The sequence below is a fragment of the Simochromis diagramma genome, unplaced genomic scaffold, assembly GCF_900408965.1.
Source record: "Simochromis diagramma unplaced genomic scaffold, fSimDia1.1 OVJJ01000822.1, whole genome shotgun sequence".
In the NCBI taxonomy this organism is placed as follows: domain Eukaryota; kingdom Metazoa; phylum Chordata; class Actinopteri; order Cichliformes; family Cichlidae; genus Simochromis; species Simochromis diagramma.
The window spans coordinates 5,974,625-6,087,452 of NW_024387520.1; the positions used below are offsets into that span (position 1 = coordinate 5,974,625).

The following is a 112,828-nucleotide window of genomic DNA, read 5'->3' on the forward strand; positions in this document are numbered from 1 at the left end:
TTAAGGGGGGACATTTAAAAGTTGATGGGTAACGTAAAATATTGTGATCCTGTTTCTCTTTATTCTTTGATCCTTTATTATTCTACTTGCTCCGTTTCTTTGCCGCTTAACTCCTCCCTCAGTTTTCAACTGATTTTCACCATTCGAACTTTAAACTGTTCTGCTCCTTCTGCAGATGTGTGCTATATCTTTTGGTGCTCATAACTGCTATACTTTTTGAAATATTAAACTTTTTGTGCCATTTTTTGGCCCATTAAAATGAATGGACCACACTACAATTTTTCTGCCAATTAATTACAATTTTGCAATGTTTTTATGATTTCAGCAAATTTTCTAATATCCATTTTAGCTTTTTCATGTCTTTTCAGCAAAAAGTTTTTTCACCTGTTTTGAGCACAAATTTTCAGCAGAATTTTCAGTTTCTTCATCTATTTTCAGCATTGTCGAAGATACAGCGGGCAGGAAAGCAGAAGAACATCATATCAAGAAGGCGGAGGAGAGAGCCTAGTGCTAAAGCTTTCATCTTTCACAATCTTACAGTGCTGTGATTGAACTGAACAAAAAGAACAAAGATGTTTTCATGTTTTCTCTTTATTTGTTGGCTGGTTTAGTCTTTTGTTTAAATACACTTGAATAACATGAGAACAATATAGATATTTTTTTTATATCAAACACTGACCAACATTCATTCAAAATAATAATAATCTTCAGACATAACTACAGTACATCAGGGGACATTAGACAGTTTTTTGTTTCCAAAAACAAAATACTGAAACTGTGCAATTGACGATAACCTTAATATCGCATTCATTTTGACCTGAATTGAATATAAAATTCATTTTAATAATCATAGCAACATATCATTAAAATTTACTAGATAAAATCTAAAGAAATTAAAACTGAAAATAACTGACCTTAATCTGTTTTTCCAAAATTTATATTAGACAGATTACATTATTTGATCCTAGTGTAGCAGCTAAAGAAATATTGCATATTGTAATTTTTTTTAAGTAGTGCACCTCTCAGGTGCACTTGGACAGCAAGTCTTCAACATGATTCACTGGCTCCTATAAATATTTGCAGCTGTCACTGCTCGGTGTTAATCCCCAGGATCCATACAGTCACTCAGCAGGAATAACTTGAAAAATATTTAATGTTTAAAACATGTCAGGAGGCCTCAACAATACTCAACTGGGCAACAACCCACTGTCTTGTTTTGTGATTATCATTGTGATTTTCTCACAACTTTTGAGGGTAAATGGGATTGATGGCAGGAATGGCATATGCAGTTTGGGGATTTAACAGAGGAATGGGGTAGGGGTAGGAGTAAAAAGCAGACCCGATGAGAGCAGAGGGAGGTGGACCCATTGGTATATTGCGATACATTAGCTGAGAGGGAGGTAGTCTCATTCTGCTGGGGATAAATGAAGGGGGCAGGGGAGGTTGGAGCCTGGAGTCTCTGGCTGTTTTCTCGTAGCCTGACAGGACACACGGCAACGGCATGGTGGCGGCGGAATAGGACAGGCTCTGCTGAGCGGGAGAAACTTTCTGTTGTATTGTCCTGGATTTCTCTCTCTTCTCTGTCTGACAGGGCCACGGAGACATCCTCTTTGCACAAGTCAGAGAGTCGTCCTGCTGAAGCAACCTGCCCGTTTGGCCTTTGGTACTTGGCCGAACTGGAGTGGGTCGTAGAACATTGCCAGATTTTGGAATAACTCTGGTGAAGCTAGAGGTAGATGTTGGAGAAAAGCCAGGTTTCACAGAGTATGTGGTGGGTAGCTGGAAAGGATAAAGGTAATGTTTGCTTGCTCCTTTGTAGGACTTCCAGTCTTTAACTTGGTTTTTAATCGAGTCAGAGACGATTTGAGAAACATCCTTATTCTGTCCTTTAGGTTCTTTGTGTGTCTTACTAACAGTCTTGCTATCCTCACTGCGGCCCGATGGATTTTTGACAGAAGCGTTTTGGGACATTTCTGAGCTTGATGCAGCTTTATCTTCACCTCCTGCTGGACCTTCCTCTGATGAAACAGAGTAAGGGGAGGGGCTGCGGGAAGAGGAGGAGGATAAAGGGAGTGGGGAGCCATCAGAGGAGTTGCAGTTTCTGCTGGAAGAAGCCCTGGCTGGAGACTGGGAACAGTGGATGACGGAGGGCCTTTCTTTATCCTCGCTCTGAGAACTGGGCGGCAAATTGAGGCTAGCCTGAGCCATTCGCTTTTTTTTCTCCAGAGGAGAGATGACCTCTCCGGCTGCAGTTGATAACTGAGCAATCCACGAGTTGGATGCGGGGAGAAGGTAAACAGAAGGGCAGACATTATTGGTGGCTCTGTTTGGCTCAGTGTGGTGTCTGTCAGCCCAGAGAGCAGAGTGAGGATGAATTACTGCTTCACTTTGACAGGAAGATTCTGGACTTCTCTGGGTGAGTAACTGAAAGACATAGAGGAGGAGGGATTTTAGAACACAATATAAACAAACACTTCTCTTTTAGATGTTTTGTCAGAGTTATAATTTGTTACCTCTGAATCAATGTCTCTATCTGAATGAGTTCTTTTCCTCTTCCCTTCTGCCTTAGTCATCTTGCCATCCAAATTTCTCTTGTATGGCTTTCGTGGTTTGCTTGGAGGCAGGGGTTTGTCTTCCTCTCCTTTTATATGCCTCTCAAAGGGAAGCACCAGCCTGTCACATAAGCAGCACAGTTTAAACTGAGTCTCAGCTGATCTTATAGTGTTTGAACCAAAAAAGGTTCTTGAGAAACAGAGTCATCCTCACCTCTCATAATGTCTGCGAGTGCAAGTAGCTGCACTGGTGCTACCGGGGCTTCCTCCCAGCTCATCGTAGACTTTCTTCCAAAGGCGTCGTGCTGTCACCTGTTGACAAAAATGAACGTGTATAACAGTTCAAAATCATTACACTATTTAAACAGTTCCCACTAGGATGGCAGTATCTGGTATCCTAATTTTATGCTGTTTCTATCATGAAACCATAGACTGTATATAAAAGATGGATGTAACCACCTACTGGTCCATTCAAACCACAAATCCTCAATTTTGTATTTATTTATTTTTGGAGACAAAATTAAAATCAGAATTGGGCAAGAGGATTGACAGTTAACAACATGCTTGCAGGTATGGGTGCACTGCCACTTGTTAGTGCACAGGCAATTCATTTTCCCAAGGGGGTACATTAGAAACTGAGAAACAAGGAAATTCACCAATAAGGTGGAGTCAGTTCTGCTCGATATTAATTCTTTGAAAGGGCAGGCTAAAAATAGGACTCCGGTGAGGGTGTGGCCTTCCACGGAACTCCTAGTTTATCATGGAGCCCCTTGGAAAAGTTAATTGTCCACCCCTGTATTAGTTCTGTGTAACATACCAAGGCAGCAACAGTGTGATTAAAAGGTCCAAGTCAGAGACTTGACCTGGACTAACACCTAGCAGACTGCGCTTGTGTGAATGAATTTATTCATTTTTGTACCTCAGGTGCTTGGACCCTAATATATTTACTTATAGATCTATTTGTAAAAATGTTTTTGAGGAAGGGCAGTGGTTGCTTTCCCTTTAAATGCCATGTCTGCTGGTTTTCGGTATTGAAATTACACTTTCAATTTTAAACCTGTGCTAACGTAGGTGGCTCATATTGGTGTATTTATAACCTGGGACAAAGCAACGGTGGTCAACACGAGCCTCGATCTAGTTCCATTTCATTATGAGTTTCACTCTCACAACTTATGCCACAGTGTCAACATCAAAGAAAACAGAGCATGGGGAGCGATGTGTTGACAGCGCCGCTGTCTGCATCTCTAGCACCTAAACCTACAGCTCATTTCCACTTAAAAGCCCGCCAGCAGTGAAGCCTTTTTTTTGCATCTGTTACATAAGCTAAATAAAGTACTTACTGAATCATAGCCTCCAAGTTTATCAACAGCTTTGTAGATCTTCCAGAGATTAACTGAGAGTGGGGGGGAGACACACACACATGAATAATCTACTTCTTTTTCTAATTTCATTTTACTAATGTGTTTATACAAAAGCAATAATAGAGTAAACTCACTTTGTTTAAAGCCCAGGTGGGGAATCCTTTCAATGGGTGTACCTTTCTCCTTCATAAAAGAGTGCAAACTTGAGACAAATGCCTTCTCCTCCATCTGCACCACACTGGCCCTTCCTTCATCTTCACATTCAGTTGTAGAGTCGTGAATCTCAATAACAGCAGGAGAAGCCTACAGTAAGAGGAAACAGATGCATGAAAGGACTACATTAGTATGCTTTGTAAATGTGTCACAGTCCACTGTTTTACAGCTGAAGGTACTGTGAGAGAAATGGGAAAAACGACATGCAGAGTTGTCTCATGAGACACAAATGTTGAAATGAAACGTCAAAATCAGAGAGTAGGGTTTTACCGCTACTTTCAATAGATAACCGCTATACATCCTGTCTGGAGAGAACGCAGCAGACTTGTGGGGTTTTTGGTCTGGAGCTGTCAGTCACTGGTACAAATGTCACTCAGTAAAATGAGCTTGAGCCAAGAAGAGAAGAGTCGTTGCAAGCGCTGTATGTGAGAGTCAGTAGGTGAATAAATATGTTGTTTTGCAAGAGCTCCAAAAATCGCATACGTTTCTGCAAAAGTAGTGTCAGTGACACTAACGAGGAATTTAAGATACCAAGAAATTTGGCGTCAAGTTCACATTACTCAGAAGTCCAGCAGAGGAAATTCACAATGTCACTATTTGTGGTTTGCAAGAAAACAGAAATGAAACAGAAAAGGCATGCAGAATTAAAATCGTCGCTTCAAAAGATTTCAAAAAGCTGAGACTCAAGAAGAGAAACTGTTGCTTAATTTTAGCTCAGATGATATTTCTATTGTTGAAGTAAAAAAAAAGAAGAAGAAGAAGAACAAAAAAAAAAGGGCAGCTAAAAACGAACCCTTGGGTGTGATAGTCTTCCGTTGTTCACAGCCACCGTGTCGCTCACGCTGTGTAAACACTGGTTCATACATCACAAACGCTGATATAGTCACTTCTCGTAGTGAAAACAAAGAGTTTGGAATTTACAGCATCTATTTAAATGTGAGATCTCACATCACAGCTGCATTTGATCAATTTCGGTAGATTGGATGTCAAGGGATACCGCAGTGGACGCTGTCAATATTTTACTTTGAATCACCACATATAGAAGCTGCTATTTCTGTGGCACTCATTGTACAACAAAACAGCTAGAGGCGGTTTCATATTGAATCAAGTTCCTCTATGTGGTTCCTGGTTCCGAGAAGTAAACCCCTAGAGTGAGTAATAGTGAAGGTGCAGGCCTCTAACCAAGATAGCCCAACTGAGTCACAGTTCAGTGGCTTTACACTCCTGTTCCCAGCCAGCAGCAAACAGCTCTGACTTTCCACTGTTTTCTAAAGGTTTTCTCATAGGCAATATTTTCTGCACCACCTAGAAGAGCACCCCGGGCGACCTGCTTTTCTCGCCACATTTGTACAAATCAGGGGATTTTGATTGAATATGCGGCAGAATGTGCGCGCGCAATGATATTCGTCTAAAAATGTGAGAAAGTGGTGATTGGAATCTTGCACAGAATTCAGCTCGTCTGTTTTCAGTCATTGTATTTTAGATCTGATTCACAAAACTTTCAGGTTTACGCATCAATGATCGCCTACAGGAAATGTCTTCACTGTAAGCCACATAATGAAGCCCCTGCGCTGAAGATCGCACTCAAGACCAGAGAACAAATATCATCGTGAAACTTTCGGTTGATTTTCACAGATGAATTTTCTTTTCTTTCTCTTTTTTCTGTCTTTTTTTTCTTTTTTTTTTTTTTGGAAAACTGTGTGGGTGATGTTGATGTCAATGTGTTGATACACAATTCTCACAATGATTGTCAGCGGCGTTCTGGATTGATGCTATCGTCAGGCCAGAAGTCACCACATTAACCACCATGCTTTCAACTAACATCAGCTTTGGAAATTTCATGAGCTAATTTGTGTTTCTCATATTGTTCCTCTCATTTCACTTACCAGAACAGCGGCTGTGAGTGGCAGTGCTCCCGCAGTTTCTTTATGTGCAACGAAATATTGTGGCGTGTGAGGTGTGTGTGTGTGTGCGCCTTTTCGAGGCCTCTCAGAAAACAAAGCAGAATCACTTATTCCTCCTTACTCATTTCATAATCGACCATAGAGATGAAACGACTGTACGCACATAATCAGCACTTCAAAAAATCGCCACTCAAATCCACTGAAAAGGGGAAATGAAAACACAACACATAACTCATTCTGAGTAGTCATGTCTGTAGTCACTGATTAACTGTAACTGATGGAAATTGCCCAGACGGCTGCCAGAAGACCAACTGTCATTTTTTTTTTTTTTTGTCATTTTATCAGCAGTGACAGAGTTTAGTACCTGCTTTGCGGTCCCCTTCTCTTCGTCACTGGCTGCCGTTTGTTGTGACGTTTCATTCTGGTCCTCTTGAGCTTCAAAGAGACAGAGACGGTAAACTCAACAAAAATCGAGTCATTTAGGTATGTGAATTTACCCGAGCCACCTAGGATTTTTTTTTTTAAATTCAAGACATATCTTGGGTAGAAGTGCGCAATCTGATCAAAATTTAAAAGCATCCCTCATAAATAATATTAAAGGTGATTTTCATCACTGTTGTTGTAATTTGGTCAACAGTTATAATGTTTGATAAGTTCAGGGGGAAAAAAAGAAAAACAGTAATCTGTAGAACATATTGTCAACTGGGTGTGATATAAAACCACAGGTTGCAAAACCACTTCCTGCTCATGAACACAACCACTTGTACGCTGCACTGTATGATATTGTGACACAAGAACTACAGTATTTTGGCAAGATAATCTCAAGCAAGATGAGAATCCACTGAGGCACTTTCATTCATTTGCCTGCCCTGCATTAACGTGAACGTTAGTGGTTTGTGATATTTCGCCTGGCAACAGTTTGACTTTTACTTTAGTGCTTCCACGTTCAGGACTGCAAAATATAGGAATTTATGAACGTAGCTGGAAATAATATGAATGTTAAAAAAGCCAAACAAACAAGAAGAAAATACCAAGGCTGGGAATGAAATGCAATTCTGAGAATGACATGTCATTCTTCACAAACTGTCACCTCAATACCATGAAGCCCTCCACCCACAGTGATATCATTTGTGTGCAAAACCAATATGCTTCTCTTTTGAGATCATTTATTTCCTGTGCTGCGGCTTGAACCTTTAATTCTGCTTTCAGTAGCCCTGAACTTCTCCATTTCGAGTGTTGGAGAAATATTTTTGACATATTGTTTTTAAAAAAAACGTTCCATTGCCTCTCAGAGGTTACTTAGCTTCACATAAAACACGCGCTTGTGTTGGTGTTCGAAGCAGATATCGATCGGAGTCACATTATTGTGACAGATTAACTGCGGCACTTTAAAAGCCGGCGAGAACTCCTGTGACACTTTGTGACGTTTTGGGTCTAACAGTCGCTTCTGTCACAGATGAATGTCATGAACATGAATTTACTTTTGCAAAAATCTTCAAAGTGTCTTTATAAAAAAACTTCAGAAGAACTAAAATCATCCCTAAAATGATGTGTTTAACTCGTTTCTATACGTTCATAAAGCAACACATGTAAACAGCATCTACTTTTGAGTACAAAATCAAGATCGTTCTTACCCATTTCCAGATGTTGCCTTCTAGTCTCCGGCTTAACTGTGACAGTAATTCATGCAGTGCTCACATCAACTTGACACCACAAAATAGGAAGGTGTCTCCACAGGACAGTTTCATTGGTTGACTGATGTAACACCGCAAATGAGTCTGGGAAACTGAGTCCTTTTTTTCTTCTTCCATCAGCTGTGTTTGAATAGTCAGCTTAAAACTTTATTAAAATCTGCATTTGGGTATCTTACAGTCTGACAGCTGTAGCTCACAGTGTGCTGTTTCTCATCTGTTTTTTTCCTGAGGACATGCTATTGTCTATACTTGTGGTGTCATCAGCACATGAAACACATATTTCTGATTTTGTAGAGATTACTACAAGTGATTCTATTGAAGATTTCTTATACAGCTTTCATGTTAAACAAACATATAGTTTAAATGGGGGCGTAACATTTCCTGAACATGTACACTAATGACTATTCTCAGGTAAACATAGGAAGCTATCACTTATTAACATCAGTGCTTAAGTAGGTAAAAATATTTCTCTAAAGCAGACGGTGTCAAACATAGGGCCAGGGGACCAGATTCGGCCTGCCGAACACTCCAATCTGGCCCAATGGAAAATGTGAGGGAGGGCATAGATTTTGAAGTAGCTGTAAGTTCCTGCTGATAAGGGCCTCCCCCATGACCACTCATAGTGCACTAAAATAACTAGATAAACATTTAAATGACTAACAAGTTCCTGTTTTTTCATTCCATACTATAGAAATATCTATTTTTTTAGAACAAAGATACAAAAATACATTTTCTGTGAATAAAAAACCTTACAAACTTTCTTTTATAATTACTGATCATTCTGGACAATGTGCTACCAGAACCTTTCCCGTAATTTTACACTTTTATTTCTTACTATTTAAGCCCAAAGAGTCATGCTAAAAGGTTTCCTGCATTCCCTGCAGCAGCATTTCATTGCGCTTCTTATTTCATTCAGTGTGTAGCTAAATTAGACTGTTAGAAAAGCCAGTTTCAATGGTCTGGCCTGCTTAAGATTAAAGTGGGCTGTACGTGGCCAACAATGTAAACTGAATCACAGAGGAATGCTTGTTTACTTCATGAGCAATGGAAGATATGGGGACTATTTTTCACATAGAGGTCTTATACTCTGACCACATGATGTGCGTTCTGACTCGTAAGATTTGAAGGTTTCTATAATAAAGCTAATAGGATCTTTATGCATATATATACATATATCTATAAAGACTTTTATATGTAAGCTATTGCATCTTTTGCTCGTTGCGTACTGTCCCTTAAAAAAGGTCACACCTGGCACATTTACTTCAATCAAGCTGCTGAACCACAGACTGTGTATCTTTGTGTGTAATCAATGCTTTGACCTATATATAACGGTGAGGCTAGGCTAACTGTGCAGTCAAGTTTCTTATTATTTTAAAAGGTCAGCTTTATCTGCTTGTTGCATGTACTGAGTACAGGTTTTCAAATTTGCCAGCCTTACAGCAGATGTAAGGTGAATCATCGTTAAACCCGTAAGGCTGTCCAGTGTTAAAAAATCCCTGTCACGCATCAAGTGACAGCACACTGATTCACATGTGTGACGGAGGAAACATAGGGCCAAACAAAGTATAGGTAACATAAAACACAGCAAAGATAGGAGTCATCCAAAAGCCAGCAGGCTACAGGAGTGTTATTATGCAAGTGGGAGTGTCTGTTTTATTGACATCATTCGAGTATATTCAGAATGTTCATTTTTCAGTGCATCATGTCTAAAAGGTTAAACTTTCCACTGTTACTAGAGTGGGATGTATGCAAACCTGAAATGGCATTTTAAAATTGCACCATTTGGGTGAAGGTGTTTTAGACTGGATTCACTCATGTATGTGCCTTTGACTCATAGCAACTTATAGAAATTAAAGACATACTCTAAGTAGTAACATGTAGGTAAATGAAAGCTTTGAAATTTCCTGGCAGCTGCAGGGATTTAAGCCCGTAGGTTGTATTTTAAGGAAGTGTGAATGTTCTACTTCTTTAAAACGGTTTCTACTGACCATCGCAGAAAGATATCACGTTTAAAAATAAAATGCCAGGATATGGCAGAAACAGAATTTTCCACTAGAGATGAGTGCCCCCCCCCCCCCAAAAAAAAGTGCGTGAAAGAAAAACGGTCATCTGTCTCCTTATTACCAGTTATGAGTCAGAGTCTTGAGATTTCCTGCAACTCAGGATGCACTGGAGTGACTTTTCAACACAAGTTGTTTTTCTTATTTGAGTAATATATATATTTTGTTGCTCTTAATTTTTTTCACCTGAATCTCATTTTAAAAGTGTATTTTCCCCTTAATTTTCCTTTTGCTATGTCACACACAGCAAACCTATATAGATCTCGTGATAAAGCACCCGAGTCAAGAGATGCTGCACTTGACGTGATCCACATTTCCTCCGCATGTTTTTGATCTGTTTGAAAGGGGGATGCCCTATTCCTCCATCTGGTGCGGATAGAGTGTGACATTTCAAAATGATTAACACTTCAAATGTCAAAATAACCAAATATCTACAAACTGCCCAAATTTCAAAGGGCTTTTTTTTCACAACTGATAGACATGTTCTTGTTTTGGTTTTCTGAGAACACGAGCAAAGCTGCTCAAAAAACAGTGGAAGACGTGATCGCAGCCGTTAAGACAAGCTGAGAAAAAATGAACTTAGAAATATCAGGTGTGAGAAAATGTTTGCGCCCTCCCCTTGAGGATTTATAGGAAATGTATCTTAATTCCAAGTAACTGTGACAATAAATTTTGCAGAAATCTTGTGAGCTTTTGTATCTCCTGCCGCTGAAAACAAACGCACAGACCTGATGTGCAGATGAGCAAAAACATCATTCGTAAGAATGAGAAAATCCCCAGCTTTTCATTTGTGACTTTCACTGACATAAACACTGAGGTTGAGAGGAGGGCAGCTCAATGTAAATGAGATGGAGAGAATATTGTGATTTCAAAACACTGATTTCCTGTCTGAAGTGACTCACTATCCTGGGAACAATCTGCAGAGTGTGTAACTGGCACATAACGATTCCAGTCACGGTGACAAATGGTTATTAAGCAGGCTGCAAAAAAATTCTGCGTTTGCTTTTTTGTTTTTGTAGATTAGGGATTTAAAAAAGATCTGCACCTCTCCCCGGTTGTTTTAGGGATCGGCACGGATCTTCAGAAGTGAACTCGCAATAATTTAAAGCAGAGGTTTAAAATTTAGTTTCTAGATTGTGTAGGCGTATGTGGAACTTGTCCTGAAACTAAACTGGCTGATTAATTTCTTGACAAGCCAATATTAATTTACATTAGAAAAAGAGTTTCAGTTCAAATTTTGAATTTAAACAAGCTCAGACAAAATATTCATGTATTTAAAGTGAAGCAGGAGGAAGAAGCGCTCTCTTCAGACCGTTATTAAAGTGCCATCTCATTGTGGGAAGTTCTTTAACTGCATTTAAACTCAAGATATGAATGATAAAGGCTCATAAAAGGCGAGAAGATATAAGGCACTTATGTGACACATGCAACGAAGAGGCCTTGTGACAATGTGACGCTGCTAAAACAACAACAGAACTGCTCTTCTCTGGAAATCAAGTTTGCAATATTATAAAGCAGGTAATTTCTTCACTTGAACACAAGATTTAACTGAAGGATGTGGGAGAAGCAAAATCTGATTTTCGTGTGAAAATGAAACCTATGCATTAGAGGTGAATTCCCCAGCTGTTGTCTCATTCCAGGAAACTGACGTTAAAGCTTGTGTATACATCTGAGTTCCTGTTACACCTCTGAAAATCCCTGAAGGTTTTCTATGTTATTTCAATCTGTTTCTAATGTACATTTGTTTAAAAAAAAACAAAAACAAAAACAAAACAAAAAAAAAACACAACAACATGACAACACAGATTGCCTATTTATTTTTATTATGAAGGACGTTTGTGCATTACAATAGACTCTGGAAAAAGAAACCTCAAACATGAAACATTGGAATGGATAAACAATGCCCTTTGCTATTTGCGATCAACTCATTTCTTTCCTTTTGTTAACTGACCTCAAAGTTCAAAAGAGCAAAACATTTTGTTCCATGATAAAAAATAGTGGTCTTGCATAAAATGTGCCGACAAGCTGCTTAAACGTGTCAATAAAATGTTATCACTGCATTAACGCCCCGTCATAATGGCACCATAATATCGTCACTTATCGTCAGACATCTATTATACACTCAGTCAACCTCAGTCCAGCGAGATCCAAATATAACAGAACAGAAATAATGCTGATTACGCCTTCTTCTTTTCAACTTCTCCCTGAAAAGTTCAATATGTTCAAATGGTGAAATGATGCGGCCCATATGAGGAAGGAATTGAAATGAAATGAAAGCAAAAACGTTTGCTCACAGTTAAATAGGAACCACTTTATGCATTTCCTACTACAGAGCCTACCACTCAGAGCACAGCAAACAAGTTTTGTTTTTTTTAAATATGTAATTAACCACAGTCGTATCAGTAAAGGTTTCAAATTCACACAGGATGTAAATTCAGTCACATAACAATAATAATAATAAAAAATTATTCAGTCTGCCGGTACAGAAAGGCAAAAATCAAGGCAAAAGTTTATTCTGTAGCTGGTACCACCACCTTTGATTTTTTTTCTTTCCTGAAATGGAGAGGAGCAATTGCTACAAAGTAACGACGAAATTATACCTGAAATCAAACTGAAGCCACTTTGGAAGAAAAGTGAAATAGAAATGCTCACAACAGAATTAAAGAGGCTGACACTGCATCACATTTACAGGACTTAATTTTGGAATGACAAAGGGAGGTTTTTGGTTGGCCTGTAGGTCTTCACAAATCCCTACGCTATGCCATCACTTGCTTATAACATCAACGATTTAATGGAAATACTTTCTTGAAATCAAAAGCTTCAGGCCCGCGATGACCATTCATGTTATTTTTATCCAGGAAGTGGAGGCTCATTTGCTTCACTTCGGCCTGATATCTAGTGTGTGAGGACTGACGTTGCTGTGTGTCGTGTTTACTGCAGAGGTCCTACCGGCCTGCCGCTCCGATCGATGATCGGCGGGGAAAGCGGCGCGCCGGGCTTACATGACCTCCACGTAATTGGCTGGGAACATTCCAAAATGGCCATCTGGGCTGTAGCCTCGCCACCAGCCCTCGTCTATCATCTCAATCCCGGTAATGATGTCGTCGGGGTCGAAAGAGATCTCTGTGTCATCAGCTAAAAGAAAAGAAGTTTGGGTTTATTTTAAGAAATTTCTCAACACATACTTCAGTCAAACTTCCTAAACACTAAAACCACCAAAGGTGTCACTGAAAGTGCTCTGGCACTAAAATAAAACCCCATGACCTCAGATTTCATGACTTTTCCTAAAATGGGTTTATTAATCATACAGTGAATTCTAGGGTGTGTGGGTAAAAAGAAAAAACACACCTCTACCTAGAAGCACCAAAAGAGTCATTGTGACCCTGATAGGCATCAGTATGAAATACACACATTTTAACATAAAAGCTGAATTAAAATGAGTCAGAGCCAGTGAGGTGCGCTTGACTTAGATAAAAGATGAATAGCTGAAGGGCTGAATAGGTTGGATATCTGGGATGTTGAGCCAGGGCAGCGTGGATGCTGCAACTTCTATTTTCATTCTCCCTAATCTTAGTTCACGTCCCCCTTTTCTGTCACTCTTTACTGTCTTTTACCCGTTTATTTTTTTTACAAAACATACTGCTACTTTTAGGGTGACTTTTCAGCGTCATTTTCAACTTAACTGAGATACTGAAGCTAACTGGAAACAACAAGCACAGCGAGATAAAGCAATTCTGAACTCTGCATTACTTAGTAGCTACTGTGTCAGAGCTGCTGATGACTGTCATGTGTAGCAGGGATAATTAGGTTTTCCACAAAAAAAATTAATATACACCCATATTCCTTCTATCAAGAATGTGTCCCATAGATAAATGGCCATGTGTTGGAATTTGGTCAAATATTTAAGAACTTTAACCCGAGACTGACCAGCTTGGTAGTCATATAAAGCTCTCGCACAGATGCCTCTGTCTGATGTCTCCTCAGCAGTCACTTCATAGGTGTTAGTCTCCTCTGCCTAGGAGAGAACAGAGAAATTGGTTTTAATAGTGGCTGCTTATGTCTATCACTGTCCAGCCAAAGGTAAGTAAACACTCACTTGAGGAGGGTCTTCATAAACTGGCTCTGTGACGCACGAGTTAGCAGTCGGTGCTTCTTCTGGAATAGAGAGAGAACTGTAAGAATGAGTGTGTGGGGGGCCTGGGCTGTCAGCCTTACCAGCAGGTTTCAGGAACAGCCTTTTATCAAGATGCAAGTTTAGTTATTTTATCACAGCAAATCACGACAATGTGTTTATATTGAAGCAGATGGAAGGGTTGGGAAAATGATATAAAGGATTAACACTGCCCGTGAAATGAACCCCACCTTGCTGCTCCTGAGGGGCTGCGTCCTGCTCATCATACTCACACCGGGACGGCCCATCATCATCATCATCATCATCACCACCATCAGGCTCTTATCACCCAAAACACCAGCACAGACATGCATGTGGAAGACATTCACAAGAGCACACAAGCTTAAATTCCACCACCAGGCTCAGACATAAGGGCGTTCTTGGTCTGCTTAACTTAAGGAGTATCAAAACAAGTCTTAAGAAAACAGAATGGAAGCATGACTCATGATGAAATGGCAGATTACAAGAAATGTGAAAGATGAGACACCAGAACAACGAGACACGAAGCGATTCGCTGTTGTTAAGTGTCAGTCTGACACCCAACTTGTTGTTTGTGTGTGTGTTTGTATGTTGGTGTGTCTGTGCGCGTGTGTGTTTAAAGCTCACACCTGTGGCAGGGACAGGAGAGGCGGAGCCTGCAGGTACAGGAGAAGCTTGGCGCTGAGGTGAGCTGGCTCGCTCAGATTCATACACTTGCTTAGACAGAAAGGGGCTTTGAAGACGCCCTGAGCAGAGATGCACATTGAGCCCCCAGAACCCCCCAAAAAACAAAACAAAAATTGAAGAGACAGAAAACAAAGACCAGACAGGTTGAGCAGAGGAAGAGACAGCGTTATGGCGACAGAGTTAAGTATGAACTACGAGACAACTAGACAGTCTGATGGAACATTTCAACTATGGAAAAGGACAGTGATGGGGAAATAATCACTTACAGAATTTATACCTACCACTACCTGAAAAAGATGCTGACATTCAATGATTTACATGACCAAGTCGTTGTTTACAGTGCGAAAATACCTGGCTGAGGGCTTGCAGGAGCAGCAGGAGGCACATCTGAGTCACTGGGAGTTATTCCTCTCTCTCTCTGCTTGAACATTTCTCTGGGGTTCACAGCACGCTGAGAGATGAGAGAAGCAGCCTCCTGAGAGGAAGAAAACCAATAATATGTACAAAAAGCATTAGACCGAGGTCGTCGGTAATGTGGTGGAAAGCGTTTGTCAAACGACACAAAAATAACAAATCAATCTGAAGATTGACGTCATACGAGACAGAAGCTGGAAGAGAGGTGCGTTCCCCTGAGCATCAAAGGGCTTACACTGGATTAGAGATTTTGATTTAGGCAAAAGAAAAGAGTAAATTAGCCAGAAGAAGAGCACTTGGGTGAAGGGGAACTCACATTGGCCTTCTCCACAGATTCACCTCTCTTGACTGCTCTCGTCTGGGCTGCCTGGTTCTCCTCCTGCTCCTCCTGATAATGTTAATATCAATGTTGGCACTGCTGACTTTGCTACCTTCCTGACTTGCGTTTAGAAGGTGTAAGCACCACCAAAAAGTACTCAAAAATGAACACTGTTAATTAAATGTAGTCGTGTCAGTGGCCCAGTGAGGCACTCACCCAACGGGGTTTTTCCTGCTCTCTACTCTCAGCTTCCTGCTGCTGCTGGTACTTCCTAATTAATAATGAGAAAACAGAGAAAATGTAATTTGAACCTTTGTTTAAAAAAGAAAAGATAAAAAGAAACAATTGCAAACTGGCCTCATTATTAGATAAGCCTACTTTTGTTGGTCAATTTGAGAGGACCTCTCCTTGTCCCTTTTTTCCCTCATCGCTGCCTCCTTGGCCTCTCTGTCTTTCCTCTCCTTTTCCAGGTGCTTGCGCTCCTCCTCTGCCTTGCGCCGCTCCTCCAGTCGACGCTTCTCCTCTTCTTTCTAAAAGCCAATCACAGCAACAAGGTCAAACGTCACAGTCATTGAAAAGCTTGATTTTACAATGATTAATAAAAGAAAACTGCTGGGAAATTAGCACCACCAAAAAGTTGCAACTAAGCGGTTACTCATCACAGTTACATTTGTGATGGAAAAGGCTATGTGCCATGTATTTTTTATAGAGTGAAAAATACATGGCACTAAGGAGCTTAACAGAAAAGGCAGGATGTGTAATATGTTAAAATATTTGAGGCATTTCTTGCATTTTCACAGAGATAAGAGACAAGTACATATTGTTTAATGAGTGTACCTCTGCCTGGGCCCAGAAGTTGTCTTTGTTGGTCTTTCTGATTTCTGACATGGCGTTGGTTTTCTGGTAGACTGAGCCCTGTATGACAAGAAAACAAACATCGATATGCCGTCCAGTGTTGGCAGAATTGCCAGAGTAAATTAAAATACAAAAAAAGTATTTTATTTCACAGGTTACTTGTGGACAAACTTCATAAACACATCATATATGACACAAAATCTAAAAATCTGCTCAGCTTTTAATCAGTGCTGTGTCATCACTTTGTCATCATTCCCAACACAGAGCGCAGTGGAAAGGGCGAGACTGTACGCTGCTGACACCGGCGGTCAGCAGCACACAGCAGCTGAAATGCAGAATGAGGCCAGGATGTGACAGGATGTGACAGGATGCATGAAGGCCTGGCTCGCCTTTCCTCAATATGAAGCAGCTTTCACATCACATTAACAAAGCTAACTGATAAACCAAAAAAAAAATCTGATACATCAAAGAGCGCTGAAGAAAATCAGAACAGAGGATGACTCATTTTATAATATGTGCACAAGTGACCAAGAACAATGTTGCCTTTGTTTATTTTCTGTGTGAACGTGACTGCATTTCCACACCAGGGTGGCTTGAATACACTCTTTTTTTCTGCATTCTCACTTGGCACACACGCACTGTGCAAAAACAGTGAGAGATCTCACACAATCACTGCATGGCACATTTTCAATATAATGCAGATTGAGTTCACCGTGAAAATGCTCATGCAGCAGTACGAGTGCCAATATTTGGATGTCTGGATCAGCAGCTTCATTTCTGTGACTGTTTATGACTGAATGCAGATGTTTGGGCAGGGAAATGATGCTGAAACATGTGTGCAGAGGCAGACTGTGATTTGTAAAAGGAATAATGACTATTTTTAATATGGATCCAATTAACTCTTATAAATCAGATTGCAGATGACCATTAAACAACAACAACAACAAAAAAAACAAAACATTTAAGACGTGTGCATGATCTGAGATAAAGGAGTCTAGTTAAGATCTAGTTCGCTGCTTATCTTGTTCTATTGTTGACAGGCAAGTGGAAGTGCATACCACGGGACCCTGCGGACCGCTGTCCTGGAAGCGGCTGGAAGCTTCTTTGTGGAAGCTGTAGTTGGCTCCTGAGGCTTTAGCCACCTTTTGCATAATCGACTCGGGCTCCACATCCTCCTCTGCTCTAGCATTTATAGTGACATGGGCCCCCTGAAACAGCAAAGAAGAACAGTTCCTTTTAAAACACAAAGGAGGAAACCCTTCGAGTTTCATCTTGGTTCCGACACACAAACCAGCCACAGCAATGAACTCCTTGCAAGTGTGGCATTAATAACACTGACATCATTCCAGCAAAGCTATTACATTAATGACAATTCTAGGAGCAGGAATGTGTATCCATTTACTGAATGTCATGCGGTAAAGTCAGCATTAAGGTGCATGCAGTTAGGCCTCCTCTGCAAACACAAGCAGACAGCAGTACAAATTCCAATGTGTATTTGAACTAGACTCAAAGGTTTCACACTACCTTCAGAAAATTGGACATGGCACTGACATGATTTGCACATATTCCCTTCCTGGCATCCTTTACTCCCTCTCCAGTCTGAAACGCAACAACATTTAGAGGGTTAGTGACCACAACAGAGACGGCAAACACATGTTTAATAGCTGAGTGTTGCTCTGACCCAGTTGATGAGGACATATTTGGGCAGACCGGAATTTGGATCCTGGACCCGGCAGAAAGCATACATCACTTTTCCACTGTTGAGTTCTTCAACCAGCTCTTCCAGTCCTCCATCTGATGCATAAACATCGTGGAAAAGTCAAGTGGTTACTGTGGTTCATTGTGTAACTGTTGGCATTTTTTCCCCATTGCAAATCATGGGGTGAGAAAGCAGAGGCAAGCAGTCCTTTTGTGCTGATATTCCAGTACCGCTATGCTGACGGTGGCATTCCTGCACACATTTGCTAATATCGTGTCGAGATCATAAAAACTTGATTAAAATATCCACATGGTTACTCACCCCCTTTTTCTGCCAGTCGGATGTCATCGCTGTTTCCCTCATAGGTGAACAAGGCCCTGTATAAAGCACCAGATTACACCTAATTACACCACTGGCTGAAAACAGATCCCACAGACAGAAAAGTGGATACGCATCATTTCACAGTAAACAAGAGTTGTTTTGCAAACCTATTCAAAGTATCACTTAAGCCCCATTTACACACGATACAGGGGAAACAGGTGTAGTGTAAACACTGCTGCAGTTTCTAATCCTCATTTCTAGCAGCCTTTTGAGTAATCTTTACAGGCCGCAGGCCCAAGAAGAAAAATTCCACTGAAATTTCTTTGCTGTGAAAATCCTAGTAAAAATAAAGACTAGCAGACCTAAACAAACAAGCTTTAGTTAATACATAGCTCCATTTTCTGTGTGTAAATACATTAATAATGGAGGCATTTGAAGAAGCCTTTCATAGAGTCGGGTTTTTCATGTCAGGGTCAGTCTAAACGAGTTTTTGTGGGTTATTTGTATGCAACAAAATATTTATTTAGGTGATGAATAGCAGGGGAGTTCCACATGAAGTTAATAGAGATTTGGCTGATATGAACTCATAACTGCATCAGTTTTTAGTAAGTTGTAGGTAGGTGTATGGTGTAATTCAGGGACGTGTTGTGACATTCTTATTTCACTTGGCTTGGAGATCTCCTTCCAGAGACAACCCAGGATGCATTTATGATTTACTACACAGATGAACTGATCTGTTCCTCCACAGAATTCATAAGAAGCAGCCACATGTTATAATGCTAATTATAGCTCAACACAGGCTGCTAATTTAAGCCCAACAATAACGCTTACAAAGTAAAAATCCAGTGTGCTGTGGATTTTAAAGGGCATTTGCTTGTTATCAGGACACAGCACGTAGCAGTTCATATCAGAGGAACTTGCTCACTCCGAAAGATCACTTCTTTATTCTACATTTACTTAATCCTGTTAGCAGCACCATTTTAAAAAAAGCAAATTGCTGAGCTGGTAGGCGGTGGCTGTCGACTGCTTAAAATGAGGGAAGAAAGGCAAACATTGATTTGATGAGAGACATTTTCAGAGTCCACACAGAGCCAGTAGTCCTCTCTCTGAACACGTCCTCTCGGGGATTATTTAATTCGGGTCATCATTAAACACGGCGGCTGAACTTCAACAGGTTTAAATTTCAAACCACAAACACTTTCTGTAACGTTGGGTAAAACAAAGAGGAAGTTCTAGTATCACTTACTGGTTATAAATTACTTCTGATATGTTACCAGGAAGTGGGCAAGGACGCTAGCGACTTACCTCACGCCCTTTCATGATTTCATTTAATTTGAGCTAAAAATACAGTCAGAGCATCTTAGTTGGCTCAGTATAGCCGTCAACTGACAACACTGTAACTAGCTATCTCGTTAGCACATCTTTAAGGTTATTAATCAACAGATCACCAATAAATGTCAGAAACTAAACTCCCACATTATACAAAGATGACTCTTAATAAACGTTATCGGTTATATAAAAACTACAAACTCTAATGTGGTTCCCAAATTACCATTATTTCTAGGTAACTGGCTAAGTTTATTTTACGATAGGTTAAGTTACTTGTCGACTCGCTCAAAGCTAGCCAACAATGTAGCTAACAACCTCCCTCGTACAAACAGCTAATACTGCTATGAAAATGTTTCTCCTTACCAGTTGGTATTGGATTTTTCATCTACCACTTCTTTATATGCAGCTGTTAATGCAGAGCCATTTTTGCTGAGGTTAACTGCCATCGTTATTCTGAGTACAGCTAGCCAGCTAGCTACCGGGATGCGCCCTTCCTATTGGGAGGAGTGGCAATGATGCTGCTGACTTTCAGCCGGGGGAGGGAGGGCTAGTTTAGCCTAGAGGCTAGATGTCAGCCATGGTGCACCCATTATTAACAGTAATAATGATAACAGTGTGGCGTGACGCTGCCGATTTGGGGGTGTTGTGTGCGTTGTTTCTAATAATTTACCAAGTCGACTATAATTAGTTGCAGCGATGTTTCCGAAAAATCATGATGCAAATATCAAAGGTTTAGTGAGATCAGACGAAACTGACCTTTACGCAATCACTGCTGTCTGCACCGCAGAAATCTCCCATAATGTTACTTATCAAACGTCCACAGGACCAGTAAAGGCCTCACCTTTTACTGGGAACTCATTGAAATAAATTAGAAATTCAAAATTCTAACCCTACAGTAATTAGAGCATATTATATGATTTTTTTTTTTTAACTTGTGTAACTTTAAAACAAACAAACAAACAAAAATGGTGCAAAATATATGGTTCCTCTCCCGTTTAAGATATACATTTCCCCCAAAAGTGTCTATATAGGAAGTATAGGAAACAACTATAGGGATCAAATGTAAAGGAAAATTATGAACATTTGTCTTGATTCACACTGGGATTTTTCATAAATATATCACACAGGCAACTGCTTCTCAATGCCTGGCAAAGCTGCTGTAATATGGTGATAATGTGCTTAAAGTTAATTCACTGATCTGTGCATGTGCCTACACCCTAATACAGGTTGTGATACTCTATGCCAGGGTTACTTGCTGTTCTGGCATCCACAAAAGAGCCAAGTAGACAGCTCCAAAAGAAAAGTAAGACACATTTTAGTCAATATCCAACCACAGTTGAAGGAATAGTAACAGTGAATAAATTTTAGCAGTAATAGGACTCACAGTAAAAATAAACACCAGTGTATGTAATTTAGGTATAATAAAACCCACTTTAAGGCCCTAAAACAAACCAGATCACATATTTCTCTATTTCTACCCTGAAAATGTCTTCATAGCAACATTTAAAGGACTGAGACATGAATCACTGCTGTAACTATAGTGCATATTTCTCTCTCTCTCTCCAGAGATAAACCTAAACTTTTATTATAAAATAAAGGAACCATTTACCATTTGTCTTTAAGAAGTATGTAAGAAAATGTCTGCAAAATGTTGATTGAATGTTTTTTGGTTATGTCAAGTCAATGCCAACTCAAAAAAAATCATAAATACCCAATTTAAAATCCCCCGTGATGAGGAACAAATGCAAACAGGTGCTGCAGTGGTTGCCAAAAGCATTGTAAACGAGTCAGAGAGCACTCTGCTGGACAAGCTGTGAGGTGACACCATTTCTAAATGACCCCAAACATATTTTTTCTGATTATGTTGGGTACAGAAACATTGTGTGATACGCTGAGAAATCAGTCAGGCTCTGCATGAAATGACTGCAAACAACAAGAAATCAAGATTAACTTTATTCATGTTATAACAAGGTCATAATTATCTTGTGTAGGTTACGTGAAGACGTGACTGTTCACGATGGCAGTTCAAGCACACATATTCCAGATTTTAAGATGCGTGAAGGCTGGTCCTGCATTCAGTAAAAGCTAAGCTGATTTTTTTTCTTTAAACAAAACATTGTGAACTCTTTATGCAGGCTTCCAGTTCTACTGATGTAATGAATCACCCATTTTGGGAATACAGCCCTGATAGCAAATTTACAGTTTATATGACACATTCTCTCTCTCTCTCTCCATATATATATATATATGTATACACAAAAATGAGGGTTAAGGAGGGTTAAGGCTAAACTTTTAGTCAGAGGTGTTAGGCAGATGAAATTCAACGAAATCCCTGATATTCTGCAAAATGGCTGAGAAGGATCACCAGAGTGCAAAGCATGCCAAGCTGCCTATATGAAACTGTACTGAACACGTGGGTTAAAGGAAGTCAATGTAGCATTACTCATATTATGAACTGAGGCTCTTGTTGAATAGTTGGAAGATACCCAGCTTTCTAATAAATAAATAGCTAGATGAATAAACACCAATGCACACAAAGACTGGACTTGTAGTATTACAGCGGAGGTGTCGGAGCATTCGGTGGGTACATTTTCAAAACATTTTAGTATATACGGTATACTTTCAGGACAACTTGTTTTGACATGTTTTTATTTTTACAGTAGAATATTAAAAATCTATAGTCAGCATCTAAACAATGGTGTTAATTCTACAATCAAAGCTTCTTAAATAATCATGCTTAGCTATTTACCTTTCTGTATGAATCTATTAAATAATAGCTCAATAGCAGAAATTTCTTGCTCCTTCTAATATCCAATAATTCCCTTTATACTGGCAGCATCGACGCACTGAATTGTGATTTTTGACAACTTTTCCAACTACTTTGTCCAACAGTTACAATGGATTATCTTACTATTACATTATGACACATCAAAATCGTGCTCAATATTCATGACACAAATGAGAAAAAAAAATCTAAACAAAACAAAAACCCCACACTTTCAAAGATACAATTTAAAAAGACAAAAAAAAAGCCACAAACATTATACCCTAAAAAAAAAAAAAAAAAAAAAAAGGAAAAAAGTTTACTGTCAGTGTTGATTATTAATGAGGGGAGAAAAAAAAAAAAAAAGTAGAACAATGATGAAAATGAACATAAATCCTGATATTTAAAGCATACCAAACTGTAATGTTATGACTGTAAGTGACACAGAGCTGCAAAACATCAAGTCTGTTCAAAACAGCATCATTTGCAAGCTGTTCACAACCACACAACCAATCGCTTTAAAAACACTGAAATAAGTGGAGAGAAATAATGAGAGTAACAGTATGTTTCGGAAAGCATATATTTCTGTGCAGCACAGACCCATTGTGGTATGTCTTTGATCACACTGCAGTAAGTTGCAGTCAGTGATGGGTCGTTATTTGAACAGAACCGCAAAATTAGGCAAGTGCTATTTTTAGAAGTCGGACTGTGTTAACCCTGATCATTTTTCTCACCATGGGTCACCGCATGTAAAAGGCTGATGATCTTCTTAAAGATACCTGAGTAACTGTACTGAGGAAGTGGCGCACAGCTATGACTGCACGACAAAGAGTAGCCACATTCATAGCTACACAGCATAACATGTTAAACAGCAGTAGTTTTTGAGCACTATGGACACCAGCCGTCATTTATTATTCAAGACACAAGAACGATGGCATGTGTGAGAAAGATGGAGGTGGACGTTAACCTACCCGCTAACTTATAAACAGCAGCTCCCCAGTGTTTTCAAAACAACTCAATACTGTTACAACTCCAATTGCAGCGGATGATGGAGACAAATCCTTCTTAACACCTTTCACATTGTTTCAGGGCAGAGACAGTTACGTGCCAACAGATCAGCTGCTGGTAATGGCACTGCACACTTTTGTGTTCAACAGGAAACATTCTGTCTAAATTGCACATCAACATAACACAGAAAGGCCACCAGAAAACATGAAATACAGTAACAAGACATCCAGTGGGGTGCAGACAGTACCTCTGAAATGAAGGGAGAAATAATCTCCTAAATCAAACATTTTGTTTCCGAGTAGCACGACGATATGACTCAATGATGGTAAAAATGATGCTTATAAAAAGCAACAATTATAATGATCATCACAATAGCAAGAGTAACAGTTTAAAGTCTGAGTACGGTGGTAGGGATTGTAAAGAGTTTTCTGGTATTCCATGTGGGAGTGCTTTAAGGAGTCCATTAGGTCCTGCTCAGCAGATCCATACAAGTCATGAAGCAGAGCACACTGTATCAGCTCAACACACACAAAGCCAAGTGGCACTGTACCTCATAGTACCGCTTCCTTCTCCAAAAAGTGGGCTGTTGTTTAGTTTACCCCCCCTCCCCCAAAGTCCCCCAACTACTTTGATGCTCATTTACTTCAAGTTACAAATCATCTGTGTTTCTTTTGTTCTCGTAGTTCTGATCTCGTTCTGATCTCCTTGGTGTTCTCACATTGCATACTTCTGTGTCCATTCTCTTGCTAGTTTGTTGTACCTGTAAAACACATGCAATGCGAAAAGTTTAACTTAAACCTCAAACTCAGAAGTTAATCTTGCAGCATGAGTGTACCTGGCTGTGAGCTCAACTGTGGCAAAAGCAGTCACTTACTTTTCCCTGTCAGCCTTGTACGTATGGGCGATCTCTGGTACCAGCGGGTCATCTGGGTTTGGATCGCACAGAAGAGAGCAGATGGACAATAATACTGTGGATGAAAGAATCAAAGTTAAAAATCTTTGAGAGGGGATTTATTATAGACATAACTGTGTTCTCCTTTTTTTTTTTTTTTTGCACTAGCCCAAAATTAGCAGATGAATCGGACCCATCTACAGTACAATCCAAAGAAACTGAAGGTATAATTTTATCTAAAGTGTAATTTTATGTTATGGCTTTGGCATCATTTCAATTCTCTCAACAAGCAGGCAACAATCTGTTTATCATAAATCTGTTGGCTAAATCTTTTTTCCCCAAACACTTTTTGGCTCATGTATTGGGTATATGTACACCCACACCACACATTTTAATTTATTTATTTTTTTACCTTTTGAAACTGTAAGTGCAGGTGACCACTGTGACCTCAGAATGTCCAGACAAATACTTCCATTGCTGTTGATATTTGGGTGGTAAATTTTTGTTGTGAATGCAACCTGTTCCAAAATATAGAAAAAAAAAATGATGTAAGGCCAATTATATGACAGAATAAATTTAAAAATAAGAAGCATTGTGCCTCACTGTTTTACTCACTTTTGGTGGTTTAAAGGGGTAATCCGTTGGGAAGTGAATGGTGAGGAAGAACACTCCACTCTGATATGGACTGTCACTCTGTTTAAATAGCAAGAGAAATAAAGTAAGGGGTCATGATTTTCATTTATAAGCGCACTTTAACTGTATTGGGTGTGATAAGTGTTTCACTTACTGGACCCATTATTGTTGCCTGCCAATGAAACACTGAGAGGAGGAAAAACAAAATTATGTAAATCACACATAAATCTTCAAAGATTACTCAACAACTGTTAAACTACTTACAATCCTCTCCAACTGGTCCAGCAGAGCACTGGGCAGGAGGATCCCTCTGCAGGTCCGACAGTTCCTAAAAGTCAGGGCAATTACAAAGTGAGTCAGAACGTTTGAAGTTCAAAGAAAACACAAATTAACTCTTGATGTGATGCTATCACAATCCATGTGCCAGCATACTGGCACCATCAACAGTTCTTGATAGACTACACAACAGTCTACAAAACATTGCAGTCTCTGTGTACATAAATAAGAGATGAATTCAATCGTTAAGCATAACCTCGAGGTCTTATGAGCCACTAACGCTGGTAAGTGAAACTGGTGTGGGAATGCTTTTAGAGTGCCTGCACTCTAAAAGGAACAATATTATAACACAAGATGCTGCACTGCAATATAATGTCATAAATATTTTTGTCCCACCCATATGTTCCATCTGACAGGCTGTTTTATATAGAAATAACACATCTGTAGCAGGAGAAAATAGGCCAAAACTGAAGCCTCATCGGTAGTTTGATGAACTACATACCCACGGGTTAAAAACATTTATTTTAAATTAAAATCTAATTCTCCTCCCCCCCCAAGAGGCATGCTGTGATATGTAATTAACTCAAATCAAAGCTTGGTTGAACACAGAAAGAAAAACAGCAGATATTCAAACAGAAATAAGGCCCGTTATTAAACATCTCTTGAATGAAAGCCTATCTATTCTGTTATATAAATATACACAGTGCCCTGCTCCAGTGCCCCATTTGCCATTCCATATATGGCAACACTGACACTAGGGTTCAATTTTGGCAACCAACAAGCAGCTGTCATTCAGCAACATCATCAGCGACAGTTACTGATACAACGATAAAAACAACTGTCCGCCCACTGATTTATCAACAGGTCATCTACATACCCAACAATAATAAAAACAAAGAGCACACACTCAATAATGTCAAAGCCGAGCTTTACGTTGCACTGTGAAACACAACTAGAAACACTAACAAGAGAGCTTAGTAACCTTTCAGGAGAAAAAGGCATAATTTCACACAAAGAAACATTTAAAATAAACAGCGTGTTTGTTGACTGCGACCGTTACTGTAGCAGTGCACCAATGGGGCCACCGGTGGGTTAGCTTGTCTTTGTCTATAAATTATTTTAAACAGGAGCAGAAAAATCAAGCTAGCACTGCTAATTCGACCCAAAGAAAAGGTTAGACACAGGCAACATCGTTACAGAGGGGACTCAAGCTTAAAAAATGTATATATTGAAGATATGGCTGGCACTTGTAAGCAAATATACACTCACCTTCTGAATTCTTTTCAACGCCATTGCTTCAATGGCTATGCTAGGTAGCCTGTCAGCTAACAGTTAGCACTTCACACATAAAATTTGGCTTCTGAGGCCGCGTACTTTCAAATCTCAGTGTACGTATAAACGACAAATGCCGTCTGAGTCTGAACGTTTGGTTTCTAGTATAAGCAATGTGACCAACAATGAGTTATATGTTGATCTTTCTTAGGAACAACTGAGCTATTTTGCTGCTGTCTCCTTCTCATTACTGCTCTTCTTTGGGTGCCTGGCAGCCAGTTTAAATATCGCGAGACTTTACTTAAAAGTCACGAATTGACCGACCTACAACTTCCATTGTTGTAGTTCAAAATGTAATTTAACCAGTTTCGAGTTACGATAAAAGTAAAAAATCTGTATAAATAAAAAATAAAACTAGAGAAAGAAATCTGATTTCGATTTGTTTAAAAAGAAAAACTATTAAATTAACGTATTTACTTTTTGTTTTAAAAATGTATTCATATTTTAATGATTTCATGATTTTTGCTTGCTTGTTTGTTTTAAAAGCGCCCAGACAAAATGAAGCGTGATCCCTCAATGCGCATCCTTCAAGTTTAAATAGACAGACAGTGGCAAGCGACATGGCTTCAAGCATTATTACACACAAAGGTTTCAACAATAATTGAGCAGAGGTGTCCACAAGATGTCACTGTTTGAAAACAGCTAATGCAAAAGGAAACCACATGGTCAGAATAGATTATGCTGTTCAACTTTTACTTTAAATAGTTTTTCGGGGTTTGAAGCACAATTTTTCTAACCAAACACTGCACTTCCCAGAATCAAAGGATTGTATTTTACAATGTTGTTTCAAATTATTTATTTCAAGTGCATGACAATCGATGAGTAAAGTACAATGAGGTCAAACACGTCTATTATTTACACGCACATAAAGAATAGAGAAAAAGACTATAGAATTGTTCATTCAATACCCAATCACTGTAAAGGCATATTCATTTGAGTCAGCTGCATGCTCCAGTTTCTGCATGGCCTTGTCTTGCAAAGCCTCATGAGCTTCTCTTTATATGTCTTAAACAAGAGTGAAAAAAGAGCTCTCATTATTTTAGTGAGTATGCATGAATGGCTCGCAGTGTTCATTCTTCTTAAATGGCTGATTCAGTGTCAGGTTGAGGATCCTATCGTCAATGTGACACTGAGAGGGACCATTTTCCTTTGGAAAACTGAAGATTCCTTCAGATAATATCTTATTGTTTGCTCATCTCTGTGCTCTCAATGACCTGCCTGTCCTCGGGGCTTGCCTGTAATCAGATTCAGCAAGCAGCAGAGGTAGCTGAAGTTTTGAGTCTTGTGCAGCAGGGGCCCGAGTTTGTCTTCTTGGAGAGGCTGTTTATCAGCATGAGGTTTTCAGACAAAGCCAAGCCTACACTGTTGGCTTAAGGCCTCAGTTCACAGAGCTCGCCCTGCTGTACAGTTTCCTGTGAAATCTCAAATCTCAATGATTTGTTTGCTACTGTGTCCTTCAAATCTATAGGGATTTTGTAGTTGACATAGGGATAAGTGCAATTAAAGGGGGTGGAGGGGATGCTTAGGGAATGAAGGCAATAAGTAAAATGTCTCTGTTTCAATAAGGTAACAGATCATTGACCTGTATGGGGAATTTCCCACCTATACCCAGAGGTTGAGTTTTTAGTTACATGACCGGTGCCCCAAGTTCCAGTGATGTATGACTCAAAGTGTGAATGTGTCAGAACTGGGATGATATGGGTGGGGGTAGGAGCTTAGCTGACCTGTCTCATGTGGGATATAGCCTATAGTGCTGTTATTTGAAACCACGGGCTCAGCAGACTCCAGTGATCTGTCTTTTTGGTCACATGAATCATCATTAGTCGAAGTTCAATTATATAACAGAAAGCATTCCACTTATTTTAGCAATCATGCAAAAGCTGCGTCTGTGCCCATGTTCCTTTCAATGGCCCTTTTCCCATGGCTGCTGTGACAAAGCACATATATTCCATGTCATTTTCAAAATTAACTTAAATGGGTCTTACTAATGTCTAAATTATCCAATAAAAGCGCAACCAATTAATGCTGAGCACAAGCTTTGCTCACAATCCCCAGAGGTGTTCTACCTTCAGGTCAGCCTGTTAGCTTTCTGAGGGCTCTCTTATGGAACAAAGATCTATTGTTCATGCATACTAAGAGATATTTGTTCGCCCCTTGTATCAATGGTCTAGATTTGATTATATACTCAGGCAATATGTGCAAGTAGTACTCATGTTTGCAGTGAAGTCAGCACTTTGCACAATCAAATAATTCTTGAGCTAAGCAACTGGAAAAAGGGTCATTATGTATGAAGCAATCACTGTTTCATGGTTCATTTCCTCAGCTGTGATTTGATTTTGCTTGTCAGTGTTAAGTTGGCCTTTGACCTGGAAAAATCTCCAAATTGCTCCTCAAATCTTCCTTTTTTTTTTTTTTTTGCTTCTGTGGGTATCTGTGAATTTTACAGCTCGCATCAATAAGTAAACAGGCATGATAAGAGCTTTCCCTTTTGTGCTCCCTTGGACATAAAAACAAGCTGGTACATGACTGTGTGCTCCTTTGGCTCGCAGAGTTTACATGATGCAATGATATAAACTTTTATAGCTTCGAGGATGTTATTATTAAATGGCATTAAATGCTATAATTGCGGATATAGAGAGCTCTGCAGGTTTCATTTGTGGAATTTCACTTTTACAAGCAGCAGGGGGCCTAGAAGAAAAACGTTACAACATTTTAGTGTTTTTGAGAGGCCGTGCAGTGTTCACAGTCACAGGACAACTAATGACCTGTTTTCTGAATCACAGTCTTTTGTACAATTTGTTCTATATATTATTTCCAGCAAATCTAAAAAAAAAAAAAAAAGCCCCCCGAATAACAATTGAAGAGTAGAAACATTGTTGTTTAAGAAACAAACACCGTATTAGATTTAAAGCTTTAACACATGTTTTGCAAGTATGGGAGGTTCAGTAATATTGATATTAAAACAATGTTGCTATTAAAACAGCCATATTTGCCTTTTAAGAGGCTCTGCACAATCCTTATTTGTGGATTCATATTCTTAATGGCTTTATTTCAATTGATCTCTGATTATCATGATTTAATGTCTCTCCGGAGACAGCAGATCCAGGCCTCCTGTGCCTATCCCGTCTGATCCACCCTTATCAGATGTGCATCATGTGGAGCACAGACCCAAACCACACATGTAGTCATAAAGAACCAGTAATCCATCGGGGTTTAGCACTTACAGAAGAATCCCCAGAGGCCTCTGTGACTCTGCGTTGCGCCACACTTGTGGAAAGGTGATTGACAGCTCTGGAAACCGTTTTACTGTGCTGCTCTTGAAATGACTAGTCTCCTGAGTCTTGGTAATAACTAATCTTTAGTGTTGACTATTGCATTCAGTGGTGACTCTCCCTAATCAAATGCGTTCCAGCTGTTTGAGTTTTGATGACAAATTCAGGTTTTCCCAGTTTGTTGAGCTTCCTTGAGAGACAAAGGAGGGATTTCCTCTGAAACAGACAGGCAGTGGCAGCACCAACAAATGGCCTGGTACTGTTATCAAATAGAAAGTCTCACTAAATATAAACTTATCATCTGCAGTCCAAACCAGTACAGAATAAAAAAAAAAAAGCAGCTGAAAAACGTTTTTTGTAGGCTGCACACAGGGACACAGATTGCATATTTGTGTAACAACTGAATGATAAAAGAAGAAAAGAGTATATATGGAGTTGCAACACATGCTAATATTTTGTGACTTAGGTGAAAGGGACGTGTTCTTATCTCTGGGCTTTCGTCACTGCCAAGCACACACACACACACACACACACACACACACACACGCACACCCCTTTCCTCGGAAGATATGGGACGTTTGAGCATTGCTGCTGGTGCGTACATCGGCCTTTAAAGCAGCCACCTGTTGTTTGACAGGATTTTACTGTGCAGAGGTGCGTAGTGAGTGCCGCTGATTGTGTGTGAAAGTAAGTGACTGGGACATGGGGGGCTGTCCATCCTGCTGCACAATAAACAGTTTGTTTCCCAGGAGCACCCCTCATGTTCCTGTTGTTGGCTCCATCGGCGCTCACTGGGAAACGTCCCGGCCTCTATTGTCTGCAAGGTCAGAGGTCACAGGATGCTCCTAAAGGCCCCAAAAGGGAGGTAAGAGGTTGGATAGTGAGGCGCCAGCACAAACGCACACACACACACACACTTCTTAAAACAAAAAAAATGTCAAAATCGCCTCTCTTTTGCCTCCCTCCCCTCTCTTGTCAATTCTGAGTCATTATCAAGAGTTTCAGGAAATGAAATCAGGACAATGCTCCAACTCACTATTTCATATTGAACATCCTGATTAGTTTGAGCGCAGCGTTCTCTGTTTTCTGTTTCTCATGTGCATTCTTCGCATATCTTCAATGGACAGTCAACACGCCTTCTCGTGCAAAACCTGGAAATCGAATCTTAGCAGCGAACGCAGGATAGTCGTATCAAGGAAGAAAAAGAGTCCAGAAAGGGATTGTTGTACTGTTTTCATTCCTTTACATACGTTAACCTCAGATGGATCTTAAACAATGGCTGTGACATGGGGCAGATGCGTGCCCCCTGATTGCATTAACCTTTTAAGCAGAACTTCATGTCAGATGCAGGTTTTTTTGCTGCTCAATTAAACACGTCAGCTCAGAAAAGGAGACAGTTTTTGACAATACGATGCCCGTGAGGAAACATCTTATACGTCTCTTGACACTCGGTACTGAGCGATAGCGGAGGCTGAGGTTTGTGTCCGTCTGAGTTCCTCCATTTATGCAGCAGCGTTGCTGTAATGTCGTCTGTGAAGTTTAGTTTTAAAATGTTTTGAGCAGTAGTCTTTTATTGCACATTAACCAAAGAATTTCTGGGGCCTGTCCTGTGCCTCAGTGCACTGGTGGAGTCGATTGATTAGACATGCTATTCTCTGGACATTTATCTTCTTTATGAAGCTGAGCAAACCAGAATTTTGAGCTTTATTCCAGATGATTGTTGCAAAGCTTTTTTTTTCTTTTAAATTTGTTGTACTGTATTTATTACTTTTTCCTGTTTGTGTTATTTCAGTCTCTGACATACTGACACCGTGACGTGCTGTAATGTTTGGATGGTAGGGCCAGAATTTTGCACAAAGAAAACGAAAGCGTGGATCCATCCTGCCTTGTATCAATGGTTCAGACTGCTACTGGTGTAATCGTGCAAGGATTATTTTCTTGGCATGCTTCAGTTACCCAGATATGGGCACATTAATATTAACTGAGCAATGTTCAAATGCCACCACAGCTCAGCTTAGTACTGATGCTGACCATGTCCTTGGTGTACCCATCACCTGATGGCTGCTTCCAGTAGGGTGCACAGTGTCACAAAGCTCAGATCATCTCAAATTGGTTTCCTGAACATGAAAATGAGTTCACTGAACTCAAATGGCCTCTACAGTCATCAGATCACAATCTGATAGTGGAGCAGGAGGTTCACATCGTGGCTTTATTTAAGCTTTTGTAAAGCATCCTTGGGTTCCTTGAAAGGTGCTATTCAAATCTCAGTTATTATTATTTATTATCAGGGATGTGCAGCCGACAAATCTGCAGCAACTGTATGATGTCATCATGTCAATATGAACCAAAATCTCTCAAGAAGGTTCCAGCAACTTGTTGAGTCTAATAAAGAGGCTTGTGAGAGAATGTAGCAATATTACATTATTGTTACATCCTAACCCATGCATTGTAGAAGTAAGTCTTTATAGTTACATGGTTAAATTACAGGCAATTATATACTGTGTAGCAGTTTAGTATTAAAAAAAGGAGTCATGGTGTAAGTTTCAGTTGCCCCTAAAATGTTCATGTGTGTCAGTGTAGCATACTTAAAAGGAGCTAGCTCTGGTGTATTATCATATAATATTACATATTTGTTCTATACGTTCTTCCTTGCCATGTTATTGTTTGTGGGAAGGCTCGCGCTGTGTGATGTAAGATGAGAAGGTGCTAAAGGTAACATGAGAGACAACAGGCATCTTCATTTTTCAACCACGGGCAATTATGAATATAACGCTCATAGTTTGAGTTACATGTTTTGAATCTTCGTCCAAGCCCGAAGCCTGACCCTTACCTCGCCTTGCCCTGTCATATCAAGTTAGGCCTTATACTGGAGCTGGGACGTGACAGCTGGAAATGGTTTGAGGCTCTCCGGATAGTTTGTTTTCAGAGCACACTGTGGGACTGGATGAGAGACACGTGTAGGTTAGCCTTTCCTTGTAGTTCTTTTGTATCTCAGAGATAGTGTCGCTGCAAAAAACCCGCATTGTAGCATATTTGGTTGCTAGGGGGCATATGATAAACTGATTTGCGCTGTCCCAGCATCCCAGTAACATGTCACTATAGTTAAATGGCCTCTTCTGTGTTTTTTGAGCTCTTTGACCTGTTGGGGATTCATTTCCTGGTCTGTTGTTCTTCTCAGTCTGCAACTGGGGTTCTGGCATAATTTGCGTTCTCACCTCCCAATCCTTCTCAGATGGTGGGGTGCTTTTCCTTTCTTTATGACCAAATAAATCAGACTGGTGCCAAAGAAAAAAAAAGGGGATTAAAATTCCCCTTTTGCTGTCTTGAGAAGCCCAGCTGCACTGCACTGTTTGTTTTCCACAGCTCACAGTGCAGCTGCAGAGTTAAGCATTACAGAGAGGTGGGCCAAAGCAAAACAGAAATGACTTATTTTTATTGCCACGTACCTTTCCATTCACTGAGTGATAATTGTATGGTGGAATTAGAAAGAAACAAGAGCAGCAGTCTGGTTGAGATAATTTTAATATGGTTAAAGTTGCTCTCTGTTTACAGGTAATAACTTCAAGGTGGTTTTCTTCACTCTGAGGACTTTTTTTTTTACAGTAGGCTTTTGCTGCGCTGCTAAACCCTCTTTTCTGACCACAGTCTATTTCAGAAGACACACTGCACCAGCCACACTTAACTGTATTATGTAAAAAGCGCAAGAAGCAAAGAACACAAATAGTCACTGTCGCCAGACACAAAGAATGACAATAACCTTGACTTTATGTAAATATGATATTAACTCTTACAGTGGTCTATTCTGGAAGGACTCAGCGAACGTACAGCAGCTATTTTAACAGCTGCAGATGAGCGCCTCACCGTTCATAATGCAGAAAGATAGCGGCGCAGATGCATCAGGAGATAACTCAGGAAGAAATGTGGTGTAGCAGGTAAGACGTGTCTGTGAGTAATATATCTGGGCTGTTCGTGTGAGTCTTTGTAAATGCTGCCTGAATCTGCCAAGCATGACTGTCCAGCAGGTTTTATAGAAGCTTGCTCTCTCAGGTGTACGTGATCGCTCAATACCCACCTTGACGTCAGAGCAAGTTTTGCCCAAAAAGATATGGGGTGGTGCTCTTTACTTACCCAGCCCACTTTGTGCAATTTCTCCCTCTCAAGCTTTTTTTTTTTTTAAATAGTCCTATTTCAGAGTTCGGATGCGTCTAATAAACATGACTCATTTCCCCTTAAACAGTACACTGCTAGAGCATCTGCTGCATTTACTAATAGCAAAACATAGCACCTATTTACCCTCTGTGTTCATAACAGCATTAAAGTACCTGGAAATTATATCCGTACTTTCCACAGATAGCATCTATCCTCCCGCAGCTCACAAACAAGAACATTTTCTCCCAAATAACACAATTTAACTCTTTTTATGTCGAATTTGTGGCATAACTTGTTGTTGGACACAGCATTTCTCTGGCTTGTGAATGCGACTTTATTAATTAATGTAAAATGCAAAAATTCACATCTGCAAGATCCAGCAGAGGGTTGTGCAGGAATACTGTGGAAGAGAGATTCAGATGATGGTTTCCAGATCCTGTGCATTATTCTGACTGATCTTGTCCTGGATATGGTCATCCTATAAGTAGTTTAAAAAAGGAGCCATAGAGAATACACTAATAATGAGCAATCCATGTGAAAAACAGAACTTCACGAGGACTGGGAATAACTTATCTTCTCCTCTGGATACTTGCAGACAAAAACCAGCAAGGACGCTAAAAATATGCAAAAGACTTGTGGTGCAGTTTCCCAAGGCCAGAGAAAGGAAATAGACTGACAGTTTCTCCCTGACCCCTTTACTACCCCCGTGTAACCTCCTAACAACCCCCACGGGGGATCCTGTCTCTATGTGTAAAACAGACAGTCAAAAAAGCATCCTGGAAATTCTAGAGCCACAAAAACAAGGGGACATGAGGAAGTCCAATAAGCTTGTATGTTGAGGGCTCAGTCGGGAGATAATCTCGAGGCCACACAGAGCAGGCGCCAAGTCTATAGAGCCTAAAAGCTCCACTGCGCAGCACAGCAGCGTGGTCATTGTTGTCTTTGGAAAGTAAGCAGCTCTAGTAAAGGCCGGTGGTGTGAAAGCCACCTCTCTTCTTGAGTGTCTCCTTCAGACCCTGTTGTTGACATACAGGGCAGGTGCAGCTACTCTCTACAACTGCATCGACTAGAAGCCCCCACCACACACACACACACACACAGCGCACACAAACACTCATGCACTCACATACACATAGGGGACTTGGTATCACAAGACAGGGTTATACGGACAAAGACAAATCTACCATTTTCTTTAATATCTCTGCAACAATCAGCAAGGGCCTGCTGAGTTAACACAGGGCCCACAGAGATGAAAACAATGGCTGGATTCTTCTGGCTTGAAGATGGCTATGGGAAATGGCAGGGATGCCAAGGCTGATAAGTGACCGAGGGGCTCAAGTTACTTCCAGCTGTCTGCTGCCATGCATGCCTCTGTGGAACGTATGGTTCACACATAATGCAGACCATTTCATTTGCGTAATGCTCATAAAAATCTGGCGGATGTATTAAATAAAGTCAACAGGCTTTTACTCAGGCAGGGCTTACATCACGGGAACTATTGCCCATTCCCCCCCGAGGAGCCGTGCAGTGTGTCCCAAGCTAAGAAAACAGCGGCCTTGCATGCAGCAATGTTAACTGAATCAATAAAAGGAGGGAATATCAAGCAACCTGAATGCAGCATCTGGAAAGAATCTGACTCAGATTATAGTAGCTAGATTGTAGGACTGTACACGTAAACAGTGTATCTGTAGGCATTGTTGGATATGCGTTTGTGTAGACTAAGCAAAAAATACATAAATGTGTATCTGTCTTCAAGCTGTTAAAATTTATATATAATCAGTCGTGTAAAACAATATTATTATTTTAAATATGGGGCTATATTTTTGTGTTACACTTAAGAAGAAAAAAAAACTAGAGCCACACTGCATTAGCATCACCTCAATACCAGTGAGGGCCTCTTCCTGTCCATTTGGAAAATATAAGTACATTTTCAAGCTGCTGCACACTCCAAAAGGAGAGTGCTTTTGGCAGGCTTTGAAGTTCTCAGAAATAATGCTCCTTAAAAGCATCCTCCACAATACAGAAAAACATGAACATGGATTTTCAGACAAGAGGTGCGAGCGAGCACTTCTTAGCGACCATGTAAATCTCAGCTGGAGGACTTGGACATGTTTGATGTTTTTTAAAGTCTGATCATCTTTTATACTTCTTGAGAATATCTCATTATAAAGTTAATTTAGTCGCACGTTTATTATCTTTGCTAGAAAAATATGTTAATTTGGCCTGCGCCTCATTGCCGTCACGTTTTATAGCTCGGTCATATAGAAATGAACAGAGTCAGCAGTTGTTTCATTAGGGTAGGATTGATTGCTTTTTCTTTTTTCTTTTTTTTTGGCAGGAAACTCTGTCTCATCTTGAAAACAGGACTCTGCTTGAAAAGGATACTAAAAATGCAACAAAGCGCCAGAGAGAAGGAGAAGGGCAGGAATAAAACTTTGCAACACAGTCTTTTATTTTCCCCTCTCTGCACAGTTTAGTGTTTCAGTTACACCCTTTAGGCAGTAAAAACTGTCATCTAATCATATCCTCACACAGTCTTAAATGCCATATACGCCCATACCAGCCTGGAAAGGGGACCTTTCTCTGGATTAAAACGGATATGAGGTTATTTTTGTGAGATCCATGATTGCACGAGGCACTCCCATCTAGACTTAGCGTGATGACTGAGGAGGTGAGCTAATATAGCATAGTGGTGATGCAAAAGAGTTGTGCAAGTTCATCTGCTTTTGGATCCTGCCCTTTGAAAAAAGGAGAAAAAAATCCTGAAGTGTTTAGTGTTGTTTTTTGTTTTTTTTTAAGTCTGTTGATCCTTCTGCAATGTGCAACTGTTGGTGCATGCTTAATTTTTGCACACTGCGGTTCGAGTGAGTGACACTCGCTGAGTGATTTGTAAGCTTTCTCTTCGTGGGTGAAAATGCTCGGCAGCAGATGGGCAGCGGCATGTTTTTACGCAGTGTAAACAAAGCATCTTCTTTGGATTTCGGAATCACAAATATTAAGATACAACATCACATCTATTATAACTGTTCCAGATTCCTGTTGGACAGTTTTCTGTGCTCCAGTTTCAATCTGTAAGAGACACACACACAGACACGAATGGAGACATTGGGGAGGGTTGAACTGATTAATGGAAGAACATGACTTGGGTACGCATTCAGAGACAATCAAATGAGCCCTAAATCTCCTGAAGTGAGATAGATAGAAGCACTGGTAGCACATTGTGTGATCTGACATGTCCTCCACACACTTTAACTGGTATTATTAAAGAACTTGACAGCGCGGGTTTGGCCTGGCAGGGCATGTTGGACACACTGCAGCAGATCAGATAGAAGACAGGGGAAATGCTTTAGCACCTCTGAAACAGTGAGGGGGGTGCGGTGGTGGTGGTGAAAAAAAACGTAATAAGGAGATGGGAATTACTGCTGAATTAAGCACCACTTTGATTGGGAACTGATTGACCGATGGTTGGCAAAACATGAAAGGATGACCTTGAATTCTCCAGCGCGAGTATGGATTGGCACACAGCATCTCTCCATCTCTCTCCCGCCTCCCCTGCTTTCCTCTCTCCGCTCTCATGTCTGTCAAATACACACACACACACACACACACACACACACACACACACGAACTACCACAAGTATAAGCCTACTCTGATAGAAGCGCATACATGTGTACACTACTGCTCCCTCTCGGCTTTTTCACACTCTCTTTAGTGAGAGTGGGGAGGGGGGGTTAAAAAAAATGAACACGCAGTCACGTACGACATGCCAGAGTCGAGAGAGCAACTTCAAAGTAAGGCAGATGCAGGGACAGCACCCTCTGAATAAATTTTCTGGCCACCAGTTGATCTGCCCCCGGGCTAAGATTGTGGCTGTTCGCATCTCTCCTGACCCCTCATCAGCTCTCAGTTAAAACCGATCCCGCTCCAACGAGGCAGTCGTACGGAGAAACGGGGATCCGTAGGTTAAAGTCAGAGAGATTAAATCTGCTTTCAGGTGCTGAGGGTGTGAAGAAATTAATTTTTATCAAAGCTGGATTGTTAGAATTTCACAAAAAGGAAAAGAACAAAAAGAGAGATAGTGGTGAACAAATCAGCATGAAGGCCTTGGCACTATCACAAAACATATTAAAGATAGCTGACGTTTATCTTCTTGCAAATATACTCGATGCTGTCCACAGTTTGGCCGAGTTTGCTTTATTATCATGCTTGCTTCAACTATTGTGTGTGTGTGTGTGTGTGTGTGTGTGTGTGTGTGTGTGTGTGTGTGTGTGTGTGTGTGTGTGTGTGTGTGTGTGTGTGTGTGTGTAAGGTTGTCATTATTTAAGAGATACTCCTGTTGGGCAACTGCTTATGCATGTCATTATTATTTTTCTGTGTTGACTTGTTTTAATATTTGATTTCTTTATTAATCATTCATAAGGCTATGGGGCACAAGTGTTGAATTATTGTAATTACACCTGCTGGGACATGCATAGTCTATTGCATCTTTGACACGTAATATCTTTAAGGGGGAGAAATCTGTATTTTTCCTCCACTTTAGGTTTTTTTTTTTGAGAAGGGGTATAGAAATATGCACACCAGAAACAAAGGGTGTGACTAAAAGGCTGCGAAACAGACTTCGGATAAACAAAATCATCAACTAACCGAAGCACAATTTGGAAAATTCACTCATACTTTTTTTCTGCATACTGTAGCCTCCTACATTTTCCACCCCTTTAAAAAAAGCAAGGATCTGTAGCCCTGAGGGCAAATACTCACCTGTGTGTGTGTGTGTGTGCAAGTGCACTAGGTGCAGTATGCAACTACAGTATATGTTGCTTTTAACCGAATACAAATACACACACACACACACACACTGACAAGCACATACACAAACACTCAGTAGGAATCTGGGGATCTAATGAGGCCCGTGGAGACAACACTGCTGAATTGTCAGTCAGCCTTCAGCTTGCTGACACACAGTCAACAACATCAGTGACTGCTTTTCACAAGCAAGCGAAGAATGTCGAATTGCATCAGAAGTCAGGAAAAGTCTGAGGTCCGCTGGACTTGGAATAAGAAATGCCAAGATAACGTGAGGCATAAAGAAAGAAAAAGCTCCTGAAGAATGAAACCACTTTCCTAAGCGTGTTGCACCTCTGGATAACTTTAGCAACTCTCCATACTTTGTGAGAAAAACAAAACAAACTCAGCTCATTTCATTTGTCGTGGATTTAAAATTCATCCCCGTGTTTAAGATTTATGAGGAGGTTACTTCATATCTTTTAAAAAAATGTAACCACTTCCCTTGTTCTTCCAAAGCTTGCAAAACCAGGCTCCAGTCCTGTTCCTCAAATCAACAATGGGGCAATGTGCTTGAGAGAGAGAGAGAGAGAGAGAGAGAGAGAGAGAAGTGAGCCAGGCATGTCACAGGAGGCCTGGATGTTCAGAGCCTTGTTGCCTCACTGTCATGCCTGGTAGCTGTGCCGTAATAGGCCGTGCTTTATCCCGGGTGTTATTGCGCTTTATTGTTTCAGGGCAGCGCAGACGTGCAATTTAAATAGAAGCGTGTAATTACGAGTTTGTCACTAAAAGCTGGCCTGTTATTTCCTCCCTCCCTGATGGAGGCGGCGTGGTCTCTGCTGCTTACCTGAACAATACTGGGAATATCATCTGGTCGCGTCACACGATAGACTGCTGCTGGTGTTTACTTAAACTATTAAAAGGCGATTAGGGTGACGCGCTGTTTGTGCTTTATTCGCATGTTTAAAACAAAGCGAGTCCACCTCGTAATTTGTCTACAATAATAATAATAATAATAATAATAATAATAATAACAATAATAATAATAATAATAATAATAAATTGGGGTGGTGATTTATTTGTGGTCACGCAGCCCTCCAGTTAAAATGCCCCCCCTCACCACTTCATGGTCTGTATGGAGACTGCGCATTGGTGGCTTTAGGGTTAAGAATAGCTGATGTAGCCTACACGGCGGTGAATGAAGTGTCGGTTTTCAGCGCAAACTCCTCCTCTACGGACGGGCTTGCGCTTTTCTTCCACTTGAACAACCAAGTAGTTTTCAGAGCGCATTCCCCGGCAGCAATGTGGAGGGAAAGGGCGAGCACGTCCAGCTGAACCTTTTGTTTTTTTATACTTTTGCACGTCTTTTGTTATTTCTCTTTTTCTAGTTATGAACTTTGTTTACGTTGGGGGCCCACATAACAAATTGTCGGTTCTCGGGGAAAGCAAGCGAGTCCGAAGTGGAGAAAACTGCAGCCCGTGTCGTTGTTGTTTTTTTCCCTTTTTCTTTCCTCATTTTTTTCTTCTTTTTTTAAAAAAACTCGAGCAGTTGTTCTCTTACGCATGGATATTAGGAGATGAAATCGGACGTGTTGCTCGTTCTTGAATAACCTCGCTGTCGCGCGTGCTGTAGTTTATGTGGTCTCCGGACTCTTGTAGGAGGAAAGAAAGTCCCATTCCTCAGCGGCACAAAAAGTAGAGACACACAGGGACCGTAAGTTGTCCACAACCTGCGAAGGAGACGAAACTTTGCCAAGTTTGCGGCACATCCGGCCACCGACGCCAAGCTTTCATCGATTTTTTTCTGTCACCGTTGCAAACTTTTAATTGTGGATTATTAACTCAAGGCTCGGCATGGAGCACGGGATCAAGTTCAGAGGATGAAAAAGGAGTTTTAAAATATGAACATTTTCTTGTAGTTTACTGCTCCAGTGGTTCGCTTGGACTACGCTGATCAGATAAAGAAAAGAAAAAAAAGAAGAAAAGGTCAATTGTTGCGTTTGTTTTTCGTCCTCCTTGATACTCTCCACTCGTCTGCGAAAATGCCACAGTTAAACGGAGGTGGTGGGGACGATTTGGGGGCCAACGATGAAATGATATCGTTTAAAGACGAAGGGGAGCAGGAGGAAAAGATCTCCGAAAATGTGTCAGCGGAAAGGGATTTGGATGATGTGAAATCCTCCTTAGTGAACGAGTCGGAAAACAACAGCAGCTCATCAGACTCGGAGGTAAGTGCAGAGCACATTTTAAGTGCTCTCCGCGGGGCTCAGCATTAAAAGAAATGGGATTTAATAGCGCTGAAAGTTTCACTAGTTTCCCCCTCCTCCTCCGTTTGTGTCTAATGTCCGTTGTAGCAAGCAGAGAGGCGCCCCCAAACCAGACCCGACTCAGAAAGTTATGAGAAAACAAGAGACTACTTCAGCGAAGGTAATGATAACAGTAATAATAATAATGATGATAATAATAATAATAAAAAGGAACTCTGGGTCTTTTGCATAGTGCAACTGGTAATTGTTGTGTCTTGCTTAACCATTTTCTTTATCCCTGCAGCACTGAGAAGACAGCAAGATGGTGGCTTTTTTAAGAGTCCACACTATCCTGGCTACCCGTTTCTCATGATCCCAGACCTCACCAATCCATACCTTTCTAATGGTTCGCTGTCTCCCAGTGCAAGAACAGTAAGTGTCTCTGCGGATGTGTTTCCCTCCCCTTGCTCTCTTTTCTTTGTTCCCTCTTACTCTGCAAAAAACTTTGGCCGTGCGTAAAAGTTCCTTGTGCACAACTCAGACCGCCATATTCCCTCCGAGTGGCCTCTCAAGGAGTACTAACTACTTCTTTGTTCTTTTTGGGGATATAAAATTCTCCCTGCCACCCACCCCTCGGAAAGGCTCGCATATGAGAACTTCTTATTCAGATGGAAACCTCAGACACGTTGCTCAGTCTTTTTGAAAATAAGGAGCAACTTTGACAGCCCCTTACAAAAACTGTGCTGCAGCTTCACACTGGGTCTTCATTATATACTTAATAGTGGCCTCGCCTTACTAAAGCTGATGTTATCTAAAGTGCTGTTATTCCAGGGACTTGTATTTTGCAGTGCAGAGGCTGCTGTTCCTTCTAAAATGCCATTTTAGAATCGCAAGATATTCTCATGTTGCTTTTACTTGCACCACATTTCTTTCTAATGTTTTTAGCTTCAGTGGCTTTTCTTTTGATAGGCAGGCTAACTTCTTCTGTTGGCCTGCATATTAAAAGCTACTCTGCAAAAGGGGGGGAAAGGCTGTTGGTCAGGTCATATCCTACAGTAACAACAATGTAATACCTCACTCTGACACACACGGGAGGCATTTCACTGCACTGTGTCCCCCGACAGACGCTGTCCAGAGACTTTAAATGTCCAGATAAGGTTGACAGTCTTAAGCAAGTGTTGCTGATGCAGAGTTTGGAGTGTGTCATTTAACTTGTTGCATTGAGGCATTCCCAGCTTGTGAAGTTGTAAACACTTTATAGTGTTTAATACTGATTATTGGTTTGGTTGCTGCTTTTTTGTTGTTGTTGTTGCAATTTTTCTTTTTTGCAGTGCTTGGCTTCAAACATGACATTTTCACACAGCAGTGGGTAGCCAGTTAGTAATGCTGTGGACTCTTAAGGTCAAACAGACACACATTTTAGGTAGTTTAATATTTGGAATCGGGAGACTGTTAAATGCAATGTAATTGGTGCTGCACAAACTTCCTTGAAATAATCTCTGCTTGTGAGCTCTGTTTTTCTTGAGATTGTCCATCCCCCAAGCCATGTCACCCCCCACCCCAAAAAAAGGAAAAAAAAAACAAAACAAGTACTTTCGTTAAGGCCTGGCAGGCATCTGACTGAAAAGACCCAGCCCCCCTTCCCTCCCCCTTTATCCTTTTCACTGTTCCTTGCCCACTCCCCTTGCCTCCCTGTACCTTCCATTCAATTAGAAAGGCGTTAGTTGACCATTGTTATTCTGAGCAGTCTTGATGGCTTCATTGGAGGTCTCCATTGGGGCTCATTAACTAAATGGCTACTCTCCTCACTCCATGTGATGCACGCTACCTTGTAGTTTGTCTATGTTGTTGGTTTTGGCCACCAGACTTTCCGAGGAGTGACGTCACAACCTAAGAGATAAACGTGCTCGAATAGAAGTGCATTAGAATACGTTTATTCCCCCCAAAGGAAACTGTGGTAGATGTATTTGGTGTAATTAAGAAACAAATCTAACGGCTTCAACTCTGTTATCTCGTCCCTTGCTTTGTTTTGTCATGCGTGTCTGGTATGAATGCCTCTCTCTTCCTGGTATTTTCTCTAGGAAAACAAGAGCGGAAAATTAATACAGCTTATTGCTTGTGGCAAAGTAACAAATAATTACAGGGGATTTTAAATTCTGAGGTATAATCCTCTATATTTGAAGAAAAAAAAAGAATGGGGTCAATAGGACAAAGTGGGCTGACTGTGTCAATCATCACTGTGGCAGAAAACAAGCAGGCAGACAATAGCTGGCATACTTAGCGGTCGTCTTAAGGTCTCCATATTGTACTGGGCTTTGGACTGGCTTCGTGGCTTAAATGTCGTGAATGTGATTGGGGAAAGGCTCAACATTTTTTTTTTTTCACCTCTCATCGCGAGAGTCTGGTTTATTTACACCTGTGGATCAAGTTTAGTGCAGATAGGTTTACAGAATAATATTTATCACACATTTATCAAACATTTTACACACATGATGAGCTCTGCAGTAAAGTTTATCACGAATAATCATTCTGTGGAATATGCAGATAGGCTAGTGAGATTAAATTTCTTCCTACAGGGTAAATGAATTTGTTTTGTCACCTCTTCCGTCTTGACATAAAAACCATCCTGGTGCCCACAAATACTTTTATGATGTTGTGCAGCTTGGAACGCCCTGCTGCTGGAACTGCCACATTTGTTTTATAAGTGCCCAGCAGTACGCGGTTGTACTTGTGCTGCATGAGACGCATTAAAGTTGCGTCTCTCACACAGATCGTGTGATTAGTGCCAGGCAACAAAATCCACCGTTTCCATTTCCTGGTGCAGACTAGGCAGCTTGATACCTTTGAGCGTAATGTAAATGTTGTTTTTTTTTAGTTTTGTATGTATGCAAGACATTCATTTTTACATTTGCATGAAACTATTTATAACTCCTACTCGTGCTCTCCCAACCAGCTGCTTTTGTGTAGTAATGCTGCATGTGCATTCAGTGCATATAATAGACGTGAGGTGTTGCTCAAGAGTTGTCATGCAGTAATTTTACTCTGCAGTCTTGAAGGTTTTGAGCCCCTAACTTAAAAAAAAAAAAAAAAATTGGGATGTGGCAACCCTATCATGAGCAATGAGAGACAGGCCTACATGGGATCAGCACAGAGTTCCCCTGAGGGCCAAGCATAACTGATTTAAAGCCTGCTCTGAGCTGACATTCCGCTGTAATCCACTGAGAGCTGAGGAGGAGGTTTTATGTTTGCAGAGATGTTCCACCAGACCTCTGCCTGCTGTGGGGCGCAGGACCGGAGCATTTTTTTTTTTAAAATTTTGTTTTGTTTTTTCCCCCTCTTTATCAAAGTTAGCAGAACAAATCCAGCTAAATGTTTGCCAATTCACTGATTTGCATTGTGATCGAAGACTGTCAGATTTAACTTGGCGAAACACGCACTCTGCTCCACGCCACCGCCCCTTGTTGCCTTCATCAGCACTTTTAGATAACTCGGCCACTACATCACCATCATCCTCGCCGACGAGCGAAATGCCTCTTGTGTGTGAGAGGTGGCGAGAGAGTGTGAGCGAGGTTAGCCGCTCAAACATATCTTCATCAAATACACGGTGGGACACTCGAACTCCCGAGCATGATTGTTGAATAGAAAATGGTTTGAGATCGAGATATGAATGGAGAGCTTGTATAAGTCTGGACATGTCAGTGGCTACGATTGCATGCCGCATTGGCTCTCACCACCACCGTCACCCCCCCTCAATTCTTTCTGGTGCTTTTGGTGCTTAAAATGTGCAGACAAAGAAAAGTCAACACAGACATTGTCCCGCTGAATAAAAGGGCCTCTCCCTGCATAAGCAAAGCCTGTTTGTGTGGAGATGTCTTTTCATCAGGTGGCTCACTTGGCATTTCACTCACCTTGCTGCATGTGTGTGTGTGAATGAGCAAACATGCAACCATGCGTGCTGCACGTTTGTCTGTGCAGAGCCTGTGAGCGTCAGGAGGGTTGGGGGAGTGGGGGCGTTCAGGTGAGGCTGTGTGGATATTTTGCAACAGAGGGAACAGTGTACGGGGCGCTCACATTCTCACAACGCTCAGTGTTGTATTCCTGAATGTTGGCGTGCAAATATTTTTATACCCAAGCGCTGTGTCAACACAGCTAACATTTTTGACTAGGTTTATAGTTTTTAAAGGATTTTTTTCCCTTCAAAGGCAAACACATCTACATCAATTTGGTGGCACTATCCAATTAGAAGGAGATCTCGATCGCCCGCAGAAATGCCATCACTGGCTGGGAGCTCTCGCCTGGAGTCATTTTGATAATGAACCCTCTGCTCGGACTTAAAGGAATTGAAAAACAATCGTGATTTAGTTGCAGAAGAAGGGGAGAGATGTTTACATTCTCAGTTTCCACATAATGTGTGAATTGGTACATATTTCACGGCTGTATTTCTCAGCAATTAGCTTTTATATTGCACAGGGGTAATCAAGGTCAGTCCTAATTAGTGCAACACAAACCAGTGCAGCTAATAATATGTTGCAAATGTTCCAATTTACACAGAAACTAACCAACAAATCAGTAGATGTTATAACTTTATATCATCTCCAGCAGCGTCACATGCAAATCTTTTTTTTTTGGGGGGGGGATGCATGCATCTGGCATTTGATTTTCAGCCCACGGATGCTTTCTTCCTACCATCCCTCACACACAACTGTGTGAAATGGTGTCAGTCCTGGTCTCTATCCTTCTCTCTCTAATCTCTGTGGAAAGCATGAGCTGGCGTCAATTCCTCCCGCTACCCCATAGCCTGCTGGTTCACTACCTAACCCACCCACTCGCCCGCCTGACATTAGAAATTCTGTTTATAGCGTTCTCTGGCTTCTCGAGCGCGGGGCCCATCAGGAGCATCTCAGCACCCTTTGAGGAAAGGATAACCAACATCTCCCCTCTCCAGCCGCAGACTCCCCATGTTCAGTGACATCAATGAATCCCTTTGATGTGCCAAGATGAATATGTGTGCGAGTGGGTTTTTTTTTTGTTTTTTTAAAAAATCAATTTATGTGTTTTTCTCGTTTGCTGCGTTTGGCCAGAACTGCTGCTCAGTTTGGTACACTGCTTTTTCTCCTTTAAAAAAACCAAACAAAAATGGGAGAACTTGTGTTTAAGTCGAGATACATTTGGCCAAACAGGTGAACACGTCTAGCGCTTCGGAGCGCACGCCGATGTCTCCGCTGTTCTAGTCTCGGAACACAAAACTCTTGTTGAAGAGTTAAATATAGGCGATAGGCGTTCCGGTGAACAAATAGAGAGTCATGTCTACACATGTCCTTACTCTGCGCTCAAACAATTGCAATGCTTAACGGATAATCTCTGCATCATGAATCTATTGTGAGACTCAAATATAGTTTAGTTAGAAGCAATGGAAAACCAAAGCTCGCGTTCTTTGTCACTCGTTTTTTTGGTTAAACTGTTACATATTAAAAAAAGCTGTTCTTAGTGCAAATTAAAGCTCGCATGAATCGTGTGCGTGTCTCTGTCCTCATAGAAACGGAGAAGGAGTTTTATTCTTAATACAGTTTGTCAGAGTTGGAGTCGGAGCATCTCTGTCGGATACCATTTTTAAATGACTAAATTACCTGTGCTAGACAAATGTCGGATGATATATCGGTCGGGCCTTAATTATGCCTGCATCTAACCATAATTATGTTTATGATCCAGCCAGTTGAATGAAGGTGGATTAACTGTGTAATCGCTTGTGTAATACGACAAAGAAAGGAGATGAACTTGTGATTTTTTTGTCTGGATTGGTTAAATTAGTCTTATCGGTTAACTAGTCTTTTCACCTCCAGTACACTGCTTCTCAGTGAAAACTGCAGATAAAATCATAATGATCCCTACCACAGCAGTCTAACTGGTAGATTAGGGTAGAGTGACTGTTTCCTTATATAAGTGTTTGTATGCCCATGCATACCCATAACCACTACTGTTTAGGTCGCATAAAGAAATGTTTTCCCTCTATAATTGTACCTTAAACTCCTCGCTAGTAAAATGTGATTGTACAGCAGGAAGACAAAAAAAAAAGCTCTAAACAGGGTTTCATCAGTCTGGTATTCCAAGCAGCTGTTTTCAGTTTAAGCACTGCAGGCAGCAGCAGAGGGAGAGGGAGCAGGCATGAGGAGAGATTGTTGATGAGATGTGGTGGTAGAAGCATAAACTGGGGCAGATACGGGTGCTGCTATTCCTTTGCCTGTTATCCTGTGGTGGGCTGCCTTCCAGACCTTGAGGCACTCACTTATCTGAGGGATTCTGTCTCCCACAGAGCACAGCTTCTTCTTCGTAGACCACAATGCCTTACCATTACCTTACAGTCACAACCCAGTCAACAACAGCAGGAGGATATCAGATCATGTGCATGTAGCATCAGTACTACTGAGATTTACACCAGGCCTCGCTTCGGTTCATATGCAGGGCACGGAAGTGCTCTGTGCGGCCCAATAAAGGCATGCGTATGTGTTGTACCAGTGAGGCTGTAGTGTCATACTAAATTAAGAAGTGGATGGACATCCTTCCAGAATGAGGTTAGTTGACTGCAAGCAGAGCAGCTGTTCTTCTGGTTGAGGTTATAAATCAGCAATGCCGCTTCCCACCGAGTTAAATGGTGGAGCAGGTTTGGGAGTGCTGTTGGAGCTCGTAGCCCACTGACAGATACATGTCACACATCCGCACGTTGCACCCGTACACAACCCGTGACCTGTTCCGCACTGACATTTTAAGAGTTGCTTTAACCCGTGCAGATTTTCACTTTACCCATAAAGCAAATGCATCTCTCACTTTGTCACGCATTTTAAGTTGCCGCATGATGATTTCTTGCACGTTGTTGTATTGAAATAGACCAAAACTTGCACGCGCTTGACTATAGAGCCATCGCTGTAACCGATAAGACTGACGCGCCATCTGCAAACTGAATTTAGCTCTGGTAGCTCGTAAGTAATGGATCGTATATGTAACTGTATAAATAAAGACGGAGAGCTAGTGTCACGTGTTTAATACATTTATTTAGACACGCATATTAGCCTGGGGTAAATGTATGTCACAGAAGCATTATTTCACTCTGTTGTTTAAGCCGTTATTGGAACGTGTCCGTGTAAGCTTTAGTGGTTTGCATTTTACCATTAAAAACTGTCCGCAACAGTACTTGTAAAAGAATTTATGCATTGCCACTTTATTGCAACAGTGTTTTTTAAGTGAAGTTCACAAAATGTTCATGAGAGCACGCCGATCTTAGATATCTAAAAAACAACAACCAGGAAACCCCATAAAGAAATGCATTTAATGTGAATTTGTTTGTTAAATATCACACATTGACACTTTTCCCATGAGATCAGGCTGCCTGTCCTGATATTGGTATTAACTTAACCTTTGGGTGCCCCTCTCTTTCCCCGTTAGCCTCATAAACCAATTGTACTTGTTAAGAAGTCACAATGTTCTGCGGAGCAGCAAATTAGATTAAAGCCGAGCAAAGGCACAAGTCATCGAAAATGTGTAGCCTCCTTATCTCGGTCCAGACTTGTGGATCCTGTTAGAATAAACAGCAGGAGCAGCAGAAGCGTCTGATGGCCTGAGCTGTTTGCATCGCTCTCAGCCACAGGATATCCCTCTTCCCTGACCTTATCTGCTCAATTTAAAATTATGAGGTAATGTTCCTGATTAGTTATGAGTAAGGGATGTGATTGAGGGCCTTGTGCTCAGCAGACATAAGACACTCTTTACAGATAGCGGGATTCCCCTAACGCCTGCCCTCAGATAATCAGCATGATTAGGTTGCTTTGTGTTGAGAGTTTATCATTTGATATACTCAGCTTGGGTGCTTCTTTAAAGAAGTAAGTGTTGGCATGAGGTTGATCTTGTATCAGATGATAATCATGGATGTGGGGTAGGGTCAGGATCTCCATCGGAACAATTCCCTACATATTTGACTGACTTATTTGCTTCAAATGTAGAGTAGCTACATTAGAAAAAAAAAAGATCTAATCAAGCCTATATGACATGGAATAGGCCAAGGAGCCCTTTTGTTTGATTTGTACATGGGTTAGAGGAGCTGGCTATTGGAAATCCCTGAAGCAGGCTTTAGGGGCAGGTCTGATTCTCGTGTGAAATGGGAAGGCTCTATAGCTCTCGGCTGACTTGACTGGGGCTGTATGGGTGTGTTGGCAGGGGGAGCGCCGGTCATGAATAGGGTCTTTGACTACCTCAGACTTGCCCTGAAAGGCAGGACAAAGACCCTAGGGCAACGGCTTAGAGCCTCACAGCTGAGCTACAGAATGCTTGGCCCAGTCTTCCTCCCTCCTTGCCTGATTTAAATACTACAGTGGCTTTCAGCATTCTGGCGACGGAGCGATCGCATTCACCGCAGCACATTTACCATCAACTTTTCCCTCTGTTTTTGTTTACAGTAAACCAATGCCAGAGTTGTTTACGTAATCCATTGTACAGAAATCCATCAGAGGTGCGGGTGAATATGCATCAGTGACTCTCTTTAAAACTGCCTGAAGACGGACTCATGCTGTTCATATTAAGCAGAATTTATTTTGCTGCAGACTAACTGTTGGCATATGTGTGTACCACTGCTAATCGCAGCTCCACTCAGAGTTGTTAATTATGGCGCATTTTTGCCTATCCTCATGCAAGATGGAGATATTGGCAAGTAAACGGGATAAAACTCGCTGCGCACCTCTTAATCGCTCGATTATTTTTGACAGATCTGTGTGACTCTTCAGCTTTCGAAATTTGCAGGGGGAGAATAAATAGCCATAAATCTTTTCTGCAGAGTTAATGGGGTTATTTGAGTCCTGTCCAGACACTCTCTCCCCACAGAGTGTCTAGTTTCAGATGTCACTCAGAGCTTTGTTTGCCCCCCTGGGTGAAGGGTTAGAGGTCAAGGTTCAGGGCCAGTTGGCTGAGTGGCCGCGAAAGCTCAGGCTTCCCCTCGGCATATCCGATCCCCTCCTCTACATCAGCCCAGCAGCCACAATGAAGGGATCAGTTTGCAGCATTTGTCTTTCCTTTTCATTACCCGAATGATTTTCGACTCATGTCAGAAGTGTAATTAAAAGAGTGCCTTTCACGGTTTTTGCAGTGAGTGGAAAACCATTCACTGCAATGTTACTGCGCTTGTTGTGAAGTTTCACTGCTTTTCCTGATTTGTCCATTATTACCCCCCAAACCTCCCACCAATCTTTAACTGGGATTATTTGCATAATTTGAACATTTCTGTTAAGACCTTCTTAGCCTTTCTCAATTAAGAATCACACCTCAGCACAATCTCACCCGGCCTCAAATAATATTAATAATAATAATAATAATAAAAAAAACCTTCTCAGTTTCTTTGTTCAAAACACCTCAAAACTTTCAGCCCCCACCCACAATCTCAACTTTTCTCCCTGCCCCACCACCGCCACCACCCAAACATGTCCTCCAGCCAGGTTTATTATGCCGTTTCACGCAGACCAAAATTGCAGCTGCATGGAGAACAATCTGGAGCACATTAGCTCAGGCGCTGTGATTTATAAATTGTTTCTCAGGCCATAAATCCCTGCTGTAATTGTGCACAAGCACCCCCCCCTCCTCTCTCTCTCTCTCTCTCTCTCTCCAGTCACCCCCTCCTATTCTCTCCCTCTCTCTCTCTCTCTCTGAGCAGCTTACAGTCCTTGGGTTAACATTTAATTGTTTGCAGAAGTGTGCAGCTTGGATTGAGTGGAAGCTTGTTGCATTGTGGCACAGTATCGCAGAAACAGTTCTCCATGAAAGATAAACTTTCCTACTTTTTTAAAGGCTGTTTGTAAAACCCCCTTTTTTTTTCCTGTCGCGTGGTGTGAGCTAAACGTTCAGAATGGGATGTGAGCGTTTTTGTCTTCAGCTCCCTGTTACCGTGGTTCATGCTCTGCATTCCTGAATACTATGTAATTGTAAGGGGGCCTCTCCTCAACCCTGTCCCAGGGAATCTGATATTTACAGCAGCCCCTGATCATAATCACCTTGCCCCTCTCATTAGATTGCATTGAAAGTGAAAGATAGCAGCAGCTGTATTGTTTTAAGTAGCATGTCCAGCCTCGAGGCCTCAGTAGTCTGGTTAATGCCATGAAGATTTTTTTTCTATAAAAAGTTGTGACAGCCTGTATGAATTAATATTAGTTGCTCAAAACTGGACATGTTTTCCCAAAATATGTAAAAAGTGATTTAGTCAATATTAAAATAAACAGATATTCTCAGGCAATTGATGGTTCTCTGCTCATGTTCCTGCTTCATTGTTTTGCTTTCAAGAGACCTGGTGAACCTTGAAGAGGTAAAGGACCTAATGACCCATCCTCATCCCGCCTTGTGATTCCTCTATAGGCTTTTCTTTACACCGTGAACGTGTAGGTTTTGTCCGATGGGTTTCAAGCTTTTCAGAGTTACAGAGATGTAAGAAGAGCCCTGCACGGGGACAAAGTTATAGACAAGCCTATTGCTAAATCGTGATTTAGCACTCAATATCAGCACGATGAAAATGAAGCCTGCAGACTGTAAGGAAATGACTTCTACAAATGTTTCAGGTATTAAAAAAAACAAAAAAAAAACCCCGCTGGCAGTCTTCCAGACCTCCCTGCAGTCTGCTGACAGTACGCATAACTAATCCCGGGGAATGTCATGGCAATTTTGTGCTGTGTCACACATTGTGGAGGTTTGAGATTGCTTTTACTGTTCGATTCAAAAGCTACATTGTAGCACATGTAGCAAATTTCTTTCTTTTGTGCCAAATGATTTTTGAATATAGTTTGCATGACTGTTAGAGCTTAAAAACAGCGACATATAGATGGAAATGAATTGATTCCACGTCAAAGCGACTGATTCCACAGCTTTGCCACCTTAAGTTATATGGCCTCAGTCCCTCTCTGGGTCCCCTGTGTTTGAGGACTGACTGTGGCTGAAACATACCTGTGGCATTTGAACGTGTGTGTGTGTGTGAGTAGGAGAGAGCCGGAGGAGAGTGGAGGGAGTGGAGTTTGCAGTGGGGTGATAGGGATGTCAGGTAGTAAAAACTGAGATGAGGCAGGGCCCAGAAGTCTGCGGGGCCTGGAGATTTGCGCTTTAGCACTCAAGAGAGCAAACACAGGAGGCATCTGCAGGCAGCTGTGTGTGTGTGTGTGTGTGTGTGTGTGTGTGTTGGGGGGGGGTTAGGGGCTGCTGCTGCTCAGGACAGGGGGTTGGGGGAGTGGAGCTGGGTGGTGGTGAAGAGACAGAGGGGAGGGGGGTAGGACTTGCAGAGTGAACACAATCAGCCCTCTGTTTTCATAAGACTTGTGGTATGTGAGAGCAGAAACAAATGTGTTTAATTTAGGCTCTTTTTTTCCTCCTTCTCTCTCTCGCTCTCTCTCGCTTGCCTTCTCCACTACACCCACTTATGCCCACCTCAGTTTTTCAAAACTGACTCCCCCCCTTCACGACGCTTTGCTGCCTCTCCTCTAGCCCTGTCAGCTACTCTTGGGAAGTTAAAAAAAAAGAGAGAGAAAAACAATTGTGCTCTGTCAGTGAGAAAAAAAAGGTGCACTTTTAGACGTACGTGTGTTTACTCTCGGAGGCTGGGGGTAAATATTTATTTGCAATTTCTGGAAAAAGAAGAGAGAGGGGTTATTTTTATGTCTTCCCTGTGTATTTGGGAGTGATTACCACGCTGTGGTATTTGCCCCGTTCAGCGCGAGTGGGTGGGGGTGCATGCAGAACTTATTATTGCCTCCTAAACGCCTTGGCAAGAAAACGCAGCATTATATTGGTAACCCACGCTGTCTCCGGTCAATTTGTGTTTGGTCATAAATGAAAAATTCAGGTCTCACTTGTGTGTCATTGGCGTAGTGTTGACACACACACACACACACACACACACACCTAGATTTGATTTCTAAGTCGAGCTTTACTGTAAACAACCAGCCGACTGCTGGTAACCACGTCGTGTTCTGGAGTTAATTATACAGACGTTTACAGCTGTGAATTTCAATGAAACGAGGCTACTCCCCACACAATAAAAACGTTGCGTTCCTGCGCGACTGGACAAACAATGCCGCGGGTCGTTGAGCAGAAAGCATATCTTGGACATTAGAGGGCTAGCCTGTCTTGACATCGGATCGTTGTGACATTAGCAGGGAGCCGTTTGTGACAATCGAAAGCAGATCTCCAAAGGTGCAGAAAACCACATAACTGACTTCACATAATTAACTTTGAATAGCTTTGCACCCTACTCTCTGTCTTTATGAGATGGCCTTGCTCTTACCAGATGTATAATTATTTTCTCCTGCGTCTAATTACACAGTGAGTTTTTATGTGACCTGCTGTTGTGCTCTGTAACAAAATTACTCACTTATTCCTGACTGTACCCTCACTTTAGCTTTAAACGGCTGATTAAAATTAGCTGAAATCCAAGGAGGAGAACAATGGCGGCTTCATTCTAACACACACATTGCAGTTAATGTTGGTTACACTCTAGATGCAGGAAGTAATAACTCAGGACCATGTCATGCTCAAGGAAGACAAAAAAAAAAACAGAGTAGCCTCATGAAACAAATAATTGCTTGAGTTGCAAAAATGCAAACGCCTGCTGAAGTTGCAGCTCACTCACTGAGACAGAATGTTAAAGAAGCTTTTTATGGGGGTTTGTCTTGGCCTTGTATTCTGTTAATGCTGTTTTATTACTGAAACAGCAATAAATTCACTCCAAGGACTTTTCAAATAAACCCGGTTTGCTGGTGAGTTTGGCCTTGTGCAGAATACACATGAGGTAGTCATATGACGGCATCGCTCATTGAGTAATTTAAAGCTGAGACCTTTTGAGAAAAGCGCAAACCCACGTATCTTGCCTGTTTTCGGAAGAGCACGTCATCACTGCGTACGTCTGACATACAGTGCGTATCCTGCACGAACCGTCTTGGAAATGTCGGAAGAAGCTTGACGCTGCGCTGTCAGGACCTCCCCGGCGCTGCCTCCCCTCATCGCTTCTCCTCGCTCCCCTTTTTTTTTGCACTAATAGTTCTTTTGTGTACAAGAGCATGTTAAGAGGCCAATGAGCCTGGCCTTAATAGGCCACGTCGCCATAGAAACCACAGCACTCTGGATGTCTGACCTTTGACCCAGTTTTTCTACTGGCTGTGAATAAGAGTGCAGGACGACCAACCGGGTCACAATAGAAGCCTGGCAAACTGAGGGAGTGCCCCTGTCATAGTCACTTAACTTCATTCCTCTGTGGGCTAATGGACACTTCAAATGTGGTAGCCATTAGCAGCATGCTATTTCCAGTGCAGCAACACGGGCTTCTCATGGTTAATGTAGTATAAACCAAGACGACAGGCTTCAACCCCAAAAGTTTTTTATGGGTGCCTAATGTAACTGTATTTATACTCCATGTACTCTGCAATAGAAATATCACCATAACTTACACTCTCACCAAACTAGGTTTTTTTAATCTTCCTCTAATTAACAACCTCCCTACCACCGCTACTAATGCATACTTATCTCATAGTGGACCAGTTGAAAAGTCCACATTCAGTGCAGGCAGTAGCCTCATTCGCAGACGGTATTGCGGATATTACCAGCTGAGCCGCTTGTCATTTCCCCATCAATTACACGCTAATTAGCACAATGACTTCCAAGGTTTGCTTAACAATTGTCTGCGTAATTGTCCTTAATGTCGACAAACAATGGCGCTTAATGCAAACTCTGAGACAAAGGCGGGTGCTACCTATCACACTTTCCTTTGTGCCTTAAAGTCTTTAATTGTGTTTCATGCATAGATCAGGTTTAGGTGTCAATAGCCCCGCGTGGAGCAGGTGATATCAGCAGAGAAAACCTGGGAGGGACTGTTCCTGCCGGGAGCCTGACAGGGTTATTGTCTGAAGTTGCTGTTCATATGGGCCGGGGGGACGGTAATTAACACCTCAGCCAAACAGCAAGCTGTGTGGCCCATTTGTTTTCTGTTGGGGAGGAGGGTTAAAAGAAAACAATGGGGAGGAGTTCTCCACACAGTAGGTGATTGACATTATCTGCCGGGGTGATCCATGGAGGCATTCCTGCTGCTCGGCTATTCACCGCAAGTTGGGCGAAGCCGCTTTTACAAGCACCAGGCCGCGTCTGAGCTGCCACTTTATGCATATTCGCTCCTTTATTTGTTGCCTGTCTGACTGTTTTTCTGTTGATTTGAGTGAGTTAATCCAATTGAGCATATCATGCTAAATGGTAAATGGAATTGTGCTCATATAATTCTTTCCTACTCCAGCTGACCACTCAAAGTGCTTTTTGCCACAAGCCACATTTGCCCATTCGCGCACATTCAAACAGTGCTTCATTTTATGCCCTTTATAACTAAGTAACATTTGGTGGGGGCGGGGGTCCATGTATTGAACCACTTCCTGATCCACCGCCACCAATACATATGCAAAATCCTGCAATCCGTTTTAGATAATATAGCAAAATTAACATTACCTAGATTTATGCTTAACACGACTCCTCAGTGCGACCTTTAAGTTGACAGATAGTTGTTAGCAAAAGTTTGGATTTTTTTTCTGTCCCTTTGGCAGACTCTCTGACTTAGTTTGACAGCAAATGTCCAGACATCTGTCTCTTCTCCGTGCTCCGCTGTTGGCCTGGAGTATGGCAGCACACACTTCAGAGATGACAAAGACTCTTGGCTGTGTTTTCCTCTGCTCTGTGAGAGCAATGTAACAATTAGAACCCAGCTCTGGCAGGCCACATGCCCCCGAGCATATGTTGTATTCTCTGTGTTCAAAAACCCAAACGCCTCCAGTGCAGCTTTTTTGGAAAATTTCAGTGGCATCACTGCCACCTTTGTTGCATCTGGGTCCTGTAAAAGTAGCACATTCTACTGATGTCTATTCTGAGTGTTGGAGGCAGCAGGGAAGGCTGGAAGACAATTAGAGAGTTACGAAAATGGATCAGCTAAACTTCACTTTAGTTACACACTTCTTTCAGTACTCTGTCCGAGTGTGTTTACCAGAGCTTCCAGCTCCCATGCTGAAACAGGCATTGCTATGAGACCTCAACCATATGGCTGCGTTTGTTTCTAATAAAATAAGGGCGCGTGTAAAGCATTTCCAAATGTCTTGTAGTTTAATTTATATTAGGTTATCTCCTGTTTCACTCTTTTACAAACATCTAGCACCGCTTAAGCCACGGCATTTGAATCAGCCACTTAAAAAAATGCTGGCTCCTATTCTGCAGTGCAAACTTTCTTCTGACACTTTACCTGTTTTTTTTTTTTCTCTTTCCTTCTGCACTGCAACACAGAGAAAGTTTTTGCTAAGCAGCATGGCCCCCAATTCCTCACCTTTTGTTTCCAGAAGCAACTCACAGACTCGAGCACCCTCCCTCTCTCCCTCTCATGTATGAGTGAGCGGTGTGTAGCTCAAAGTGTGGACTGGAGCTAATGTGACAGTGTGCGGCTGGCATTACCTGGCTGGATGTTTCGGGGAGTGTGTGAACAGTTGCTACATAGGGCACACTGGCAATTAAAAGAAAAGTAGGTGCTCAGAAAAAAGTGCCCGGGGGCATGTTCCTCAGTCCTGGCAGAAGCTGTCAAATAAGGGATGGATTGGGTGGGAGAGCTGGGGTGGGCACGGCCGGGCCAGACCAAACGCTCACAATAGCGCTCGTTTCATTTGTGGAAGGACTCATGATTGACATAGATTAGACAGAGAAAACTGCATTGTTTTGGATTTTCTCTCCGGAGAGTAGCATTCATTAGGCACTATGCACACAGCAGAGTAAAGTTTCAATAGGGAGCTAGCAGCCTTTAAAAGCAACTGCCTCCTGACAGTTGTATGGACTTGGGCCCATTAGTTGGAACCTACGATTCAGCCTTGAGCAGTATAGCGAAAATGAAGAGGGCTGATGTCAACTCCAAGAATTTCCCCCCTTTTCGAAGGGGAAAAAAAAGGTCCCCTCCCCCTACCTTAGTGCTCTGTTGGACCCCAGCTGTCAGGAAACAATACCCTCTGCCTGCTCCGACAAACTAATTCCTGAAAATGTTTTTTTTTTTCTTCCCTCCTCTCCCTTTTCCCTCTCCTGCCATAATGTCTTTTCCATTTTTAACCCACAGCCATCCAAGCTTCCTTCCTCCTTACAAACCCGGAGTGATGAATGGAGTTTTAAAAATCAAAACCTGAATGCATGACTCCTCTAGTTTGCCTCTTTGTCATCATTTATCCTGCACCGACTTTCAGAAAATGGACAAAGCTTTGCATATATTCTTTAGCTGATTTTTTCCAGCTTTAAAAAATTTATTTTTTAAATGTTTTTAAGTGACGGGTACTATTAATGACCTTCTTTATTAGCAAGATGTTTCCAGTGGGCGGACTTTTTTTTGCACTGGAAGTCATACATAGAGTCTTATTTATAAAACAATGCTAGTTCACTGCAGACTGATAACAGTGGATGCATGGGGAAATTGCGCAACAACATGTGACAGAATTTATAACGCTACCGAAACAATGACTTGCGAAGGCTTTATGTGTCAACTCGACATGGGCATGAATGAAAAATAAACAACACTACCTATAAAATAAAACTCTTGATTATTTTTAAATTGTACCAGGGAGAAAATCCACATGCATGACAAGCTGCTGTATCCGGTATTTAAGCTGATTCATAAACCAGATGGTTGGAGCTCTCGGGCTTCATGCTATCTTCATTGCTGTGGGACAAAAACAAAATGCTCAGTTTGTTGCATCGAGCAGTAAAACCTCTTCTTGAGCGCATTTCTCACAAAGGGAGAGAAGAACAGTAATAATCTGACAAGCAGTTGCAGATTTCTGTCTAGCAAATGCCAGAAAAAAAAGAGTATGATTACTTTCATATTTGAAAAAAGTGTGGAGAAGAAAGAAACGAGCAGGGGCTGCGATCAGGTCAAAGGGCCATACGGATTGAGGTGGGTAGTCAGGAGTCTTTTGCTGATCTTTAGATGGTTCTTCCTCTTCCTTCCAGCTGTCTCTTCCCACCCGCTCAGCGATGGGCGCCCACAGCTGGCCTCTTGTTTTTCCCTGACAAACGGCAATTTCACAGTCCTCCACCAGTCCGTTGTGTTCACATCGCTCTTCCTACTCTCCGCTGTGCCAGAACTCACTGTCAGACTCCAGCAGCACTGCGGGTCTCGTACAGGTGTCTGCTGGAGATCTCTGTGGGTTTGACACCATTTTATGCCACTTTTGCACTGTGCGGAAAAAAAGATTGGTCTGCCTACACTCACATTAGAGAGTGACTTTTGCACATGAGACTCTATTTTTGAATGCGTTTTGTTAAATCCATATATTTTATTTTCAGTTTTTTGGTTGTTTTTTGTAACCCCCTTTCCCTGTAGTGTGTACTTGCTGTGGTTCAACGCTGCTTCTTTTTTTTCTCTCACTTGCAGTACTTGCAGATGAAATGGCCACTTCTAGATGTCCCCGGATCCGCAGGACTAAAGGATTCTCGCTCTCCGACACCTGGCCATTTAGTAAGTAAATCTCAAAACAGAACAAAATTCAAGCCAGACAACGATAAGATGTGCAAGCGGGGTTCGACTCCGAATTCTTGGCATTACCGATCACTGACAAACACTTTGGATTGCTGCACGTGCACGCGGCAAGTGTCGGACGTCTTCCGCAGGTTTGCTTCAGTGCGTGCGTCAGAAAGATTGTGGAATAAGTTAAGTGCTTGCTTGACAAGCAGCAGAACAGCTTGCATGAGGGAAGAAATAAACACGGAGTAGAATTTCACACACTGCACAACTCAGCTCAGCAAATCCATTAATGTGCACACCAGCAGAGTCCCACTATTTACCCTCCCTTATTTTTGTGGCGCTAATAAGATGCTTCCTCTCGGCTGCATCCTACAAGACATTAACCCAATTATCAGACAAATCATATAAATGTATTGAGGGAATCAATTTACTGCAAGCCGTATAAATGCTTTAATCAGACCATGAGCGTAATGCGATTATTCACGATAATGAAGTTATCGTGTGCATGCAAATCTGCCGGTTCCCACCCATCCATGTGCAGCTTCCCACCACAGCCTGCAACACCCGCAGTCCAGCTGCTCAGCAGCCTGTCTGTCTTTACCACAATAACTCAGTCTGCAGCATAAATCTCTCAAGTTTGATCCTCCCTGCCATTCCTCAACTTTCCCACACAGGTGTGAGCTAATCATGATGGTGTCTCACTCGGGTTAGACAATGCGGGGTCTCAGCAGACCTGTTTGGTTTGTGGCTTCACTGAGGGATGTGTGTGTTTTTTCAGATGGAAAACACAAGATAACGTGGAGCCTGAAGTTTACTATCTAGCATCTCACCTGCATGATTGTATCGGGGCGTTTTCTGGTTCAGGAAGCCAATTTTTAAACAGTGCAGAGAGTAGGAAGCCATCGTCACTGCTCTGTAGTCGAAAACAGTCGCCGTGACTCAGCCCCCTTGACCTTAAATCCTGACTAGACATGCTTGCTGTGTTTGCGGTTGATCCTCTGAATCCTGTAATTGCACTGATGCATTTGACAAAGTCCTCATTGAGAGCAATTAATGGGAAATTGTGAAGAAAACAGAGTTTGCTCATGGGACTGCAGTCCTGACTTTATGTTTCAATTAAAGATATTCCATTAGAAAAAATGCTGACCTATCAGTGACCCTTTTTGGTTTTCTTTTAGACTCTAAGCAGCTGCTTGGTGAAGTTTTGCTGTTTAGCCAGGACTGAACACTATAAAATTGTCTGAATCCCCATTGTAGCGAGCAATAATTCACAGAAATGAATGCGATGATGGCAGTTGGATTAAAGGAAATTAAAGAACGTTGACTGAGGTTTAGTTCTGCGGTTGGATTGTTTCTGTTCTGTCCTTCAGTAGCTGTTGCTACTTTTTATGTGACTCTATTGTGTCTTGTGGCCTTCATGTCTTTGAATGTCATTAAACCAGAAAAGCTAGTACAGAAAGAAACAATGTAGAAGTCTGAGAATGCGAGGGATCGTTTTCTGGCAAAAACTGTCTGAATACAAAGTATAATTTGTTTCTGTGTATTTCTCTTTGGAAGTTTGGAACATGTGTTCTCTTTTCTTATGCATTTAAATGTTTAAAAAATGTTTTTGTATATGCACAGCAGAACTTGGAAATTGCCTTTAAATTCAACATCTGTACAAGCTCTGTACTGGTGTTGGCGTTGTTAATGCTAATACTGTTAAGACGGCTGTAATGCACGGGCGGTGCGCTGTCAAATGTCACGTATGAAACACTTGCGGAAAAAATAATTATGCTTGTTTTTGTGCTAAATCAGTGTCAGGGATGGGGAAGTTCACTGAAAGTGTAACTGCTTTCATTTTGTCATCTAGATGAGCAAGTCGCTACGCTCTATCTTGTGACCTGGGACCACAGGGTTATTTGATGTGGGGTGGGTAGATTGAACGCTGGGTACGGCGCACTGTGGGCACTGAGGATAAAAAGTGAAACACCCCGCTGTGCCCTTACCACCCCCACCCCCCCTTCTGGGCCAGGTGCCCACATACTCCTCTGGTGTGCTGCTGCTGACAGGGAGCCAGGCTGATTATGTGCTCATTACTCCAGCCGAGGAGAGAGAAGGAGAGTGGGAGGGGAGCAGCAGGCTGGCTCCCCAGGCCTGCAGGCTCCCTAGGCCCCAACACTGCACTAATGAGAGCAGGGGGAGCGGATGGGCACACACGGGGGGCCAGGGATTACTGCCCAGGGCCAAGAGGAGCCAGAGAGAGAGACCCAAGGAGACGCTGAGGAGACCCCAGCAGGGACTCCTGAAGCGGACCTGTTCCCTGCGTGTGTTAGATTTGACATTGTTGCTTTTTTTTTTATGTGAAGATGGACCGCCACAGTTTGGATTATCTGCTGGGGCCTGCTTATAGGGATATGCGTATTCATGCATTTTAAAAGCATGTCGACAACTGGGTTCACTGATAAGGTTTTTGCAGTCTGTTATGGAGAGGCCTGCTCAGTCAGGCTCTTCTGCACATTAATAACTTTTAGCGAGTTGCCACATGTTGATATGTGAAACTTTTTTTTTTTTGGCGGGGGGGGGAGGAGATGGGGACAATGCACTCTCAAATTTCTACCAATCGGTGTTGCCAGAGCAAAATTGCTTTGACATTTCTGACGATTCTGTTGGCGTGAAACAAGAAAAGATGTTGGTGAATAGAAATTGTGTTCGGTGGGTCCGGGGAAAGACCATCTTGCCACAGATTGGGTCCATAAGGCCTGTATGCTAATCGGAAGCCTGCTCTTGCCCGAGATCCTCAATTATTCAACAGACAGGTTTGTTTAGCATTCAGTTGGTATTGCTTTTGGTAGTAATGATGATGGTGGGGTTGGAGGACTGGGAAGAAGGGAACAAGCTTTTTTTTCATGAACATACCACAGCGTGTCTTTCACGCACGCACACACACACACACACATGCACACTCGAGTGAACCCCAAAAACCCCCATTTCAGCTCCTGTGTTCAGAGGCTTGCCTCATGAATAACGCATCAAAGGCGCTGCAGGGCCAGGTGATGCAGTATGGAGAACTTGTCAGCCCATCAGTAGTGACCCAGCTGGAGGAGAGGAGAGGAATCTTCTATAATATATCGATTCCCACTTTGCTAATAGTGATCACAAGCCTTGCCGTACTTGCTTGCAGTAATTCATTCATTAGACCTGTTGTCTGTCTCATTACTGAATAGTTTTGTTAATCTGTTTTACAGAGAAGCTGTGACTCGTTAATCAGACAGAACTGGCTGTCTGTCCCTCAGATGCTTACTGGATTACAGCACACTCAGTCGTCAAATATGGGCCGATCTGCGCTTGACAGAATCGCCCTCTTTGTTTCAACATGGTATGGAGTAATCACGGCACCAAGGGGCCTGATCCTGTCAGCGTATCACAAGCTACTTAGTCACCGAATTGTTTAAATGAATCAAAGTGGCAAGGTAGAGAGCAAGATTCCAGAGATGCCTTTTTGTCTTCCCACATGCGTCTGGTGTAATTTCTACATCTATGGGCTCTTAAAACATTTTAAGAAGAAATATTAAATAAAAACGATACATTTTTTTCCCTCCCCAAAGCGATACACATATTTGCCTTCGACCTATATTCCTTTAACAGACCTTTCACTGGGAGTCCGGTGAGATTTTCTCGTTTTGCATTAGGCAGCGAACAACCGAGATCCATGAAATCAAAGGCTTTGGGAGGACTGTACTGAATACTGATCTAAGGTCTGCAGTCCTGCTGGGCCACTGCAGAGACAGGATCCTCTTCAGAAATGTGATGAGGAACCAGTGCTTTGATTCCAGTCGAACTCTTTAGAGGAGCGTACTCAGATCGAGTGCTGCAGACTGAGTGAAAAGATACTGTTTATTAGTGGCCGATTCACCAGAAAGTAATGTTACTGTCTGATAATTTACAAATATTTATCGCTGGTTAGGCTCCAGAGAGATCTGTCCGTGTTTACAGCCATATTTATGGTGCTGACTTTGCTAGCTCTCTTCATTTATTTAATGACCGCTGAGGATGTTCACTCCAGTAATCTGATGCCGTATTATTCTAACCTAGAATTATAATGCCGTTGACCTTGTCAGAGGCGATGACCAGTCGCAAAGGCGCACACTGCCTGTGATGAATGGCATACTTTTTGGAGTGGCTGATTTTAAAGACACACAACCGTACGACACGGTCAGTCCCCTTTCACGTCCGCTTCCTGTTGGCGTTGACAAACAAGGCTCGGATTTCTCAGCATGCCAGGCATTCTTTTCACGCCGTCTTTCCTCGAGTTTTGAAAGGCCTCTGAGCCTCCCACCCAGAATCGCCGAGCATAAAGACACACAAAGCTGCGGGGTTATTCAGTTTGTTCTAAGCTCTCTTCCCCATCGGCTGTTTGCCTAGTAATTCAATTCAGATGTGCAGGATCCAAAAACATGTTTGCTTGAATGAAATCCACTCCTCCACCCACACTGACCAAGGACTGTGCTTTTCTTAGCACCGTTCCAAGTTGGACAGCCAGGCTAGGTGCTGCCACCTCGGCCTTTTTAGCTTTAAGCCCTCTTCAGAGACAGACATCTTTTCTCTGCACCGGCTCCGAAACTTTCTGCTCTGGCTTTTTTGTTTTTTGTTTTCCCCCCATCTCTCTCTCTCTTAAACCTTCCTGTTGCTATTTCAGATGAGCAGCTCTGAGTGTTTTTACTTGGATAGATGAGGGTTATGCACCATTGCAGGCATGTTTGGAACAAGCACATCGATGTAAAGATTTGTATCTTTCTGGCGTAGACAGCATCTGTACGTGTTGTTTGTATTTAAAACGTGGCTCACGACTCCTGCGGTTTTCCTCTTACACTTGGCTTGTGGATAATAATACTACGCCTATGATGGTTTTCACGGGCTTGAGGAATATTACCCCGGACATAAAGTGAGCCAAAAAAGGCACTGATAAACAAGTTGTTTGGTTTTGAGTTATGATGTCTGAGTTCTGGGGAATTTAATTAATTTAAACTAGCTTACAATTATGCTGATTTCTATTCATTTAATTAAAAATATATGTCGAAATAAAAAAGGAATTTGCTAGCTCAAGTATCCATTTTCATCTCTAACAGAGAAGCTCTAACAGGTAGCATGTAGGTCAGAATAGTTTTGCGTCCATGGAAGCTGCACACGGCATTTCTCTCTGCATTTTGTCAGGCTGGAAGCAGCCTGGATTTGAAACTAGTGCCTTCAAACTTAGAAATATGTTTGGAGCGCCCGATTCATGTATTCCAAGATATGAATTATTAATGGGCATCATTTCAAATTCTCACTGAACTGCTTCCCAAAATGTGTTGGCACCCAGGTCTAGAGGTCTCAAACAGCTCTCACAATATAGGGAAATTCATAAGTCGGCATATTGTACATGAAGTGGAACAACAAAGCACAACTCAAATATACATGACATGTGGGACCGAGGATTTTAACCTACTAAGTCAACACCATCTCTACCACGATCCAAAGCCCTCCGTTCTCCGTATGCATTTACCTCGCGTCCTCCAAGTCTGGAGACATTTTAAAAAAAGAGAACTCTTGTGGAAAGTGATCTTAATATAGCCATGTTTAACACCAGTAAATATTTTCCCCACTCCATCTGGCATTACCTGAATCAAAGCCTGCTTTAAACAGGAGAAACCACTTTGCTAAAGACTTTTTTTTTTAAAGAGGAAAAGGTTGGACCTTCCTTTTTCTTAAAAAAAAAAGGCTGCAGAGAAAAAGCTAACATTTGGAACAATTCTTAGCAGCGTGAAGCAAGAGAGCATACAGGACTCTCAATGCAAACCTTGTTCCCTGGCAGACCACGTTAGAGAGAGACAGAGGTTGGGAAGGGGGTGGGGAGGGATATTGAAGAAAGGTTAGCCTGGAGGAACAAGACTTCTTTCTCCCCTCCCACCCCTTGACCCTCCCTTGTGACAAGTTGAGCCAACAAGTGCTCTATTCAGCCCTGCAGCCAGGGGAAATGACTGCTAGGCTGAGTGCTGCCTAATGAAAGTAGAGACGCTGGTTATTATTATTGTCTTCATCATCCCTTTCTTAATGCTGGTCAGATCTCACAGAGGATGTGTGCTTTCTTGTTTTTTCACAGTGTGTGAAGCATTGTGGAAATAAGGGAAAGACATACTCTGCGTGTTGCTGGCCTTTCTGCTCGTCACCACTTATCTGAAGTTATACAGAATTTTAAGTGGTTTTCCAACATTAGCAGCATTTGTAATCCGCCCGTGGTGGTTGCTGTCAGACGGAGTGGGAGATGATGGCTCCACATGTTTATGGTCGTTTCGTTTACCTTAGCCCCATTGTGTTTATTTGCGGCTTGCTGGTGCGACTTTTGGACTCGGTGGCACCGTTGTTTTTTCTTCTTGGACTGAACAAACAGTTCTCTCCTCAGCTAAATGGCCGTAATGATCTTGGCATGTGTCCGCGAGGCCTTTTTACTGCTTCTTGGTGCCGGTCCAGATTGCATCACAGGGCCAGTCACACGCATAAACTGTGATGTTTACCATGGAGGGCATTCACAAATTATGGCCTATTTATGGCGTGCATTTCTGTTGTACAATAGCCAGCGTGAATCATGCACTTATGGGAGACAAAATGTTTGCTTCAGATACAAATATAAATAATTCTTTGATGTGTAAATAAAACACTAGTACAGAAAAACACATTAGTGTCACTCTCTTCAAACATGATGTCAGGCACTTGTTGCTCACCTTCAGCTCTCTGTGTCTCCTTCAGTCCAATAAAGTCCCAGTGGTACAGCATGCTCACCATGTCCACCCGCTGACGCCCCTCATCACCTACAGCAATGAACACTTCTCCCCTGGCACGCCGCCATCGCACCTCTCCCCAGAGATCCTTGACCCAAAGACAGGTAAAGCATCTGATGGATGCACTGACCTTCACATGGAATCTTTTTGCAAGGAAAAGTGGCGATAAAACTACAGTTGTTGTGTTATAATAATATGAAATTAAGCACTGAAATGTGCACGGATAAGTGCACATCTTATTGGCTTGAAAGTTTCGCGTCTTAAAAACAATTTTTGTGACACAAAAATTTGGCATATATTGTGGAAGTTTGATAGACTTTTTTTTTTTCTGTTAAACTGATCTTTCTGTGGCCTCCGCAGGTATTCCTCGGACACCTCACCCATCAGAACTGTCTCCATACTACCCCCTGTCTCCTGGTGCAGTCGGTTCCATTGCACACCCTCTCAGCTGGCTCATGCCACAGTACGTTCCTTTCATTGTGATCTGTTTGCATAGCCAGATGTATTACTTAGTTATTTATACATGTCATATCTCTTTTAACTGGCTGCAGTTACATGTGCTCGCCTAAAAAATAGATTTTTTTTGACGACCATCTTGCGTCACGTTCTTGGAATGAGTTCGCTTTGTGGGCGCGTCCACCTGCTGTGATGATGCATATTAACAGACCACCAGAGATGTTAGCTAATTAGCTGCGCTGGCTTAGTGGCCAACTTTCGACCGCTTCTCCCTGATCTAAAATTTAAAAAAGCACAATAAATGATTTATAAAATTCAAGTCAAGCAAGAAAAAAAAAAATAGTATTTCTTGTCCAGAAAGTTTTTGATTGCTACACCCAGGTTTTAATGCAGCATAGAACTATATCATGACACGAAGAATTTATGAGCATTTATTGGTTTTGCCATGGGTCCTGTAATCAATTGCAGCGGTGCTGTTCCACAAGCAGGGGATTTGAGTTGATGAGGGGAGGATTAGTGCTGATGGGTTAGCTGTCAGCTGTGTTTGATCCACCTCACTTTGCAGCCTTTGCTCACTCCGTGTACCTCTGTCTCCCAGGCAGGGCCAGCACATGTACTCCATCCCTCCGGGGGGATTCCGTCACCCCTATCCAGCGCTAGCAATGAATCCATCCATGTCCAGGTGAGTGGATCACGTTCAGTAACACCCCAGCCCTCCCGAAGGGAGACATCTAATATCTGTTGCCTCTATGGCATGCTCTGTTCACATTTTTCCTGCAGTATTAACTTCAGTGGTTAATACTGTGAATGTTATTTGGAGTGGATGTTGCTTTATTTATAGGAATGTAAAGAAAAAATGCAATATATCCGCTTGGAGAAAACACTGTTAGACGGTGGACAGGCAGTGGTGTCAGGACTACAAAGGGATGTAAGGTCTAAGTCTATTGGAGACAGGTTCAGCTTCTTAAATAGAGCAAATGCATTATTGGCATTCAGGGCTTCTCTCCTATCTTTTCTTTGAGAGCTAAACTTCTGTGGTCAGGCCAGTGTTCTGAGCCACTCCACATGTGCGCACACACACACACCCGCGCGCGCACACACACACACACACACCGAAGAGATGAAAGGGCTGAGAATCGATTAGGACAAATCAAAGCTCATCTGAGCCAACACGTCCCTTCAGACTAAACTCTCTGACCCTCTGTCAAAATTGGAAAGATTTGTAGGGAGCCTTCCGGTGTTAGTATGAGATGAAATATTCAGAGGGTTCTCTGTGATCAATAGCATGTGTAACTCCATCCTGAAATGAACTCGCAACAATCAAAGCACGCCTCACACAAGGTTATTTAATGCACCAGACGCACTGTGTGCCAAATATTGTGCCAAAATTTCTGCTTTCGTGGAGATTTGAAATAAACTCGCGGTGAGGCTCTCTGACCCAGGAAGAAACCCGCTGAAACGAAGACGTTACACGAAACACTTTCGACAGTATCAGTAAGATATAAGTTTAAAGCGTAAGTGTAAAGCGTGAATAAAAATTTATGGCAACAATGATGAACACTAATGGAAGCAATATCTTCAAAATACGGAGCTTGACTGCATGCCATCACTCGGAGCAGCTTGAGTTATTCACTGGGGAATAAGTAGGATGTTTACAAGGATAGCTGGTAAAGGTTTATTACCAGGGGAGTCATAAGGGTCCTGTTTGTTTATGCAGTATAAATTATTAAGAATATCAAAGACGAGAGGGGAAAAAAAGGAAAATAAAACATGAACTGAGAATTAGCTCCTGTTTACTGAGTTGTTTTTAGACTTTTTATAAGACAAGAAGTTTGGTTTGAACACGTCGCTGAGTGTGATGGTTAGAAATCATCACATATGTAGGTTAATAAGGCATATGTGTGGTGTCACTAACGACAGCCTGTGTAACATGCTAAAACACTTAAAAGAGGTGAATGTTCCAGTCTTAACATTAACTAGAGTGACTGATCCTGGCCTGTGGAGCTTAATTCCCCCTCTTGTCTGTTACAATGCTCCTTTGTATTAACTACTGGAAATTGAGAGAGACACTTTGTAAAGGTGTTCTGTGTGGACGGCTGTCAGAGCGCTCTCCGCGGTCTGGGACGTGGTAAGGAAAGAGGTTTCAGGTGTCACAGCCCTGCCGTTGCCATGGTAACAACACACTCCACTTTTCTTCAGCCTTTGGTGAATAAAAGGCCTTTTGAAAACGTCTTTATTTGAACAAAAAAGAAAGCATGTTACTCATTGTGTGTATGAATTTAGTCTAGACGGAGGCAGTAGGCACAGTGAATTTCACCCCGAGGGTGAGGCAGGGCGGTTATGTGCCAGGTTAGCTGAACTTTTTTTTTTTTATGCCATGTCAAGCTGACAGAGGTGCGCTGTTACATCCCGCTGTTAAAACGTTGCCCCCTTTTTGCCCTCCCAGCTTGGTGTCCAGCCGTTTCTCCCCTCACATGGTCACCCCACCTCCGCACAGCCTCCACCAGACCGGCATTCCTCATCCGGCCATAGTTTCCCCGGCCATCAAGCAGGAGCCCAGCGGTGACATCAGCCCCTCGATGCACGCGTAAGACGATTCAGCAAAACCTGCCTTCATTGCTGCTCCTCGTTATGCTAAAATCTACTCGAGCTTACTCGGTCATTCACACGGCTACTTTCATTCTTGTTTTGGATTAGCAGAAAGTCCCCCGTTCCTGCCAAGAAAGAAGAGGACAAGAAGCCTCATATCAAGAAGCCTCTGAATGCTTTTATGCTGTATATGAAGGAGATGAGAGCCAAAGTGGTGGCAGAGTGCACTCTGAAAGAGAGCGCGGCCATCAACCAGATCCTTGGAAGACGGGTAAGCAGTGCAGACAAAGGCGTTGGAGTTTACACATACATATGTGTGTGTGTGAGAGTGTTTAAATGTCCTTTGATATACTCTGTCCACAGTGGCATTCCCTGTCAAGAGAGGAGCAAGCCAAATACTATGAGCTGGCCAGGAAAGAGAGGCAACTTCACTCCCAGCTCTATCCGGGATGGTCAGCACGAGATAACTATGTGAGTGGCACATTTCTGTTCTCAGGTTTCATATCGTGACTGGATGATGTTTAAATTCATTTCCCTTTAAAGTTCAGTCCAGCTATGACTATAGAAACTGCCCTTTTAATCTTTGAAGTGAAGTTGGTGAATTTTGTTTGCTTTCACTATGAAAAAAACTGTTTTTAACAGCATTGTTTCATGTGTGCAGGGAAAGCGGAAAAAGAGGAAGAGAGAGAATAAACCAGACTCAAAACCAGAGGGTAAGGGGCCATTTTCTTCCTGACTGGCTTTATTTGGTTTTTTTTCCCCTCTCACATTAGAGAAGAAAGAAAAATTGTAGGAACTAACAGCGAGGGCTTTATTTTTCTTGCAGAGCTCAAGCCCAACCTGACACTGCACATTTCTTCTGTTATTTTCTTTCCCCCTTTTTTTATTTCTGCGTGAATTTTGTCCTTCGCTGGCTCTAACTAACTCCTTTCCCTGCTTTTATACTTTGACAAGCAGCTTATGAGGTTCATTGCTAATAGTGGTAGGTATGTCTGCTATTGTGCAATCAAGTTACCACGGCAAATTGGCCAAAAAAAGGGAGCTTTTCACTCTTTAGTGCACATTTTGTGTACATTTTGTGTTGTTCCTCTTTTGACCCATGCACATATACCATTCGTATTATGCTGTGAACATCCTGTTTCAGTCTTCTTGTTGTCAGTTTAAAAAAAGGTCTTGTTTCTAACTTTAACATCGTGCTTCATTGCTTAAATAATCACTCATTCACTTCTGTCGGACGTGGCATAAAGGGACTTGCACCAGATTTGAAGTCAGCGGCGGATCCATAATTCAGTTTGCTCACTTTTCCTCGTTTCCCCGCAGACTTCTCGATAAGAAGCAAGAAGCAGTGCGTGCAGTACCTGACCTCGGAGAAGATGTGCGACAGCCCCGCGTCGTCACACGGAAGCATGCTGGACTCACCGGCGACTCCCTCCGCAGCCTTGGCCTCCCCCGCCGCCCCCGCTGCCACTCACTCTGAACAGGCCCAGCCGCTATCGCTCACCACCAAACCGGAGGGGCGCATGCAACACCACTTCTCGATACCCGGGAAAGCTTCCGGGTCCACATCCTCCTCTTCCTCATCCTCCTCTTCCTCCACCCCTTCCTCTTCCTCCTCCCAACCCACCATGTCCATCCCCGTTGGTACTTCAGGTAGCCAGTCAAACACACCCATCCTCACCCGGCCAATCCCCTTCACCTCTCTGCACCCCTCCATGCTGTCTCCCCCTTCGCCCTTCCACCAGGCCCTTCATTCCCATCATGCCCTGTTCCAGTCGCAGCCCCTCTCCTTGGTTACCAAACCAACTGAATGAATTCACAAAGGCAATTTTTCTTTCCTCCCCATTTATTGTGCTGTATATTGATTGCTTTTCTTTAAAAAAAAATAGTTATTAGAACAACTTTTTTTTCTAAATAATGAAAAGGATGAAATATTATTGGTCAATATTTGACCGTCTCCTTTTCTACATCTCTCAATGAAAACAAAAATGTATTTTTTGTAAAGTTTACTGCAGAACTGGTTTCTTTTTTTTGTTTGTTTTGGTTTGTTTTTTTGTTTTTGTTTTTGATGCATTTATCCAATGAACCTCTTGTATAAATGAACCTATGTACATAGTTTCTTTTATAAAAGCAAAAAAGAAACAAAAAACACACTTTTACTTTAGCCAAAACCTGATTAATGTTAGTATGAAGTTTAAGTCTTAGTACTGGCCAATAATTGCAACCCCCTTCTCCCCCCCAACCCCTCTTTTTTTTTTTTTTTTTAATTCACGAGTGTGTGCCCCTTCTCTGACATGTTAAATAAACATTTGAAATTGTTTCTTAAAAGAAATATCTCAAGTCTGTCTTTTCAATGCTGTTTCTGGTCGTTTAACAAGGAGAAATTGCTTTAACGAGGTGATGTGGTTTGGATTAGGGTTCCTATAAAAAGTGACCACAGGGCATGACACTGTAGGTGTAGAAAATCACATTTAAAGACAAGTATGATTTTATCAGGGCTGCATTTAAACTGGAGGGGGCAGCCAAACAAAAAACAAACACAGCTGTCATTTTTTTATGCCTGCATTACCCTTCAGCGCTAACGTGAGAACGTCTTCAGCAAAACCCTCCTGACGGTGGCAAAGACTTTAATGTTTAATAAAGCAGAATTAGGCTAACCACACTGGAAAATGAGTGCCTGAGCCAGGGTAATGGAAATTTCAAGCCCGGTATAGACGCAAATAAAAAAAATAATAGACATCTGCTCATTCTTGGAATGTGGCATCCCTCAACAATGACAAAAAAAAAAAAAAAAAAAAGCAGGTCAACCCTCCATCCCAGTGCACCGTACCCTACTCGGGCTCCCCTTTTTTCCTTTTGCACTTTTGCTGCATCTTTATTCACCGTTTGGCACACTGCTTAGGCTTTAATTAACTCAGAGGTAATGGGATGGAGCCCTTGGGACCTCATTAGGCATTTCAATTAGTGAAAAAATACACAAGGTAGGTTACAGTTTTTGGTGGCTTTGGAGATGAGTAGTAGTGCCAGGGATGGACCAATTATGTGGGAGCAGAGGGGGGGAGGCCGGCCAGGACGAGATAACTTGCAACCCCTCTATCTACCAATTTAACTTAAGCAAGATGTTACCTGCTGCAGGGAGCTGGGAAATGTTACTTTTTCACATGTATTTACATATAAAGAAGACTTAACGATAACACAGAGAACGATCTGTCTGTCTTAGCTGATTTTCTACATTCAGATGAAACATAAATAATCAATGACATTGTCACAGAGGCATCATCCATTTGCCGCCAGCAAAAAAAAAAGGTGGCCTGTGTCATATATATTTTTAAAATTCACTTTAAACATTGTTGTAAAACTGCAGAGCGGCGGGACTGAGGATGCGTTTCTGTTTGGGGCCTTATATAGTAGAGGCACCAAACTGTCAAGTGTGCCCTGCTCTGTTTTAAGCAATCATTAGGCACAATAAGCATTTGCTTGTTTGCCATTCTATCTTACATCATTCCAGACACAAACCGCTCGTGCTCTGATGCCACGGCTGCCTGCTCTGAGCCACCTCACCAATCCATCAGTGAAATTACAGGTAATGAGTTGTCAAAACAGTCAGCAAATCTGTCTCCTCGAGGCCATGCATGCAGCCCGGCGTTCAATTCTCCAAAGACAGTACCCCTATTATGAAGCCCAGTCTCTAAGTGAATAAGTTCATATGTGCAGGTAAATACATTTCCATACCCGTGCCTGCTTATTATTGTTATTTTTTAAATGTTAAATTGGTCTTGCTATATTGAAAGAAATATTTTTATTTAATCACACCATCCACTTGAAACCAAACAGAGGCTATCTTGCAGTCAGCATGTAACACACGGCTGTTTATCTCGAGTAACGTGTCTGGATGCTGCTCTGCTCAACATCTGCCATGTAAAGCACGAGGTCAGATTTAATACATGTTAATTTTTGCTCATTAAATTCCTCCAATCTCTTGCCAAGGTTCCTTTTTTGGGCCTTCCTTTGATCTTAAATTTATTCCAGGTTAACCGTTTGATACTTTACTTGCGTAATGTTGCCTCTAGATCTCTTATCTGAGAAGTCACTTAAACTGTGAGCTGCAGCACATTTAAGGCAAGGCCAGTGTTTATGCATGAGCATAATCAGGAAAAAAAAGCTGAACCTATATCTGCCATTGACTCTGTGACCTTATATTCCTACTAATTACAGGATGCTTCACATGCAGTTTCCCAAAGTGATATTAATTGATTGTTTCTGTAGCATTCACTGAGCTGAGCAAGCCTCAGCTGGCTCGTTTGTGAAGACAGGTATGGCTGGCTGTGAGCTTAAGAACCTCCGTAATGTATTATTCATACCCATTTGACCTTAAAGATGGAAATGCAAATGGGTGTCAAGAATGAGAGGGATCATCGGACTTTTCAAATGTCAAATAGCCTGCCACAATTAAGACAAATTCATTACAAGAGCCTGAAGGTCTCCTGCACCCAACTGAGATGTAAAACACCTCTAATTAACATTTATATCATTATCTCAGAAACTGCTGAACATGTTCAGCTCCAAGGCCAGCGATATTGGTATTGTCATGGCTTTGTTTTGTGGTGTTTTATTTTGGCCATTGCTTACTAGAATAAATGCTTTTCCATACCCTTTAAGTTTGGTTTAATGTAACAAAGCAAAGTTAACCTACATAGATAATGGCACAAGTAAAGTGTTTTTTTTTAATTGCACTACATGCCAATACTGCCATCTGCTGATAAGGTGAAATGACACGCGTGAAGGAAAAATATCAACAATGCCTACACTTAACCCGTGTGTGGCAGTATAACACAAATGAGACCCCCATCTCTTCTTCTATGGTGGATAAAAGACATTGAGAATAATAAACACAACTTTTTTTCCCATGAGGTCAAATAGGCGTGCCCTAAATTTGTGTAATGTGTGTAATTTTAGTGGTTTCCACATAGCTTTTAAATTAAACCAAGTCGAGTAAAGACAGAGCTGCCTCGAACATCCCTGTCTTTACTCATATATGGAATTAAATACAGTAATACCTGCAGGCATATTTGGAGGAAACGGGGAGATTTTCCTTTTCTCTGTTACAACAATGGTGATACACTATGACTGGGAGCAGGACATGAAAAACTGTCCCTTAACCTATAGTGACACGTCTTTATCATAATTTAAGCACCAAAGATATTATAATTGATTATAAGTAGGCTGAAAAAAAGCTATAAGTAAATAAAAATAATAAATATAAAATAACTGTATCTTGTATGGTCACCACTGTTAGCCACAGGTCCTGTGAAGCCTTTCGTTACAGAGTTTGCACGTTATCTACATCCCGGTACTCTGGCTTCCCCTAACAGTCTAAAGACATGCATGGGATTAGGTCAATTGGTCATTTAAAATTGCCCATAGGTGTGAATGTGAATGCTTTTCTGTGCCTGTGTTAGCCATACAAAAGATTGGCCCCGCCCACCCTGCGACCCTGAACTCGATAAGTGGAAAAGAATAGACGGATTGACTTAAAAAAAGAGAGAAATACAGATTAGTGTTAGTGTCTGTTAATATGGCTTTCCAACAAAAGAAGCAAGGCGAGGTATTAGTGCACATGTTTGATGACACTGAAAGGTTTTTCTATTGTAACACCTCATTTGAACGCCCCACAACTACCCCACCCCCGCAAAAACAAACAAACAAAAAACAAACCTAACTTAAACAAGCAGATCCACTTTGGTAGTGAACTGAGACGAAATAAAATCATAATATTGAATCAAAAATACAAAAGTATAATGATTTCGTGCCGTATACTACCATAGATGGGCTCTAGAGATTCGGCGGTGTCACAGGCTGAGCTGGGCAGCTGAAATGATAAAACTGCACAATAAGAAGGACGTGAAAGTAATGAAACCACAATCGTCACGCTTTCTCCGTCAGCACGTTCTTGTTATAAAAGCATGTAGCCTCTAGGTGGCACTAAACTTCACTCACGTGTTTACAATCGCAGAAGAAGAGAAATGCCAGCTCGTACACGGAAGCAGGCCGGATCTGTCAAACCTCTTGAACCTGTCGGCCTGCGTTTGTCAGCTCGGATTGCGTCGTGAGCTCTGAGGAGACGCAGCTGAAATTAGACGGATTCGGGTCGCGTTTCTTTGGCGTGTGGACACAGCCGACACGATGAGGACGGCTTTGCTGCTGCTCACAATATCTGCAATATTCCTGTGTTTCAGCTCCATCGGAGGTGAGTCGAGTTTTGTTTTTGCGTTTTTATTTGGCTTTAGGCCTGCGTTGGTTGAGCAATTATGGAATTCCCTGATAAAGATGATAGGCGATATATGTCAAAACAGTCCTGTTTTTTTTAAATGGAGAAAGGAGAATAGACTGATTTACACTACTGCAGAAAAAAAAAAAAAAAGAATAATAAAACAATAAAATGAGTAATAAAAACTCGTATATATTGCCACGTTAATGTGTTGACATTTTTTAAAACTGTAAATTTTAATGTTTTATTTGATGAAGCTATTTTTTTTAAATTGCATAATAGGTGCTATTTATTCTGTTTAGTTTTTTATTTGAGCTTTTTCTGTTATTTTAATAATCTTGACTTTTTCCTCATCCTCCTTGAGCAGTCGGTCCGGTTTAACAGGTTGGCTCACAGGTGTTACGTGAATAGGATATCCTTCTGCTTCTTAAGAGCTTGGGAGGGATTGCGCTCATCCAGTCTCCTTTTCCTTCACCGCTTCACTTTTGCGATATAATTAACTTATTGTGATCTGTTGCAGGGGAATGTGTACTTGTGCTGTACTCTACTATACACATCTGTGCATAATATTCCCTGTCTTTACAGTGAATATAGCAAAATATGGATTCACATACAAGGTTTTCACCGTAATCTGGCGTAATTCCTCCCAACTGGAGGCCAACTGACACAGGCGATATATCCATACCAATATTTGGTTATGATTTAAAAACCCCGACAATATTCGGATATATTGGCCAATATATATAGTTTATTTTTCAGACACATGAAACTTAAAGAGATTTCCCTGACATTTGTTATGCACTTATTTGTTTACTCGCTTAAGCTCTGCCTGACGTTGCTTGTTGATTTTGTGGTACCTGTTGCCAACAGGGAAGTTGTAGACTGCCCTTTAGTTGGCAAACAATGCAACATTAAGACTCAAAACACGATTAAAGGGTGTTTCTACCTTTTTCTTCTTTACTTTCTTTAATCAACCTTTATAACAGGATAGGTGGAGTGCCAGTATCGGCTGATAATATTGACCCACCAATAAATCAGTTGGTCACTACTATATACATTTCCAAACCTGCTGGATAAAACTGTGGACACTGTTGGATCATTTTTTCCGTAGCATAATGTTAAGAAAATTACTCATGAATTATGACTTATTGTACAGATCTACATTCTTTTAGTAAAAAAAAAAATCTCAGCATTATTTATCTGTTAATCATGGTCTGCACCACTGATCCACACAAGTCATGTGACCAAATACTAATGGCATATAGTGTTCACTCTGCTGATTATTGGCCCAGTTGAAAATCAGGATGATAAAAAATACTGGATTCCTAGTGCGTGTTGCTTATATCTTTGTGTTTTTGTATGATTTTGTAGTCAACCTAACAAATTAATGAGGTCAGCTGACATATTGTAGCCCACTGACCTTTTGCTTTGCATAGTGGGTAATCCAGCCTTGATAACTGGTGTATTAGTCCTATAGTAGTAGGTCTACGCAGTATGTCACATATGTAAGCAAATGTACTCAAAGTGTCAGTGGTCACTGTCACAGTCTAGTATTATCCGCGTCTGCTATATTGTCCTTTGATTTCTGGAATGTTTTGCTGCCAATCTTTTTCATGGCAGACATGATTCAATTATGTAATTGAGTAATCCCATTTAATGTAATCACTTGGAGGAAGCTGACAAGAAAAATGTTACGAAGATATCGGGAGAGAAGAGAAAAATAGATTAAATAATATTTCAGAGGTTTGCACTGGAAGAAATAAGTAGTGAGGACAAACAAGCAGATGTGCATGTAATGTAATAAATAGTTAATTCAAAATCCCAGTTAACACATTTAACATTCGATTGCTCTTGTTTTTGTATTCAGCACAGGATGAAGTCTCCCCAGATGCAAAAATCCCACCAGTAAAAGATACAAATGGAACAGATCAATCTCAGTCAAGCGTGTCTGGTAACCACACCGGAAAGGCGGCTAACGTATCAAAACTTGAAGAGTCACTCAGCTCACCTACGAAGGGTGTGAGTACATCAGCTGAACAGCCCAAGGCAGTCGAGAAAAATCCGGAAAGCGCAGAAATTGAAACAGATACACAGACTCAAACTGAAAAACAACAGGAGGATGGAAATGATAAGCACGATGGAAAACAGGATTCTGGTCAGCAAACCCAAGGGAAAAACAAGCTGCCCGATAAGACAGTTGGGCAAGCCAACCAAGCGGAGCCTGAAACCAAAGACAAAGAAGAAGTAAGTCCACAAGCCCAAGCTCCTACAGAAAACGATTCTAAAAAAAAGCCAATCGAAAGCACATCCACAGAGAAACCTAAAGATGAATTGAGCACCATGGAGAAAAATGAAGGAGATGATGTAGACGAGGATGATGATGAAGGGCTTGGTGACGATCAGATGGATGACAATGAGGAAACACCAAACCATGCTAATGGCGAAGAGCAAGGAAAGGATGGTGTGGAGCAGACTAAAAGAAAAGAGGTGAAAGTTCCATACGACCCATCCAAAATGATGGAAAACGGGGAAAGCAGCCATTTCTTTGCCTACCTCGTTTCTGCAGCTGTGCTGGTGGCAGTGCTCTACATCACTTACCACAACAAGCGCAAGGTACTTCTGCTGTTAGACCGGCTTGATGTCCCAAGTCTTGTACCCAAATACACACATAGAAAATTATTTTTTTTTTAAATTTAACTTTAAAGTTTGACTCTGGTGTTTAAACTAACATAAACTGCACCTTGAACCTTGAACTTTGAGCCTAAAATATATTTGGCACCTGTGGTTGCCTTTTGAGGCGCAGGTCATTTCCTTTGTAGAACACACACAACAATTCAGTTGAGAGTTGTGTAAATTTCTCCACTGAGCTTAAGGAAAGAAACACATTTCCCAGCTGTTCTGGTTTAATGCTGAAAACCACTTTTACATTAGCTAAAGCTTTTTTTTTTTTCTTTTTTTCTTTTTTTACCTAGTTGTCCATTAATGTGTAGCACACTCAGTTCTAACATTGGCTAGCTTAACTATCCTTATTTTGAAAATCAGACTTCTTACAGCAGTCCAAACCAGTCTTGCCTGATCTTTTTTTTCGCCACCAGATAATCGCCTTTGTTTTGGAAGGAAAGCAATCCAGAGCCGCACGTCGACCTAAGTCCACAGAATACCAAAAATTGCAACAGCAGGTGAGTGGCTTGTATAAAGAAATACATTTCTCTGCGGCTCTTTTCAAGAAATGTTGTAACTTTTCGATTCTTTCTTTTCTTTCAGATTTGATCTCAAGCCAGCTGTTGGCTGTTTGAAATGAAGGAGTGCAGATACCGGTGTTCGATATATTACTGAAGTACTCTGGGTTACACCTCGGGTTAAATGAACATTCTTCTATTTTGGACCTTTTTAGATGTTTATTGCATGACTATGCAGGTGACACGATTTGCCTTATTGAGGGAATGGGGGAAGTGCAATGAAGGTAAAATAGGCATGCCGTTTTTGCACTTGTGTCATTATTTCACTTGTAGTTTGGCCTGACAAAGGTCCTTGCTCAGGATGTTGAAGTAGCAAATTCCAGCCTTACTCCTAAATAAGCCATCTGAATCGTTGTAAAATACTGTAATGTGCTTTTTATTTGCGGTTGTTAAAAATGTCTTTTAGAGTTTAAAAAATACATCAAGATTTCATTAAGATGTAAAAGTGTCATATTGGAGGTCAGACTCTGCAGTGTAGGCCATGTGAATGTTGTAACAACCGTAATCCAGAAGGAGGTAATGGCTTAAATATAACCATGGAAGAAGGAAAAGTCACTGCTCTCATATCTGCATGCTAAATACAGCCACAGCCTGGCACAAATATCGGAAAGCACATCTTTGCTTTTAAGGTGGAATGTAGAATCAATGAGGACTACAAAGTTAGTGTGTGGTGATTGTGTAAACAGTGTTTTATAGCAGTTTCCCAAATATAACTTCATTACCAGACTTGTTATTAGAGGTTGCTCCTTATTAAACTGTTCTACCTACGCTAAATCACCCTATGTGGGCAGCAGCTCATTGATGCACCGGTACAATATTACAATGTTTACGATAAACTGATTGCAGAACAGAATCTGACATTTGAAAGTTAAAAAAGACACTTTGATGGTTAATTAAAAAAAAAAAAAAAAAAAAAAAAAAATTAAAACCATCTTTTTTTTTCGTTTTTGTTTGTAAGACTTTCTAAGCGGGCGTTCGCGTGAACTTTTTTCCATTTGTTCAAGACTACATAAGTGCACGATTAGCGATGCGCTGCTTAAGGCTGGAATCTATATTTATTAACACTAAGCTGGCTGTAGGTTTGTGTTGGATGCAGATATGAACGTACTGTCAACGCTGTGATGCAAACTCGTAGCATAAAGGGAGCAACCGTATGATGGCCGACTACTCCTTTTTAAAAATTGAGACTTGTCTTAGGTTTACTGGGTGCGCATGCTAATCTCTTATTTCAGACAGTATGTCGAGACGACCAGTCTTTTTCAAAGTGGTGTTTAAAGATCTGAAATCTATCCATCATGTCTGTGGTTTAGAAGAATATTTTTACGTTGTACCACTACATGTGTGTCTCGGGGATGACTACTTAAATATAAAGATTTCACATTTACTCTGTAACAGATGTGTGTTTATGTTTAAAAGAAATGACAGACTTGTGCCAAGTTGTGAATGAGTTTTACTGTGATCCGTGGCGTCGCTCAGATATTGTACCCGTTTTCCTCAGTTTCCTCGCTGTTCGTTGCAGGTGGCGGGCACGTAAAGCTAATTGTGTAAGAAATAGAGCTGTTTTCTTTTGACTTAAGGAATCCCATATTATGGTATGAAAATGTATATTTTTATTAAAGAATTAAGTGAAATTATCTTTTTTTTTTTTTTTGTTTAATGAAGCACCGTAATTGGCTAGAAAACATCATGGCCATGTAGACTTTATTTCTCTGTTGTAAGGAGTGACTGTCCATTTAAAAAATAAAAACACAAAGAACAATAAAAAGAAGCTTTCTTGCTCATTAGGGTGAGAGGTGAGCCAGCTCAGTTGTATGCTTATTGGAAAAGAAATGCTTTTTCTACTGTCTTGTCTCAGTTGAGTCGGACTTGTTAACAGCCTTCAGTGTCACAGCTCTTATTTTGACTTTGAGAGTAAAAAGTATCAAAGCATTAATGTTAAATAGTTCAGTTAGCAACGCTGTGAATGCAGGACTTTAACTTTTATCTAAATGTAAAATTGATCCACATAAAAAATATACAAAGAGTTTATTGGAGTTTCTGAACATTTTTAAAAGCAAAGTGAGCGTTGAATCAGACCTTCCACCTGAGCCCTCAGAGTCAGCTGACTTTGTTTTTCATGCATAAACTTTCTAGATTATTATTATTATTATTATTGTTATTATGAACATTCGGAGTTACAGGGTCTCAAAGTACATAATCTGATATCTGACATGAGTTTCCCAGCACTTTTGAGCCCTCATAACCTTTACATACATGAGATGGCCACATTAAACTTTCAGAGTTGAAAAACGTATTTAAGCTCAGATCCAAGACCACAACCAAACTATTTTCAAATCAGTGACGCAGAATAACAGAAACAAGAACTGATAACCTGGATGTTTTTCTGATGACTCATCATCACCCCCCCCCCAAAAGTACAATGTGTAAACTTTACATTTTAATAATAACTCAATGAGAATGGCAATCACTCATTTGTGTTGTATTTTATAAGCTTTGAATCCTTTAATATGACATCCTGTAATTTTTCAGATAAATGTTGTGGTATAACAACATACCACAACATTTATCATTAACAGACAATGGAGCACCATTTAGTCACATTGAGTAGAAGCCTACTACAAGCCTATCTTTAGAGCTCCCATTCATGACAAACGTGTTGTGGTAAATCTCACTCTCACTGGATGTTTGAGCATTTTGCAGAATGATGGAGGGTTTATATCTGCAAGCGGTTCCTGAGCTCACCAAAAATCTCACATAATCAAGCAAGAGGTGGCCAAATGCACCATGGGAAAACCACGGCAGGCATAAATTATACAGTAGCTCACTGTTACTCTGCACAACTGCCCACTATTATGAGGGCCTGGAGGGAACGCATTCACTGTTTATGCTTCCTTTCAAGGCTGCACAGGATTTTACAGTTAAGGCCAGCACACTGCAGATCATTGTGAAATTATGTCCCACTTTCCCACCACACACAAAGAAGCGTGCTTCCCTCACAGTGGCATCATATTCCTGGCCTCCTCTTCATAAATGTCAGGTATCTCTCCCATGGATGAGGACACCATGCGGACAGAGTTGCAGCCACGCAGCTCGCCCTCATACTGGATGAGCTGTTTCCAGAACCCGTTATTGGGTCTCACGACAGGGCGACAGGTCCTGACCCAGCCGTGGGCCTCTAGGAGGCTCACGCCGCGGTGCTTCATTAGGTAAGCCATGCACAGGGCTGCGGAGCGGCTCACCCCGGCGTTGCAGTGCACCAGCGTGCGGCCGCTGCTCTCCGCTGTAACCTGGATTTTATCCGCCACCTCGTCAAAGTGATCGCTGAGTCGAGAGACCGGGGTATCAGAGACCGGGATGTGGAAGTACTCCACCCCTGGAGGGGGCGAGACACTGCCCTTTTTCTCAGTGACGTTGATGATGCAGGTTATCCCGCAGCCAGTCACCTGGCGGGGATCACCGGCCGCTCGGGCATTACTCAGGTAAAGACAGTCGGTGACTCGGCACAGACCCGAGAGAGCCGACGGAGCTGGCTGATGCATGGATAACGTCACATTCAGCGATGCTTCACAGTTTGTTCCTTTCCATGATACAAATCGCGCCAGCGCGCGCACGGCTGGGGCAGCGAGGTACAGGCAGTGGTACGGCGACTCAGGAAGGCCAAACATCTGTGAGCGCGCAAGCTGGCGCCTCCAGCTGGATGGGGGTTTTATCAAGTGGATACCATGGTCGAATTAATGAAATGTAAATACCCTTTCTTAGTGACGTACTAGGCAGCTTTATACTGACAGCTATGCAGTGGGTTTAAAGTGTGATCACAATTCAAATAACCTACACTGTGAAAACAAACAAACAAACGTTAAACATCCCAGTTTTAATGAATCATCAACGTTATGATTATCATGTAAATGACTTTTTAAAAAAAATCAAGATTTGCTGTGTGGCCTCAGTAATTGAACCCAAAGTGCAGGACTGGGAACAAAAGGCATAAAACTGAAAAAACAGCTTTATTGCTACACTCCAACAAAAGCACAAGGATAAGCAGGCACCCAGGACACAGCTCAGAGAGGACTGGGACAACATATGCTCACAAAGGATAACAAGGGTACAAGCAACAGGTAGGAGGACAGCTCAAACTAATAACAGATAATAAGTGTGTGGGAGTAGAATCAAAGCGAAAGCACACGACGAGAGACTATCAAAATAAGACAGGAAATAACCAGCACTGAGACCAGGACTGAGACATGAATTTGACAAAGCGATAGAAGATAAACGCAGAGACAAGAATGGGAATGCAAAATGGAGATTAATAAACCTTTCACCAACTAAAGCAATCAGGGAACTAAAGGCACAGAAAACAACTGGACTTTAAGTTTCATAAAGATGTTTCCTCTCATCCAAGAGCTTCTTCAGGTAAATGATGCAAAGTCCCGGGTATTTAGAAGAAGCCTCTTGGATGAGAGATGAAACATTTTTACGAAACGTAAAGAAGTCCAGTGAGTTTTTTCCCCCCCCAAGCTCCTTAGCCTACCATGACCTGGAAAACTGAGACATACAGAACAGAAAACAGGATCATCACCCCCCCCCCCCCCCCACCCCCCCACACACACACAAAAAAGCAAACATGAAAACTCTCTAAATTTAAAGATAATGTAATTTTAAGTTTATTTAAATGTTTAAGTGACTGCTGTGGTTTTGAAAGCAACTCATTCTTGCTTCTTGTCAGGTCTCTCAGACTAATCTTCCTCCTCAGTAAGTGGAATGCAGCTCAGTTGAACTGAGATCAGCTGATTAACTCAGCCAGTCAAGAATGTTCCAGGTCCTGATCCAGAAAAGCAGCATTTTATTTAGTTGGCAGTAAAATCAAGAGTAAAAGCCAGTGTCCCGCTTCCACCGGCAGCCCAGGAGATCCAACCCCTGGCAGAACCACATTCTTTGGGTCAGGATCTTTGTCCCCGTCCACATATGTTCCTCTTTCTAAAGCTTTTCTCTTTGATAGACACTATTTGTTTCATCCGTTTATCACTTCACCGGTTTTGTTCTTCTTCTTTTATGGAAACTTTTCATTTCTTTTTCTGAGAATTATCGGAGGTTAACAGCTTGTATCGGATTCTCTTTTATGCTCATGATTGATAACACACAGCCTAATGTTGTTCCAGTTTGAGATTTTTTACAACTTGTTTCCAGTTTTCCCGTTGATTTGCTCTGAAATAATTAAGCCCTTTAATTAATAATACCTGAAAATTAAGGCTAAATTAAACTACGTTTGTGGCAATTTCTCACTTAAATCTGAGTAATGTGAGCTCTTTTGCTCATGAACTAAAATCAAGATAATAGCTAGGTGTCTGAAAAAGTATTTAGTTGGCAATTGTCCAGTTTTTTTTAAGAGCTTTTATTATTTGCTGAGATTTACTCGTAAACTTGGCATTTTCAGTCGAGTATCCGTTATTTGAAATTGAATGTGTTGAATCACAGCACCGAGAAGATAAGAAATATTGTTCAAACACCAGTTTGGATGAGTGAATGAAAAGCAGGCGAAAGAAGAGGTGTGAGATTATGCGTGTGTACGTGTAGAAAGCACCTAACAATGAAGAAACATCAACCACTGGTTATGTTACAGTAAGCAGAATCACAGCACTGTAGTGTGCCTTGATTTGAGGTGGTTGCATGCAGGCCTTGCTGGTGGTGCCTGCAGGCAGTCCTCTCGTTGCCCGGGAAACACAGATGGTGGATGAAGGGGGCGCATACAAAAGACCATAAACCTGTGGCAGCAGCTGGAGACCGAGACCAGCGATTAATTCAGGTCTGCGCGCTGAGTGAAAGAAGTTACTGTTCTCATTAATACCCTCCGCTCATGTTCTTTGTCCCGAGGCTTCCGACTCCACTTTGTCCTGTTTTCCGTGGACTGGACTCCAGTCAGTGCGCAGCTGTTGTTGGCACTCCCACATCTGCTTCTCTCCGCTCGGCAGCCATATAGAGAGGACGCACAGCCGCGGTTCGTGTTAGTAGCGTGCTGCCACTCGATCCAACCAGCCTTTCAGTGCGGGCGTAATCACTGCGCACACACACGACGCCTGTTTTCCCGTCTGATCGGCTTGCGGTCAGCCTGGTAGAGGAAGACGAAGAAAGCAGAAAAAAGGCGAAGAAGGAGCGATCTTTTCTTATCGTTTGGTGACAGGTGGACGTGGATCCCGGAGATCACTGGTAGGAAAAAAAATAGATAATTTATTTCCAATTATTCTGCTCTTCCGTTGCATTAAACTTTTACCCCCCCTCTATCCCTCCCAATCCTTTAATAAGATCTATGTTTTTAGGCAAACACTGACTCCTTTAATCCCTCCAGTTGAGGGCCTAGATTATAGAGAATATGTCTTGTAGGTTGTAGGGTGTATACTCGTTTACCATAGAATATGAAAAAAAAATCTTGTAGTTATTTTTAATCTCAATACATCTCTCAATACAGCAGGATGCAACCTACCCTATATGTCTTTAATCTGCAGAGAACAAGCTGTAGTCATTATTTTTGCACTGATTTGCCAAGAGCAATGTCAAATAGTCCCAGCCTTAACTTAGATCTTCTAATATTAGATTCACATCTAATGTGAAGTATATACATAGTATATAGTATATAGACAAGTCCATTTGACTCAGTATTTTGCCTTTTAGGTACTCCCTGTGGATTCATCCACAGCGCTGCAGACAGAGACACACAGGATGCTGGGAGGATCCAGAAGGGAACCAACAACAGGACAGGTTATGTGTACAGACTGGATTGTCGTCATTATCATCTCTAGGGAGGTCACACGGAAATTTAATAGCATTACTCAGTCATTTAGTTAACTGATATTACTGACTCCTATCCTAAGTGACTCATATGTTTTTACAGTGGGTGTTTTTCAGTCCACCGTGTCTGAGACTAAATATAAAGCAGTAAAAAGAAACAAAAAAAAAAGATGAAAGAACAACCAGTACCTGGGGGATCTTGTGAGGACAGTTGGGTTGTGTCCCACTTTTTTCTGCTGCTTTGTGTTGTGTGCTCTTCTCCAGTTACATCGATGGAAAAAGCAGATTGTTGGGGGGGCTCGACGGGACTTCATTGTACTCCCGGTGGCTTCGCTCCATTGCCCTCTACTGTGCTGCGTATGGACTGGTACAGGATCTAGCCACAGATTTATACCACTGACTTTTATTCCTCCACATTCACTTTTATGTTGTACACAGTGACTTCTTATATAAGTGCCGATGAATATAAAATACAGAGCCAGTTTTTTATGGACTCAGTCATGCTTTTGTGTGAGTGTGTGTCTCTGTGTGTTTGTGTTAAGCCTCTATGCTGGCACAGAGGACAGATAAATGAAGACCAGATAGAACGTGGGAGATCAGTTATGTGCTTAATCACTGACATTTATTATTATTATTATTATTATTATGCTTGCTATATGGTACTTTTCTCATGATTATGGTTAAGAGGTGAGATAAACCACAAATTGGATCATGTGACCAAATCATATTAGCATAATCTGCCCCTCGGGTGATTTTATTCAAGATTTTTGTAGAAAAGGACATATTTGTCAATATTTTTCAAACCAGTACAAAACTATATCTTTGTAATCATGCCATCATTCGCTACATCTATATTATTTTATACTACACTATACCATCCTAATTCCCTTTATTGTGACTTGTCTTGCAGTGATGACCACATGGTGCCATTTTCCCTGTCCTGCACCTTCAGAAGAGCGAGTCCGTGTTCCAGTGTTTTCCTACTGAGAGATGACTTCTGCTTTTGCAAATCAGTGAAAACAGTATTTCACTTGTTGCTTCGTGGTCAACATCAGTGTGCTCAGATTTAGCAGGGAGATATTTCATGGGTGTTGTACAGAATAATTTGCTACAGTTTTTTTTTTTTTTTGTAAGTAATAAGCGCGTCCTGGCCCGTTCTCTGACTTTATTTTGCTGTTCAAAAACAGTGACGCGTGCGGTGACCTCTACTCTTTCTAACCCTCTGACGGTTTCTTCCTATATAAGATACTTCACTCAAAGCGAGCAGTGTTTCACCAAGACTCTATTTTGTGTCTTTTCATAGCTGGAGTTTACTCTGACAGATTTGTGCAAAGCTCTGATATTTGAAAAAAAAAAGAAGAAAAAGCTGCTAAATTGTGTGAAAATGACAAGTTCCCAATGTGCCATTCACACAGTATGTTTTTGTTTGTGTGGAAACCTCTAAAGTTGATCACACTTGTGTGTGTGTGTGTGTGTGTTACGGGGGTGTCTACGTGAGTGCACGTGTTTCTTTGCATGTACCCTATACGTATGTCTGCATGTGTCTCTTATCAGTCAGATGAAATGTATTTGTAACGGGCCTGAAGCTAAAAGCTGCTTTACTGTGGTTTTTGTTTTCACAGCTGCACACTCAATAACAGGCCTATATTCTTTTAGCCACTGGATGTACCAGATAAGGGATAAAACAACATTTACAAATGGTTCTTAGCATTTGTTACAACCTCACTGAAGTAGCAGTTATTATGCTGATTTAGATCACAAGGATGCCATTGGAAATTAATGGTCTGTAGTTTTCTAAACGATGCCCGCTGGCATTAATTAAGTTGTCCCGATGCCTGCAGTCCTATCATTTCACACTGAAGCCAATTTCAGCAAATGCTAATAATTATGCGTAAATAGATTTTTACCCACATCTGGGTTGTACTAACAGTATCTCACTAATCTCTAACAGTACTAATATATGTGCTAACAGTTGGAGGATTACTAACCTGTATTGAGAATGCTGTTGGCTGGCATTTCTAACCCTAACTTGACTAACCCTCTGCTTTCTGCCCGCGGTCTGCAGCGCATATACTTCCTTTGCATGATTTTGCATCCCTTCTTTTAGAAGTTTAAATAAATCGTTAAAGTCGGGAAAAATGTTGCACTGAGCATGTCAAGAAGGGTTTCGGGACTTGGAAAGGGAAAGAAAGCGATTAGGCTCAAGGTGAAAAGACAAGCGGGAACAGCTGCTGACATCAAACTGGGTTGACCACACACTTACGAGCAATCATCGCAAAAACGATTGTGATCAGATTCAGAGAGGTCAGCCTTTACATTTGTACGTGCTCTGTGCGGTCAACCTGCAGGTGAGTGCCTGGCTTGTTGTCAGCTCGGGCGGTGATGTCAGACAGAAGCTGAGCACACCTCAGTGCTAACTCCTGATTGGTGCTGATACTAACAGTCCTGATCCTGTAAATGTCCATCTTACTAATGTCTTTGTTTGCTGTTCTTTGCTAAACTTTGAGTAAATCAAAGCATGCCCAGCAATACCAGCAATACCACTGGACAGACCTACTGTGAACAACAGTCATCAACAGTCATCAAAACAATTCACTAACCCAAAAGAAGAGTGTTGAACAGCTCTCTACAAACTAACAAACTAACCTACTAATGAACACATAACCTAACAAAAATTAACTAGAATCAATAACTCTCTGCTCAGAATTGTTGAAGCGCCCCAGCATCGAGGGGATGCGTCACTTACTAACAGAATGAAATTCAACAACGTGCTTGAATGTGTGTGAGAGGGAGAGAGAAGAGCGAGTGTGTACAAGAGGTGTATTTGTGTGGAAATGCAAACAAGTTGCAAACTGGCTGTGAGCACTGCGAAAACCTCCAAATACTCTTGCAGCCTAAATCTAATCCTTGAACCTCTCAGTTTATGTATTATGTGTATTATGTGTTAATTAATGTTTACACTGACAAAAATCATGTTTTGAAAAGAACAAAACAAAAAAGCAATACAAGCAAAATGTCCATAAGAACAGCAGGAGGTCTAAGAAAATGTGTTAATAAAGTTTAAAAACAATAATTTGATAGTGATTTTATTGTTTGCTGTTTCATGAACAATTTCTGAATATTTTTGTAAAGTTGTAACTTTTGTTTCTAAAACTTTGTATCCAGTTAATAAAATGTTTTGCAACATAGCGTTTCGTCGGCTGTGGGCCCGTGTTTCCTGTCCTGTTTCGGTCACAGACGGCGTGGAGTTAGTTTTAAGCAACAAGTGCAGATCAGCAATGACACTCAAGGTTACACATTGCTTTAAAATGTGAAGACAATGGCCATCAGAACACAATTGGTATTTCATCTTATAAGCTCCAATTCAATATAAAATACTATGTATAAACCATAAAGTAGACAATATTGCATCAAAAATAATGAAAATAATATTGCTAGTGATTTGTAACATTATTTATTATTAATTCACAATCAGCAGTAAATACATATGCATAATATATGTGCATGTATATTCTGTAAATACGTACATAAATAATATTAGCAATGAGTATAGAAAAAATGACCAGATTGCTTCATATTTTGCATAAAGTAAATAGCTACTAGTTCATTTTGTTGGGAGCTGAAGGAGTGTTAGTGTAACGATATGTGTCTACGACCCATAAATACTGCAACACACTCATTGTGTCAGTGCCTCAACAACCTTTAAGAATTCAAGAACCTTTTTTTAACCTGATAACAGGGATGACGTCATTCAACATTTATCTTTTGTATTTGTTTCTGACAGCTGCTCAGGTATAAAAAAGGATCTGGTTAAGGTCAAATGATGAAGCTCTGTTTATCTTGAAATGCTTACATACCTGTAGTACTTTATCTCTCAAAGAAATGTCATGGATCTTTAAATCATCATTAATGGCAGAGAAGCGCTGGCATCAAAGTGGGAAGTGGTTGTATTACTAAACTAACTTAAATATTATGCATGTGTCTGGCTGATCAGTCAGATCACCATGTTCCTCCTGTGAATTCATACATACAAACTGTCTAAAATAACTGCATTGTTTTCATGGATGCAAACCTCCAGCAGGGGGCAGCAACTCATCATGTTGGGAGATAAAAACGATGTAAATTCTAGCACAGGTTTCTTCTTATATTTAAGTCAAGCGGACACATATTTGTGATGGCGCAATGTTTCAAACTATTCTGTTGATACTCCTTCACATTTACATCAGGCCTGCTTCAAACACTGCATTTAAGATTCCTTTTAAACCACATTTTCAGCAATGTTGATTTTACAAATACACAAAGTGTGTTACAACTCAAAGGTGAAACAAAAGTGGTTAGTAATGTTAGTAGGATATGAGTGTATTGTTTTAAAACTCTCTTGTAATGTGTGCATTAGATCCATCACGTCATACAGGTTTGTGTGTCTGCGCCAGAGACAGAAAGAGCGAAACACACACCGCAGTGGACCTTCATTCCAGCATCCTCCTGATCTGCATGGGTCAGACACACTGGGTTCTGCTCTGCCCCCCATTTGAGCCCAATGTGATCCAGATGACAGGGGGGTTTCCACAGGCAGAAGTTGGGGGGCCCGGGGTCTTCATGGGTCAGCGGTAATTCACCGCAGAGCTCTGAAAGCAGAGTCTTAACACACACAAAACCCCGCGCAGAAAAGTGAGGCTCCACTTAAAGTCTTAAATATCACACAAACCTCAGTTCAAAGGCAGGTATGTTTGCATGAAAAGCCTTAATCGGCTTAATGATGTCCTCTAGCGCATGGTTAGTTTTGAAAACACACTAATGCTCAAGTTTATACAGGCTTGGATACCACAGAGACATTTATGTCCCAAAGACAGAGAGAGGCAGAGACCGAGAGCTTGTGTGCGTGTGTGTTGATGTAAGCAATCAGTAATTTCCACAATTATCTAATTGTGTCAGAATTTCTGCAAGTTTTTACCAATTATCCATTTCCGTTTTCTTCTTTGTTTGAATAAAATAAGGAATGTCTTAGCACACTGCTCATGTGTGCGTGCGTAATTATGTGTGCGATCCAGAAGCAGCCCTCTGTAACCAGAGCCTCCATCATATGGAGGATGCCTGCTGAAATAACAGCTCCGCTACTTCCAGCGGAATGTGTGTGTAGGCTGTAAAAGATGGCGAGGAAGAAGAAGAAGAAAACCTAAGCCCGGGAAGTATTTCTCTTTGTGGCACTGTAATCAGCAGTGCTCTGCCCTGTAGAGCTTAAAATAGTAAAACCACTGAAAGACAGTTCAAGGACTGAAAAGAGATCGCTCTCGCTGCAAGTGTGTATTTTTATGTGTCGCTGCTTCCTGAATGAAGACGTGAATCTAGTTACAATATTCTTCAGGTTTTCTATTTTTTAGGGGGAAAAGTGATTTCCAGGCCTGCTGTATGTGCGCTGTTGTCGTGTTGTAGAACCTTTACAACCTGTGTCCTGTTTCCACATACATTTGCAAAAATGTATGTGGAAGTTAATGGAGACTTCCTATTCAGTTCAGTCTGGATAAGAAGCAGACAAGTTACACATGTAAAGAAGAGGAACAAGCAGAAGGAAGAGGGAGTTCCTTTTCCATCGGGTAGAGAGCAGCTAAAAAAAGGAGTGCTCGTAGCAGTAAAGCAAACCCAGGGCATTAAAGAAACAACGAGAACTAAAACTGAAACCAGGCTAGAAGTCCAACTTATACATTATATGTACAGGTGCAACAGTCTTGAATCAAATGGTCTCGCACCAACCATCAGAAATCAGTCTTTTCAGCGGTTGTGTCTTGCTGGGAAACACTGAGTCCAATTCTTCCACCATATCCGGCAACAGTTCCACAGACAATTCCAAGGCCACTCTCCTTGGCATCTGTCTGCACTAGTCATCCTGTTGCTTCCCTGCTGGAGCAATACAGCAGAGCAAGTACAAGTGCTGAAGACAGGGGTACTAAATTGTGGCTCTGGGGTTGTTGGTCTTTCAGCGCACAACATAGGTTTTGACACATGAACTGGGGGGAGTTCATAAAATATTTTTGTGCTGGAACGTTTATGATCTAGCTGATCTCTATTAAGCTTCACTTTAAACTAGAATGCAGGTTGTTCAAAGTGTCGGTAGACTGGCATTTCTGATAACCAGCGCCAACTATTTTCAGATTTTTGGAAAGCAGAGATTGTTTTGTTTTGATGCTAAAATGATTGCACATTTTCTGCAAAATGTTTGCACATTATACAGTGCCATCACAGCATCACAGTCACCTTCCATTGAGCAACTCACCTCATGGACAGCTTCTATTAAACCCTATGACACATGATCTACTTGGTCTCCTCGCTTCTGTGTCTTCCTTCCAAACACTAAGTCTAGTTAATAATGTAAAAAAAAAAAAAATGGTGATATTAAGTGGAAGACCTGGTGCTTCCTAAACGTCTTTCTTTTCCACACCTCCACCCAACTCGGAGACTAGATAAGCGGACAGCTGGAGAAGACCAATCTGTCCTGCTGCCTGGTGAATGATGGACAGTAATTAAAAGTTAGCTAATAACCTCTTCACACCTGACATTTCAACAGGGAGGTCCTGGACACCATTATCTACATATAGATTAAACAGCGTAATTGGCAGAGAGATAGGGTTAGGGGGATCGTGAAAGAAAAAGGAGAGAAAAAAAAGAGAAAAGGGGCCAGGCCATCGCCAAACCATTAAGCAGAATATCTGAGTGACACTCTGATTTTGCTCCTCTTGCTAATGCGACAGGAATTGAGCTGAACTAAAACGCTAAATGAATGAAGCCTATCTCGGTGTGGTTATTACCGGGGCAAACATCGGCCGTGGAAAATAGCTTTAATTTCATAATAATTGCTAGAAGGACGTGACTCGTTAGAGACACAATATGAGAGTGAAAGGAGAAAGGGAGGGGAGGAAGGAAGGAAGGAAGGAGAGGAGAAACTCTTTTGAGGAGGAATGCTGTTAGTTGAGCTGCAGCACTTGTTCTCCCACACGCTGCCATTTACACAAACTCACTGATAAGTGATACTGTGGACTGATAAGATGAATTGATAGCGGGGAGGGGGTGATGGTGGGGTAGCTGGACTGTCATTAGCGCTGGAATAGGAAATATTTCATTTTAAAGCTAAAATATTCCTGAATGATTTTCCTCGCAGGTTACAGGTTCCCACAGTACCCGCTGCTTTGTAATCAACTCTAATAGGCTATTACACATTCACTGCACCATAAAATAAAAAATAATAACAATAATTCTAATAGCTTTATTAATGAATGTGATATTTAGCTTACAAGCACCTCACTTTCACTACCTGTGCAAACTGTTAAGCTTTTAGTCCACCAGTTTTGTATTTTGACATGTTGAAAAGCACAATTTGACTGTTTTTTGTTTGTTTGCAAAATAGATAAAATTGGACGTAAATCAATTCAGATTTTCAATTCAAACTACAAGAAAAAAATTAGTCCAAGGTGCTTTGTACTGTGAACGCGCTACAGTATCCGACAACCCCTATGAGTAAGCACAAACTCATTTTTACCAGGAAGAAACCACTATCAGGTATCTGATGGTGACGAGATAGTGAAGACTAACACCACGCATTTATCTTTACGCTAAATATAAACCTAAAAACAGCAGCTGGTAAGCTTGAGGGAAAAAAATCTTGGCTGGCCTCTAAAGCTCACGACACCCTTATTTACTCATTATATCCTGTTTGTGCATACAAAAAAGCCAGGTGTGAAGGCAGTAGGCAGCAGGACTCGATGCTGAAGCCAAAGAGGAATCACCTTTAAGCACAATGTTGCACACGGCGGCGAGCTCTACACTCACATTTCATCTTCTCTATTAACTTTCTTCAGCTTTTCATTTTTGTCTTAGATGCAAAATTTGGGCCCTCTGCAAAGAGCTGATGGTCATTTTGGAAATGTATGTTACATTTATACTTATTCGAATTCTTACTGAAGACTTTTTATATCTTCTGCGTGGGGAGTGATTGAACGCCTGCTCTCCCGCTGGTTTCCCACTCCTTAATTCTCCCTGTCTCTGATTTTTTGGAGCTTCTATTTAAAGAACAAGTCACAGTTTGACTCCAGACAGTTGCACTGGGTTTGTTGTTAAGAAGTTACCCCAAAGACGCACACAATTCAAATTTAAGCTTTTGTGCAAGCGCACACTCTGCTGAAAGTTTTACGACACATGATGATCTAGAAGTTCACAGGCTGAATAACGACTTAGTCTTAGCCCACTTTGGCCATTTCTTTATAAAACTCCCCAAAGACCCAAAGATATAATCGACTCTTCAACAGATTCCTTGAAATGCATTTTTATAAATTTTGGCATGTTTGGGCATGTCAGTGCAGCTGCTGCATTATTATTTTGAACTGGACATTTACCCTGTGAAGGAATCTGAATAAGGCTTTGTGCTGCTCATAAGTATTCCAAAATAAAAGTATCACAAGCCAAACAGGGAATAGATTTTGCATAAAAGGATGAGTGTGACAGACAATGCCACAGACACCTACATTTCCCGAAACACTGAAAGCGAGCCTGTCCACACCTCAGTCCTGAAGCCCTGATGTGCTGTTTGCAGCTCGCCTCATCTGTGTCAGTGGTGTAAAACTGTAGCCGAGAAGAACTAGCTGAAAACCAGCCATCTGCCATGAAAAGAGCTTTATTTCCTTCTCCAGAAAAGGAAAAAAGAAAAGAAAAGAGAGAGAGCTGACAGTGAACAAGAATGACAAAAGCATGCAGCTACACGCGGGTCGATACTCGACTGCCCTGAAGCTATCAAACCGCTAATGGTTACCTTCTAATCTGCCAGGTCACAGCGCTGTGTTTTTCTGACTATTATTATTATTCTGACTATAAATACCTTCCCAAGCTATAGGAGGGTAATTTAGTCAAAATTTGGATGGCTCTTTATTTTTTTGCCCATTATTTTCACTGCCTGAAAATGGGCAATTAGCCGACCGCTTGAGTCAATAGCTTTTACCTAAAAGTTACTTTTTCAGGTTTTTTTTCACATGAGCCATCCATTCAGGAACAATAAAATAAACGCACATAAAAGTTGCCTTTCAGAGGAAGACTGTGGCAACTTGGTGGCTTTAACAATTCTTCTCTGTATCTCATTAAATGTCTCTTTGCTGAGGGATCGTCTCTGTGGCAAAGGTAGGTGAGGTATGTGGTTGACTTGTGCCGTAACCGAATGTAAAAACTTAAGAAAGAAATGAACACAGCAGCTGTTTTCATTCATAAATAAACCTGTTTTTTTAATATACCGTCCTTTGCTATGACAAAACTGACATCTACTCCTTTAATCAACAATAAAATGTAGACAAAATACTCAGATATGCAGCCTACTTAATGTTGTGTACACATTTTAAACAATTTCAAAGGTTATGTTTATAAATGAAGATTTTAATTTTGATTTGTTGCCTCTAACTTTTTAATTGCACCTGTCACATATCAATGAAAACAGACAGATGCCTTTCAAAGATGTTTCAAGCTAAAGCTGCTTTGATAAAATCAGTGCACGTTCCAAATGCATGTTGAGAGCGTTGGGGAAGTTACGCTCTGTGCCACTAGATGTCCCTGTTGCTTTACTGTAAAGGCTGCTGCAGTGCTGTTGGAGTTTGCATCTGAGCCATCTGTCCATGACTTGTCTCTCCAGACCCTGGGTTCATCCATCATGTCCAGAGGTGCTAGTCTCTTTAAAATCAAACAAGAAAACATTTCTTTATCCCCACTGCTTCATCTGCTCTTTCCTCTTTTTCCTGTCCCATTCTCCGCATTCTCTTCCTACCTCAATCCCACCGTCTGTCTCTTTCTGTCCCTCTGCCTTCAATGAGTGGATCACTTTACTGTTTATACAAGGGGATTGGTGTTGTTAACAGGTGTAGGGTAATGGGATACCGTTACTGGCAGGCGAGCGCAGGAAAGGGTCGCACCCCTCCTCTTCCTCCTCGCGCTCACACTAACTCTAGCTATACTCTGATTCTGATGGATTGCACCCACCATTCATCTAAATTATGCCACTGGCAATGAGCTATCAGCTCAGTCTGGCTCAAACGAAGCACAGGGTTTGTTTCTGTTGACACTTCCTCAGCACTCACTTCTTCTCCTGATTACTGTCAGGCCCTGTAGAGGGGTGATGCAGCTCGGCCGGGCTTGGGGCTTTGCTACACTCTGTTGGCGTTTGTGGTCTGTGCTCTTTGCCATTTTATAGCTGTTAGGAAGCGGCTATCAAGCGGGTAGTTTGGCATTTGTCACCAGCTGCATATGACACGAACCCCCCGATTTGCCGTAAACGTGGTACTTATTATGTTAAACTTTGCTCAAGGTGCAAATGACCTCATTTTTCCAGAGAGGATTTTATCGTAAAGGTCAGCATGTGAAGTCTAATTCTCCACTAGATTCCAGTTAATCATGGCAGAGACATCAGAGCTGTATGACATGCAAGTTCAAACTGGGTAAATAGAAAGGTGTTCTTTACTCCAGCCATTTTAATCCAGTCCAGCCATGTTGGATCCCGTGTTTGTCTTCTCTTCCAGCTTTCCCAGAGATCCCCCCACCTCCCCCTTTCTTGTGTTTAATTCCTTTTTCTCCCGGTGTCCCTTAGAAATACTCCCAGCTGCAAAACAGATGTTGAATACGTTCCTTCTTTCCTTGTTTCTTTTTTGCTTTCTTTCTTGATGATGACTACATTTGTAATTCTCTTCACGTAGTAATAATAGCCACAGTAATAGCCACACATAATCCCCACAACAGGTAAGGCAACATAATTTACATTTGATACAGCTGTTTTTTTAAATATTTTTTTCTGTCTTCAAACCCTACCAATTGGCAGTAAGTCTTGAGGAATTCCACCCTCCTCCAGCCATTGCTTTTGGCGAGACTAGTGATGGGGGGGCCGCAGCGAAAGTGAGCGGGTGCAAACTGTGAAATTCTCCCCTTCCTCCCTTCATTGACTAAAATTATTCCAGGGATAAAGTTGGACTCGTTAAGCATCCTCCCGAAGCTGATTATTTGACCATTGCACTCATGTGGGTAAATTCATTCAACCGTGACGGTGTGAGGTAAAAATCTTCCTCTTTTCCTGATGGCTAACAAACAGCTATTGGTCGAGCCTTTTTAATAGCTGAGCTAGGGGGGTGGGGGGCAGCAAATAAGCAGAAACTGAGATAAGAGAAAAAGAGTGCACCAGCATTACGTTGCTTTCGTGATTCGCTGCTTAATTGAGCCTATCTAACATGTTTTTAGCTTGTTATTTCAGATAAATAACCCAATAAATGTTCCCCAGATTATATTATTACAGTTATAAAATGTACCCAGGGAATCAGTTCCTCCCCCATGCTCATTGTTTTTTATTGAGTTCCTCACCCACAGGAGCCAAATATAGAGCTGAAGATGTGATAGAAATAATGTGCAATACTCGGTTTGAGTCTACCCTTCCAAACATTTTAAAATGCACATTTTACCCATGCCTGACAGCGAGTTCACAAGACTTACAAAAGAAAGCCCTTTCATAACATTTGCGTCATTCCTTTGATGTCTAGACATTATATGTTTTTCTTTTCTTCTTCTTCTTCTTCTTCTTTTTTTCTGAGAAACTAAAAACCCTACATCTGACGGACTAGTATGTCATCTCCTAAGAGAGAGGCACTTGACTGAAGTCACTGTGTAGACAGTACAAAGCTTCCACATTGGTCCATATTCATGAAGGTGGAGCTATTACTGACATATTTTCTTATGGGAACAAATCACCAGTTGGGTGTAAAGATGCAGCAGCGTAGACTACAATCTCTGGAGCTTTGTCGCATTCAGCTGATCTCAGTCCAGTGTGTGGTGCCTGTTGTCTGGGAAAGTTCTCATGGATGGGACAGTTTCTGGGCCCACTCCCCAATATCAGAATCTGTGGGTGGATGGTAAGACGGAGGGCTGGCAGGAGATGAGATGTGCAGTGGAGATCAAGGTTTTAAAAGCAAAGTTAAAGGGAGCTAAAAGAGACAGAATGTGAGAGCATCTGTTGTGCCTGGTGTGCTCATTTGGTTTCAGCCTCCACTTTTTCAGGATTCAATCAGAAGCTGATTATCTATTTCTGAGAAGGGTGGAAAAGTCAAATTATGGTATGTGATAAGCAGACAGACCTCCTCTTTGCACTAAACGAAGCTAAATTGCCCTCGCTCAAGCAGCTGTAAAAACTAAAATGGTCACAGCATCACGACAAATATGTTACATCAGAAAACCTCCAGAGAGGGAGAGCAGATCTGCACTACAGAGCTGCTGTGCACATGCAGGATTTGCTTTGGACCAAGTTGTTCACACTTTGCATTCCAGCTGAAAACAAAAGGGCAGAAAGTTTCTTTCTTATGACAACAATTACTAAAAAGGTCTGTTTCACTTTTAAGTGTTTTATATTTGAAGCCAACTCACAAACGCAAAGAACGAATGCCATTTTTTCTCCTGTGTGTTCTTATGACAACATTTCTGTCTCTCTGCTTGTGTTCCTCCTCCTTTCGATAGCGCTGGAGTGAGGGTTAGCAACAAGTCAATAACCACAACACAGCAGAGCAATGAAGGTTATGGGGGGATTGTATGCATGTAGACTGCTAAATGTGTGTCTACCTGTGTGCGTTAGTGCGTTTGCATGGAAAAAATAGAAGCTTCTGTAGTGTGTTACGAGGCCTCGGTATTCCTCCTCTACCTCATTAGTGCTGATTTACGCCACAGCTAGGTGAAAGAAGGCAGCGTGGACCTCCCTCCCCCCACCCTTCCCTCCACCCTCTCCATTTACACACACACACACACACACACGCGCACACACACACCCGCACACACACACACACACACACACACACACACTGCCCTGCAATCCCACCTATCTCTTCTCTCCCTCTTCCCCTATCTCTCTCCTTCTCATTCTCCTGCCGCGCGCAGACAATGGGGCCCTGGAGAATACCGGCTTGTGCTGAATTATTCAAATCAGCAGTGGCAGCAAGCCGGAGAGCAAAGGAGAGGCAAGGAAGTAGTGGAGAGAGAGGGTGAGAAAGCTAAAACAGTAAGAGAATGCAGGATGATGGGAGGAGGATTTGGAGGGAGAGAGAAGCAGACAGAGACAGAGGAGGAGAGAGAGAGAGAGAGAGAGAGAGAGAGAGAGAGAGAGAGAGAGAGAGGCATTGTAGAAGCGGTGAATCTCGTCTCTGCATGCAAATCGCCTCTTGCTCCTCTTTCACTCCCTCGCTCTCTCCCTCTCTATGAGTCACCCCCTGCCCTTCACTGCTTCATTAATACACATCTGTAACCTGGCCCTCCCCTCCGCCTCCTTCCTCCGCTCACTCCTAAAGAGGAGGAAGAGAGAAACAGAGGAGTGGGGGTGGAGGTGGTGGTAGAAGTGATGGTGTGTGTGTGTGTGTGTGGGGGGGGGGGTTCGACAGCAGCAGCACGCTGCTGGCAGGAGGAGAATGCGCCGGTAATTAGCCAGCACCGGTACAAACGAAAAACCCAAGAAGGAGAAAGGAGAGAAGTAAAAAAAAAAAAAAAAGAGCAAAGCTCTAAAAACAAGCCTCCTGCCAGGCTGAACTCCCCAGAGGCAAGACCTGGACATGACGGTGTGCAGTCTGGGAACAAAGGAAGGAGAGGCGAGCTGAGAGGAAAGATGGGAGGCTGAAGAGTGGGCCCATGACAGCACCTGCAGAGATGGAGAATCTGATTTTGTGTGTGTGTGTGTGTGTGTGTGTGTACGTGCATGTGCTTACGTGTGTGTGTGCGTGCGGGCATGTAGGCATTATTTTCTTGTGATTGTGTGCGCCTCTCAGTGAAGGATGCCTTTAGATGTACAGATACGAGATTCATCACCAGTGTCTGCCTCAGACTGCAGAACAGCTATGTTTATTTGCATTATATTCAAAATAATCTTCTTCAAAGTTACAAGACTTCTGCCAAGACAAAGTTCCTGTAACACTGATTGGCTGTCTAAATCCACTTTCATACTTATTGCTTTGAGGGTGCACAGCATTAGATATTTGGACAAAAACGCTAACAACGAGCCAAATTTTTTCATGTTTCCAGGCAGATCACGAAGCATAATAGCAACAAGAGTAATTGATAATAACAACAGAGGTTTGTTAAAATGACGGGGATATTTTTTTATAGCAGCCTCGAACATCAAAACATGTAACAATCCATTTTTATACTTGATGGGATTATAAAAAAAAGCAGATGGAGTCGTCTATGATTTCCTTCAACAATATCATAAAAGTGGCTCCTCATCATTCAGGTGTCATTGAAGGTTAATGAACTTGAGTCAAATGAACACACTCTGACCTGTCCTTACTAATTAACTAAGAGCCTTTAAATTTTGTATCCCCACATTTTTAATAGAGCTTCAAAAGAGAGTGTAAATGGGAACTGTGTGCGTGTCTGTGTGTGTGTGTGTGTGTGTATGCGTGTGTGTGTGTGTGAGAGAGAGAGAGACAGAAAACTTGACCCTTGAGTCCTTTACTAGCCTCATTAGTGAGAGGACTGGGTTCATTAAATGATGTGAGTGAGTGGCGTGGGCTAAGCGCAGCTCACACACTGAGAAGCAGCCCAAATGTTGGTCTCACACAACTCGGCATGGAATATGACATTGCAAACTGGGTTCATTTTTCACACCTGAGTAAAAAATATATTTGCAGGTATGCAATGAAGGGTATTTTAGCGAATCACCATGTCGATGTATGTTTTGCATTGCCATAAGTGAGACTAAACATTCGGTTTTATGCATGTAATACAAAAAAAGGTGGAATTTCTTCTCTGTTGCAAGGTTGGACCAAACAGAGGATATTGATTTTTAGCCAAAATACATTTATAATTTAGCTGAACTTTAAAGATACAACCAGCATCTTCAACCTCTGAGTTCTTTAGAAAATAAAAGTATGAAGCACGTATGGAATTTAAAAACCGACACCTTAAAGGCAGCAAGCACACTGGGCTATGCTCCTTTCTTTCTCCCTATCATTGACGCTGGATAGCCTCTCATGACTTGGCTGTGGATCGATGCATCCCCCTGTGTCTGAAAACGTCAGGCCTGTCCAACCGTGCAGAACCCCCGGAGAGACTGGCTGTGGTTTGACATGCTCCATGCTTTCTTCCAGCACAGCAGCAGCAGCCAGCCAGGCTGCCCAGCTTCCCCGCACACCTTTTGGCGTGTCAGCCCGGTGTGCTCTGTGGGAGCTGGGCTTGGCAGTCCTGGTTACAGGGCTCAGATGGACTGCTGATGGTGCCTTCTGCCCATCAGCCCCACGAGGGCAGGTAGAAAGGGTGAGGGAGACAGGTGTTTTTATGTTCCACTTGTTGCCCCCACCTCCTCACCCGCCTCTGCACACACACATGCCCCGGCATTGATTTCTGCAGAAAACTGGAGAAAAATCAGAAAAGGGGAAAGAAAAACAAACCACGGAGGGTATGGCTTGGAGGGCAATAAAGGGCCATGATGATGTGATGGAATGAAAACTAGTTTAATAAAATCTGCTCAATAAAAATCGATAGGAGAGTCCTGTAGGATGCAGTTTGTGACAGAGGCTTTCCTTTTGTGTATATGCCTGTGCATATGGTTTCCTATGCTAACATATTCCCACCCTAAGGCAAGAAACACACTTCCAGGAAATCTATTTTTCTCAAAACTCCCCGGGCAGTCTTGAGTAGTCCCTTCACAGTCATCAGAGCCTTTTTGCAAAATTATATGAATATTACACTAGGAGCAGGCATTATGCAGGGTGTCTAGGTTGACGACTGAAGCGGAGTCAGGTCGTTTGGCCCAGCAGGTTGCAAGGCTCTGAGTAATCAGGGTTTGGGGATTCTAATTAGGACAATTAAGTCCTAATTACAATGTAAACACATACTGCTGCCAAAACCCTAGACCCCTAGAGTGAGGCCTTTGTACCGTAACCTCCCATTCTGCTCTGCTGTCTAAAGAACAGCATGGACCCCATATTGTACAGTTTTAACATGGATAGATTAAAACTGCTTTAAGTGGCAGTAGAATATTACTTTTAAAAAATGCCATTTTTTAACCTTTGACCATTAACAGCAAGCTCACCTATCAGGTACTGTTTTAATCATTTATTTTCCATGATGCTTACAGTTTTATCCACGTATTCATTTTCTTTGTTGCTTGTTGAAATATGGCTGCAGCAAAGTCAGTGGAGGCTTTTGAAATGTATAACATCTGAGACATCTTTCATGTGCTAGATTTCCACTGCAATCACAGTTTATGTTAAAAGAGCAGCCCATCGCTGAACTGCAGCCCTGGATTCCTTCTAGACTTCCTGCAACATGACTTTATGCGAGTAGCAGCCAATGTAGCCTCAAGCCACTTGCCTCAAGCAGCGACGAGTAGGGGAGGCTAAACTGGTCTAGTATGCTTGCTTGTTACCAACTCCACTACTACTACTTTTCTCTTCATAATGGGTTTGTGCTCCACAGAGGCTGTAAAAAGACTTTAGTGTTTCATTTCACCAGATTTCCATAAAGTTATTAATTTAAATGAAATAAACTAAGATATTTAAAGCACCTCTTTTTAAAAAAAAAAAAACAGCAACAATGGGAAGAAACAGCACAGCAATAATTGGGTTATTAGTTCTTTTTGATTAATTCTAATATAACTTTAATAATATTTCTTTTTTTCTGATATTAAGAATAACAACATGAATGATTCATACACGTCTGTGCCATACATAAGTAAATCAGGTTTTTGCTAGTAGCTAAAATGGTGGCTACTCATTATTTACAGTTTCTACTCAGGGGAGCCACTGTGAGATGAACTTTGGTGTAAGGAGGAAGAAGAATTACCCTTCTGGTCACAAAACAGGTAAAATACAACGAGGTTGGCTCACAGGAACAGCAGTCTGGTAAACGTATTTCCTTCTAGTTTGATGTCATCAAATGTTAGCTTAATGTGCTATTCTTGCACTCTTTGCCTAGCTTACTTAGTGGGTAAGCGGCGCGCAACACTCAGTGTGTCATTTGCTTGCAGCCACTTCCAGGTATTTATTGTTTAGAGACTTTAGTTATGAATTAATCACAAATTATTAGGAATTAATAAAATTATTAGAAGTATTTTCAAACTGAAGCTAGAAAACTTGTTCATGCTCTCCAGCTAGCTCCCCAGCAGCTATATGGAGACCAGTCCAGAGACTTTATTAACTGTAATCTGCTGTTTCTTTCGACTAAATTATACATGATTCATTTTATTTTTAATATTTTTTTCTTTCTTTACTTTTCAGTTTCTTCTGATTCCCACAGATTCAAAACATGGATTTATATTATGGCTGGATTATTCTCAGACTCACCCATAGAGGAGACGGTTTTACAGGAGTGAGGATTACAGTGAGACGACTGGGCTATCATGTGTAACTGTGAGGCAGCGGCAAATGGTTTACATGGCTCACAGGTCAGGTAGGAGGGCCCCTTAGCAGAATATTGCTTAGGCCCCCAGGAGGGTCAGGACCAGCTCTGGAACTAGTTAATTCAATCTCTTTTTAAAGAAACTGGCTGCCTGGTGCTGATTTTCAGATTTATTGAGTGTACCACTGGTAGAGTGGTGGGATGGCCACAGGGTAAGGCACTAGAAATTTTCTCATATTTTCTAATCTCGGTGTTGACAGATATACTTCAGTTATACTTATAATGTAGATATATGCATATGACTATACTTTCAGACCATTTTAGTGGAGCTGACTGTGGACAGAAATTCAGTGAAATGATGCAGGACAGCATGTAGCAGAAAATACGTTGTATGCAGATGATGGTTTAGAGTAGTACTGTGACTGTTTAAGTAATTATGGATGGTAAGATGTGGGTCTAAGTTATCGATGACTAAATAGCAAAGTCAAGTGAAACTTAACTGAGACTGAAGGAGGTACACATGCAATCGATCCTTACTTGCTGAAGCAGAAAAAGAATAGCACTTTGTTTGGTGATTGTTAAGGTTGTAGAAAGACTTCTGGTCCTATAGAAATATACAGAAAAACAGTTTTTTGTCCTGACTTCTGTAACCAGTTTCCATATTAATGATCAAAGAACTGACCTCACAGCCCATTGTTCATTCAGTGGGCTAGGTTCAGTTACTGTGCGAATGAACCTTTTATAAGGTTGGGGAAACCTGCCTGCCAGCTGAGACTGAAGAAGTCACTAGGATGAGTGACGAAGCGTTTCTCCCACTTAAAACGCTACATCTAGATGAACAGAATCAACCTTTTGGGACCTCTGTAACCACTTTTCTGCTGAGTTTATGGGCTTAATCGCTGGTTTTGGTCATGACAAATAGTAAAATTAAGTCTATTTTGTACATCTTTATCACACCATGTTCCCAAAGGAAGGATTATCTGTGGATGCAGCAGAAGTTTTTGAAAGCAAGGAGCAGGTTTAGATGGGCCACAGCTGTGTGGTATTGGTTTCTAAGGCAAACAGATTTGCAAGGAAGCAGATGTTATCTGTCCAAGCCGCTGTACGTGATGTCAAGTAGTTTACCTTGTTCAAAAACAGATATTTGCACATTAAGTGAAACAAAAGTTTACTTGATAAAATAAACTTGGAGAGTACTTAATGCAAAAGTACATCTATCTCCTTTAATAAATTAAATTAGTATCTGTAAAAGCACTAAAAGATACTGTAAAAGGATGTGACGCTAGAGAGGATCTCGTCATCATTCTTTATTTTATTCAGGATTTACTGAGACATTGCCTGGAGTTTGGTAAATGTTATTTGCTTTCATCTGATCATGTTTGAACTATTGTAATTGGGTCCCAGTCACAAGTCTATCTCATGCCTCCAACTCATTCAAAACTCAGCTACTATAGCAAGCAAAACCACACCACCCCAGCCTCACTACACTGCACTGGCTATTTGTCAAATTGAATCAGAATTGATTTTCAACTTTTATTCATTAATTCTAAAGCCTTAATAGATTTGCTTGTACTTACATTATAGATTTAGTCATGGCTAATGAATGAAGGTGATGCCTGCGCTCCACAGGTCAGAAGCTCATAATTGTTCCCACAGTTTGCTTCATTACAAAAGGAAATCTGGAATTTATTTTTCAATCTTTTAACGTAGAAAGGCAAATAAAGATTAACACATACAAAATGTTCCAGTGAACAATCAAGAAGAGAGAAACTGTGTTAAAACTAATTCCAACTTTTGCAAGGCTGCAAATTTTGTAGTCATTCAGATTTATTGTAGGCATCTCTCTGAGCAAAAGGACAGATTTTCCTGATGAATGGCTAATGTCCAGTTTTTCACTTGGTTTCACTTGGAGGTGAGTCTTGGGCCATTCTGGTAGAATGTTTGTTGTAAAATGAAGTTTTTTCTCTGAATAATCACTTATTTCAGTGAATAATTTGGTTCTTCACAATTGGAATAGCATGGAAATATTAGATCCGAAGCAGAATTAATGAAACTGAATGAATGAAATTAATTAAAGGAGTCAACACTCATTTTTAAATAACCATCTAATCTGTTCAAAGCAGTAATACCAGAACAGACACGTTGGTTGTTTTCTCAAGAGCTCTAGATGTTGAACCTACGAGACCAAATTTGTACCGCAGAATTAGAATTTTAATGGAATCATGAAGAGATTATGTAAAAATAAATCACAGAACCAGTAACATTACCAAAGCAAAAACCTCATCTGCTGTAGTGTGTTTCATAAGTTTGGTCTGCAGACAGATCTTTTACTCTAAAAATTGACTGGATTCTGTGCCAGTCCTCCATCTGACTTCCTGACCTTCTCATATACTATCTCATGTACATCTTATTCCCTTTGTAAAAAAAAAAGGCTTAATTTTAAGGGATGATTCCTTGGAAGCGTTGCTCAAGTGATCCTGTTGGAACCAGTGATTTTTCCACAGCAGATGTGAATAATCTGGCTTTGACAAAAACTCCATGTTGACACATTCTTAAGTTTATGGCACAAATAATTTCTGCAAGGAATAGAGGGGGAAAATTGTTAACCTTGATCAACATTATCCATGAATCTCCTAGTCCCCTAAAACAGAAACATTGGTAATGCTTCTGACCCTGTTCGAGTTTGGATGAGCTGAAACAGAACTGTTTGGAAACAAATACCAAGAAACCCATCAGTCATCAGTCACAGTAAATAAAACTAAAGGTGTAAAGCCTAAAGGTGTAGACTCACATACCTTTATTAGAAGAGTCTTAATCTCAGTAACAGTTTAACTCTATTGTCTGTTCAGACAAAGAAGAAACTACTTGATTGATTGATTGATTGAATCTTTATTTTGAACATGTTGAAAAAGTACAACAAAATAGAATTAAAAGAGACAAATGCACAAAGCAAAACAAAAGGAAAACGAGCACTTACATTCTTATTCAGCTATTTTTTTTGCCTTGAAATAAATACATATTCTTACTTGTCTGCCATCGTCTGATAGGATGGTGGTGGTAATACACCTACAGACTGTTTGCCAACCAGTATTGAAAAACAAAATTAGAAAAAGGTCTTAATAATAACCGGGCGCTGGGCTGCTAAAATGTAGAGTGGTAAAGTTCAGATGTCTCCATGCAAACATGAAAACCATGCAAGTGCCAAGAACTACCTGCATAGGAGAAATTTAGTAAAACTACAAATTAAAATGAAGCCAGGGCAAAGCTAGCAAGTTGTAAGTTTACATTTGACTGAAGTTCAGATTTTTTTAAACAGAAGCAACTTTTATGTAACATTTTAATCTAGATAAACAACCTTTTTGAGATTTTCTACTTTAGACTGAGCCGTTAGTGATGGAGTTTATTCATTTGCTATTTTAAGCAATTTGTTCCAAATGTTGTTAGTTACCTGTCATAGCAGTCTGTAGTACAGCAGACTGCATTTCCACACCCAGCCCACCTTCAGTACCACATAAGCTTCCTAATTGTCACGCCACTTCCCATTACACATGTCATTCCTCATGCCATGCTCCCATGCCCATGTGCTGCACACAAGGAAGGGAACGTGAAGCAAGGGCAAGATGGCAAGTGTTTATATTGGTGTCACTCAAACTTTAGCCATTAAAAAAATAAAATAAAAATAATTTGATGAACTATTCTTCCTCACCAGACTAAAAACATAAAGAAAATCTCTGGAGAAACGAGCAAACATTGTAAATATTCATTTTAATGATAATAATATTATCACTCCATCCACTCTCTGTTTAGTAAAGCAAGTATTTGTCTGTCCAGATGCATTAAAAATGTTATTTTTAAGTTACAGTTTGCGGTATTCTAGCCATGTTAGTATAAGTGTCCTTATATTTTATAAAGGAGGGTGTTGTCATTTTAATGCAACTTCACAAACAGCAAATTTGCCAACGTTACTCAGAGAAGAAAACTATAATCACTGTGAGTTTTCATGCAGCCTCTGGGCAGGAACATCTGGAAAAAGCAGTGTTAAGTACACGCGGAATGCATTAGAACAGCTTGATATTACACAGCTTTTGTTCTGTCTCATTACCTCTGCAAATGTAATCTAGGACTGAGAAAAATATTCTTCTGAGCACATCACATAGTATTTCCCAGGTACATTCTTTCCTTTTTTAGAGCTGTTGCACCTGACAACTCCTCCACCCCAACCTGCCACCATTTGAACAAAAGCAGAAACTATATTTAGCGACTGAGCCAGGGAGCTGAGGCCACATGGTTGACTGGTCCTAAGGTGAAGGCTTTGTCCAGGGGAGTAGGGAGGAGGAACCTGAAGCATTTGAAGCAAATGAGACAGTTTCACAGTAGTGATGATCTCACTTCCTGCATGGCAGGTCTTGTGGAGCGACCTGTGATGGTGTTGTTGAGAGGCTGGCCTGAAGCCACTGTAGGAGGAGGGCTGTGCACTGAAATGTGGGGGCAGAAATTCATACAGGCACACATGACACACATTAATCACCGTGAGAAGGAAAGGGAGAGTGAGAAATAATAGAATTCCTCAAACCTTTTTATTTCCACGAGCCATTTTCAATATCCTTCATGGGAAACATACAGTAGGGAGGGGGGCATTTAACCTGACCAACAAGTCAGCATCCTAAATCATTTTCACAATGTGTATGCATGCGTGCGTGCTTCTACTTTGGGTTAATGCAACAATTGTTTTCTAGCAGCTTCGAAACCAGTGAGACAGTTTAATGAAAAAAAGAGCAGTTAACAGCGACAGTTACAATTATAACAGCGCCTGTTTAATTCAAGCTCGTTCAGTAATAACTGACAAACATTAGAAAATAATGAACAGTAGGAGTTTACTGGCTTTTTTCAGGGGGATAAAATCTTAAATTGGATGGGAGCAAACTGATCATTTTATCTTGCAGATTTTCTTGTTTTTAAAATTTCTGAACTTATGTTAAACAGCTGCTAATGATTATTTCAGAAATCCAGCTCTTTAATTTGGCTTTTGGAAAAGTTATGTGATTTGTTCTTACTGCTTTCATGAGCACTGCTTTAGCTGCAGAAGGCAGTTCCTTAAAGTGCAAACTGCAATACTTAGCATCAAATAGCAGATGGGTGAAGTTGGCACCTAGCTACTAAGCGTAACAGAAAAATGCTACACGTATTCACAATGTGTTTACATGAAATTACTTAACAGTAACAAGTCCTCCAATCACAGTTCCAGAAATCAGCAGCTATAGTTTACATCAAAGGTAAAGCTCTTTAGCTCACACTTAAAAACAAATGTACTGGACCATCACCCAATGTAAGGTCTATGCCACAGCTGAGCTAAATAAACCTAAATAAGTAATAATTACCACAATCCTTGTTTCTGTAATGGTTAATCCACCTGTATGCACAAACTGTTTAATCAGAGTTATATTACTGATGCTAAAAAACACAGGGTTTGTCAAAAAGAATCATCAGATTTAAAATTACTGTACTATTTTAAAAAAAATGGGCATTGAAGTTTGCATTACATTTAAAAATAAATGGCTGATTTGGCCATATAAAAAAATAAAACTGAAATGAATACAATGTTTTACAATAAAAACTTACAATGTTCACGAGTGCTCAGTGTGTCCCCCTCTGGACACGTGGCATATGTCTACATGTTAGTCAAACTTGTCCCATAGTTTTTCAAGCATGTCTTGAGTCACTGCAGCCACTGTTGTTGCTATGCTACGATTTTAACAACCTTGTATTTACTGTATTAAAGATGAATTTTCAAATTTACTGTTTTGCAAAAAATGAACGAAAAAAATAGTAAAGCACACCTGTACTATTGTGATTTGAAATGACAGTTATTTACTTGTATTCTTGATCAGAAAAATCAGTTTTAGTGGTTGAATGTTATGCTTGATCGTATAGGTTCTCGGTCATCCAGGTTATAGTAATCTAAGGCGCTTGGAAGCAAAAGCAACAGGACTTCTTTAGTTAAGTTACTTTAGTTATTGTTAAACTAATACTTTTACTTCAGAGAAACACTACGTAGGCTACTTTTGTCCTTACATTTGACTTATGCTATGTCACTACTATTGCACTATAATGCTGCTGCTGCTGGCACCTTGGATCAGTAGATTCACACATCAGATTAGGAAGTATGTCATCAGTGACTGCAGCTCATTTGAAAAGACAGATGGAAAATGCCCTTTATTTACTCAGAGCTACGGATTCTGCCGCCTGCAAGCATCAATAAAACATTCAATTTTTCTTTTTTGTCACAAATATTTTTATTGCAAATTTTCTTAAAATATTGTGATATCATTTGAAGGCTATATCGCCCATTCCAATTTTCCATAAACTGTGTTGTTTAAGTTGCTTTCAAGGTGCCAAAAAGTCTACTTCTTTTTCACTCTTGTGAAAAAAATGATTATTGTCAGTTACTGCATGTCTTTTTCCATTTTTATCATTATAATTTACCATGTAAGTTCTATAACAGTGGTTTATTTACCAAAAAACACCAAAGAGTTAACATTCAGTTTAAAACAAGCCAGTCTGAAATCATCATAATGCATGTTGAGAACTGTTAACTTGTATTTTGTCTTTTTCATTTTTGTGCATATCAATAAGTCATGTGACTATGGTAAAGATTCTCACCTTAGGAAGGATTCTTAGTATCTGTAAAATTATGATTTTATTCAAACAAAAGAGAGAAATCTATAAGTAATTTGTCAGAAACTGAAAGGTTATATTGGTTTTATATTTCTTATGTCTGTAAGACTGCAGACATTTAAAGAGAGGAGATTATCATCAGTAATGTTAGTTTGGTTCAGCATCTTAGAACATCCTCAGGGTTTCACATCTTTTGTGTAAAGCGTGTTGATTTAAGCTTTTCATTACATACAGTAATGCTTAAACATGACGGATCATTTGAATACCCTGCAGCTGGTGATAAACTTTTTTTCTGTCTGAAACATGGTTCATAAAACAAATTGTTATTATGAAAGACATAAAGACATTTTGCGAGCAGCAGGTAGACTGTGGATCCAGAGATAGCTGAAAAGGACATGTTGTGTGCAGAACCTTTCCTGTGCTTCTTCCTCTTTTATGGTTTGACCTTTCTCTTAATTGGCTGCCATGTCTTTACGCTAAGATTCTGTTGGTCTCCTAGCCAATTTTTTCTCTTTTTTTCCTCAGCTAAAGCGTCTCCTTATGACCTATAAATTGGAAGTACTTTAACCTTTCCTGAGTGTTCACTTTATAGTGCTCGCTTTATTCTTTTATTATGCAGATGAGATGATTTTTTTCCCCTGAGATTTGAAATTCCCACTTATATCAGCCACACCTGTTGTCTATTATTTTTATTTTTTATTTTTAACATTTTATTGTGAAATCACATTTTAAAGACTGCACTCATAGCAAAATATATGTAAATCCATTAGCAGGTATTCACTTGAGTGTAAAGAAACACATTCAAATTCATTTTTCCAGATTGCTCAAAGATTATATTATTGTCAACAATTTCTAGCTTAACTAAAAGTATAATATCCCTCACAAAATAATCATGGCATCTTATTTTGAATGTATTATCCAGTTTTGGATCAAAACCATTACATGTGCATGAATCAACCGTCTATTAGGCTAAACAAGGTTCATAATATATCTGTGAGAGTGTATGTGTGCACTCATAGTGTAATATACTTGATGTATTGATATGTTTATTTCAATTTATTTCAAGACCTCATCCTGTGGCTCTGACCCTGAAATCAATACCTTCATTTATGGTCCACCACCTTCAATCAATTGTGCCCCTGTCTCCTCCCCACAATGCACTGCCTGTGACTGGACACATGTAAGCAGAGCTCCAGCTCTCTATCTCTCTCTTTTCTTGCCCTCTGTGTCGCTTTGCTGTAGGAGGTAACTGGGCACTCGAGTCTTAGATTGGCTACTGGTCACCATCCTACAGCTTTCACTTTGGTCTCGTGACCCCCTTTCATTGGTGTCCTCCCCCAGCTTTCACCTTCCTGCTCATGCCCGCGACAAGCAGCTATATGGCTGTGATTCATGAAAAACAAAGTGCACAGCTGGAGGAGGAGAAACGAGAGAAGCACGTGCAAAACAAATGCAAAGGCTGCCTAGTTCTGTCATGAACCTCTTCTCTCTAACCGCTGAGCTTTTTCGTCTCACTGTTTCTGGCGCTATCAGCAGAAATGCATAATCTTATTCCTTTGAAATATTGATGCTGTGTACATGGAGATATGGTGTGCCATCCTTTTGACCACAATTCAAAATTCTATAAGCAGTGCTGTTAGGACCATCTCCGCAATTTAGGCGAGGTCACCTCCTTTTAGAACAGCATAAGGTCGAAGAAAGCCAGGAGGTTTTATTCTTCTTAAAAAGCATGCATGAGCTGGTAGTATTGCTCAAACAGCCCTTTGCCTTCTCTGGATTTATTAGCCAATTTCCACTACCATTGTCTTTCACTTCAATCTCAGAAGTGAGGGTGCAGCGGGCAGAATATAGGGCTGCAATCATCCAAGTGTGTGGCGACAAAACCTCCAGCGCTTGCACCTGGAACTCAATAGATATTCATGAACATTCTCGTATTTAGAGAAGGAAATAACTTAATACCGACAGTGTCGATGGAATAATAGCCATTTCCTGCCTGACTTGCAGCCCCTCAGAAAATGAGATTGCGCTGGCCGTCATTTTTCTTGTCTGCTGGGTGTTTCCACGCTGAAGTCTATGGCCGCCGCTATGCTCCCTGCATTGGCAATGAGGTACAGATAGAGAGAGGGCGAAGAAAGAGCGAGGATGAGTGAGAGAAAGGGTGACTTTAACAGTAAACAGAGGATTTGTTGTCAGATTCACAGTGAATAAAAATGAAGGTTAAAGAGAAAATAAAAACATAAAATGTAGCAGAATCATAATATGTATAATTTTGTGAAACACTAGTACGGTGTATCACATCCCACCCCGGTTTCCTGTGGTAAAAGACCTTCTAGGCTTTAGTGTAAACAGGAGAAAACCTGATCCAGCCCAGAGAGTGCCGTTCCCTCCCTGAGCCAAGGCAAATATTGCATTCGAACCATGATTAAGATTGATTACTTCTGTAAGAGATGGGGAAACGAGCATATACACTAAGGGGAAGAGACAGAAAAAAAAGGAGAGTGAGAAAAAGAAGATAGAAGAGGAAGCTGAGTGACATGAATGGATGCCTGACCTGAGAGACAAAGGAATCTCTCCAACTATTCCCTACCATTACTTGGCCTGTCACGTTACCCCCACCACTGCTCTTATAAATTAACCAGCTCACAGAGGACTTCAATTCTGCAATCCTCTCTCTCTCCTACACAATTAGGTTTCTCTCTTTGTAAGCTTTCCCCGACTCTTTCTTTTACCAAGGCCTTCATCAGCATGGACATACATCACAATTTTCCCTTTCTTACCATTTTTCAGTCCTTTATCCTCTCCATTCATCATGGTTTTTGTAAAGCAAGGGTTATAAATACTAGGACAATCAAAAATCTTCCACAAACATAAATTTGGACCTTTAAGAAGCAAACACAGGCACAATTTTCTCACCAAGCGATGCATACAATGCCAAAACATATCTTTAGTAAGTTCAACAAAGTTTTTCATGTTAAATTGTAGCTTATACTGAAAGCTCAAGTGCTATTTCTGAGTATAAGCCACTCAAATACTCAAAGTTAATAAATTAAAGGTAGAGTGTGTAACATCTCATCACTAAATGTCAGTAGATTGCAGTCAGCTGAATTCTGTGTTCTCTCCACTCCCAATTCAAGTACGTAATCCTAGCTACGTTGGCCGCTGTAGGGCAAACAACTGTGTCTGCTGTTCATCTTTGTAGGTTGTCATCCATTGTTTATCTCAGCTGTCAATATGTGTCCATGCCTATTTACTCTCGAGGAGGCAGTAAAACTTCGTGAAAGAAGCCCGATATGAGTCGGTGAGTCAGTGAGGCTATCTTCTGTCCGATGACAGTGAAACTAAGGCGAGCTGTTGAGGATATCCTAAACTTTTTGCTCAGGAAGCATTGCAGTTTTTACAATATATTACAAAATATTACAACATTTCTTTGACGTGGATCTAACATTGTTGGACTCAATAAACTCATACGATGTGAGAATATAATCACACTGTTCATCAGAGGGAAAGTGTGTCAGCTGTCCAGAGGCAATATCGGGGATAAATAAGCACTTTTATGCATGTTTTCATGTGTTAGAGCCCTGACTTCAGTTCAGGACATAAGTCTTGAGGTGAGGAGAAAGAGAATGAGGTGGAAATGATGAAGGAGGAAGAGCAGCGCCGGAGGAGGAAAAAGGCATCATGAGAAAGAAATTATGAAAATATGCATGTTGAAATCTTAAATAGTGATATGTAGTTTGAAAGAGCTATTTGTGATCTTTAAATTAAAAGGAACTTGTATGTGGCCAGCCTCTAGCCACATACCTAAAATGCAGTTTGGTGGATGTCATACTAGCCACTGCTTTCAAGATGGCGGTCGACGTGGAGGCTTCCAGAAACTGACATCACTCTTTTGTATGTTTAATGGATTAATTCTAACTTTATGATAACACAGGCAAGACATATTTACACATTTATCGATGTATATTTATGAATCCAAAATATTTTTTCAATTATACAACCTAAAAGATTCTTTACTATCCGGTCGTTAAGTGATGGCGTGACGAATCCTACTTCCGGGCCTAAAGTAAAGGGCCTAAAACCTTAGGATGTAACTACAGCCCAGCTCATGCAGCAGTATGTGAATGACTAACCTCGTATTGTGGATGGATTATCTCAGTTGTTCTCCTGGCTGAAGTTTGGTCCTTTTACAGCATCCTGCCATGCGATTACAT

The 112,828-nt window shown here is 41.2% G+C and overlaps 6 protein-coding genes and 1 long non-coding RNA gene across 12 annotated transcripts; 3 read left to right on the top strand and 4 right to left on the bottom strand.

The window, feature by feature from the left end:
* Positions 1-573: 573 nt before the first annotated feature.
* Positions 574-7,814, bottom strand: arid5a (AT rich interactive domain 5A (MRF1-like)). Its single transcript, XM_040019280.1, has 7 exons — positions 7,665-7,814; positions 6,395-6,465; positions 4,048-4,216; positions 3,893-3,945; positions 2,767-2,864; positions 2,514-2,673; positions 574-2,424 (listed from the first exon to the last, which is right to left on the bottom strand). The coding sequence occupies exons 1-7, from the start codon at positions 7,666-7,668 to the stop codon at positions 1,240-1,242; spliced, it is 1,740 nt and encodes a 579-aa protein (XP_039875214.1). The 5' UTR covers positions 7,669-7,814; the 3' UTR covers positions 574-1,239.
* Positions 7,815-11,578: 3,764 nt separating this feature from the next.
* Positions 11,579-20,099, bottom strand: dbnlb (drebrin-like b). 5 transcript variants are annotated; one of them, XM_040019281.1, is made up of 15 exons: positions 19,922-20,097; positions 18,230-18,285; positions 17,891-18,003; positions 17,734-17,808; positions 17,268-17,417; positions 16,192-16,269; positions 15,733-15,884; positions 15,571-15,625; positions 15,352-15,423; positions 14,973-15,096; positions 14,564-14,680; positions 14,147-14,236; positions 13,881-13,939; positions 13,712-13,799; positions 11,579-12,919 (listed from the first exon to the last, which is right to left on the bottom strand). In XM_040019281.1, exons 1-15 carry the CDS (start codon positions 20,002-20,004, stop codon positions 12,783-12,785), a joined length of 1,449 nt encoding a protein of 482 aa, XP_039875215.1. In that variant the 5' UTR covers positions 20,005-20,097; the 3' UTR covers positions 11,579-12,782. The 5 variants fall into 5 exon arrangements, with proteins under 5 accessions (XP_039875215.1, XP_039875216.1, XP_039875217.1 ...); XM_040019282.1 differs by lacking the exon at positions 15,352-15,423 and having other exon boundaries at positions 19,922-20,099; XM_040019283.1 differs by lacking the exon at positions 14,147-14,236.
* Positions 20,100-23,019: 2,920 nt separating this feature from the next.
* Positions 23,020-26,690, bottom strand: ube2d4 (ubiquitin-conjugating enzyme E2D 4 (putative)). Its single transcript, XM_040019286.1, has 7 exons — positions 26,401-26,690; positions 25,120-25,183; positions 25,010-25,041; positions 24,838-24,915; positions 24,635-24,740; positions 24,205-24,298; positions 23,020-24,090 (listed from the first exon to the last, which is right to left on the bottom strand). Exons 1-7 carry the CDS (start codon positions 26,422-26,424, stop codon positions 24,045-24,047), a joined length of 444 nt encoding a protein of 147 aa, XP_039875220.1. The 5' UTR covers positions 26,425-26,690; the 3' UTR covers positions 23,020-24,044.
* Positions 26,691-39,897: 13,207 nt separating this feature from the next.
* tcf7l1b (transcription factor 7 like 1b) lies at positions 39,898-70,156 on the top strand. 2 transcript variants are annotated; one of them, XM_040019077.1, is made up of 12 exons: positions 39,898-40,895; positions 41,022-41,094; positions 41,218-41,345; positions 58,351-58,434; positions 65,206-65,341; positions 65,598-65,700; positions 66,292-66,375; positions 68,140-68,280; positions 68,391-68,553; positions 68,646-68,753; positions 68,944-68,995; positions 69,603-70,156. In XM_040019077.1, exons 1-12 carry the CDS (start codon positions 40,710-40,712, stop codon positions 70,091-70,093), a joined length of 1,749 nt encoding a protein of 582 aa, XP_039875011.1. In that variant the 5' UTR covers positions 39,898-40,709; the 3' UTR covers positions 70,094-70,156. The 2 variants fall into 2 exon arrangements, with proteins under 2 accessions (XP_039875011.1, XP_039875012.1); XM_040019078.1 differs by having other exon boundaries at positions 39,906-40,895; positions 68,394-68,553.
* A 4,141-nt stretch (positions 70,157-74,297) lies between these two features.
* Positions 74,298-79,417, top strand: tgoln2 (trans-golgi network protein 2). The gene is made up of 4 exons (XM_040019080.1): positions 74,298-74,526; positions 76,415-77,160; positions 77,643-77,726; positions 77,812-79,417. The coding sequence occupies exons 1-4, from the start codon at positions 74,463-74,465 to the stop codon at positions 77,815-77,817; spliced, it is 900 nt and encodes a 299-aa protein (XP_039875014.1). The 5' UTR covers positions 74,298-74,462; the 3' UTR covers positions 77,818-79,417.
* On the bottom strand, positions 79,374-81,452 carry LOC120725956 (dual specificity protein phosphatase 18-like). Its single transcript, XM_040019081.1, has one exon. It carries the CDS (start codon positions 81,449-81,451, stop codon positions 80,780-80,782), a length of 672 nt encoding a protein of 223 aa, XP_039875015.1. The 5' UTR covers position 81,452; the 3' UTR covers positions 79,374-80,779.
* A 1,975-nt stretch (positions 81,453-83,427) lies between these two features.
* On the top strand, positions 83,428-87,558 carry LOC120726188. Its single transcript, XR_005694288.1, has 3 exons — positions 83,428-83,987; positions 84,450-84,933; positions 85,477-87,558. It is a non-coding gene; the product is annotated as an uncharacterized LOC120726188 (long non-coding RNA).
* The last annotated feature ends 25,270 nt before the right edge of the window (positions 87,559-112,828 follow it).

Bases quoted from the DNA above. Each gene is read 5' to 3' on its own strand.
- LOC120725956 (XM_040019081.1), bottom strand. From the start codon at position 81,451: ATGTTTGGCCTTCCTGAGTCGCCGTACCACTGCCTGTACCTCGCTGCC.
- dbnlb (XM_040019281.1), bottom strand. From the start codon at position 20,004: ATGGCAGTTAACCTCAGCAAAAATGGCTCTGCATTAACAGCTGCATAT. The intron at 18,286-19,921 runs GTAAGGAGAAAC...TGCTTTATACAG, and splicing joins GAAAAATCCAATACCAACTG to GGCCTTGTTCACCTATGAGG. The intron at 13,800-13,880 runs GTGAGTGTTTAC...GTTCTCTCCTAG, and splicing joins TTTATGAAGACCCTCCTCAA to GCAGAGGAGACTAACACCTA.
- tcf7l1b (XM_040019077.1), top strand. From the start codon at position 40,710: ATGCCACAGTTAAACGGAGGTGGTGGGGACGATTTGGGGGCCAACGAT. The intron at 66,376-68,139 runs GTGAGTGGATCA...TTGCCCTCCCAG, and splicing joins ATGAATCCATCCATGTCCAG to CTTGGTGTCCAGCCGTTTCT. The intron at 68,554-68,645 runs GTAAGCAGTGCA...CTCTGTCCACAG, and splicing joins ACCAGATCCTTGGAAGACGG to TGGCATTCCCTGTCAAGAGA.
- ube2d4 (XM_040019286.1), bottom strand. From the start codon at position 26,424: ATGGCGTTGAAAAGAATTCAGAAG. The intron at 25,184-26,400 runs GTGAGTGTATAT...CCTGACTTTTAG, and splicing joins CGTTGAAAAGAATTCAGAAG to GAACTGTCGGACCTGCAGAG. The intron at 25,042-25,119 runs GTAAGTAGTTTA...TCCTCCTCTCAG, and splicing joins TGGACCAGTTGGAGAGGATT to TGTTTCATTGGCAGGCAACA.
- tgoln2 (XM_040019080.1), top strand. From the start codon at position 74,463: ATGAGGACGGCTTTGCTGCTGCTCACAATATCTGCAATATTCCTGTGT. The intron at 74,527-76,414 runs GTGAGTCGAGTT...TTTTGTATTCAG, and splicing joins GTGTTTCAGCTCCATCGGAG to CACAGGATGAAGTCTCCCCA. The intron at 77,161-77,642 runs GTACTTCTGCTG...TTTCGCCACCAG, and splicing joins CTTACCACAACAAGCGCAAG to ATAATCGCCTTTGTTTTGGA.
- arid5a (XM_040019280.1), bottom strand. The intron at 4,217-6,394 runs GTACTAAACTCT...CTCTTACTGTAG, and splicing joins AGAAGGGGACCGCAAAGCAG to GCTTCTCCTGCTGTTATTGA. The intron at 2,425-2,513 runs GTAACAAATTAT...TATGTCTTTCAG, and splicing joins ATAGAGACATTGATTCAGAG to TTACTCACCCAGAGAAGTCC.